The 121,845-nt window shown below is 48.7% G+C and overlaps 4 protein-coding genes and 3 non-coding genes across 7 annotated transcripts; 6 read left to right on the plus strand and 1 right to left on the minus strand.

The window, feature by feature from the left end:
- Nucleotides 1-13,202: 13,202 nt before the first annotated feature.
- On the minus strand, nucleotides 13,203-67,760 carry LOC144155805 (natterin-3-like). Its single transcript, XM_077687481.1, has 4 exons — nucleotides 67,624-67,760; nucleotides 16,647-16,745; nucleotides 15,587-15,801; nucleotides 13,203-13,788 (listed from the first exon to the last, which is right to left on the minus strand). The coding sequence occupies exons 2-4, from the start codon at nucleotides 16,660-16,662 to the stop codon at nucleotides 13,540-13,542; spliced, it is 480 nt and encodes a 159-aa protein (XP_077543607.1). The 5' UTR covers nucleotides 16,663-16,745; nucleotides 67,624-67,760; the 3' UTR covers nucleotides 13,203-13,539.
- Nucleotides 40,964-46,489, plus strand: LOC144155806 (natterin-3-like). The gene is made up of 3 exons (XM_077687482.1): nucleotides 40,964-41,123; nucleotides 44,535-44,746; nucleotides 46,100-46,489. The coding sequence occupies exons 1-3, from the start codon at nucleotides 41,108-41,110 to the stop codon at nucleotides 46,346-46,348; spliced, it is 477 nt and encodes a 158-aa protein (XP_077543608.1). The 5' UTR covers nucleotides 40,964-41,107; the 3' UTR covers nucleotides 46,349-46,489.
- LOC144155803 (uncharacterized) lies at nucleotides 58,003-59,655 on the plus strand. The gene has a single exon (XM_077687479.1). It carries the CDS (start codon nucleotides 58,244-58,246, stop codon nucleotides 59,438-59,440), a length of 1,197 nt encoding a protein of 398 aa, XP_077543605.1. The 5' UTR covers nucleotides 58,003-58,243; the 3' UTR covers nucleotides 59,441-59,655.
- Nucleotides 67,761-88,549: 20,789 nt separating the features above from the next.
- Nucleotides 88,550-88,621, plus strand: Trnap-agg (transfer RNA proline (anticodon AGG)). The gene has a single exon. It is a non-coding gene; the product is annotated as a tRNA-Pro (tRNA).
- A 395-nt stretch (nucleotides 88,622-89,016) lies between these two features.
- Nucleotides 89,017-90,594, plus strand: LOC144173095 (uncharacterized). Its single transcript, XM_077701610.1, has one exon. The coding sequence runs from the start codon at nucleotides 89,024-89,026 to the stop codon at nucleotides 90,227-90,229; it is 1,206 nt and encodes a 401-aa protein (XP_077557736.1). The 5' UTR covers nucleotides 89,017-89,023; the 3' UTR covers nucleotides 90,230-90,594.
- Nucleotides 90,595-93,815: 3,221 nt separating this feature from the next.
- Trnap-agg (transfer RNA proline (anticodon AGG)) lies at nucleotides 93,816-93,887 on the plus strand. The gene has a single exon. It is a non-coding gene; the product is annotated as a tRNA-Pro (tRNA).
- Nucleotides 93,888-93,951: 64 nt separating this feature from the next.
- Trnap-agg (transfer RNA proline (anticodon AGG)) lies at nucleotides 93,952-94,023 on the plus strand. The gene has a single exon. It is a non-coding gene; the product is annotated as a tRNA-Pro (tRNA).
- Nucleotides 94,024-121,845: the final 27,822 nt, after the last annotated feature.

The following is a 121,845-nucleotide window of genomic DNA, read 5'->3' on the forward strand; positions in this document are numbered from 1 at the left end:
CACCAAAAAAAGCTTCGCATTTCAAGCATCATCGTCGTTAGGCGGGAAGGATTGCATTTGTATTCCTTAGGATGTAAAAGTGGAAACAAATCTGATTATTATTATTATTATTATTATTATTATTATTATTATTATTATTCGTGTGTTTCTGTTTCCGTGCGCCAGCACTAAGGCCCCCCCGGCTGTTCCTGGGCACGCAAATAAATGATTGATTGATTGATTGATTGATTGATTGTTATTATTATTATTATTATTATTATTATTATTATTATTATTATTATTATTATTATTATTATTATTATTATTATTATTATTATTATTATTATTATTATTATTATTTGCTAAAACGTTTTTCTGCGACACGGGAGGGTTCGGGTCCGAGTCGTCCACGCAGATTATGTATATTCTCGCGGGCGTTCAACAAGTAAGCGCCCTACCGAACATGACACCGCTTTATCAAGACATTGTGGTGGTACTGCAAATGTTCAAAGCCCAGCAACATGCGTGCACTGGTTATGTCGCAGGTGCAACTTCGTTGCGCTGAAGAGGTCATGAAAACAAAAAATTTCCCCGCATTTCCCCGAGGGGAAGAATGTGAAAGTGCGAATGCACGAGTTGAATTTGCGTGGTTCGGTAATGTTCGCGAAAGAGAGATCACACACACACACACAACTACAAAGAAAGAAAGATGCATTTATTCACAGACACCTATTTGTGTTGTCGTTGTACTTGATTGCTAGAGCGGATCTCAGCTTTGAAATTTCGTGTCAGTACTCCTTTAAGCGGGTGCATTAGCCCTTCTCACGCCCGATTCCTGGCCAATCCCCCACGTGGGTATGTGCCATGCACAGACACCTATTTGTGTTGTCGTTGTACTTGATTGCTAGAGCGGATCTCAGCTTTGAAATTTCGTGTCAGTACTCCTTTAAGCGGGTGCATTAGCCCTTCTCACGCCCGATTCCTGGCCAATCCCCCACGTGGGTATGTGCCATGTCAGCGGCCAGGCAGCGCGCGCCCATCTCCCCCCGTTGCCAAGGAAGACGAGGCCTTGAGGGGCCACGGAGACAAAATACAAGTTTGGTCCATAACAAGACTGCTTTGCCCCCATAACAACGGTATCAATTTTATTGCAAACTTGGAAAAAGTTATGGAAATATTAAAGATAACAGATGGACAATTGGTGACTCCCCTGCTACTCTGCGGCGATTTGTCCATGGCGTCAGAGAATCTTGTTTGTGCAACTGGTTGCGGCCGACCTAAGCCACTGGCAAGAAACGTGACTGGGAGATTAGCCCTCATTCACACAGCCGTCACCTTCTCCGTCACGGCACCGTCACGTCAAGAAACCGCGATGGAGACGTAAACGAGTAGCGTTCGTACTGGAGCTCTCCGTCAGATTACAAGGTCGTCTGCCTAGAGATCAGTTTAGCCTAGAATTGAGCGTTTGTAATCTGAAAAGTAAAGAAAATGGTTTGCACTCACTTTTCGCTAAATTTAGCCGTAAAAATTTGTTTTCTGATTATCTGGCTTAGCGCGGGGCATGGTCCCGTCACGTTGACGTGACGGAAACGTAGAGCTCGGCCTCCCGTCACCGTCGCACCGTTTTCGGCGATAAATCGGCCGCAAAACGGCGCCCATGACGGAAGACGGTGACGTGACGGTGACTTGACGGGGTGAAAAAAGGCTGTGAGAATGAGGGAGTAGTGTGGGACCTCTAGTTCCGTTTGATCGCATCACTTGAACGCGAGCGTGCAGTTAACATAGAGCTTGCCCATATTACGTCCCCCCTGCCCTTATTACGTCACTACAGCGCGAAATTTCAAATTTTTGAGTATTCAATGCGTATTAGGGTTGAAAAACGTCGTTCATGGCTGGAATGGCACTGAGCAAGTTACTGATGCCTACTTCTTGCAACCTGAATAAAGTTGCATTTTGCCTTCATGGCTCCTTTAAACGCCGATATTTCAATATGTCAGTTTGGTCCTTGCATCATGATTTAAAATACCCACCTGAACACTGTACCCTCTGCTGTACATGTGACCCGTAATTTCAGTGTGCGTGCTTACGTGCATGGGTATGTTTGCACGTATGCGTTCATGCGTGCTGCTGTGTGTGTGCGAATAAGTTATTTGTCTGTGTGCGTGCGTATCCACGCGCGCGCGGATGTATTTGTGCGCTGGCTGCTACGGTATAACCACCTAAAATTAAGTCCTTTCGATGCATATTTTCTTGAAATTTGCCGAGTCACGAAGCAGCTGTTACCGAATTAAATTAAAGCAACTTGGTAATAAATGGTCATGCAGCCTGGACAGAAAGATGACGCACACCCGAACCAACTAATAGGTGGCGTCACAACCGGAAAGGACAACACACCTGGTTGTGACGTCGGTGACGTGGAGTGCAGAGAAGCTGCCCGCAAAAAAACGTCCCAGTCTGCCTCTACTTTTGTAACACAGCTGCATTCAAACTCAAGACCTGTAATTTCTTTGTATTAGCGCTTGACCTATCGCTTCCCAGTAGAAAATCGGCAGTGTTGTTGCCCGCAAGCAGTGCGCACTAATGGCAAGGACAGTCGCTGGAGATTGACGAAAGTGATGAACGGACTTCTTGTTGGAGGAACCCGACAACTATTAGAGAGCGGGTGTGGAAACACCGTTGCAAATGTCACCCTCAGAAATTCTAAAGGAAGATGCAGTAACTGAGCATCCGACTGAACGGAGCCAATGAATCAAACATAATTTTGGGGCTGTACGTCTTGCCAAGCTCTTACACCTTACCCTGTAGGATCGGCACCAAAGGAGCCGTCCTAAGGCTCAGAATTTATAATGCATTTTATGGATGCCAAACAGGCAGTCTTTTTCCACTGGTAAGAAATTACGTACGCAATAGGTGCGAGAAGCAATCACACGATGGCCGCTTGTCTTAATCGCGGCAGACGTTGTGAGCCCTTACAATTTTTTGGAACATTTACATTAGCGGAAGTGCGGCCTCAATGGTTTTCTTTACAGCGGAACTGTATAGGCTAGTGTGCCGTATATATACATATCTATATCTATATCTATATCTATATCTATATCGATATATATATATATATATATATATATATATTATTTTTTTTTTCAAACACTCCCGAGGCTCCGAGGTGTGTAGATGGTGCCCTCTATCAGGAGCCAGAGCAGACCTCTAAGGCGTGTGCTGACACCTGGAACAGCAAGAGGAAAGCTAAGGAGCCATCCAATACTACATCGGGTTCCGCGCTCACTGCGATAATGGAGTTTTAGAATTCCGTGTGTTCCGTACATTCCGTCCATATACCGGGACCCGACTGGGCACTTGAGCATTCGTTCGCGTAGGGTGGCTTAGTTCTGCTGACGGGTCGCCCCCGCCTCGCTATGCACGCATTCATATCGGTGGGGTGCGGACCTCCTCGCCGTGCCCGCGCGCAGGCGCAGTCAGGTCCCGGCACGCACGGTAGGTAAGGAACAGGCGGAACGCACGGAATGCTAGAACTAACTAATTCGCCTGACTTCAACAAAGCAAAGATTGGCCTCATCATGACTCTGCTGCGGCTCCGTAAAGAACGTACTTGGGTAGTGCTGACTATGAATTGCGTTGTGCAGGCGACACATGGTTCGGACTCCAGAAGAGTGGCTCGCTTACAAAGCGCAAAGGCGGAGTTGAAAGTTTCATAGCTGCTCCCTTTGCATGGATAAGTTGCGATGACTCTATTACTAGGGTTTAGTCGGTGGTTTCAAGTTGCATTTGTTGGGACCGAAAAGTGGGTGGTTACCGTGATTCGTGCTGAAGACATTTGGCTTGCGATGTCGCATCGATCCGTCACAGCCAACCACCTACCGGCGTACGTGCATCGATTTGACATTATCCCAGAGTAAAGGTTAGGTTCGATGGTTGGTCGTTGGCAGGATCTTTCCACCCTGACTTCTGCTGCTCCAATGTCGTGTGCAGAAGTTTGCCTGGGGATCTGCGGTGGTGCCTCTTGGTGCAGCAGTGCGGCACACGCCGACGATAATTGGAGAGGTTTCTTAAAACTGCATATTTAAGCGAAAGACTTATACAGAACATTTACAAACTGAAGTTGAAGTTAACAAAGTCGGAAATACAGTGAGCGTCTTGGCCAGCTAAATTTGTGCAACGTTGCACCCCCTCGGCGACAGACCCTGGCCTAAGACAACCCAGGTAGTGAGACCCTCCCAAGCCGCACCTGGCTCTCTCTGCAATAGACCGACCGTGCATAGCACTTGCGACCATGAGGATCGGACCCCGAGACCTCGTGTCTCAGTGTTTTAATCAGCCACTCGGGCTCCGCCCTCTACCGACGGGCCAATCAGCATCTCGTAATGATCTGATTGGCTGCATTACCAAATCCGTGCATAAACTGCGGCGGGCAACACCTCGGGCCCGTTACCCTGAACGCTGGTAGCTCTCCCTCACCACCAGAAGATAGGAAAATACCAAAAACAAATAAGTTAACTAAAACACAACAAACGAAACCACGCGCAAACACCCCGAGATACAAGGATCTTCGCGTCTTGGCTTCGTGCAAGATTCCGATCTCATACCGACCGCGACTACCGCTCCCAGATACCTGCTTATGCCTCGCCTATGAGCGACGGGCGTTATTCCGTCGCGCTGTGGACGGAAGCCAGGAAGTTCCGGTGACGTCATCAAGAAACAAACATCAAAATAAAACAAAAGCTACGCAATCAGGAAAGTTTGCAAATCAGGTTATTTGTAAATGTAAAATGTAAGCTGATTAAAAACTTTTCAATTAATAAAACCTTCCTTTCTGCGAGTACCTTCAGAGATCGTTTACGCGTGTTGCGCCATCTGCTAATACACACAGAAAAAAGGGTCGAATGTCGGCTGTGTCGGCTGCATTGCTCGGCACGGGCGTCAGACGGCAAAATCGACGACACGTCCGGCATCAAGCATTTCATGCCTTTTAGTGAGCTGCGTAAGCATTTTTGGCACGCCCGTGGCACAATTTGGGTGTTTGTAGCCGTGCCGTAGCGCTTTACCCACTCAGATGCATTTTCTGCGCAGCCAATATCGACAACTTTCTGTGGCAATGCAGTCAAGGTTACGGAGCCGAACACAGCCCAACCACACCTTTTCGCTGCACAATTGGAAATAGTTCAACAAAAATAATTGGCTGTTGGTAACCTCAGCAGTTTAAGAATATATAATTCTTCTGCTTTAGACTTGGATTTATAATGGCACAAAATTACTAGCCAGAATACACGAAACAGATAGCATTTTTTAATTTTCGGATTTTTTTGGTTGAGGCTGCCATCGCTGGCGTCGCAATGGTTCCCTCCCAAACAAAAAAAAAATGACGTCATTGTCGGTGGCCATGTCGGCGGTTTTCGGCAGCTCGCCACTTCATTCTCCGCATAGGATTTTCAGGAAGCTCCGCTGTCCAAACAAACGAAGCGAGTGTTTTGCAAAGTGTACGCCCAAGTGCGACTGATGCGACCGGGGCTCTCCGCCGTTACCGCAGTCCGTTCGGTTAGCCAGTTTGCCGGCGTAAGCGAACAGGTACAGTACGTAAGCATGTGTGCACGTTGCTCTTTCGGTGTACCGCTCCCGCGCTGTGTAAGTACGCTACACATGCCGGTGGTGCTGCCCAGTTTTGAGGTTCGGAAGACTTTATAAATGGGTGCATTCCGTCAAAACTGCAGTGCTTACAGAATTAACTTCTCTTCTGAACCATACAGAAGTTGGGCGGTATAGTCCACGGTGGGTCTGAATTCTCCAGTCAAAGCGTTGGCTCGTGTTTAAGAACAAATGAAGTGTGGGGAAGGAGACGCCGATATGTCTACATGCTCGGTGATCGTGGTTCAGCGCACTCAACGCGGAGCTCATGCGAAGAAATGAACTGTATCAAATGCGTATACCTGTCACGCCGGAACTGAAGCCGAAACCAGTTTATTGGGAACTACTTTGACGCACTAACACGGAGCAGTTAGTCTCTCTTCCCCCTCCCCCATAGCTTTACCTCCATTGCCAGAGAAAGTTGTCCGCGTACTCCCTTACTCCGTCAGGAAAAAAAGTGGACCCTCGCACTGTAAAGGAACCCTTTGTAACGAGCAAATCCGGACGAAGAAAAATGATGCGTTCGGTCTTGCTGCTGCATGGAAAAAGAGCGGCTAACTCGCTAACTCATTGGATTGAGCTCTCTTTCGGTTTTCATCTTTTCCTGTTTTTCATCGTTTTATCCAGTGTTCAACAGATGGCGCAACTTGCGTAAACGACGTCCACAGGTACTTGCAAAATGAAAGGTTTTATTCAATGAAAGTTTTTATTGATTTCCATTGTAGGTTTGCAAATAAACCTGACTTGCAGACTTTCTTGATTGCTTAGCTTTTTTTTTTTTTTTTACTCATGTACTCATGTACTCCGCTTATCTGTTCATTTATATGTATGCTTACCCTTCAATAAACTTCAAACTTTAAACTTTTGTTTGTTGGTGGCGTCAACGGAACTTTCTGGCTTCCGTCCACAGCGAGACGGAATCACGCGAGCGATGGAGAGGCTTACTCAATAATGTATAATATCCCCCGTGCACTTCCTTTCCTTTTCACCCGACGTAGTGCGCCTCCGGATGCCGGATACCAGGAGCAGGGGCGCCTGCAGGATTTCATTTAGAGGCGTGAGGGAATCAAAGAAGGGACAGGGGAGGAGAAGGCGGATTTTAAAACACAGACCAAAAATTTCTGTAAGCACTGTTCTAAAAATTTCTATTTCTCTTCAGGGGCACTGCAAAGCGGCTGATCGTCCAGTTGCGATCAGACGCCACCACCGCCTAAAATTGCTGTGTCGCTTGCGACAGAGAAAAAACTGTCGTTGGTCATTATTTGATAATAGGCAGGTCCGTGGCCTCGCATATATTCTTCCACCCTCTCTTTATGGCCTCATTCTAATGGGGGGGGGGGGGGGGGGGGGCACGAAGGACTGGACGAGGCAATGCAAATACGAAGCGGTGCCCCGTTATTTCTGCTCGTACAGATAAGACAGTTACCTCGTCTAAAATAGCAGCAGCTATGTAGTACGTACGTAAGGTACGGGAGAACGCTCTGAAATTGAAGCGGCAGGCTTTTTGACTGTTTCTCTTAATTGGAGGCAGCACGGTAGTAGGTTCAGCCTAGCCACCTGTTTAGCCTCTGGTTGCAGCGTGCTTGACGCTTTTTCCGCGTGATTTCCTCAGAGTCCGCAAAACTTATTAACTACCCTTTTAACCAGCTTGATTCCTTGGAATTAATAGGATAAAATGCCTCGCTGTCTACCTCCCAAGAATAACCGAGTCCTTTCCTGGCCCCTGCAGCTGTATACTGCCAACACGTATCCTGTAAACGAAAAAGGGTGATGCACTCTACCACTGTGTTAATCTGTCCGCTCTGCAGGATTACACTCCCCAACATCATACGCAGCAAAGCAGCGACTTTGAAGTGTTTTCGAAATCCCCTGGCCTTAGCCGGTACGTAGCAGCGACGGGTTCCAAGAGCGAGGTGGAGTTGGGGAGAAGGGATTTCGCAAGAAGAATTCATAAAGACGGATTTTTGCTGGAGACAGGTACCCTTGACATTCAGTGCTGTGACACTTGCACACAAACGCAAGAGGGCTGGAACCCAGAAGGTGTAAATCAAGCTACAAAACAAGAAACACAGGTCACTGACCAAGTCAAAAACAAATTTACGGTTCGGGAGCGCTACGGCTCCCTTGTTCACAATGGTAACGTAATAACGAAACGTAAATTTGTTTTTGACTTGGTCAGTGACCTGTGTTTCTTGTTTTGTAGTATGCTACCTGACCAGACGGTATGCCGTCCAACCATCGAAATCAAAGCTGCTGACACAGGCACCCATTCACCTCCGTAGAATCGGGATTGGGGTTGAAAAGAAATTGTGAAGTGTACTATTCCCGGCAAAACTTGAAGATATGCACGACCTTAGGAGCACACAACACGTGTCGTCCACCTTTTAAAATCGCGCATTTAAGTCAAAGTTAAGCAGTTCAGCTTGTGGCCACAATGCAGGCGCCCACCAGACGTGAAGGCTGTTACACTGGCGAGGGCGTCCCCGAACCGAGCTCCGTCAGGTCAGAAATGTAGACCAGAGGCGAGCCGAAGCAGCTGCCATGTTGGTGACGACAAAAATCCCAAAGCAAAGCTTAACTGCTTACTGCATCGCCAGCGATGAACAGCGACGATACAGGAACAGCACCGTTCCGGGCGAGCTTACAGCATGACTCGAACAGAGAAATAGCAGGATCCGATGCTGGCGAGCGAATGAAAATGCGCTTGGAGGTAACGCGTATTTTATAACTCGATGTGCCAACGGTCCAACAGCTTTGCGCACGGATCGAACATAGTACAGACACACACGAACACTATTTCCCGGTCTCATGATAGCGGCGGTAGCGGCGTTGAGTCTGTGAGCGGCGTCCGCTCGCAGACTCTACACGCACAACAGTTTGTTTTGTATTCTGCAACTGCCGTGGCTTTGAGTCACCGCAGCGGGCCTCGCGCGGCGGGCGCTCCTACGTGTCATAGCTTTATTGAGGAGGGCGGCTTTACCACCAAGCGCCCGAAGCTTCCCCGCACTACACGAAAATCGCAGCACGCGCGCGCAAGCTAGTTGCGCACTGAATCGTAACAAGGCCTATAGGCTAGATATCTGGTTTCCCTGACTGCGTGTTGTTCATCAGGCAGGAGTTTTTGAAGCGGTTGGATTACGGGGCTTCATATCCATTCCGTGATGTTTTCATTGTTAAGGGCTTCAAATAAGAATTTATCTACTAATTGCAGGTTTTCTTGAAAATATCAGCACGCTTCTTCCTTACACGAAAGGAAAAAAAAGAAGGAAGCTTACGCTAACCCGTAAGACTTGAAGGTAGCGAAGCTGTACGCAACCTTCACGACCATCACGATGGTTTAAGTCCGCGGTTGCAGCCGATTTACTTCTTCGCTGCTGCCGCAACGATCTATACTCCATCATTGTTGCTGTAAGTGTGGGCTTCCTTCATTTTTTTTTCTTGTTGAAGTGATAGTCATTGGACATCTCCTTGGAGGTGCGCACGCTACGACCCGTCTTTCACGTTCCGGACAATTTTTGCCACGATAACGGCGAACGATTGAGTTTTTTTTTCTCTTTTTGGCCAATCATCGCCAATCTTCCAAGAGGGTGTGCTTGAATTGCAAACGTGCGCCGATGACTCTGGGCGGTCGCCTCGAGGCACGCACACGCGAGCGCTCGGCATTTCCTAGGTACGTACAACCCTGTGAACATCAAGCTGCGGGTATCTGTTGACGCTTTTTCAACTCAAAGCGCAACGTTTGGCCTAACGTCAGGAAAATACAGGGAGAAAAAAGAAACGTTCTAGGTGCTCTGCGCGCCAGGCGTAGAGTGTATATTGTATATTAAGCTTCTAAATCGCTGTACAAGAACCAAGTTGAAAAATTATACCATTGGTGTTAAACTCGCGGAAGTAACACCTGCGACATGTGTTGTGCCGCATCTTTCTGGCCTATAGACGGTATTCGTTGAAAAGTTTAGCGGTCAATTTCTTCGCTTGGCCGATGCGCCATGGCCGATGCGCCACGGACACGGCGCAGCCTGGGCAACTGCGGCCGCACGCCGAAGAAAAAAAAAAAAAAAAAAAGACACCGGCGTGCGTCATTGCCAGTCAGCGGCCCGTTTCGAAAGCAGGCGCGGGAGTCCGCGCCCCGCTCCCCAGTGCCGCCGCTGCTTTTGCGGCACGTTCACGACTGAGAGTTACCGTTTGTTTACCGGTTTTACTGAGATTTACACTCTGTTCGCAAATGGGGTGTGTTTACGAGAGTGTAAATGTTTCCGACGCGATCTTAGTGTGGTATTTTCGGTCTGTATAAGCGCCAGGTGTGTGTCACAGGCCAGCGTCGCGGAACCGGCGTATGATGGAGCCGATTGTAGTTACACTGACCTGAATTTACTAGCCGTGTCTCCGTAACCACCGGTTCCTCAGATGTTCATGCTACGGCTATACACTACGATTTAAATTGGTTTTGTGCGCTTACATAATCAGCGCAGCACTCATACCTGACAGCACACCAGTTACGTTTGCCAATATTATACCTCAGATGTTGATCACCACCATTTACAAGCCAGTCTGTGTTAATTTTGGGAATATTCAACAAAAGTACGATCGATGGACAATGCATAATTACACTCGGGGATCAGCACACGACAGAGTCGTCTTGTCGTGAGGTGCGCGCCCGCAGACTTTCATCTGCTACATATATCCTCTGCGAGCAGCGCGGAGACGGGCTTACAATATAATCCGCGTCCGCGACTAATTCTTCTTCGAAATATCGTCATATGGCACAGGGAGCCTGCAGAATAAACCAGAAACTGAAATCAGAGGGCCTTATCACATACCACACTCTTCCAACGACACATTTCATCGCTTGTTGAGCAGCCTACCCTGTATACTTCCAAAAATGCGTCCGCCGTACGATCAGCTCTTCGTTGAAGTAGAAAAACAAAAGGAAAGTGAACGCGAGATTCATGTGTAGGATTACTAAAACGTTCATTGCTTGATTCCGCTCAGCATTTGTACACGGCGTCCCCCCCCCACCGATTTCTCGCGAAATAGCAGTGCATTTCGCGTATAGTTGGTCTAGTGAAACCTACCTGACTTAAGTTTAGACGAACGTCTTTAGCATGCCAGAAGCTGCACTGTTTTTTTTTTTTTTTTCATTTCCGTTAGAGCTATTATGTTTCTAAATTCCGCATTGGCACAGCATTTATTTTTCTGTGGTTTTATTTTCTTGGTTCTTGCTATATGGCGTGTGTGGGCACATATTTAACGGCGCACAGGCTTGGAATATACTTTACATTTTCGCATGGTTTATATTCTTATAAAAGGCATAAGTTATTGTCCGAGATTGGGTAATCACATCCCCGAAACATATTTTTCCGCGGCGTATATATGCGAAACGAAGCCGCATTCGTTGTCCACGCTGCAAAATGAAGCCAACCTCTCATTGTGCCAGTATCAGGTCTAAACGAGGCGTCAGTAGAATTCATTTGTGCCTGATGTTTTGGAGGTGACATGGGTGATATGTTGCTGCCGTCGCCGACGCCCGGAAGAGCGGCGACGAAGCGCGCAGAACCGCGTCCCCGGGTAGCTCTTGCAGGCGATCGCGTACTCTACGAAGACGCAGCTGCTTTTTAAGTGACCTAAACGTACTCTTTGCCTATAGTCGTCACCGTAACAAGTTTTTTTTGGGGGCGTGGAAAGGTGAAAAGAAGCGAAATAGAACCAAAACACTGCACGAAGCCCTATCAGTCACGCAGCGCAAATCCCGTCAACGCCGCGCGGCGGCAGGCGGCGCAGCGATCGCGAAGCTCGAGGCGTATTCTAAACTGTGGCGCCAACAGAGCTGTTATTAATCGCACTCACAGTGAACTCGACGCAATACTTTGTGTTCGGCGAAGAGTTCGTAACGTGAAACACAGTCATGTGTTTCACAGTCGTGCTTAGCACGGACAAGTGCCGCCATGCCGCGGAGCCCGACGTAACGAGTGACGGCGCACCACGGCCGGACTGGAGGAAAGAAACTCTATGCTGGAGGAGCGGCGAGCGCGCACTTTCATACGGCCTGCGCACCCAACAAGGAAACGATTAATCAGATTCTTGACAGAGTGAGGGCGCTTCGAACCAACCCTCTACCCTCCCAACCCTCTTTCTTCTTAGTCGACGCATCGCCTCTGCAGCCGAGCGAGCCGACAACGCTTGCCGCACGTGTTTTGGATATGCCGCGGAATATCACCAGTACCAATGAATGCCTTCGCTGGTATATCACCAAAAAAAAGACTCGTTGTGCACTTCAGTTGCATGATTAAGAGTTTTAGCTACTGTATGTATTTGACAGTGCGCTCGCTGCCAGCGGTCCTCTCAGCCCGACCGGAACGTGAGCAGCAGAAACACGTTTAGCTAAGCGATAACCGTATCTCCCTCGGCGGGAAATCATTCGCGTCACTGGCCCTGCCCTGTGCGCGTGCAAACCAAGGCATCATCCGAAAGGAAAAATAAGAATTGATATTTTAGTCACGGAAAATGCCGTGTTTATTGCCTGTCTCACCATTTTCATATAATACAGTCGCTGATAAGATATGAAGGCCTAGCATATTTTCCTTCATGTGCCCCGAGTTAAAATGTTTCTTTCAATTTTTTAATTAGGCGCTTCCGAGTGATGATGCTAGGCTGTTTGACCCTATTCGACCAAAAATTCAGTAGGGGGGAAGGAGTCGCCTATTTTAATGACGCACATGTAAATTTACACGGACAGGTATCACCTGTAGCCACGTCAGGGCTTGGGCAGTGGCAAATGCGCGCGCGCCGCCGCTCTACCCCGCCCGTGCTGTAGGTCAACCGGCGAGGGTTGGTCCGCAGCGCCACGAACTAGCGGCGGTGAAAGGTGGGAACTATACCCGAAGCGTAGGCCGTATGAAAGTGCGCGCCCGCCGCTCCTCCAGCCCGGCCGTGGGCGCACTTACACGGGGTCTATTCGTTTCACCTGCACCGCGTGAACCAGTTCAGGCGGTGCCGCACTTCGCCGTTCGTTTCAGCGGTGCAGCTCGCGGCACCTGAACCGCGCCGTTCGATTCACCGGTGGTGCCGACGGGTGCAGGACGGGTTCACGGCTTTGCCTGCACTCCCTGCCGAGGACGTGCAGAAGCAGACGAAAAAAGTGCAGGGCTGGTTCCGCCGATGGCGGAACCCACTTTGCACCGCTGTGAACTGGTTCAAGAGGTGCAGGCTGAATCGAATAGACCCACGGTTGCATGGAGGAGAAGAGGGGTGCCTGATCTGCGAGCCGTGCGCACAACGTCGCCTAGCAACAGACGCTTGGCCACAGATATGGCGGCGCACTCTTGGCTGCCTGCATGCATTCCACGCCATTGAACACCGAGGATAAATATCCAGTGAGGCTAACCAGAAGTTACTTAGCAGGCGTCGAAATGCATTACATAGGGTTTTCACTTATTAACCTCCGACGGGAACACATCATCCACGACTGAGAAGGGAACCGTAACCCCCGTGCGCGGCATTAAAATGACTAACCTAGCCTTATTTAAAGTAATAAACATGTAACGCCATAACATAGAGCACATTTATTCAGTTTCAGACAAATCAGCCATGTTCATAAAACAGCTATTTATTCATTGAATATAAAGTTTTCAATTTCATTATTCTTGATTAGAAATTTCACGTTTAATGCACACTCCGAAGCAAACGACTCTTGTTGATCACCGATATGTAATTGTATGCTATTATATATAAAATGCATATAACTATTATTGGTGTTGGATATAAATCTTACGAAGATCATTGTCAACAGAAGGTTGAAAATAGATAACGCAAAGTACACGCTGCGGTAATAGAAACGAGCCTCGTCGTTTCATCTGCAGCATAGCTCATAGATTTCAGATGGGGTATAAAATTTGAGCCATTTCAGTTCAGTGCGGGAGTAGATCAGAAGTTCACTGTCTTGCAGACCAGGACCTCGTACTTCTCGTAGCGGTGCTCCTTGCCGTTGTAAGGAATGTAGAGGCATTTAAGCGATGGGTGCACCTTGCCGATGGTCAGCGTGCCGTCGTGGGAAACGCGGCCGATGTAGAGACGCTCTCCGGTCTTTGTTTTGCCTCCCTGGATGGCTCCACTGGGCACGGAGCCGCCAGAAGCCGATATCCACTCGAATGCAGTTCCGTCAGAGACGAGAATCTGGAAGGAAGAGTAAGCCACGGATTGTGGAATCGTAGTGTTCATCAAAATGCTTAGCCAAAACGGGTTTATATATCCAAGTATTTTTATGGCACATGTAGATGCACATGTAACTAATGTCAATATATTCGAAGATATTGCCGGAATCGTATGTACGACAGTAGAAATGAGGCTTCGTTCCTTTTCAGAATCTATACTCGGAAGACCAAATCAAACCAAATCTGAGAAAAAAAATCTTAGCTTCATTATCGTTACTTTAAAGTCACTTGGGTGGACACAACATGGTTTATGCGCTCTTGTGGCTCGGGAGGAACGTTCAATGCGTGAAGACTACTTCATTGTTAGTTGCACTTGTTTCTTAGCAATTGGTTCTTCTATTTAAGAGAACCTGAAAAGAATTCTGAACGCTCGCCTAGATTTGGTCGTGGGCTACGCTTGATGAGAACCGGGTGTATAGCAAAGGAAGCATTTTGAAAGCCATTCTGGCATTCAGTCTTTATGTTCAGTTATTTTGTTTAGAATAAATTTGCTGTTCGAAAAAATTGCCAAATTACCATTAGGCAGTACTGAAGGATGCGAGAAACGAAGGCAACGCAGACCAATCAAGGTAGCAGCATATATGGCTTAAACCAATGACAAGTTCCAATTTAACTTTGATGTTATACCACTTGATGTATCAATACAAACCGATTCCACACAAGCTAATTACCTAGTCCTCCTCTAGCTCACACGGCTTTGCACTGCTCAGACGACTCAATATCCGCGGGAACGATTACCTGCGATGATATTATAGCCAACCAGCAGTCGCAGTTTATACAGAAATGAAATAAAGCCGCCACCTTCCAAAAACGTTCCAACAGCTTCGCCAGGTTCATAAAGCCACCGTGAAAGAGGTTCCGATAGCTCCATATATATTTGCTAGGACAAAACTATTTACGTTTTATTAAACTAGAACGTTTCGCGTGAAAGCACTGCAATTAAAGCTGCCATCAAAAATAATTGGAACACGGGAGCTGTTGCCGAACAACATTGGATACCAGTGTACTTGCACCGGTGGTAAACGAAAGGAGCGGAACACGTACGATCGCCTGCCGACGGCAATAGACCATCTATACCTCTCAGCCCACTTCTTTTAACGTGGCCAAGAGCACTCTTCGCAGCATACTGGTCTCACAGATGGCGCTGATAGCAGAGACACATGCGGACGAGGAGGAATAAGTTAAACTTTATTTGCAGTATGTAATTTAGCAGCGTCCCTCGCACACTTCCAGCGCAAGCGAGCTGCTGGAGAATCGGCCCTCTCACAGGGATATTCAGTGGCAATGTTCCTTTTCATATATATTTACGTGTGTTTGCTATCAGCGCCATCGCCGAGACCAGTAGACAGCGAACAATGCTCCAAGCCAGGTTAAAAGAAAGGGTTTGAAAGGCATATATGGGCTATCGCCGCTGGCAGGCCCGCATGCGTGTTCTGCTCCTTTCGGTTACCGCCGCCCCGATAAGGTTTGGCCAGGGCTCCCGTGTTCCAATTACCTATGACGACACCTGTACTGCAAGAGGACTCCGTCTCGTCATTCAACGGCATGCACCTACACGTGATCAACCCTAGTAAGATTTCTGAAATTAATGACGGTTCCAAGCCGGTGACCGTCAGTAATACCGTAAGTCGTGGTAGGCAATTGGCAGCAATGTTCCACTCGCTGCTCTGGGAGGTCTGGTGCACCCGTGCGCCGTACTGAAATGCATGGTGTGCCCTTGCGGTGGCATTAACTACCGGTTGAAGCCTGCGTATACGTACCTGGTACTTTGCATGGCCATGCTCAAGGTCGCCGTAGGGCACGTAACAAGTGGCATGGGAGGGCACCACCTTTCCCGGAACGACGTCGCCGCTCTGAATGGCGCGCCCGACGAAGATGGTTTCGTTGCCCTTGTCGAGGCCCCCAGGCACGGCGTTGGGTGGGATGTCAGCCGCGTAGCAGGTTATCCACTGGGCTATGGGCTGGTAGTGGAGCGCTGCGAGGAGGATGGAACGAGCTTCGGAACGCTTCTCAAAATAACCCTGGCCGCGACTGTCTTGTTGCTGTACAGCCTCTACAAGAGATACGTCTGTTGCTTCTACTTCACGTTGAACTTGGCCGCCATAAAATAACCGCGCCGTCCAAAGCTCAGCTGCGCACATCCCTTCCCGTTCATTCATCACGTATGTTCCTCCAGGGTCCACCTCGGGTCCCCTGAGATTTTCAGTAGACACCAGCGATCTTCTTCCCTGCCCAGTTCTCCCTCCTGGGTCGTTCCTTGACTAGTTGGTTTATTCTATAGTCTAAGCTCTCGCCAACTCTGCCTTTCTATTCGGAGCTGGCTGCTTGCAGTCGGACAGGCCCTATGAACGTGTTATTATTTTCATTCCGTATTCCATGCAGACGAACCCCACTGACCGATCGCACGTGAACTCTCGGTAGATCTGGATATGAAAGAATGCGACACATCCACCGCTAGCAACCATTCGCTGAACAAGTTCCCAAGTAAGCTGTACCTTGCGCTGTTAGCTCTGGTTTTTGGTGGCGTCAACGTCAGCGTATAAAAATCGCGTGTGTGGCTCCATGGGAGCATGAACTTAAAGTGCTCGGCGATACGAAGATGTTGCATTGCGATGAACACAAAAACAATCCACGTTTTCACCACAGACTTTGTGTTATATATTTACAGCACGAATTAAACGTCAGCAACTGTCACAGGGGAAAACCTCACCGCAATAATCACTATGACCATTAAAATCTGGTAGTTCAAAAGAAATGCGCCACAAAGAGAACGGATAAATCGTAGTGCAAGGACGCATACATATGCTGCTAAAGACTCACGTCCGTAGGAGGCCATCTTGATTCACTTGGTCGGTGTTTGTGATTGGCAGTCGCACTGACTGTTTCAGGTCTAGGGCGGCCTGAATAAATAGTGGCGATCTGTGGAGACGGAAGTTACACCATGACGCGAAAATTACTTGGTGTTGCTACATTTGGAAATTGTCCTATCTTTGATTGCGGGCAACATCACGTGTGTGGACGCAAAAGCTTCAGATAAAATGAAATAAATGATGGTGGGCGGATATTTGGCTTCTATCATGTGATCTAATCGAAGCCACATGCACAAAATAGTCAGCGCAAATCGATTTTTGATGACAAACAATATTTGGGGTAAAAATAAAAATTGGAGCCGAAAATTCCCGTTTGGTAGTCGTGTAATAATGTGCAGCGGTTGTAGTTGAATAATTCGGTTATGCGTCACCATAACGCCGTTTCCTAACCGGATTTTATTTTCGTATAAACATTGCATTTGTTCTGTTTTTGAAACTGAAACCGTGAATTTGTAAGTAAAATGACGCGGTAATCTTTACTTATGTATATGTATTTTGCCTTAAATCTGCTTAAGGCTGCCTGTGCTTTGGCATGAACGGTGCTATTAGTTGTACTCTGGTTGAAACGTGTTGCCTTTATTTACATCGTCTGCAAGATACAGATGGCACAAAGATGGCGCTATTGGTTTTTCGCAGCAGGAAAAAGTGTACCGCAGCGCAGCAAACGTGGGTGAAAGTTTTGTCCGAAGACAGGCAAGCCTCAGGTTACTAGCGTTAATGGGGATGAGTTTCGGAGACCAATAAAAAGCTTATCTCAGTGGTCCGAAAGTTCGGGTAAACAGGCACCGATAAAGGAATTTCCCAGGGGCCAAGTGCAGCCTGTAGGTATACCGTGTACAGAGCGGAGGAACTGTCACCACGAATTCAGCCTGTGCAAGATAATACAACGCTCAGCATACCACTCGGCCCCAATTTTGTATGCAAGTTTGTTTTCACTGCGTGTTCACCCCCGAAATGCATTTGAAGCGTGAGATAACATTTAATTGAAGCGTGAGAATAAAAAAATTAATGGATTCATTGTTGTGGTTTAATGATAGCCTCCAGCGCCACGTAACGTACCCGCTAGTGCAGGTATTTTGCACAAAGCGTGCCAATTTCCAGCGTATGGAGGCTTCATGTGGGTAGGAATCAAAACGCGCCTTTTGTGAGGAACTAATTGTCAGCAACGCGCCATGTTCCTGTTTTGGGGAGGAGTGCACAGCTTTTCTACCGAATATTCGGGCGTGCTTCATAATCGTTGAAATAGTACGGCCTATGCATGCAATGAACTGACCCGCGCTCAATAATGGTGCACTTAGTTACCAATTTTCGACATTTAGAGTGACTTTAAAGTTTTCTCTTAGCTCTCTGCAGGTCGGGAGGCAAACGTTAGAAAATTCGGTTGTAGACATTGCTATGGGTTGTAGAGGGATGCTCATTTGCTTCGGACACACAAATTATCCAATGAAGTGTTTGGGTATTATACATGTACAATTGATATTAAAAGATGGTGTCGCTTCATAATTAAAACCGAAAACATTCAGTCCGAAAACTCCCGACTTGAGATTTGTCCTAAACTGCCGAATTGTCCACACAAAAATTCACAGAAAAAAACAAACAAACAAGTGAACAGAAACGTACCTTCCCAATTTAGTTAAAGTTTAGCTCAATCTCTGTGCAGCCCGAAATGATCTATTCAGACGGTGGCAGCAGCAGTAGCACAACCACACCCTCAAAGAACGTATTGCGTCAATTTCTCTACAACCTAATATGCCCAAACATATCACACTCCAAAACTGGCACTCCAAAACTTCACTCATTCGTCGTGCGTACAAGATCGCAACAGACCCTCAAGCTTTCACACCCCCACCCCCCTAGGTAACACCGTCTCCGAGCTTCACTAGACCCACCAAGTCCAATGGCACGATTGTCACTCACTCCTACCGGCCGAATCACCCTCAAGGCATTAGGCCACCCCTTGCTCCGCCCCATGACTCGCTTACCTTCCTACCTTTACATATCCGGAGAAATCTCAATGTGGCACCAACTCCTCCCCACAGGCATCCAGTGTACAACCTCTGCTGGTGCAAAGCCGAAGTATGGCACCTTCAACGGACACGGCCGGCCACCCAATCTCCCCCGTCGAATTAATCAATGAATGAAAGCTTTAATCTACAATTTCGAGCAGCTGTGCAACGCAAGTACTCTTCGACGCCGGACGCTCGCTAGACCGAGATAGCCCAAAGTCCATCATACCCCTACTCGACCCTATCAGTCCTCGCATCGAGGCCACCATTCCTGACACAGCGACCTTCGTTAAACTAATCTCTCTACAGTTGCGGCCGAAGCCACCGCCATTTCCTTCGGGGCGGCCACTAACACGCATACTCACCACCCACCTAACCACAATAATCACCGATTTTCGAAGCATACCAACATTATATGCTGAGAACCCCCCCCACCCCCCTACCCCACCCTGCGGCGACCCTCGAAACCATCCCCTGCCTACTAAAAATCACTCACTCACTCACTCACTCACTCACTCACTCACTCACTCACTCACTCACTCACTCACTCACTCACTCACTCACAAAGTGCGAGAATCATACTTGCGTATTCGTGTATTTGTGTGCGTGTGTGCGTGCGTGCGTGTGTGTGCGTGCGTGCGCGTGTGTGCGTGTGCGCGTGTGTGCGTGCGTGCGTGTGTGTGTGCGTGTGTGTGTGTGTGTTTGCGTGTGCGTGTGCGTGTGTGTTTGCGTGTGCGTGTGCGTGTGTGTGTGTACATGGGGAACCAGTTCATAATCTTTGTATCGTTGAGATAGATTTCTCTTTGAGTGTTTTAATGTTTGAAAGAAAGAAAGTGGAGAAAAACATGGGCCCCGGGGGCCGTTTGGTCCGAACCCACGGCCTTCGGTATAAATAGACTTGTTGAGAAAAGTAATATGTTTTCATTAGGGGACGAACATATTTTTAGCATGACGCTTTTGGTTTGGTTTCGTCTAGTCCACGCCTACATATCTGGAGTCTGCATTTGATTAGTTATTAAATATGGGTAACTTCTTTTGGCAAAATTACCAGTTCACATCTTCGGTATTTAAAAAAAAACAATACTTTTTGAGCGTTGTATTTATTTACGCAGAATATTTGTGTGTCCACTTTTTCCAACTCTCTAGGCAGTCTGAAGCAAAATATTAAAGGGAACTGAAGGCAACTAGCCAGTTGGGCTCACACGAAAGTTCAACTGCCCCGTAGCCCTCTCAGCATTTATTCTGCGGTAAAAGATGCTTTAATCGCTGAGAAATTAGTAAATAAAAAACGCATTTCATCCTTCGCGTTATTTCATGACGTTTCTCGTGAGGGAAACGGCGGCCTGGAACTGCGTCTTTCCTTCTATTTTTCCAGGGGACTGTCAATGTCTTGAAAGACGATGGTCTTTCCTGGGCTACTTAAACGCGCGAAATTTGGTCTGTCTGTCAGTATGATTGTATGCCTGTCTGTCTGTGCCTCGATTCAGCCATGCGGACAAAAGGTAAAGAATTATTGAATGAGAACTTAATATAGCCAAAACCTTTTCGAACCACTACATCTGGAAATATGCTTCATAGCCCGTCAACATTGTTGAGCAAAGAGAAAACATTAGGCATATTTGAGGCAAGACATCAATGCACAACTGGTACTCGCGTTGTGTTTTAATTGATAATATATGTGTGCCTGATATTTGCAATAGCAAATAAAAAATACGCGTTAAAAAATTATTTTGACCTACGAAGAGCTCGCGCGAGCCTGGACCCCGTGGTAGTGTTCCAAGTTCAAAAGTAACAAAAGATTCAGTAGAAAAACAAAGGGGCACTATGGTTGTGTGTAGGTAATTAGATGGCCAAGAAGCATTCTGCAGACGAAGCAAGAAGCCATGGGATGACGCGGGGTAACACCGAGCCACGCCATGACAACCATACGAGTGTCCCACTAATAAGGCTTGATGTTGGGCTAATTGATCGAGCATATTTAAGAGGGAATAGCACAGCCGAAGACAGGAAGGACGCGCACGGACAGAGCGATCTGTTCGTGTGCGCGTCCTTCGTGTCCGCCGTCTTCGGCTGCGCTATTCACCCGTTAAACGTTATCACACATCATCACCAAACAAGCCATTTGTTTTTTTACAACCTCATACCCACTTCAGCATCCTTTGCTTACTGCGTTAGAGTTACGCGCTATCACGAGTAACTCGCGGGTGCGCGCTTAAGTCTCACCATCAATACTAAACTATTTGATCCTCGATACTGTGGTTTGAACAAGCCAAATACCGCTCACACGGTTTCTTCCAACACCATCAGAGTCCGATATGACAACGCTAGTGTGAATCAGGTAGAAACATTGTGTTATTCGATCTTATTCCACAATTACAGAAATCTCGCCATTCAATATCAAAGTTGCAATAGGCCGAGCAAGCGTGTATGTCGCTCCACTAGTGCTGCAAAGTGACATGGAATGAGTCGTGACTAAAATGCGTGGCAGCGCACGTATCACCCGACGTTATCGCCTATTCCGTAGATAAATGTGATACTCGAGTTGAGGTTCGGCATGAAGAGCAGGCGTCACCGGACTAATTGGCTAGCATATTCTAGCATCAGGGTTAGGGTAACGCAAACGCGCCTTTAATTTCATTGATAAGCTCAGAAAGCACGCTTTCCAGTAGTCACCGGCAGTTCGTAATAATAATTACACTAATAGTGATAAATTCACGGGAACACTGAGGTGTGCTCCCCTCAGGGATTGCGAAAGCATTACATTTTATTAGCAGCGGAGCAGTTGTTACTGGCCGTGAATTCGGGGTTCGTGCGCCCCTAACGCCCCCCCCCCCCCCCTCCCCCCCCCCGAGGAACCCTATCGCGCAGGCGTCGTGCAGACATCGCAGTACCCACTCGACAACGGGAAGACACGTGGTAGCGGTCGGAGCAACACTCGAGAGGAGCGTGCGCATACGCTCAGTATCGTAGGAGAGCCCTTCGCGCAGGAGCTCGCGTCGTCGTGCTGATGCGCTCCGTATCGTACAAGAGAAATCGCGCGCAGCGGCTTTGCAGTTCTCCGCATTGCCTGCCGCGGATAGTTGGCACGGCCGTGGAAGTGGCCGCGATACGAAAGGCAGGGTGTGGTACTCAAAATATGTGTCCATCAATGCTCACCTAAAACAGCTTCGCCATTCAAGTCTTGCGCATGAGTGCAAGCTTCCAGGGATTCTTCTTCAAGCTGTCATCGTCTATGTCTATGGTAGCGCTGTCGTGATTATGTCATCATCTCTGCGCCCTTTATTTTCTCCCCGTGAAGCATTTTGGCGTCTCCTGTAGCGTTTTCCTTGTGCATCACACTGTGCACACAGCACAGAGATGCAGAAACGCAGCCATCGGAACGACATTGGTCTCTCATTGCCATCGCCATAATCCTTTTCCTATTGTGTCGCTTCCTTTACTTTGTTACGTAATATTGCGAAGCTCGGCACATTCTTTTTAACACTGCACAGACAATACTAACTAGAGTGTGCTTCGCTACTTTTGTAATTATCATGCGCAAAATATTCCTTCAGACTTCCAGCGGTGCGATTGCGTCCTCTCCTTACCCCCGTAATGGTCTTTTTCCAGTAAGACGTAATTTCCTCTCTCCGTCGGTTTTTTTTTCTTATCCTTTACCAGAGTACTGGCCCGTTCCAACGGAGGAGGGTTGTTTTCTTCTTCTATTTTGTTATGTTCTTCGCCCGTGCAAGCCCTCCCCATTCACTAGCGCAAACGTGCTTTGTTACTTCCGTAATTACCATAGTCAAATCGCTCCTATGGGCCTCAGTACATGTCTGTAACTCATGTTTTACAGCGAAGCTGTCTATCGCTACGATCCAACAGATTTTCTTCAGCCACAGACCGAGTGTAGACGAACAATTTTCAGACTACTGAGAAAACTGTTTATAAAATACAAAAGTTCAGAGCCCTTTCACTCTGTAAGGGAAAATTCCAGTCAGCTTCAATGAATGAATGAATTTATTGTCAAGAAAAAGGAAAGGAAAGACCAGCAGCAGGCGTAAATTGTCACACCTAGGGGTGAACACCGGAACGCCTGCTGGTGTGGGAGTTGGGGCAGAGGATGACAGATTCATAGAGAGGAGAGACAGATGATAGAGGTGACATATTACAGAATACAGGGGAGAGAGGGGCATATTTACAAGTTAACACACACGCACACACCCACACAAAGTCTGGAGCAGGGACCAAAAAAAAAAAAAAAAGGAACTCGTAAAAGTTCACACAGTCACTGTGCCAGAGAGTCAAGTGCCAGGCGGAGCCCTGAGGCATCCAGGTAGCCGCCCAGTGCCTCGTGGACGCTGTCCCTCTCCCTGGTGTTGCCCGGCGGCCATAGTAGCTCGTCTAGCGGCCGAGCCCTTCCTCCCAGGGCGGCCAGCAGTTCCGGCCTCCCTGCCGCATACTCGGGGCACTCGAAGAGCAGGTGCGGCAGGGACTGGACAGGTGCGCGGCAGTGCCGGCAGGCAGGGCTGTCGGCCAGCCCCAGGCGGTGCTTTCGTTCCGCCGTCCACACCGCCCCCACGCGGAGGCGCAGGATTGCCGAACGCTGCTGTCGGGGCAGCCGTGCAGCCCGCACAGGTGGTGGGGCCTCTCCAGCAGCCAGCCGTGGGTCCGGGTGCTGTGCCCGCACGTGCCGCTGTATAAGCAGGCGGGAGTCGTCCGCCGGCATCCGTGGCCGCGGGCGTCAGCTCGTGGGCCTCGGCGGCCAGGCAGCTTCAATAGATAGTGAGATTTCCTGTGTTAGGGCTTTGGTGTACTGGGTATTCGCTATGTTAAATTATAAGGGCCTTGCCGCAATCGCTACGTCACCGATTAAGGACACACACGACTGGTGGGTGGAGACATTGACGTTTATTTATAGCGTGGCTACGCCAATCACGGCGCAGGCTCTAGTGCACGGCACAGGTGGCCACCGAAAAGCGCGGCATTGCGCAATGTCAGGGGGAGAGAGATTCCTCCCATGCCCAGGAGTATACGCGCTAGGGAAAGAGGCGGCAACGGTGGAGAGCAGTATAAGGTGGGTCTGCAACCATACTTTCTCCGTAGACGGTCATGCTTCACTGTTGCAAGACCAAGCTTACACCTATCCCCTTAAAGTCCGCTCCGCCTCCAAACACCAATGCATCGCTAGAAAGACACTTTTGCATAGAGGATAAAGGAACGAAGCACAAGACGCAGAAAAAAGGACACAAGCGCTGACTTGCAATTGAATTTTTATTTTTCGGCATGTCAGATATTTACACTGACAGTCAAAAAATAAAAGAAAAGCAGGACCAACATGAATGATGGAGATAACCCAAGCGGTCGTCACACTGCACCAATGCAATGTGCCCCAAACACGTGCTGAACTATTTGTGGGACAGAAAATTAATGTCTTTTTGGGAGAGGGACAACAAGGGGACGCACACACAATTCTTTTTTTGGCGCTATATTTCGCGGAGTCAATAATTTATCTAGTAGTTCGTCTTTGTGTTTTACAATAACCAGTGTTTTGTGAAAGATTGTGGCGCGGCCGCGGCAACCCTGACAGTGGACACCAAAGTGACGACGAATCGCCTTATGTACATCATAGTTATGTTCTTCTAATATTTCATAAGGGATCTTCCCGTTTGGCCTACATAACTTTTTCCACAGGACAGCGGGAGTGAATGTATACGACGCCTTCATGGCACTCTACAAACCGGTTTTCGTTCTTAACACTCGAGCAAGACTGCATGGTTCTTTTGCTTTTATTGATTCTCAAACACATGGCGAAACGGTTTTTTGGGCACAGAAAATACAACTCCTAGAGTAGCTCGTTTTGCTTTCTTTTTCAAATTTTGGGCTATCCAGTGCATGGAAGAAATCACTGTTAATTGATCACTTTTGTTGGCTTCAACGCCTGCTTGGCTGTCCTGCAGCCCAGCTCCCGGACAGCTGGGCTGCAGCTCTCCTTTTCTTATATTTTTTGTTTTGTTTTTTCACCGTCAGCGTATATATGGGACATGTGGAAACATAAAAATTCATTTGTAAGTCAGCGCTTGTTGTTGTCCTTATTTTTTCGTCCTCTGCTTCGTTCCTTTTGCGGTGTTCTCTTCTTTGTAAACCTGAACCAACTTGCCCAAGATTCACCCTGAATACTTTTGCAGGGAAAATATAAGCCGTCATATATCAGTATAGGGAGGTCCTAGGACTTTTTATTTTTTCATGAATTTTTACACACGCTGAAACTTGTTGGTTTGCACTCGGTCTGCCGCCGGAGGCAATCTTCTGGATCATATATCTATTACAGCGTCACCGTAAAAAGAAAATAGAAACTGCCGATTGCTGCTGCGGCCACTACCCGCATGAGTCGTGCTGCTGGCGTGTCCAGCCAACTAGAACAACATCACTGTTGCTAGCGACTTTGCACCTGTCGTGCACGTAACGTATTTACTGCGTATTTTCTTGGGCTCGGTCAGCTGGAAGGCAAAAACGCTGTAGGAAACAATAGGACATCATTCAACTATGAAAGCATTACACTGTACGGCAATTGCCCAAAGGGAAGCTTTGCCGCAATTTGTATTTTTTTTTAGTTTAAAAAGTTTTTCGTGTCATAAACAGGTGTAGACTGGCTTAATATATTCACGCGGTAATTACGGGAGTTGATAAAAGCATTTTCACGGCATAGTGCAAAGCCTGTCGTCACAGATATCTCCACTATTTATGCTCGTCGCTCTAGTCGGGAAACAGTCACGGCGTTACCCATCCACAAACCGCAACACGTGAATCCAAATGGCTTCCTACGGACGTGAGGTTTTAGTACCATGTATATGCGTTCTTGTACTACCATATTTTCGCTCTCTTCGCGTAGCCTTTCTGTTGCGCTATCAGCCTATAATGCGTCTTGCCTGGTGACTCTTAATGACTTCAAGTTTGTCACGTAGCAAAGTCTGTATTAAAATGTGGGGCGCTTTTGGGCTCACAGAGATGGCACCTAAACGACGTGCTTACACCGCACTCTGCAGCTTCGTTGGGAATGTGCTTATTCCATTCATTCGGAGCTTCCGGTGGAAGTGTGATATTCTGTAAAGTCCAGACCTTCGGAGATCATGTGGGATCGGTGAATGAGGTGGGTATGCATTGTGCTGAGGGCACCGATATATAATAGCGCGTTCATAGAGCTTGACCGTCTGTAGAGTTGGCGCAGACTTGAGCCTGTTACAGTGCTATATTAGACAAGGAAAGACCCAGGAGAGAGAATTAGGCAGTGAAGGAAGGGCAACAAGGATATATACCAAAAATGGCGGGGGACCCGAGGTGTATGATGTGGGAACGCATGTGTTCATCCGACGGGACAGGATTCTACTGTGTATAATAAAGCACTCGTTGTCTCTTAAGTAGCCAGCTTCGCGATTGAGTCAGGAAAGAAACGGTTTTACCATAACGTTTTAATTTACTGAAAGCATGTAATGGTAAGTGGTGTGAAACGACGTGGGGAAGTGGGCCTGTACAATGTGGAATGAGACACAACAGGAGGAATACTAGATTGGATAGCCGCCCCATGGGAAATTCTGGCACTTTCATATGTTTAGCTGGCGCGGCAGAAAGCGTAGGGACTGCGGAGGCTCGCTAACAAGACGTCTTCATCGTCTCTACTTTGTGTATCCCGTGCTGAACCTTCGGCAACGGGTGTAAGCATGAGTGGCGTCGCACTCTCGCTGCTGCCACGAAGAAGGCGACGTGGCAGCATTGTGAGCTTCTTTGTGCCCGAAAGTCAAGGGGGTTTACGAAAATTCAAGGAAGGGTATCAAGAAGTTCTTGTAGTGTCTAACTGCCGCTACCCTGCGTGAGGCTGCACTACCAGCACTGCAGACGGTTAGGGACCCGGTGAACAACGTAAAGTCCAAGGTTACTTGTTCTTCTAGTAAGGCTGGTTCAGGCGGCCCCGAAATAAAACGCGCAGCCAGAGGTCGCGAAAACCGCCGACGCGACGCCTTCCGGCCCAGCGCCTGCTGTAGAGACAGCTGAGTACCTATGCAGTCCTTCACTGGTTCGTCATTGCATATCAATAGTCTCGATTTCGTTGACAGTGTCTCATTTCTCTCGAATGTCGGATTCGGTGGTGCGCGCGCATTGCGGGACGCGGCGCGCCAAGTGAACGACACGGTTCTTCGGCATGGGCCGAAGCTGTGTGTTCAGCTTCTAGATGATACGCTTCTTAGAACTTCGGTTATTGTCATTCTGTTGGCTCTACACTACACTGGTGTTGTAGCAACTGGACGATAAATCTTTATGCGTATACTGAACGGTTGCCGGTCGGCAATTGGCGAACAAACCAGCGAGATTTAGTTAACCGTTTTTCGCGCTCCGATAGCAAGCGGGAGCGCCATTGCGATCCGTGGCGTGTTTAGCCGCGAACGGCATTAAATCCGGTTGCTCTGAGCAGGCAGCGGGTAATGAAGCGGACTGTCGAAAACTGTCAGCTAAAACTCCCTAACAAGCATTCCCTAGCAAAAATTCTCATATAAATTCGAATACACGTACCGTCAAACCCGGTTATATCGAACTAGCAAAAAAACGCCTGTGAGTTCGATATATGGCATAATTCGATATATGCATGCTAAAGAATTGGACAGCATAAAAGCACCTACCGTCTATAAAAGCACTTTATTAATGAACAAACTCACTTCCGCACGAAGTAGTCCTGAATTTTCTTCTGTTTAAGCAGCTTCGCTGCCTGCGACAGCACGCACATTTCTACATTGTCCAAGGAGTCGGAGCAGCTGAGCCCGCAACCTTCCACGTCCGCGCAGAAACGAGGAACTAGTGCGAGCGCATCAATCACTTCTGAGGCTGTGGGCAAAGGCTCTTCGTCGTTTTCCTCGTAGCCGCTTGAGTTCGCTGCACCGTCTGCAACGTAATCTTCGTTTTCGAGCTCACCCGTGGTCGCGACACCGTCATCCACGCTTACGAACTCGTTGGCCGTTGATCCATCAACGGCGTCCTGAAACTCCGAGAGCTCTGTAAACACTTCCACAACATCTGCGATTGCTTCGCCGTCTTCACTTGATTCTCGATCTTCCGAGTCGTCACCGGGTGCGCACAGGCCAGCACGCCTGAAACAATTTCGGATTGTGTCTTGGGTGACATCTTCCCAGGCCCTACCGAGCATGGAAAAGGCACCGAGCAGGTCAATCTTTAGCTCTGTGCCCGCACGAAGGTTCTGAAGCAGCCTCCCAATTAGGCGCTTCCGGTAGCCGGCCTTCAGCGATCGTATCACTCCCTGATCTAGCGGTTGCAGGACTGAGGTTGTATTAGGGGGCAGAAAGCGCAGCTCGATGTTGCTGAAGCTGGCTCCACAGCGGTGCGATGAACAATTGTCCACAAGTAGGCACACTTTGCGGCCTTCGCCCACTAAATCGTCATTCCACGATGATAGCCACTGGCGGAAAAGTTCCCCGGTTATCCACGCTTTTGTGTTTGACCGGTATGTCACTGGAAGTGACAGTGCGTTCCGAAGGCACCGCGGGGACTTACTCTTGCCTATAACAACTTAACAAGGGGCCGAAATGTTTGTGATCCGTCCGCATTGGTGGCTAGCAGCACGGATACACGGGCCTTGCTGAGGAGCAGCGCAGAAAGAAAGCTTTTGAAGCGCGCAGACAGGCTGCGTGTTACAACTGCGGCGAGACGGGACATTTCACTGACAGTTGTAAGAAAGGAAAACTCGTCTTTCACGTACTAGATCAGCGTGAGGACAGCAGGCAGTTTCTGGAGCCGTACGTACGTGAGCTTGTCGTCAACGTTAAACCGTGCCGAGTTCTTCGCGACTCCTCGCGACGGTAGACATGGTCCACCCTTCGTACGTTGAACCGGATCAGCTAACGGGGCAGTGTGTTTGGGTAAAGCCAGCCGTAGGAGCACGAAACGTGCGCCTGCCGATTGCTAAGGTCAGCATCGGAGGTCCGTTTGGTGAACTTGTGACGCAGGCAGCAGTATCCCCTCAACTTCTTCCGGAGTACAGGTACCTATTCTCGAACAGGTCGGATCAGCTGAAGCGAAAAGGGGTACAATTTTGAGAAACTGCCGAGGAAAGAACCAGCTGGGCTCGCTGCGAAGAGCTCGAGTAACGATAGGGTCGCCACCTCTGTGAGGAATGGCGAAACTCAGACAGAAAGCGATGATTGGGCATTTCCGGAGGCTCACGACAGAGGGCAGCGTAAGTACACTGTGTGTAAGGCCCCTACGGTGAGTGGCATGGAGGAAAAAAAAAGCTTTTTTTTTTCCCTCCATGGGTGAGTGGAGATGTTTCGTCGCCATGTTCGAAGTGCGCTAGATCTCGGGAGGCCTTGAAAACGGCTGTCGGCCCGAACGCGCGCAGTTCGCGGGCTAACACCATTCCGCGGGAGTGCGTAAACCATGAGGTTACCGAGAGGCCGCACGAGTCCGCTGAAACGGAAGTTGTTCCTTCGGACGGTAGTGCGGAAACGAGCGATGAGGTGGAAAAGCCTGCAGTCGAGGCAGGAAACGGTTTGCAGGGTTCAGTTGGGAATCATGAAGATTTCGCCACTGAGCAAGCCGATTCCGCCCTGCCACCAGCTCAGGTAGCTGACCTCGAGCAACGGCCAGCCGATCTCGTAGAGATTCAGGTGTCTGGGGTGGCTGAGCCCTCTTTTGAGACAGGGCAGTCTGGATGTAGTGTAGTCCTCGCAGTGAGGAAAGAGAACGGGAACACGCTTCGGTCTTCGCGTGCCGAGGCTGTCGTTGAAAGCGAGGCGTCTGGCCCGGCTTGTCGAAACTTGAATGAACATAATGGCGCCTGACGGCTGAAAGGCGGACGCAGTGGCTTCGCCGCACAGCCGAGGAGTGATGCGGGAAAGTACGGCGGCGCTGGCCGGTAACAGTACCCGGTGTGCCTGCGCATGCGCAAACCTGTTTTTTCGCCTCGGCGCACGCGCAGTGAATGAATGAATGAATTTATTGTTAACAAGGAAAGGAAAGACCACCAGCAGGCCTAGTTTGCCTCACCTAAGGGTGGAAACCGGAACGCCTGCTAGTGGGGGGGGGACACAATTGTACAGGAAAGGGAGAATAGAGAGTAGGGGAGGATATATATATACATATATACAGGCCTAACAGGACATATGGGTAGAATATATACAAGCTTAACTCTAAACCATGAAGGCAAACAAAGAAAAAAAAAGTCCACACGCACACACAAAAACGGCGACAGTTCAGTTTAGCCGGGGACAAAGCGGAGAGCCGGGAAGAGTCCTGAGGTTCCGGTCGCCTACCGGGTACCGTACCGGGACCGGTTCTCCGCTCTGGTATTAGAGAGTTATAGCAGATCGGAAAAACGGTTCCGGTACGGTACACGGTACCCGTTACTGGACCGTACCGGGAAGACTCGTTTTAAGAGTTATAGCAGACCGTAACCACCGGACATGCTACCGTGAATGGGAGCTACTTGAGTTGTACGTCGCTTGGCAATTCTTCGTGAGTCGGTGGCGTTTCCTGTGCTGAAGTTTGGCTGAAGTTTGGCTGCAGGCTTGCTTTCATCATTGCAGAACTTTCGGCACCCTTGTCCCCTTGGAGTAAACGATCGAACCAGCCAACGATATCCTGCTGCGTGTAGGGCAGCTGCGGAGACCGATGTGAGACCAACGGTCACAGGCAGGACTACGTCTTCCCGGTCTGTTTCTTTCTCTTATAGTCCTGCTTTTGCGATTCTAATTTATTACGATCACTTATTGTGGCCAATAAATACCATTACTCATAAAAGAAATAAATACAATACTATTTTTCTGTCTGTCTGTCTGTCTGTCTGTCTGTCTGTCTGTCTGTCTGTTTCATTTGCAACCTGAAACGCATTTGGGTATGCCTAACTCATCGTCGAATACGTATTTGTGCTTGCTCGGACTTTTTCTCTTTTTTGTAACGTTTAGGGAATGTAGCGCATGAGTACTAGAAAATGCAGTGCGGAAAAGGGTATGGAGAGGGGATACTTGTTTTCACGCTTTCGGCATTTTCTGAGTTAATAAGCAACGGCTGATTGTGGTAGGGATATATTTGTGTTCACGCAGTTTAATCTACCAATTTAGGCAACTACACTTTAGGCAACTACACTGTGTCGTTTTGAATGGAGGCGGACAAGATACCTTAATATTGTATAGTTCATATAGTATGCAGCTATATGTTACGAATTTTCTGACTAAACTGCAAAAAAATGCCGAAGGTACGTTTTTGTTTGTTTGTTTATTTCTATAAATAATTTTTGAAGGCTTCATTTTCTGATATACAGAATTCCGGATTTTTCGGTTTTTATCTTTCGGTTTCCATTGCCACGTAACCTAAGGCCTGCGCTCCGCCCCGGCGGACACCGTCCGCCTGGGCCATGAGAAATTGCCGTTTTTTGAGACCTCAGTGGTGTGGGCAATGGGATTTAACCACCTTTTAATACCATATTTACATCCATAGGCGTGCACAGGGTTCTCCATCAGGAGGAGCTAAGTTTCACGTAAGTGCCCTCCATGCTGATTTTAGATATCTTTATATTAATAAATAAAAACATATTGTTGGGCCCTGCCAAACAGAGACGCAGGTTGGCTGCACGCAGGAAGGGGAGCTACTTATTAGGCGATGTGCCTTACTGGCGATGTGCGATAGGGCGAGGCAAGATAGCGGTGGCTGATGGCGAAGAACCCGTGCAAAGCATGGACCGCAAGTCAACGCGCTTCTTCGTCGTCGTCGTTTGATGTGCCGCATCACATGGCACCATAGATGGGCAGGCTTACTCCCGAGTGCACTTACTTTCCCCCCGCTCACCACTGATGAGAGAGTGGTGAGTGAGCCTCGCCATCGTTTTGGACTGGCGAGTGGGAGTGCGAGTGAGTGCGCGCCTCACGCGCAGTGAGCCCCGCTCTTCACTCGCGAGTGCGAGAGCAACACGCGGGGAGCCCCGCTCACCACTAGCGAGTGCACTCGCGCTACTCGACCCATTTGCGGGGCTTAACACGGTGAGTGCCACTATTGCGCTTGTACTCGCTGTTGGCTATTTGTCGTAGGAGCCGGTCGCTGTGATAGTTGTTAATGTCAGGATTGCTTTAAGCTTCGGAAATAAGTCGTCACTTTGCTCCTGCTATGTGGCATCCTAGAATTAATTCACTAGCAGTGGGTTGATTTAGGAATACGATTTAAATGGCCTTCTGAAGCCGTAATGCACTAATACTATTCGGTTTCATGACTGATGGAGGGTCTGCTGCACATACTCGCGCGCGAGGGGAGACGACGAGTGGTGAGCGCCAACGCTAGTGAGTGCGGGTGGTGACGGCGAAGGGTGAGCGTGAGTGAGTGCGAGGGGGGACGGCGAAAGGTGAGCGTGAGCGCGAGTGAGTGGGAGTGGTGACGGAAAGCGGTGAGCGTGAGCGCAAGTGAGTGCGAGTGGTCACGGCGAGTGGTAAGCGTGAGCGTGAGTGGGTGCGAGTTGTGGAGGGCGCGTAGTGAGAGTGAGTGAGGGCGTCTGCTGGTGAGGGCGACTGCTGAGCGTGAGCGTGATTGAGTGCGTAAGGAAAAACATATTTTTCTGTGTGAGTGTGAGTGAGTGGCGCCCAATTTTGCCGAGGTATGCATGGTACGTACCCGCACAGGAGGTAGCATGCGTCATAGTCTTCGCGGACTTATGTATTTATTTATTTACATTACCCTCAATGCCACAAGACATTGGAGAGGGGAGTGGTTTAGATACAATACAGTAATGACAAAAGCAGTAAATGGCATTAAAAAGGTTACAAAAATGGCTTCTAAACATACAATTATAGTTGACGCATAATAAGGCAAGTAGAGAAATGACAAATTGGCTTCTAATTATACAATGTTAGCTAATGCGCGATTAAAGGAAAGAACAACAAAGGAACCTATAATTATACAATATTACCTATGGCATGTTTGAATAACTCATGATCAATAATGGCAGCTGTTGATGAAGGAAGGTGGTTTCATTCTACTGAAGTCCTGGGTATGAAGGACTGGAAAATGCATTGGTTCTTGACGATGGTTGGTTCTTGACGATGGTATTCCAACTTTACTAGCATGATCCAGACCAGACGAGATAAAATGGGGAGGCGAAATAAGCTGATGACGTAGGTGACGGGTCGCAGTTACTCACGTGAAAATATATTCATAGTATTTATGTAATTTTTGGTATTATATCTATTTATTCATTTATTTACAATATAAAAATGTTAATTTTATGGTTTTCATGGTCTGCGCGACATGTGACCTATGCGGAACGTCCAAAAACACAAAGCGATTGCTGACCTTGAACGTGCAAGTTTCTGTTCATGAGGATCACTAACTGAGGATAAATAACTAAGAGCTATTCGCCGAATTTTCGGATGCCCTGACCGTAACATATAGCGATTTCGATGTTCCCCGGTCTTCGGCAGATACACCGTTGAAAAATGGCCTTCGAAAGAAGCATTGGTCAAGTACGAAAGGAAACAAGTTTCTCGATGGATGCAAAAATGAAAATGAAGCGACAGCGAGCCCAATGGTACCAAAGCCACTATTTTATCTGAACTGAACCGGAATGAACAATCTGATCAGATCTATTTCCTCGTCCGGGGCTTCATATAAATAGGAAATAAAAAGAGGACACGAGTAAATCATGAGGCATAATACATGGTAGCGAAGGTTCGAGCAAAAAGCGGTTCAGAACCTATTGCCAGCGACATCAGCATGGGGGCTTATGGGAGTGGCGATTGAAGCGCGACTAGGTGAGGAGGGAAGAAACACTAGTAACAAAAAACCAAGTTTTGTTCAACAATAAAACAACAATTATATTTTACGAACTATATTTATTTCTGAATCACATTTATTGAGGCACAGTGTATAAATAATTTATGAAACTGCCGTTCATTCTCAAAAACCTTTTTGTAGCGCCCTCTGAAGAATGGCACATGTCATTGCTTTGTGATGCAGTCCTTGTAGTGATCGGAAAGGCGCTCCTAAAGTTCGTCTGCTAGGAAACGCCCCTCGCGTGTTTTGGTGGTGCGCATTTGCATTCGTTTTTCCTTGTTAATTTGGTGTGCACTTAATTTTTGCTGTGCGTGGAGTTGCGAGGTGCGTTGTATCGTCGGTGAACACGTGTAGTACTGTGCCCGGCAGGCACGGTGAACTACGGGACGATGCTGCCAACGGTTGGAGCGGAGCGCTTTCGTCGGTACCTACAGAAACGATGTGCTGTACAAGTTGCAACAGCAACTCCCGTCCACCTGGCGTTTTACTGCACCATTTTCCTCTCATTTCCACAGGTAACGCGAAACTATTGTACTGTTAATATGTGCACGGGGGTTGTGTAAGGGGACGTGGTGGTGCTTCGAAAAAAATGGGTCTAAAGCTTTGTTATGTCACAGTTATCTCTTGATTTCACCTCAGGCTGGCTCAGAGCAAGTTGTGTCAATTATTCTAGGACTTCTCAGCGTAGTACCACTCGAATTTAAACGAGTCGCTTTAATTGTCTATCTCAGTGTCTTCTCTATTGCATTACAACGCTTGTAGTGCTCGTTGCTTCCCGCACTTGTATGCGCAAGCATTATTTCCATCGCAGTACTGCGTTGTGCTGCTCCGTGCTGCGCTGCTGCCAGATCTTTCCTGCTATGTGCTTTTACATACTGCCGTCGCTTTCGTTTGCATTGATCCATTTTTCCTCTTTTTACTTATCTGTTGCGACACTTGCCTAATAATGCAACCAGGAAATTGCAGGCGTGAATGCTGAGTGAACTTCTGTAGAAACCCTTGTCTACTTGATAAGACGCCGGGACAGCTGCAGTGTGCTCGCTGCACTTTCGTGAATCGGCATTCCTGCGGCCCGGTTTTCTACGTCAAGACGCAGTGCCTAGTTCTTTTCTCTTGTTTCGAAGTAGTTCTGCTGTTGACGCTTTCGTTGCTCATAATGGTATGTGTTACGGGTAAAGTCAATTTTTCGGCGCGTAAGGAAAATCATAATGCATGTAGTGCCCACGAACATTTTGTACTTATTGTATACGTGCTCATTTTGTGCAGTGTGGTAAATTTGTTTTATGTTCATCCTGGAATAAAATTCAAATGTCTTGATTATAGCATGTTTTTGCGTTTTTTCTTCTCTTAGAACAGAAGTACACAAACTGAGCAAGCATTATATAACCTTGATCTATACTTAAGGCACGCACGCCTACCTGCGTATGTGCGACGCAATTAAACTTAGCAGTGGCGTTGGTAGAAATTGGTATCGGGGTAAGGAGTGGGCACGTTTTTTATATAAAAGGGGGGCCGGGGAGAGTGGTCAAGTGTCATTTTGGGCTCTGTATCCCAAGGCAGAAAAAAATTCCTGTCATGGGGGGGGGGTGTACGTTTGCCACCCGCTGCAATCAAAATAAACAACTGATTGCTTTTATACAGCAGTGGAAGGCATGATTACAGAATAAAGGTTCAGAGAAGATGCAAGGTGCTTTTATAAACACCGAGGCGAATAATAAATACGACAGTATGCTAAAGTGCGTTTCTCTAGTCACGAGTATAAGCTGGCGTTGACTTGAAGCACACACGCCAAGTGCTCGCCAACTTGCGTCAGATGGCAATGACATGAGCCCTCAGCGATCAGAGTCCTGCTAAGGCTATTTTGAAGTCAAATTTTCCCGCTAATGCCACCAAAATGACGTCACTTTCTGACCGGATCTTGCGTCACATCCTGTTTATTTTTTGTTCCGCCGGAAGTGTTCCCTCCTCACACAGATGGCGCTATGCCCCATGAGCAGCTTAAGAGCCGCCATTTTCTGAACGTATGGGCTTCTATGGAAGCTTCGCTACCAGTTATATTTACCTTGCATAATACTCTCGGAAGGTGGGTGGCCAGCGAAACATCGAACTATGAAGAAAGTACAAACTCGGGGGAACACTAGATTTTTTTTTCTCCGACTGAAGTTGCAGTCATAGAACTATCTTCCCTTACCCTAGCACGCGGGCCGTACTGCTGTGAAAATTAACGAGAACGATTACGCTAGCAGTGCGACGCCATTGCAGCGTGCTCGGCTTGCACAGTTAAAATTTTTGCTCCGGCGGACGTCTCCTTCGGCAGCAACCTATAAGCAAGCAAGCAAGCAAGCAAGCAAGCAAGCAAGCAAGCAAGCAAGCAAGCAAGCAAGCAAGCAAGCAAGCAAGCAAGCAAGCAAGCAAGCAAGCAAGCAAGCAAGCAAGCAAGCAAGCAAGCAAGCAAGCAAGCAAGCAAGCAAGCAAGCAAGCAAGCAAGCAAGCAAGCAAGCAAGCAAGCAAGCAAGCAAGCAAGCAAGCAAGCAAGCAAGCAAGCAAGCAAGCAAGCAAGCAAGCAAGCAAGCAAGCAAGCAAGCAAGCAAGCAAGCAAGCAAGCAAGCAAGCAAGCAAGCAAGCAAGCAAGCAAGCAAGCAAGCAAGCAAGCAAGCAAGCAAGCAAGCAAGCAAGCAAGCAAGCAAGCAAGCAAGCAAGCAAGCAAGCAAGCAAGCAAGCAAGCAAGCAAGCAAGCAAGCAAGCAAGCAAGCAAGCAAGCAAGCAAGCAAGCAAGCAAGCAAGCAAGCAAGCAAGCAAGCAAGCAAGCAAGCAAGCAAGCAAGCAAGCAAGCAAGCAAGCAAGCAAGCAAGCAAGCAAGCAAGCAAGCAAGCAAGCAAGCAAGCAAGCAAGCAAGCAAGCAAGCAAGCAAGCAAGCAAGCAAGCAAGCAAGCAAGCAAGCAAGCAAGCAAGCAAGCAAGCAAGCAAGCAAGCAAGCAAGCAAGCAAGCAAGCAAGCAAGCAAGCAAGCAAGCAAGCAAGCAAGCAAGCAAGCAAGCAAGCAAGCAAGCAAGCAAGCAAGCAAGCAAGCAAGCAAGCAAGCAAGCAAGCAAGCAAGCAAGCAAGCAAGCAAGCAAGCAAGCAAGCAAGCAAGCAAGCAAGCAAGCAAGCAAGCAAGCAAGCAAGCAAGCAAGCAAGCAAGCAAGCAAGCAAGCAAGCAAGCAAGCAAGCAAGCAAGCAAGCAAGCAAGCAAGCAAGCAAGCAAGCAAGCAAGCAAGCAAGCAAGCAAGCAAGCAAGCAAGCAAGCAAGCAAGCAAGCAAGCAAGCAAGCAAGCAAGCAAGCAAGCAAGCAAGCAAGCAAGCAAGCAAGCAAGCAAGCAAGCAAGCAAGCAAGCAAGCAAGCAAGCAAGCAAGCAAGCAAGCAAGCAAGCAAGCAAGCAAGCAAGCAAGCAAGCAAGCAAGCAAGCAAGCAAGCAAGCAAGCAAGCAAGCAAGCAAGCAAGCAAGCAAGCAAGCAAGCAAGCAAGCAAGCAAGCAAGCAAGCAAGCAAGCAAGCAAGCAAGCAAGCAAGCAAGCAAGCAAGCAAGCAAGCAAGCAAGCAAGCAAGCAAGCAAGCAAGCAAGCAAGCAAGCAAGCAAGCAAGCAAGCAAGCAAGCAAGCAAGCAAGCAAGCAAGCAAGCAAGCAAGCAAGCAAGCAAGCAAGCAAGCAAGCAAGCAAGCAAGCAAGCAAGCAAGCAAGCAAGCAAGCAAGCAAGCAAGCAAGCAAGCAAGCAAGCAAGCAAGCAAGCAAGCAAGCAAGCAAGCAAGCAAGCAAGCAAGCAAGCAAGCAAGCAAGCAAGCAAGCAAGCAAGCAAGCAAGCAAGCAAGCAAGCAAGCAAGCAAGCAAGCAAGCAAGCAAGCAAGCAAGCAAGCAAGCAAGCAAGCAAGCAAGCAAGCAAGCAAGCAAGCAAGCAAGCAAGCAAGCAAGCAAGCAAGCAAGCAAGCAAGCAAGCAAGCAAGCAAGCAAGCAAGCAAGCAAGCAAGCAAGCAAGCAAGCAAGCAAGCAAGCAAGCAAGCAAGCAAGCAAGCAAGCAAGCAAGCAAGCAAGCAAGCAAGCAAGCAAGCAAGCAAGCAAGCAAGCAAGCAAGCAAGCAAGCAAGCAAGCAAGCAAGCAAGCAAGCAAGCAAGCAAGCAAGCAAGCAAGCAAGCAAGCAAGCAAGCAAGCAAGCAAGCAAGCAAGCAAGCAAGCAAGCAAGCAAGCAAGCAAGCAAGCAAGCAAGCAAGCAAGCAAGCAAGCAAGCAAGCAAGCAAGCAAGCAAGCAAGCAAGCAAGCAAGCAAGCAAGCAAGCAAGCAAGCAAGCAAGCAAGCAAGCAAGCAAGCAAGCAAGCAAGCAAGCAAGCAAGCAAGCAAGCAAGCAAGCAAGCAAGCAAGCAAGCAAGCAAGCAAGCAAGCAAGCAAGCAAGCAAGCAAGCAAGCAAGCAAGCAAGCAAGCAAGCAAGCAAGCAAGCAAGCAAGCAAGCAAGCAAGCAAGCAAGCAAGCAAGCAAGCAAGCAAGCAAGCAAGCAAGCAAGCAAGCAAGCAAGCAAGCAAGCAAGCAAGCAAGCAAGCAAGCAAGCAAGCAAGCAAGCAAGCAAGCAAGCAAGCAAGCAAGCAAGCAAGCAAGCAAGCAAGCAAGCAAGCAAGCAAGCAAGCAAGCAAGCAAGCAAGCAAGCAAGCAAGCAAGCAAGCAAGCAAGCAAGCAAGCAAGCAAGCAAGCAAGCAAGCAAGCAAGCAAGCAAGCAAGCAAGCAAGCAAGCAAGCAAGCAAGCAAGCAAGCAAGCAAGCAAGCAAGCAAGCAAGCAAGCAAGCAAGCAAGCAAGCAAGCAAGCAAGCAAGCAAGCAAGCAAGCAAGCAAGCAAGCAAGCAAGCAAGCAAGCAAGCAAGCAAGCGCCCACACATGGACACCTCACGCTATGGAACGCTTCGCTCACAAAACAGCTCACAATAAGCTCACAAAACAACGTACAACTAATAAGCTCACTGAGAATTTAACCATCGTTGCTTGCATTTTAGTGAGCTTAGTTATTTTTTATTAACTTACCAATGAAGGGACAATAAAAATTTCTTTTTTTTTTGCGAACAACAGGCTAAATCTCCCAAACAAGGTTTCAGTATTTCGCCGGAATGTTAATTATAGCCAACCCGCCCCACCTAGCACAGGTCTGCGGCTGCGTGAGTAACTCTATAGAGCTATGCACGCAGCCGCAGACCTGTCAGTGGTCAATGTGGTGTATAGACCGCATTGAATATTACGGCTTCCGACGAAAATTTCAAGTTTTCGTGTAGACAAACAATCGAAGTTCTAACTTACCAGCACCGCTTCGAAGCTGATGAATGCAAGTTGTCCAGATATTTGTATTGTTCTATCGTTATTATGCCGTAATAGTTATAAGAAGAATCGAATCCTTCTTTTCTGTGTCGCTAGGTGAAGGTCAGGCTGCCCGCCATTGAAGTGTCTGCATTGCACGATCGAGAAAAATTAACAAATGGGGTACAAAATATATTAACAGATACAAGTCAACAACGGTACCTTACTTCCTCCTAGGATTACGCCAATGACTTCTTTAAGTCATCCTATTTATTTCAGCTTATCACATTACTTCTTTTGCCGCTGCATTTTGAAGGTTAATAACAGTAAAATATATTAATCCTTCAAAAGGGTAGTCAGGACTTGGCGCTTGATATCTAAAAGAAACGCGGATGATTTAGTCAGGTATAGGAACTTCTATCACTGTGTGAGTTTTAAAAAAAATTACAATCTGAAGTACAAATCAGTTAGTTATGTTAAACAATAATTAACAGTGCTGAAAGTACGCTGCAAACCGGCTCATGAGCAGGTTGAAGGCAAAAATCCACTACTCAACCGTTACTATTTTTAAAGCCAAACCAAGAATGAACTAAAACAGCATCGACACCCTGACTTCGGGCCCAAATAGAATCGTTGTGTGTACTTTAATAAGCTACCATGATATGGAGAAGGCTAACTATTATGAGTGGGAAATTTTTTGTCGGGGTGCCACTAGCCGAGGCGCATCATTGTATGAGCCATTGAGCACATGTAGTGTCGTTGGCTCATTAGTGCGCGTATATCTACGCGCACCAGCCAACGCCCTGGGCCAAAGAATAGACAAGGGTTTCTCTAGAAGTTATATCAGGGGAACGGCCTTTCGTAGTGGGTGCAGCGCAGTTGTTTGCTCGAGTGCAGCAATCGTATTCCCTGTTTTTCTTCTTTTCTTTTGTATCTGCTTATTATTCTTTGTGTTGCGATTGTTGGCACTCTTAGGCCAAAAAAGAGGAACCTGATATGTGAGACGCCCCTCATTCCTTCCAACATGTTCATTTTCGCTGCAAATATCAAGTTTAGAAGAAACCGGCCGAAAATTCAAAACAAAGAACTAAGTGTTAACAAAGAAGTGACAGGGACACTGCGGGACCCAGAAGTGTCCCTGTCACTACTTTGTTAACACTTAGTCCTTTGTTTTCAATGTTCGGCTGGTTTCTTCTAAACTTGATATGCACCAACTAGCCCAGCAACAAGCTCTCCTCAAAATTTCTACCTGTCAATGCCGCAAAAGCAAGTTACGGTCATGAAGCTGGTTTAAAGAACTGACACGCCCGATCCGATAGGCAGATGGCGATTGGGGTACTATCTTTTTTATCTTGAGACACTTTGTTCCACCATGCCTATAGAACGTTGGCCGAAAACAAGATAACTGGCGGAATCCCGTCACGCGGGGGTGACGGACGATTCTCTTCCGAGGCAAACAGTGCAGCCATAATTAGCGTGGGGTCGCGCAAGAAAGTGCAACTAGGTGCAAGGATGTCGTTTCAAATTCGAAGAGCAATGGCTCTCGAAGGCCTGTGAGTCGACGTAGATGCGGTTGATTGGCTGTGAAGTAGGGGAGCGGGCGTGGGTAAGCGCCAGCCTTCACGTTATATGGCGGATCAGCGGTGTTTGTCAGCCGGGTAAACAAGGTCGTACGATACCGATGACCACACGTGGAGGGGTATAGTGCTCGTAGCAAATTAATGATTTTTGTGTGTATGCAAAGTAGCATCCCATATCCGCGCGTGATTTTGGAAATACGCAGCTTGGGGGGCGGCAAATCCGGTAAGCCTTAGTAAAGATCGTTTCGCCTGGGCATAAATAACTCTGTCTTTTTATCTGTGACTGTAGCACCAAATAATATTTTTTGTGTACACGCCCAACACCCGTATGAGTTTCTTGCTTCTTTGTTTTCTTTTGCCGTCGTTTGTAAGTTTAGTGCACAGCAGAAGGAGAAGGGGAGAGGGGGGGGGGGGGGGGGGGGCGTTGCGCTCAAAGCGTTAAAAATTGTTCCCAAACTCAAGGGTTAAAAAGTCACAGATAGGAGAAGTGAAGGAAAGAGCGCGCTCGTATGCAGCGGACGTAGGCGGAGCCCGCTAGCTCCACGTCATCGGCGCGAGGTGAAAGTTACACGAGTTTGCACGAGCGTTGCCCCTCGCGCAGGAAAGCTTATCTCGAGTACCTTCCCTTCACCTTCTCCTCCCCGCGGGATATATTTACGAGCGTCACTTTGCCCAGCGATAGCACTCGGGTCTGTCTTGCAGAGGCGCCGCTCTTACGGGACACAATGGCCGGATATGGACGTGAGTTAGCCTTGCAGCCACTGGCGCCTGATTTTTGCTCGCTCATCCGATCGCATTTGCAGCCCTAAGCTTTCGGGTATAATTTTACATCAAGCGTGAACTAGGGCAGCTCGCATTATCTTTCTTGTTACTCTCCGTTCGATGGTTTGTTTTACCGTCCTAAATTCATAGTGTCAGCACTTTTTTCCTAAATTCTCCGTGCCTTATAATCAAGCTAAGCGTTAAGCACCAAATTTTGTTTGATTGACGGGGAGTAATGACGGGGAGTAACGGGGAGGAATCTGGGGAAATATACACGCTTCTACAGGAGAAGCACTCTTACACAATGCTCCAGTTCGAAGCTGCCTTCACCTTTTTCAAAGTTCAACCTGTTTAAAATCGTACGTTTGCTTCAGCATTCCAGCACGCGTGGCGTACCTTTAGGCCGTTTCTCGATTGTGAGTGAAGCAGAGAGGCTGGCAAAGCCGACCATGTTTCGCTAGATATTAAAGGAAAGCTCGCCAAAAACTCGCAATTGGAAGACGGGCATTTCATCGATTTCTGCTCGACAAGGTTTTTTTCGACGAGAACTAAGAGCCCAGTACGCTTTTATAATTTCCTGCCCTTGCCCCATCTCCACCCCACTCCCGAGGGACGCAACGGGAGGAACTGGAGCCCAGACGACCCGAACACCCGCCGAACATAGCCTCTTGGCCCGCGATGGGTTTGTGGCACTATGATAATGTGGGCTTTCAATTCAAAACAATAAGGTTTTGAACTCAAGGCCTACAAGTAACGGTGCTTTCGCGATTTATCTCGACTTCGCCGATACTGTTACCCAGATTCGGGCGTCCTGCCTCACCGAATCGCCTTAACCATGTCAGAGAATCGTAAAGAAGTATGCGGCCGTGTGCAAAGTGCTTGCCTCGGAGAGTGGCTTAACGTACAGCGCTCTTTACCAGTTCGTAAGTTGAACCGAACCTCGAACCCAGAGTTTCAACGCCGGACAGACAGGTGTACCTTCGGTGCGTGACCTTCCCTCTCCCTCCCCTCCCACTCCCCCCTCCCTAGAAAAAAGAAGAAACGTCGCCGGCGTCCATATTTAGCCGCTCCACGTAGAGCCGGCTGTTCACGTGACTATGATTCAAAGTACACGCAGTATCGAGAGCGATAAGCACCGGCTTTTACTCGCCAGCCTACTCGGCAACTGCTCGCAACATTCGCGTTAACGGTGCACAAGAGCCCCCGCACTTGGGACACGCCTGCGATGTGCAATGATCTCCATGCACACTTCTTATCTCAAGCGTATCCTTCTTTGCCATTACGCTTGGATATCAGCAAAAAAAACAAAAAAAGTGCGTTCACTGCCTGCACCCTGTGGCGCGGTCGCGTCACGTGTGACAAGGGCTTTACGAGGAAGTTTGCTGAAGGCAGGGCCTCGTACTTTGCCAGCTGTTTCTGAGAGGACGCAATAAAAAAATGTGGGCGAACGTTTTGCCGGTGGCGGTGACGTGTTCCGTTTCAGTCGCATCGGTAGACACGGTGATGAAATCCGTGCGAGAAACTGTTCCTGAAAGCGCCGTTGTGAGAGCTGGTCTTAACTGGTTGCTGTACAACTTCCTCACTGCAGGTGTCACCATCGTTCGTTATCTTTAAATATCGCTTATAATATAACGTAATATGTTTTTTGTGTTAAAATTTACTATACCATACATTTATATACGAATGATATTATAAGTGCCTCGAAGCGGCTTGCTAAAGATGCGCCAACCCAGTACAATTTTCAACGTGATTACACAAAATGAATGACGCAAAATCAATGGATGAAATCATATTGGGAGGTATTTGCACATGCGCCTGTCTGTTGGCGGGGTCTGTATTTCGATATAATATTTTGACTAGGCCATGTTTCCTATTCTGCTTTGTCTTTTAAACGTGCAGCAAAGACAACTGAGAAACAATTTTGGCTCCATGCCCGTGCATCGACCTCTTATAACGGGCCTATAGCTTATGTATTGCGCACAGCGAGGGAAGTTCCTCGCTAAAGCAGAAAAGAGAAATGAATCACACTCTGGTACACCAGCGCTCCTTACTACCATCTGTCCGTCAGTTTGTGACACCACGAATTTTCGAAGCAATTTACCCAAGCTATTTTTTTTTAAATGCGACAAATTAGATTATCCCGCACAGCTGCAAACGCTGTTGGGGTAAGTGGAGATTTCACGGAGGCTGCTGAACTGAAACGAATCTCCGCTTCTTCCTCATCTGCCTCCCCCTCCATCCTTTCCTTCCGACTCCGTTAACAAGGCTATTTACCCTCACTAGCTCCCCTCTACAACGTAGGGAACTGTACTTAATGGGAGGGCTGGGAGGAGGAACTCCTCCCTCTTCGTCGCAAAGAAAGCTTTCTTCAGAATCGCCGAGGATCACGAACAGCTTTTTTTTTTGTTTTTGTTTTTTTATATCTCGTCGCAAGATATTTCTAGTGAGACACTGGATTTTTGTTTTTATTTTTTTGCGTGAAATAACTTACACCATTTTGTACATTTCATTGATCCTCCTTTTGCAATTGAGTTTCTCCGAATGGCCTCCTTGCCCTTTCGACCAACTCTCAGAAGTAAAAAAATAACGTACGGGACAAAGGGTAGGACGAACGGGAGTGGTCACATACATGTTGCAGTGGTTCTCAAATGAGGGTCCGCGGACCCCAGGATGTCCGCGAGGACATTTCAGGGGTCCGCGAAGCCTCTCTCAAAACTTTTCCCCCGCCATTGTTTTCTCGATTCTGCCAGAACTTTCTTGCAATGCAAAAAGGTGGCTTCTCCGCATTACATGTGCGTTTAGTTTTTCGGCGTAGCACATATTTTAACGTCTGCTAGCCGCACAACCGTGACGCTAGCTATGAGGAGCGAGAAACAGACCCACAAAAGGCAGCATATAAGTGTTCAAAGACTTGTAGATTCAAGTACAAATTGTTTGACATAATAACACCGATCAGCATATGCTCAATCGTGGGGTCCCCTATCATTTTCGCAAGCCCAAAGGGGTCCCCGCCGGGGCAGTCATGGCTGAGAACCACTGCGGCATAAACGGCGCGGGACTGAACGAAATAAGGCACAGATCTACTGGGAAGTCCGACACAAAAAAAGCTCCGAGCAGCATATCTTTTCGCTTAAAGGCTACTGATGCATAAGATGATTCACTACTAAAAGTGCACTGCGCAATTCTGAGGGCATCGTGAGGACTTGGTTGCTGGTTTGCTGGTTCGTGACAGACAAAGAAATAAATTAGTGCGCGAAAGCCGAGGACGAAGACAAGAGGGAGACAGGACGAGCGCGATTGTTTCGCGCAGTATTTATTCCTTTGTTTGAATGCATTGTATCGCGTGCGTATTTAGCGATGTGCTGGAACCCTTGGAAACTGCCCACGCAGCGCAAACCTACCGGACCGTGTGCGAATGGGTGATGTGTTACGAGGACCGGATCCCGTACAACGCCGTGCCGGGAGGCGAAGACAGCGGCGAGACCATCTACATAGGCCGCGCAGTCCACAACGGCGAGGTGATCCCGGGAAAGGTGGTGCCTTCACACCGGTGCTGCTACGTGGCCTCGGCAGGCGCCGAGCACAGCCACAGGGAGTATCAGGTGCGTGTACAGGACCGTCCAGGCTGCTTACGCGCGCCTTTCCGATATCGCTGAATAAGGGCGGGGTTACTTCACCCATTTTAGTATAATTGCGCTATATATACCCACCACCTTTAAAAAAAAATGATTGTACTACCTGCGAAGACTGACCCTAAAAATGCCATCTTTAGAGCTGTTTGTCAAAACAGCTATTCCGTCAATAACAAACACAGACAAGCGAAAGCACAGAGGATACGATCAGCACGCACGATTTTGAGGTATGGATTTTCAGATACCGACCAGTTTCCTCGCCTGCGTACACTTTACAAGCACAGGTGAAATAAAATGTCGCAAATACAGCCCTCCTTGAAGCTCTATTGGAGGCATTGGACGCGCTACCCGACGGTCGGGGCTTCGGGTTACACCTTTGGCACCATATTTTTCTCCGTTTCCTTTCTTTCTAGACATTTTAGAAAAACTATTTTGTAGCTCAACACAGCAGATGTTTTTTTGTTGTTGTTGTTGTTGTTGTTGTTGGAGCGGGTTTTTGGTTCCCACATCATTTTACTGATCTTCTTTTTCGGGGGGAAGGGGAACACGAAATTTTGGAGGGCACAGTGCCAGCATCTTTCGCAGTGCTCATATTTGAACCAATCCCATGTCGGCGATCGCCCCCCCAAAGTGGTCCTCAGCTTCTCTTTTTTTTTTTTTTTTTTTTTTTGAAGTATTCTACTTGCGCGAGGTTAAATCCCACTTGTGCGAGGTCGCAAACGTGTTGCGACCGTCAGAATTTAGGGCTCGAGCCAGCCGTTGCACCGCCTAAGGGGCGCCAAAAACCACTATGCCGCTAAGTGATTTGTGCGCAAGCAGCGAGGTGATTTGTGATTTGTGCGCACACGCGTACATGCCTGCATGGTTAGCACCTCCTCCGCAGAACGCAAAGAGGGGAGCGGTTCTTTATTCGCACCCCCCACCCCAAAAATCCCCCCCCCCCCCCCCCCCCCCAACCAATCTCTGGGACCGCTACTGCACGTGGGAAAGCGGAGAGGGCGGCGGCGACCGCAGCCGCTGTTCTGCTGCCGCTTTCCTGAATATCACCGCTGGTTAAAGCGGTTTGATTTCAGTAGGCACCGCGCCGACTTTCGCAATCCAGGCGCTGCTGATCCCCTCTTCTTTCGGCGCAGCAGTCACCGGTAAGCCAGGCGCCTTTGCGCAGCGCAGAGCGCCCTGTGGCGTTCAATTCGGTATTAAGGCTTCCGCATTAACAACTCCAAACAGCGCTTCGGTGTACTCGAAGTTTTATTCAGAGCTATAACGCTAACCCACTAAAAGCGGGGAAAACAGGGCATTCATTGTGAACGTGTACGGTCGCAGGCACTCATTTCTGACGGCACCCAGTTCGCGTGGGTTCCATCCTCCGGCGGGGCGCTCCCCAGCGGGGCCGTCCAGGGTGGCATGTGCACCTCCGGGGAGCCGCTTTTCATCGGCCGCACATACCACGAGGGCACCCTGACCATCGGAAAGGTGCACCCCTCCCGCCAATGCCTGTCCATCCCGTACGGAGGCGAGGAGCACTGCTACTCCGACTACGAAGTGCTCGTCATCCAGACGCTCAGCTTCTGAGGGCTGGCTGCTGTCTCCCTGACACTGCCGAAAGGAGCAATCCAGTGTGGCCGATGACTGCTCCTGAGGTGCATCAACTACTTGATGATCTCGACTAGCATTTGTGTGCTGCAATAAACATTCGTGCGTTATTTCTTTTAATTATGCTTCTGCTTCGGAAAGCGGCCCACACGTTACAGCACCAGGGAACCAAAGAACTGGTAAATTTGCAAAAAAAAAAAAAAAAAAACAAGAAAAGCGGCCGAGCATGGCGTAAGATGTAATTATAGCCACGAATTACAATGTGTGGCGGCTTTTGCATACATTTTTTGCAGTGCCATTCATTTCGCTTTCACACCTTATTTTGAACGGGCTTTCGTCCCATTGTGTAGCGTGAACAAACGACCTGAACACGATCTGTTGAGGGCGACCCAGGCCGCGAGGAGATAGACACCAAAACTCAACGGTCAAGTATTGTCTCTATCGGGCATCATCATCTATGTCATCGGAGCTTCGTGACATCAAAAATGCTATCCGCAATTATTGTTCACCAACCTCCGTTATTAGTGGCCGATTTTTACTCACTTAAAGACAGTTAGTTCTCCAGGTCCTGTATACGGCGCACCAACTTTTATCGCGGTTGCTACGTAGCAGGGCGCCACTTATAGGGACATTGAAGTGAATTTGTGAAGCTCCCGTTTTCGCTTGCACTGCGTAGACTGGCTCAAATTAACACACTTTTCAACGTTTATCCGGTTGATAAGTCGGTAATTATTTTATAAAGCGCGAAAGAAGAAAAACTACCATGCGCGGTCTGCGGTGGCCCCACCAACTAAAGGCTGTGACGACGAGAGGAGATGCGCCGTGATTGGACGATGTCCAAGATTAACATTCAAACAAGTTTCGGTTTCGGTTCTGTAAAACAACATGCTTGACATCTGACGGCATCGTTGGAAGGGCATTTTCTATAGCTCAGTAATCTATCGCGCTTCTGCCATGTTGTCGGCTGTAAAAGGCCTAGGATAACCCACCCAGGACGGCTTGGAATCGTAGCAATCACTAGCCGAGGCCTACGCAGTGAATGAACGCCCTCCGTGTTACCGCTGACGCTCAAATGCCATGCGATTTTCCCCCATAGTTGGAGCTTGCCTCACTCATGCCTGTATCGTAAAAATCGCGTTCGCACCAGGCCAAGGGTCTGTTGATTCTGGCCTGTGCCCACTTCCCGCGAGCAGTCGGTGCTTATGGCAACAGCACGCCAACGAGATTTCGCTAGCACGTCAGTGTCAGCCTGCGCGTGTTCTGTGTACTAGTTCGTGGAGCAGTAAACATTACGGCCCAAAAATGGTGAATTCAGTATAGAAAACATCGGCCGAAAACGAAAAAGTCAACTTACAAAAAAAGCATGTGCCCTCGGGAATTCGAACTTGCGACTTGTAAAATAACATACCTAGCGCTCCAGACGCCAGCGCTACCAGCGTTGGAAATATAAAAAAATATAATGTGTATCCAGTTTACACTGTTATTTAGTTTTAGCATTTCAAGCAGCTTAGGTGACTATTTGTTTTATAGCGCTCGTGCAGTAAGCGTCCCCCAAATTTCCACAATAGCTCACGTCTAGCAATTGCATTTCTTAGACGGAAAAGCGTTCGCAGATGTGTGGTCGTGCTACTGACCGCTGTGCTTGTTCACCCAGCGCAAAAAGGGCTTCCTGCTCCCTAGCTTTCCACTGTACAATAAAAGTTTCGGTTGATTTTATTTTCTTAGTACCTATATTGACTTAGCTGACTCTTCTGTCTTCAAATGGCCTTAGCTTTTCTACTAGCGTACCAGTCAGCGAAGCGTCGCATGTGTGCTCGTGCAGCGCTTGTGTGGAGCGGCCTGAACTTGGAGCTTGATACAGTGTACAAACCAACAAAGTAAAGAAAGGCACATTCTTCCATCGACAAACATGTCGTGGCTTAGTTTCAACTGAGCGAACGAATTGCGACGACCCGTCGGCGGCCGGCGGGCGAAACGCTGGGCCGACTCATAGAGTTTCTCACCGACTGACTCTGTCGGAAGGTCGGCTAGCCCTAGCCGTACAGCTAGCGCAGTCAAGCCAAGTCATCTCCTCCCGACGTTACACGAAAACATCACAGAAAATGGCGAGGATGCAGGGAGGAAGACAGAATTTTCGAATTGATTTTTCTACTAAATGAGTTCGCGTAAACGCACTCAGAGTGGTCGAAACATGGCCTATGGACTCCGGACTAGAATTTGCGCTAGTATTCCCGCAATCTTTACAAATCACTTCAGTGTCCCTTTAACCTTGGAGTGGATTCCTTGGCACTCTGCCAGGAAATGAGTGAGGAAGCTTGTAGGGGACCACAAATGTGAAATATTGGGAAGAGTTTCCTCGCTAAAACTGATGCTACCGCTACGACAAATGCACTCGTTTAGAGTCGGTGTAACCATATCTGGCCTCTTGCGGACAACCGCCATGCTGGCCTGCACAATGCAGAACGTGAGCTGAGAATGCAGTTGTCGACGGCTTTTGCGCGAGCTGGAGGCCTTGTATCATCCCTTGCACCCAAACACAGCATCAACGATCTCGTACCTCTTTAGTCTTGGCTAAACTACTAAACCATACTGCGGCAGCAAGGGATCTCCTGAAACAGCTGACCACTTTTTGCTAGAGTATACTGCTTATAGAGAAGCAAGGTGCTGTTTCATACAGAAGATTTTTATTTATTTATTTATTTATTTATTTATTTATTTATTTATTTATTTATTTATTTATTTATTTATTTATTTATTTATTTATTTATTTATTTATTTATTTATTTATTTATTTATTTATTTATTTATTTATTTATTTATTTATTTATTTATTTATTGAGATACCCTAACGGCCAAAAAGGCATTACATAGGGGGGGATTGCACATCAAACAAAAATTGCATACAAGTCACATGTGTCAAATGACTGCAGGGTGAAAAGCCAGTACAAACATAAATGGTGTAAAAAAAGTACAAAAGAATATGGATACAGAACTAGAGCGGTTGTTCATTTTCTAAAAACGCTAGCAGAGCACTCTGGAACGAGGACAGCTCGGTTAGGTTTGCCACACTGGCAAGCAAAATATTCCACTCGGCAATACTAAGCGGTAATGGTGAATTTTGGTATTTGCTAGTTTTCGCGAATATGGGCCTGACTTTATGCGCATGATCGATGCGGGCTGATACGTAAGTAGCTGGATACACATGACTGATTGAAGGCAATAAACCGTTGTGATAAAGAGCATGAAAAAATGATAAGCGACAGTATTTTCTTCGAATTGCGAAAAGAGAAGTTTTCGGTATAGCGGAAGTTTTCGGTACACTTGTATAGCGGGAATAAGACGGAAGAATAAACCGAGCAGCTTTGCTCTGAACTGACTCGAGTAAGGCTGTTAGATACTCCTGGTGCGGGTGTCATATAATAGAAGCGTACTCTACCGAAGGACGAATTAAAGAACAGTACGCGTGCAGTTTAGTTTCAGAATTTGGAAGGTGTAAACGTCGTTTTAGAAGGCCCAGTTTTTTAAAAGCTTTACCTGTTATGTATTCTATATGAGTGTTCCAGGTTAAGTTCCAAGAAAAATACCTAGATACATAAATGACAGCACTGACTTTAATCTAATGAGTCCTGGGACGGTAACTTTACAAATTTTTCTTTTAGTAAACAGACTTCTCCTTCGTCCGTCCAGTTTCATTACTAAAGGGTATTAGCGTCTCTGACATGATTTAATAGGCGGCCTTCTATGGGCTCCCCATGGGCAAACTACACTTAAAGGTCCCGCTATTTTTTCCTCTCGTCGTCTTCCTTTTCAATCTGAACAAGCTTGGTACGGTCTTTCTTTCCCATCCCATTGAGTAGAAAGTCGGTAAACACATACCGGCAGACCTTTCTGCGCTTTGCTGTAATAGGCAGTTATCTCTTTCTCCCTGTGTGTGTGTGTACAATCGGCCTAATACATGGTGCTGATAAGGGGAAAACTGTCAGCAACAAGCAGTGGCGTAGCCAGGGGGGCGTAGCCAGCCATTTTGCCGTCGTGTTGCCGGAGCGTGAATTCGTGATAAGGTCAGCAGGGGAGCTCATACTAGAAGTTTGTCACCCACCATCGACAACAAACTTTATTGTTCGGAACTGCATTTGATGCAGTTTTAGTTGGTTCATTGTTTCACTGGAAAGAAGAAAACGGTGCTAAACGGGCGTAGACGAAGGAGGCACTCAATACATATAAAGGCGCCAGATGAAGTTTAATCGCGCAAACACATAACCATGTTTTTGCGCCCCTTGCTGGCGGCTCTACGTTTCCAAAAATCTTCAGGGTTCAATCAGGGTTCAATAAAAAGTCGACAATTAATGCAGGTTGATGCACCACCGCTGCCAGGCTAGCCCCTTCGCGACGCCCCTTGAAAAGCAAAGAAAGGAAAGGGGGGATGTTAGCGGACAGGCTTGGAAGACAGTCACACATCATGGTTCAATAAAAAGCCGACGATTAATGCAGGTTGATGCACCTCCGCCGCCAGACTAGCCCCTCCGCGACGCCCCTTGAAAAGCAAAGATCTCAAAATAGGAAGGAGAGGGGGGATGTTAGCGGACTCGCTTGGGTAGCATATTTCTTTTGCTTGAGATGGCCTTAATTGCCCTTTTTAGAAGAAATTTGTCATGGTGCTGAACGTTGCGACAGCCTGGCTGCCCCAGTGGCTTAGCAGATGCTGCGCGAGCTATAGTCGCAATCAGGCGTCCGCATGTCTCGGAACTCTGCCTGTTAGTAAAGCGTCTCGGAACTCTGCCTGTTACTAAAGCCCCTTCATCGGCTTTACCTGTTACCAACCTCTCTTACTCGCGGCGTCTCGCGACAGGTGCGCCTTCCCGGAACACGGCCGGACTCAACAACTATCTCCCTGTGCGGGACGGGATCAAGCCTGGAGTCTGACCAGCCTGGAATTAGTTGCGGTGATCGAGAAAACTTCCGAGGGGCGTGGGAAAAACTCACATACGCACACACGCGTGACTAATGTCTAGTAGTATGGAAGTGAAAAAAACTGTTGGACCTTCGTTCTGAGGCATGTCTCTATTCCGCACATCACGAAGTCACCCCTGCTTCGCACGTGACTTTTCTTTTTCTCTATTCCTTCGTGTTTCACTCTGTATGGCGTGACGAACGGTTCCATAAAAAAAGCCGGGAGGAAGGTGGATAACGGGAAGAAGGGAGAATGGCCGAGTAGAAATGTCGCGGATATATCTTTCAATGGTGAAAGAATTAGGAGATACACTATTCAAGATTAATGGCCCACGCCTGCGTTGCCGTCTGAAACGCATAATGAGCAGAATTCCGCACTTTCATCTCGTTATAAGAAATGAAATTGCATTGTTGTAATGCGAGCATTATTTACGAGTACCCCCTAACCGGGACATTGAAACGTACTACATTTGCACGCACGCACGCACGCACGCACGCACGCACACGCACACGCACACGCACACGCACACGCACGCACGCACACACACACACACACACACACACACACACACACACACACACACACACAAATAATTAGGGGATGTATAACTATTCAATAGTCTTAATAGAATAAATGGAAATAATTGTCGAGCAGAATTTTGATAAGCTAAAAATACGAAAGAAATAAAGAAAATAAAGAAATATTACAAAGACAACTAAAGATATTAAAAATGCATCTTCAAACATCTACAACAAACGAAGAATAAAATAAAAAGCTGGAAAAGAACGAGGGAAACAAATAAAAAATACCGAATACGGGCCAACAGTGTTACGCCATGCATTTGCACAAGAATGCATAATCTGCGGAAGTAACACATTTATTCGTTATATAGTGGCAATGCAGATAAATGGTAGAATGGTATTTTGATACACCAAAAAAATACGAAAACAGAAAAAATGAGAATACAGTCAAACTCCGCTACAACGAAATTCACGGGGATCGCGAAAAATTTCGTTGTACCGAGAATTTCGTTGTCGCGGAAAAATCAGTAAATAAAGAAAACAGGGCAGGCGTCTAACTGGCGCCGTGAAATCTCCCACATACCTTTTCGCCCCAATGTTGCCAACTTGCTTGGAGCTCGCTCCGCCAAAAATAGCACCCTTTTTTAGCACGGAGTTTATATCGTAATTTGCGGTCACAACGCGTCTCGCGGCGCTTAGACCAGCGTTGTAATATGCGCGTCGTACTCGTGGAGATCCGCGCAAAAGCAGGCGTCGTGAAATCACAGCGCGGAGTTTATATGTTACTTTGCGGTCACGGATATGCACAGGATATGCGCGACACTCTGGGAGCATTTTATTTCCAGAACTTGAAAAAATCGCTGATTTTTTACTGTTTGCGCTTTCGCACGAGCAACGGGAGAATGCGCTGCTCACAGTCTGCGAGGAGCTGCATGGCGATATCATCGTCATGGGCGCCAAGGAGCGCGAGAAAGGGCGAGACGCGGTTTCCTCCGCCGCCGCCGCCGCCGCCGCCGCCGCCGCCGCTTTTGAGCGCCGTCGGCGCCGGTAATCCGGACATCGAGAAGCGGCAGCTTCTCGATGTCCGGATGTTCGGAAAAAATGTTGCTACTATATAATTTACATTGTTAGAACTTATCGAAATTAGTTAGAGTGGTTCAGTCCGTTGCAGATCGAGTGACTTGTGTCCCGAGAAAATTTCGTTGAACCGGGAGAACAATAAAAAAAGTGGTTCGTTGTGGAGGGAGTTTTAATACATTGGGGCCTATGGGATGCGGGTGGGGAATCGAAAAACCTTCGTTGAAGCGGGAATTTCGTTGTGGCGGAGTTCGTTGTACCGGAGTTTGACTGTATTACAAAGTTTAAATAACGAGAGAGATAAAAATAAAAAAAGGCCGAAGAAGAACGGCAAATACACGAGTAAAAAATACCGAGAACGGGCCGATTGCAAGTGTAACACCCTGCATTTGCACAAAAATGCATGATTGGGGGAAAATAAATCATTTAATCGTTACAAAAGTGTAACGATTAAAGTGTAACCCGTGCCACACGTATACAAAAAATGACATCAACTGCTCGACGCCTTAAGATACCGAATGGCATTATTTGGGAAGGCCGTGCTACACGCAAAAACGCAAAGGCATTAAATGTGTTTGGCATGATGGTGATAATGACCAAGAAAAAAAATGCACTCATATTTTAGAAATTTTTAACGTAGATAAAAACGTCTTACAAAGGTTAAAAATGTATTTGCAAAAGAAAACGTTATGAGAAATAGTGTTTTCTAAAAAAATGTTGCGAGCCATTTCTGAAAGTGGCTTCGGCAGCTGCCGTCGCCTGCCAGCGGCAGCCAAACCCGACAAATTTAAAACGACGAGTGACAATGTTTTGCCTCTAGCCGCTGTTTTAGTGAACTTCATCTTCTTCAAAACTTCGCCACCAGCAGTGCACAAAAAATCGTCTAATTTCGAAGTTCAGCTACGTTTCCGCATCAACACTCTGGTGCTGAGAGCTTTGTTGGTTTCCTTTAGTGCTCATCGCGTTCGAGAGTAGGCAGATTTAAGGCATTCATGAAGGCGAATGGGTTGTGCGGAATTTATTAAACCAAAAATGACATTAGAGCGAATGGCATTAGGTTTTTGCATGTAGCAGCGAATTAATGGCATCAAAACTTACGGCATTAAGAACTTAATGTCATTTTCGTGTACGTGTGGCACGGGTATTAATGGAGATAACTGGGTTAACGGGATCTGAGAAACCAAACTATACAAAAATTAAAAAAAAACTAAACAAATTATTCTCGACTCCCGCAAGGTATTAAAGACAATCAAGATTACTGCAAGGTAACTGAAGGAAGCGATGGGTCAACGTATTGGGCGAAATGGTTGCTTTAGCTGGATGAATGGTCTTTGTGAGTGAGGCGCACAGCAAAGTATGCCTCTCTTCCTCTCTTCATCCCTTCATTCTTTCTTTTTCACATTTTTGTCAAGCCAGAGAGGGCGTTGTTGGTGTAGGATAATTGTCTGGTCTCAGCTTTGGCGCACTGCGTGTCCCATTCGGAAAGCGGTGTTGCAGACAGTCATTTTCACCTCCGCGATTAGACAAATTTGTTCGGCTGTGTTTACCCCTAACCAAGGAAATATGGGAACAGCTGGTCGAAAAAAAAGGCACGCTGAGGTTCGCCGAGCCAGTTTCCCACTTTATCCTAAACGTGAATGCACGACGGTCACCAGCCCTGCCACAGGCAGACGGCGGTTGCGACTGAAACAAAAACCCGATGGTCATCTTCGACCTCGGTCACAACTAAAGCCCCTCCATTGCGTCTACGGACAGAAGCGCCCCTGGCTTTCGAAAGCTTATGCTCGAAGTGCCAACACGCAAAAGAGTCTTAGAATTATATCATTTTCGTCGACTGATTTATCCTTGCATAATCACTGCTGTCTTGTGACGATGGAGGTTGCTTTTGCTTTAAGCTGAGCGGTGTAAATCAATTAAAATCTTTGATATTTAGATAGGTGGGGATGATGGTTGATTGTAGCGTTTAACGCGGCGACGCAACGCATGTGATGAGGCACGCCGTAGTGCAGGGCTCCGGATTAATTTTGACCACCTGGGGATCTTTAACGTGCACCGAAATGTCGTACACACGGGAGTTTTTGCTTTTCGCCTCCATCAGAAAAACGGCCGCCGCGGCCGGGAATCGAACCCGCGTCCTTGTGCTCCGCAGCACAACGCCTTAGCCAGTGAGCCACCGCGGTGGGTTTTGATATTTAAGTCATGTGACGAGATCCTGTGATGTCAGAGAAATCGCCGAAAAGTGGCTGAAGTGTCGCCACTGCCTAATATGTTTTATTTAATGCCTCGATCATTCTTTTAAAATTTGTGATAAAATGTGTAGGACTGTTATCGGGACATTGCAGTCTTTTTAATGCATAAGCCATTTGTTTTGTATTCACAGCCTTTAAGGGCACTTGCAAACTACCGCGCTTTTTTTTTTCGAGGGGGGGGGGGGTGCTTGAGACTCCCTTAGAAAAAAAAATCCTGGCTACGCACCTGGCAACAAGCTCCCGATGGTAACTTACCCTCAGCTTACCCTCAGACGGGGCGCAGGTAATTACGCCAACTAAAGGCAAACTAAGCACATGCTGTGCTGACTGAGATCATGTCGCACCTTGTACAAAGCACACCAGCAGCAACGTAACTGCACCGGAATCACTGCACTGGACTGCACGTGTCTGTGCGTGCGTGGTTCAAGTGATCGGAAGAATTTGGTGGACATGGATAGCTCACCTCTGGCCAGCGGTAAACACATCCTCGCTCACCCCATTCCTCGTCGGATTACACATACGCAAACCATAAAGTATTAAGGGCGGGAGAGAACCGTTGTGTTAAAAAAAAATGCAGGAATTTCACACTAACGCGTAGGACTTGAATGTAGCGAAGGTGTGTGCAACCTTCACGACCATCACGACGGTTTAAGTTCACGATTGCAGCCGATTTGCTTCTTCTTCGCTGCCGCAACGACCTTCACTCCATCACTTGCTATAAGTGTGAGCTTCCTTCATTGGACATCACCTTGGAGGGGCGTACGCTACGACAATTGTTTCTCGTTCTGAGCAAGTGTTGCCACGATAACGGTGAACGCTGGAGCTTTTTTTCTTTTCTCATTGGTATTGTTTTCCAGTACAATATCTCCTTACACCTTTGCATTGCACATGAGTGCATTTAAACCAGTTGTCAGTAGAACTTGTCCTGCCGCCGCTCCCGTGTCCGTACGTATTTTTTGGCACTTAAACCATGTCCCCAAGTATTCACGAACACGCCCAGCAACACGTTTTCCTGAATGTTAAGGGATCTTCACGAAACCGCAAGAAGCGTCACTTGCGCTTGTAATGTAAAATGTTTATTGATGTAATGCATTTTTTTTACAAATTAGCCAATTTAAATGCACCGCGAGCGACTACGTTCGTTTTCTTTTTGCCTAACTTCACATGTGCTGTATTAAAAATAGAACCTTTTGACTGACGCATAGTGATTTTATCTGGCGCAGCTTATTTCGTGGGTGACGGTTATTCGACAGCCCACAATAAAGTTGAACCTAAATAAAAGCTGCATTTCGAAAATTTGAGCGGATGGCAGTCTGTTTTATTCGTCTTCCACGGCACCTACACACTGTTTCAGTAACTTGGTGCAGTGCTGCTGAAGCTGCGAGGTGTATAAAGGTGGAGCCGACAGTGGGCAGAAGAAGATTCCAAAGACGCGTCATCTGATGTTTGCTGATGGGTGTAGAAGCAACGTCATCTGGAAAGAAAGAAAACCCGAGTGGTTCAAGCTTGTCTACAAACGACCAAGCGTCCGGCAGTGGACAGATTCCACGCTTCCCGCTGGCCGTCTTCTCTCATATATCTGCTCTCAACCTAGCCGGTGACCAGCACATGCGAGGTGCCCCCTCCCCACTAGCGCAACGTCTGTCACTCTTTGCGATGACCGTTTTATCCATTCGGTGATGGCAAGAGCTGTAACCATGGTTTCCGCGGAAGACCGTAGTTGCACGACTGCTGCCCTCATCGGATAGTGCGCCGCGCGCTCCCACCCTACTGGCTGACTCCCATTGTAGCTTTACTAACGCAGCAAAAAATTCCTGAAACAGAGTATAAATTATAGCAGGCTGCGATGCGTTGCTGCTCGCCGTTGTCGCTTGAGCTGTGTTCACGCTGTAGCTCGCTCTTTTTTGCTCCCTGCGAAATGTCGTTCCCACTTACCAGTGTCGGTAGGTGCTAGAGTATAGCTACGTCACCTATAAACACCGCCAATCTCTCTCCCTTCCCTTCTAACTCTTCTCCAACCTGTTTTTTTTTTTTTTTTCGCGCATTCGCATTGGGTTGCGTCGGATGAGTTTTCTGCATACGCACGACCACCGGATTTTTCTTTCGCCTAGCCATATAAAGCTTCGCTTCAAAATTCGTGTAATTAGACCTTTATGCTCGGTTTTATTTCGTATAAAGGCACAGTTTAGTTCATTTCTGGTCTTGAACCAGGTCTTCCCAGGTTTTTGAGAGCCTGGCCTAAATTTTTTGCACCCCTATTCAGTTACGTTACACGATGTTGGCACCGCGGAGTTAGTTCCGGTGGCAGAGCCGCATTCGTGGGATGGCGTAAGTTGCGTGAGTGGCCGAACTCTACTGCGCAAGGGCGGCACCTGCTGAAATCACGTATCCTTTCTTTCGTCTCCGTATCGTTGTCCTCCTTTCCACACTCCTACTCCGTAATCTAGATTCAGGCGAGCCTTCTTAACTGGCTGCATCAGTGGTACTTTCCGGCTAGCAGTGATGACGTGTTTCCGCGGACGCCTTATGAGCATGGCTGGTACCGGACGGCTAGCACGCACCGAAAAATCTTAAAATGAGCTGAATAACGCTGTCACGTTAAAAGAGCACGCTGCCGAAAACCAAGATTTTTTTTTTTTTTCCACAGCGACGACAAATATTTGTACAAAGCCTTAAAAGCGACCCTGGCGAGAAGAGATAACAGTAGGGCGATTTCGCCATCGCCTAGCTAGAGCCCCTTCGCTCGAGCTCGGCCGTGATTTCCCTCGACACGGCGATAAGACGAACGTCAGAACATCTAAATGGCTCAGCCAGATGTGCCCGCACACCCTTGCTATCTGTGGCGCATCTACTCATGGATCGCGGTGGCATGCACTTGTTCCTAGTTTGGCCATCACTCTCAGGCACCCTTTAACTTTTAGATCGCCTGTACAGCGTTCAGTAGATCATTTGCCCACATCCACGATGGTGCAGTGTTGTCGCACCGCTTCGCCCTCTAGCGGCACGCAAGATCGGTCTTATCTTAGAGCCCAGTAAATCGGCATTCACATTGCGCAGCGAGCAGGAACATACTGCAATGCCTTACCATCGTTATATGCCGCAAACAAATGAAGCGCCCCCGATATCATGTGTGAACCTACCATCCCCCAGCGCACGCCTCCACGGCTCACGTAAGCGCGAGCTGAGCGTTAAGGCTCCACGAACTGGAGCGTACCGAAGACGAAGCCCCCGGAACAACGGCGATAAGACGCCGATTCTCGACAATGAACGGAAGTGCTGCAGGTCTTCCTCGTCCTCGTCCCCAGAGCCCCGTAAAACGCGACAGGAACCGGCATCTGATCTCGAACCTTCGCCATCCTACAATCCCAAAGGCTTCTTGGTCTTCGTCGACTCGAGCTTCGAACGCGAAGAGGATACACATGCAGAGTGTATCCTCACATCCCCGAAAGACGTTCAGCCACTTCCACTCAGCTCCGAAGGGGGCGTGGCGTCGACGAGTGACTTCGAGCCGGACCCTGCCTTCACCGGAAGCCCTCCACAGACGCCGGCCGGCTGCCTCAACGTCACGGCAAGCAGCGGACCCATCTGCCGCATTTGCCACGAGGGAGACCAACAAGAGGAGCTGGCGTCGTTCTGCAAGTGCTCGGGCACCATGGGCCTGCTGCACGCCTCCTGCCTGGAGCACTGGCTCAACGCGCAGAACGTGGACCACTGCGAGCTCTGCCGTCACCGCTTCCCTACGTCGGCGCAGTTCAGCACAGCACGTCGGTTTTTCCACTGGGCCCTCTACTCCGAGACGCGCGTTCAGAGGGCAGTGCTGGGTGACCTGTTCTGCTTTGCACTCCTAGCGCCAGTCGCCGTACTCACCTGCTTACTGTGTGCACACAGCGCTTCGAAGAAGGCACTTCATGGGCACGTATGGGAGTCGGCGGGTCTCGTAATGGTGGCTGCTCTTCTCCTAACGGCCTGCGTGGCTTGGTCCTTCCTCACCATTCGCTTTCACTACCGCACGTTTCAGTCGTGGCAGTCGATGAACCCTGCTCGTAGGATCGTGGCCCCTGTTGACGGAGTAACAGCTGCCGCCATCCCGGCTAGTCCGAGAGAATTAGACGACGTCGTCATCGGACCCAGAGACGAAGTTGTAAGTTCGTCCCCACAAGGTCCGAACAGCGACGTCGACGCACGTCCGTTGTCGCTTACTCGCCCGGAAGAACAGTACTCCGAGCAGCGGCAGCCGTTGCACGGACCATCTTCCGACTATGTGTTCTGGTAGGATTATGCGAACCCATACGGCGACTGTCCTACTCCCTGAAATATTTTATAGTTGAAACGATTGCCTCTTTTATTAGCTGTGCTGTACTTAAACATTTGTGACGTTTTAAGTAAGCCTTCCCCGGCATTCACCCGTTTTGCCCGTTGTACACGCCGGCGTCTGATCAATAAAGTACCGCTTTTATGCGTTCTTAAGCTACAAGGTTAATTGGTTCTGCTTTGGATTTCCCAGCGCCATAGATTTAGAAGCGCTAAATCTGATGGAGGCGAAAAGCGAAACCGAATTCGGAGCCCTCTCCTATACGGCCCGCATCATTGCCTGTGTAGCTTCGGCGCGCTAACCCACATAATCAATCAATAAAAACCCAAGATTCCTTGGGGTAAATAAAAAAAAAAATGAAGGAAGCACACTCTAACGCTTAAGTCTTGAAGGTAGCGAAGTTGTACGCAGCGTTCACGACCATCACGAAGTTATAAGTACATGATTGCACCCAATTTGCTTCTTCGCTGCCGCAACAACCAACAACCTTTACTCCATCATTGTTGCTGTAAGTGTGAGCTTTTATTTATTTATTTTTTTGAAGTGATAATCATTGGACATCACCGTGGAGGAGCGTACGCTATGAGGTGTATTTCTCGTTCCGAGCAAGTGTTGCCACGATTGCGGCGAACGCTGGAGTTTCCTTTTTTTTTTTTTTTTTTGCCAATCTTGGCATCTCCCTAAGTTGTGTATCTTTGGCTTGACAAACGTGCGCACGGGACGCCGGGCGGTCGTCGTGAGGCACGCGTACACGAGCGCTGGGGATATTTTTGGTTTTGTTAAGCGCCGGGCGGTCGCCGCGAGGCCCGCGCTCACGTGCGCGCGCTCGGCAATTTCTCGGCAATTTTCACTGCAGACACGAAAAATTGCGATTTCCTAAACAGCTTCGCTGTTAATAACTTTCAAAATGAAGTTGGGGTGGCAAAGACTCATGGATTGTGCCAGGTAAGCGGGATCATGCGGGCTTGTTTTCTCTGCACAAGGTATTTTCCTTAGGTATTTTCTACTGAACTGCATGGTGTCGAAGACGCCACATGTGCCGTCAGTATAGCCAGATAAGCAGCCCACGGGTGGGATAGCACGTTCACCAGCGGGTCGACGCAGTAATATATCGATTACACTAATCACGTCGCAATCGTAGTGCTTATTTCTGATAGATGCACGGGGGAACGCGTTTCGCCGGGAGCTACCGAGTGGCCTCTTTTCGGCATAAAAAAATTTGGCTAGCCATTATCCAGCCAACTTGTCACTTCTGATTGGTCCTGCAAGTTTTCGTAGCCAACAGAGGAATACGAATTTTTCTAAGGTGGCGTAAAAAGAAACGTTGACTCACCTCGGAAAAAAAAAAACACCATAAAAGATTAGATTCCGCAAACCCAGTGCGATACGCTTCATAGCCCACGGGTACAGTTCGGCACGTAAACGTCAATTCGAACGGTTTGTTTTATTCCTGAAGGCGCCAGTGCGCATCCATGCGTTTCACATACGAGTGTATACGCGTGAGGTGTCAGCACACAGAATTTTAGTTGTAAACGACTTTTTATTCAGCCAAAATTGCAGGCTGAGCACGTCCGCCGCCTGGGCGACCGTTCCGCGCTGTTCTTCTCCCGAGCCCAGCCAGTCGAGCCAGGTGGGTATTGAAAGGGATAAATAAGAGCTCGACAGCCAGGCCATCGGGCTGCAGATGCAATGGGGTAAATCAGCACAGGCAGCAGTACCGTAAACAGGGAAATGGTTTTCGGGTGTTCCCTCAGCCGATGGAGAAAGAGGCAGGAGGAAATAATGGGTGCATTTCAAGGTTCCAAGGTAAGGAAAAGTCGTATCTCCGGCGCTACCGGAAATACGACTCACCGTGACGGTGAGTGTTGAATGAGGGGTGGGTGTTTGTGGAGACCCCCGCACGGGGCACCTTGAGCAATCTTGGTGACGGTACTGGCGAAACCGCGGACCCCGAGCTCCCAACATAAGCCGTGTCCAACCGTGGCGAGGTGTTTAAAGGTGAAGGGTAGAAGCCGTAAACGGTGGCCGTCGGAGCCTTGGTCAAGCTCCGGCCGATGGGCTCCCTGCCTGTCTACCAGGCAGGGAGCTCCGGGACCTCTTTGACTACCAGGGTAAGGTCAAAGGAGAAAGCACCCCCGTCTCCCTGCTTTCCAATGTATCACATGGCATTTTCCAAACCCCCCCCAAAACGTGATCGGCCCCCGAAAAGGGGCCGCACCGAAGTTTCTTTTCCTCCTTTGCAATCGATCTCTCTCCCAAAGCCTGATAATTTCTCGCGGTTTTTGATCATGGAATCTGTTGACAAGGCAAAGCCCATCACTTCCCAGTCTGTGTTTCTAATATCCAAGTTTCTTGAAAGCCGTATTGGAAAGTCGTACAAGGCTAAGAAACTCACAACGGGAGAAGTTTTGATAGAAGTAGAGAACAAACAACAATCCTCCAACCTCCTCAAGCAAACGCGCATGGTAGATGTTGACATCAAGATCACGCCCCATCGCAGCCTCAATAGCTGCCAGGGCGTGATCTCTGATCGGGATCTAATGAATGAGACTGAAGCAGATCTGCTCGAGGGCCTCCGAGATCAGGGCGTGACAGCGGTGAGGCGAATCACCATACGTCGAAATGATGAAATAATTCCAACCAAGCACATAATCTTGACACTTGACCGCTCTAACCTTCCTGAGTCGGTCAACGCAGGTTTTTTGAGATGTCCAATCCGACCCTACGTGCCGAACCCACGCCGCTGTTTCAAGTGTCAGCGGTTTGGGCACGGCACAACGTCTTGTCGTGGTAAATTGACGTGCGCAAAATGTGCAGCACATGATCATCAAACTGACAATTGTAAATCCGAGAACTTCACCTGTGCCAACTGCCAGGGACCACACGCTGCCTATTCTAGGAGCTGTGAAAAGTTCAAACAGGAAAAACAGATAATTGCCTTGAAAGTCAACGAAAACATCACCTTCCCAGAGGCGCGGAAGAGGTTCGCCTCTTTCCCTCTGGGGAGGTACGCCGACGCAGCTCGCCGGGGGGCGGAGCGGCGTCTGGTTTCGGCGGGGACCCAGTACCGCGAGTCGGACTTGGTCCCGCCCCCGCCCCCCCCCCCTGGGTTGCCTCTGGTGGCCCAACCCGCCACCGCACCGCCTGCTAAGTCAGCAGCGGCTGTGGTGGCATCCACGTCCGTTGGGGATGCTGCTGCACCCTCTGTTTCCTCCTCTCCACCGGCCCAAAGCACATGCGAGGGCCCGGAGGATATGGAGCTGGAGGAAACCGCAGCGTTTCCCACCTCCTCCGCACCGCCTGTGCCACCCGGGGCGCTCCTGACGCCCTCGGCGGTCGCGGCCAAAACGAAGGGCACCGCAAAGGGTGCCAGGTCCGGGGGGTCCGGTACGCCGGGTACCCCTTCCAAATCAGATGATGACTTGGATGTGGGACCCTTCCTGTCTGCTTCGCAGCGGAAGGAGCGGGTCCCTCCATCTAAACCTCCAGATGAGGTAAAGAAAACCCGTCCAAGAGTCCAAGCCCCGAAAGACCCTACATAAACAGTCACACCCCAGTAGCTCTAATACATCATAATGGGAAGAGAAAATGTCGTTCAATGGAACTGCAGAGGCCTTCTAAATAATCTTGACGACGTGTATGAGATTCTGCATGCCAATCAGCCAAGTTTAATGTGTGTCCAGGAAACACATCTGAATTCCAAGAACACAAATTTCTTGAATAGTTACCTGGTATACAGAAAGCACAGGGTTGGCTGCACACACTCTTCTGGCGGTGTGGCCATAATCGCCCGCAAATCCTTAGCATGCCACCCTGTCACCTTGAACACTATCCTGGAGGCTGTGGCAATTCGAACGATAATATTTAATAGGTTGATAACGGTATGCTCCATATACATTCCTCCTGATGTTTCACTTTTAAGCTCTGACTTCGAGGCGCTGGTTGACCAGCTGCCCGAACCATACATCCTGACAGGCGACCTTAATGCTCACAACACTCTTTGGGGCTCTTCTCGCACGGATGCCCGAGGTCGCCTCATAGAGAAATTCCTTACATCTTCAGGAGCATGCCTTTTCAACAGTAAACAGCCTACATACCATAACATAGGACACAACACATACTCATGTCTTGACTTGGCGATTGGCTCCGCAGTTCTCTTTCCTCTTCTCGAGTGGGGTGTGGGAACTGACCCATATGGCAGTGACCACTTCCCCACCTCACTTACATATATAGATAAAGGCCCAAGCAGTTCATCTTCCCATAATAGGTTCAATGAAGCACGAGCTAACTGGAATACATTTACAGAGACATCCAAACTACACCACACATCCATAGGAAACCTACACGTTGAAGAAGCTACCCAACTCCTCACGGCGCACATCCTCGACGCCGCCGAAAAGTCCATTCCCCACGTCTCTGGTGCCCCGCGCAACCAGCGGAGGCCGTGGTGGAATGAGGACTGTAGGCGGGCGCGAGAGGCCCAGAACAAGGCGTGGGGTATCCTCCGTCGGTACCCCACGTCGGGAAACCTCCTCTTGTTCAAACGGGCCAAGGCATTAGGAAAACGTGTGCGCCGTGAGGCAAAACGAGAGAGTTGGCGTACATTCATAACATCAATAAACTCCTACACAGACACACGGAAAGTATGGACACGTATACGCAAACTCAAAGGACAACAGACACACAGCCTACCCCTGGTCAGTACAACAGGGGACACTCTGGAAGACCAGGCTGACACACTCGCACAACACTTCCAACACGTGTCCAGTTCAGCACACTACACGAACACTTTCCTGAAACATAAAGCCTCTTGTGAAAAGAAGTCCCTACACGACAACAACAAATCACAGACTTCGTACAACTCCCTGTTTTCACTACATGAGCTGCTCTGAGCACGTGTAAACCCTCAGCTCCAGGCCCAGACAACATTACATATACAATGATACAGAACTTACACACAGACACTCTTGTAACACTTCTTCACCTTTTCAACAAGATATGGCTTTCGGGGCACATTCCAAAGTCTTGGAGGGATGCCATAGTTGTAGCATTCCTGAAAGAAGGGAAGGACCCTTCTTCTCCCGCTAGCTATCGACCCATTGCCCTGACCAGCTGCCTGTGCAAGCTTCTCGAGAAGATGATAAACCGGAGGCTCGTGTACTTTTTGGAGTATAACGGCCTTCTCGAGAGCTGCCAGGCAGGCTTCAGGGCGGGGCGATCCACGAATGATCAACTTGTGGCACTAGAGTCGTATATTAAGGATGCCTTCGTGCATAAACAGTTCTGTTTAACTGTGTTTTTCGACCTAGAAAAGGCCTATGACACCGCTTGGCGTTATGGGATCCTTACTGACCTGAAGTCATTCGGTGTTTCTGGTAATATGTTTAACACCCTTGCTAGCTATTTGTCGGAAAGAACCTTTCGCGTCAGAGTTGGTTCTGCACTGTCAAAGGTACACGTGCAAGAAAATGGCGTGCCGCAAGGCGGAGTTCTAAGCTGCACTCTCTTCATAGTAAAAATGAACTCCCTTGGGAAGGCACTGCCGCCTACAATTTCTTACTCCATGTATGTAGATGACGTGCAGATATCTTTTAAATCATGTAATATGTCCATCTGCGAACGTCAAGTCCAGCTCGGCGTCAAGAAGCTTGCCGGGTGGGCAGACAAGAATGGTTTTAAAATTAATCCCGGAAAGAGCTCTTGTGTTGTATTCTCCAGGAAGCGTGGGGTCCACCCGGACCCAGACATCACTCTTGCGAATGTGCCAATTCCTGTGAACAAGGAGCACAAGTTTTTAGGCATTTTATTCGATGAAAAACTTACATTCATTCCTCATGTCAAACAGCTCAAATGTAAATGCCTAAAGGCAATGAATATTCTTAAGGTTCTCTCACATCAATCTTATGGGGCCGACAAACAACTCCTGCTGCGCCTGTACACAGCGTTGGTGGGGTCCCGGCTCGACTACGGCAGTGTCGTGTATGGGTCGGCGACAAAGACCGCACTGAGAATGCTCGACCCAGTGCTGCATCTTGGCCTTCGCCTCTCATGCGGCGCTTTCCGCACTAGTCCTGTCGAAAGCCTTTATGTCGAGTGCGACAAGTGGTGTCTAGGGCATCAGCGGGAGTATGTTGACCTGCTGTATGCATCTAAGATTGTGTCCCTTACCAACCATCCTTTTAATCCCATCATGAACAATACATCAAACTTGCAACTCTTTTTAAACAGGCCATCCGTTTCCTTACCTTTCTCTCTCAGAGTTAGGGAGGAGGCTTCTGCACTCACGGTCCCTCTTTCAGACACGCACAAGACACCCATTCAAAATTTCATCGCACCATGGCATCTCCGTCCTGTATCATGCGACCTGTCATTCACTCTTGTAGAAAAAAATAGGGTACCCAAGAATGCAATTCTGCAGCACTTCTTGTTCCTGCAGGACAAGTACAGGTGCGCAGAATTCTATAGCGACGCGTCGAAAACTGGTTCTACGGTATCTTGTGCAGCGCACGGACCAAATTTTAGAGTAAGCAAAACAATGAATTTTCATAACAGTATTTACACGGCAGAAGCATATGGCATTTTACTCGTTACAAACCACATCATCAAACATAAAATTTCCAAGTCCATTGTGTACACAGACTCTCAAAACGTTGTACAGGCACTGTCATTAGGAAGGTCATCTAAAAACTATGTCATAAATGCTCTTTTCAAGGTACTAATGTCTGCATATGCCTCAAATCTTGAAATAACTATATGCTGGGTACCAGGGCATTGTGGAATCCCTGGCAATGAGGCCGCCGACCAAATGGCTGGTGATGCTGCTCTCATGACTACAGTTGACGTTACAACAGTACCTTACACCGACCTAAAGACACACATCAGACGACAGCTTCGTAGCACATGGCAATTACACTGGAGTCAACAAACAGACAACAAACTACACATAATAAAACCACAACTTGGACGCTGCATAACTGACTCACACAACAGATACACTGAAGTCGCCCTGGCCAGGCTGCGGATAGGCCACACACATGCGACGCACTCCCACCTGCTCACTGGAACTTCAGGACCCACGTGTAGCAGGTGTGGAAAGGGCCTATCCGTAGTCCACATACTAATCACATGCAAGGCACTTGACACAACACGACACAAACATTTCCCTGAATTATACAGACAACACATTCCTTTGCACCCATCATACTTTTTAGCCGACGAACCAATGTTCTCTCGTCAACGTGTTTTTAAGTTTTTAGCTGAGGTAAACTTTCTGCAGCTCTTGTCATATCATGTGTAATCACCCTGGCCCTATACACCAGCCATCTCCATTGTCTTTTGTTTTGCATCACCTTTACTTTTAGTTACATGTTTTAGTACTTACGGTGTGATGAAAACTCAATAACTTCTTCTTTGGCGCTCTTTGCCCTCGTTGGCCTTGCGCCATAAAACACCAACCATCATCATCCATCATGTTTGTGGAGACGGAGCTTGAAGTAGACCTCCTGTACGGTGCGGCACAGGAGGAGCCTGCCACCGTCCTCCGAGGGCCTTGGTCAGTGGGCAATGTGCGCCCGATATACACCAAAAGCATCCAACGAAAATGGCCGTGGCGCATGATAGACCGTGCCTTGGTATGCCTGGCCGCATGCGAAACCGCCGACGTGCAACCACCAATGCACACACACTCCTGCGTTCTTGACCTCATGGCTACTGATCAGTGGATAGAATATTTCCAGCTTCTCAAAAGTAATTCCCGGAAGCGTCGACCGGCGGGAGTGTCTGCTGTCTGCGCCCTATTCGTTAAAAGCGGCGACATAGGCGAGAGTAGTCGTGTGGGAAAGAGCGCTCACTCGAATGCGTCCATTGGCAAATGCTGTGCCCGACACAGCTCCTTCTGCTGTTAAACAGCCGGCTCCGTTCATCGCGCATAGTGACTGCCGTCCAAGCAACCCGATTTCCGGAGCGGTGTGCCAAAATATCTAGCATCTTGGATGCGCGCGCGAGCGGCCGGTGCGGCGGGTCATCCGACAGGGAAACTGGTTCTCTGCGCGGAGACGAGTGTGGGGACGCCTCACCGCGCATGTGTTCACCGTTTCCTGCTCGCCAATGTTTGTACACGGAAACCGAGGTTCGCAAATCCTTACCTTTTCTTTCCACTGTCTGTGGCCGCTCCGAGCTCTAGGGAGAAAATGAAAATCCCAGAAAAATATAACTTGGTTGTGATTCACGCCTTTAGTAAGCATGTACAATCTATTGTAACACGATAGCGTTATAGTGCTCCTTTTTCGATTTCCCCGTGGCTACTACAGCCGTCCGCTATCAGCCGTGCTGATCAAGCTTCCGCGGAAATACGCCATCGCTGCCACCTGGAAGCTGTGACTGATGCAGCAAGATTCGAGTGCTAGCTGGCCTGAATCTGGAATATGGCGCAGGGGCAACTGAAGTGTGGAAAGGACGACAATGATACTATGGTGGAACCCGCCGCGGTGGCTCAGTGGCTAAGGCGTCGCGCTGCTGAGCACGAGGTCGCGGGTTCGATTCCCGGCCGCGGCGGCCGCTTTTCTGATGGAGGCGAAAAGCAAAAACGCCCGTGTGTACGAGATTTCGGCGCACGTTAAAGATCCCCAGGTGGTCAAAATTAATCCGGAGCCCTCCACTACGGCGCGCCTCATCGCCTGCGTTGCGTCGGCGCGTTAAACCCCACTATCAATCAATACTATGGTGGAGAAGAATGAAAGAACACGTATTTTCAGCAGCAGCCGCACCTGCGCAGTGAAGTTCGTTCAACACCCAGTCGGGGGTCGCATCCTCGACATACATGTTCATCTGCCGTGCTCGCAAGTGACGCCGTCACACCAGAGCGTCTTCCAGCAAGAAGAAAAAATACAAATTTCCGGTCATTCACGTTCCGAAGCTGCATCTGGGCTACGGGGCGCGCCGTAGTGGAAGGCTCCGGAATAAGTTCAACTACCTGGGGATCTTAAACGTGCGCCGTAATCTCAACACACGGTCGTTACAGTTTTCTGCTTCCATCAGGCTGCCGAGGTCAGGACTCGAACCCGCGTTCTTGGGTTCAGCAGCGCAATGCCTTACCCGCTGAGCCACCCCGGCGTGTTTTCCAACGTACTGATGCCGGTACCAACACTGGGTCACCCAACTAAAACAGGGAGCAAAGGATTAACTCCAGTCTCTCAGAAATCAAGGAAAGCGTTATATTACGAACATAAACGAACTAAAAAAAGATGCAGGTAACTGCGTCTTAAGATGTGAGACGCGATAGCGTTACTTGGACTGCCAGGGAGCGTTTGCGAATGCAGTTACTGTGTTTACGGCCTATGCTTCAGGAGCACTGAAGGTCAGAGAAGAGATAAAGACTATCAGGGAGGGTTTATAATCGCCCTGGCCCAGAGGAGACAAAGCCGCTCTGCGTTTCTGGAGTTAAGACGTAAGCGTAAAATGTTGCGGCTGTGGATTTATTGTTGGTAAGTTTTAGCGAGAAAGGTGTCAGTGTCACTGTTTCAAAGTGTTTTTTTCTCTGATGCTTAAGCCGGACTGAACATTTTTGCTTTTTGCGAAGATAGAAAGTGAGAGAGAGTGTGTATGTATGAATATCTTTGTTACGGAAAAAGTTGCAGAGACATCTACGTTTGTATCGTATGATGTAAGGCGCGATAGCGATATTTAGACTCCCACGGAACGTGTTCGTACGCAGCTGCTGCATTTCCGATCTATGCTTCACGAGCACAAAATTTATCGAAAGGAGAAAGCCTAGAAACCAGGGTTTGTAACCACCGTGTCCAAGGAGGGACAAAGGCTCTATGCGATTCTGTGGCTTAAATGCGAGCGTGAAAGGTTGAAAATGCAAAGTGTTGGTCAGTTTGGGCGAGGAGAAAATAGCGTCAGTGTATCAAAATGTTTATTCTGTGATGCCTAAGCCGGACTGAACAATTTTACGTTTTTCAAAGAGAGAGGAAGAAATACTTGTGGTTTAGGAAAATGGGGTAAGGAGATGGAAGGGAGCTCAAAGGTGGAACCTGAGTCAATGGCACCAGATACAGCAGCTCCTTCCCTTGCACCCTCAATCAGCTCGAGCTGATTTTGAGTAAACAAGCTCGTCAAATCTGCCTCCCATGCCTCGAAGAAGCGGAATATGTTATGTTTCAGTTGTTCTCGCCGGACTTTACCGTTGGACATGGCTTGGTTGCGCGCAAGAGTGTGGATGTTTCCCCTATTTTAGCAGAATTCTAAGGTAATATCTGGTGTTCCCACCGAACACCCTAACGCACGTGGATTTCCAGATAACTGTGTTGGTTTTTCGTATACAAAGTTTGTGATTCTTTAGAATTGAGGCCTCATTGTATTGAGGGGAAAGTTCGTGTTCCTAGGCATAGGATGAGGATTCGTTCTTAACGTTTTTCGAAGAGCGCAGTGTGGTAGTCGTAGTCACAAGCAGCAGGATATGTGAGTTTTGTGTGCATCTTGCATAGTGCGTCGTTCGCTTCCAGATCATTGGATCCGGCTGTCCAGGTGGCGTTAATTTTCGGCATTATGGATGGGAATATCTTATCGAAGCGCTTGGTATTCTGCCTCCATAAAACTGTATAATGTCCTTTGTGAGTCTGTAATGATGTTACGCTTCTATTTGATACTTCCGCTATTCGGATTGCCAATAGGATGCCTCCAAGTTCCACTTCTTTGTTACTGTATGTTGGAGGCTCATGCGGTCACAAAGATTGCCAGAGTAGTCAACTACGACAGTTGGGGCCTGGAGCTTTCATACATAAGTCGGTGTATAGTGTGGTCTCATGATATTGAAACTTTCCCCGAGTGAACTTGAGCCTGCCCTGCCGCCCCTTCTTGTGTAGCATTGTATCCATATTTTAGGTAGAGGACAATTTTGATGCGGGGTCACTGGATCGGTGCCATGTCTACCATGGCGCGCCAAACAGTCACCCCGCCCCCCTTTCAAAGTGGGGAGGGGGTGGCTGTCTTTTCTTTTCTGTTTGTGGGTGCCTGTTTGGAGGTGCCTGTTTCTTTTCAAAGGGGGTATAATGAACCCTCCCGATTTTGTTTTTACACCCGCTTTCTTGGGGCTAGGAGAGTGGTTTCTCTGATTTCTTAAAATGCGTTGGGTAGACAAGTTGAGGACGTATACATCGTCATTATCACCAACATCCTATGTAGGACGACTGCAGTGTGAAGGCCTCTCCCATTGACCTTCACCCGCTGTTGTCCTGCGCTTCCAGAGTTCATTCTTTGCTCCAAATATTGCTGTTTCATCACTCCATCAAATAAATCGACGTTCCCGTCTTCTAGACCCCTCTATGTATGTTCATTCTGTTACCCTAATGGTTCATTCTTTTTTAGTTCATCTCACATTCAAAATTGCGAGGTTGAGAACTGCCTTATATGCTGTCCTAGTGAGGGTGTTTCTTTTATTTGTGGTACGGCAGGCTCTGAAATTTTTTGGTCATGATCAGTGGTTGCATGGGTCTTATCGCTTCTCTTCTCTTTTTCTTGCTCTTGTCTTGGTTGGACGTTTTGCTTGTGGGAATAATTGAGTAAAGATGTTCTGTTTTTGGCGATTGCGAGTTGGGAACTACCCGCTTGTCTAGAACTCCGCCGAGCATTCTTACGTGGCTGTTCCCTGGAGTACATTCGCACCTCTTCTTATGGTGATTTTTAACTTGGCCGCATGGCGCCATCTGTCGTTTACCAAACCTAGCTTACAGCGGAGACCACGGCCTCCGCGATCGGCTGCCGGCGGCGCGCCGTTGCTCCGGCCGTCCCATTCGGGCGGAGAGAGCGTAATTTCGAAGGGGCCGTTTCGGCGCTTTCCGCCGCACCGCGGCGCGCAGAGCCGATGATTGAAAGCATCGGCTCTGTCTGTGCTGCGCCGGTCCGCGAAATGGCTTTTGACAGCTTTTGCTCTCCGTATGGCAAAAATAAACGGCCATAGCTGCTTTTAGGAATGGAAAGTAATATTACAGCACCTGGTGATGCCTTTATGTCAGCTACGGTGGCGACAAGACGGGTTAATTTCACATGCGCTGCCCCTCACTACGCTCCACGGAACCGACTATGCCTTTCCGATAATACCGCGGTAGCGAAACTTCCCGCGTTTAAATGATGTTCAAATCATAAACAGGTATTGTTATTTCTTATGCTGGCGTACGGTCCTAATTCAGTTCTGTACATCCAAGGCCATTAACTTGAGACAACGGGTGGCCGCTGTATTTCTGGCATTCGAATCAATCTTTATCGGTCGTAATACCGGTTGTGACTGAAAAACGCTGGAAGTGAATTATGTTGAGGGATTCCTGAGCAACATCGTAATCTCCGCGGCACATCTGCGTTATGCTTTTACATTTTCGTTTTCAGCGGCAGCAAACAAAATATAAGTTTAGCTTAGATGTACTCCGTTTTTATTTCGTTCTTAAAGGTATCTCGGTGCCTACTGGGAAGCGCAATAAGCACTGTGAGTGGTATGAATACCGAAAATACACGAACTTTTCGTTACTGATTTCAGGTCCCATCTGAGAAGTAACTTAGCTTTTATATGTTTGGTTTGAATGATAGCAATTTCTGTTCACCCTAAACAGTTACCTACCACAGCGCACAAACGAGTCCAGGGGCCGCATGGCTCTTTTACATAATCACTGCGGAAGCATTAAATACCCAATTACGCAAAAATATGGAGCTGGGGGTCAATGCGAGCGAGATATGGTTCCAAAAATTTCAGGCCGCGCAAAGAAAATCAAATGGAAGAAAACACGGTGTATCATGGATGAGGAAATTAAATTCGGAGCCGACGGATTGCCAGCTGTCGAACACGCTATACGCCTGCAAAATGGCCAGTGAATGCGCTGTGGCCTTATAGACCGGTACTCAGGTCCACAGTTCTCAGCGGGAGCTGTGAAACGTGGGCGACCACGTGAGGGAGGGGGCGGGATGGGGGGGGGGGGGGGGGGTGCTTGCAAGAAGATGCAAACGAACAAAAAAGGACGTAAGGCCTACAAAGACGCAAGTTCTCGCTGCCGCTAGAACGATTCCTAATCGACGCCTCTTCAACCGTTACGACACGTAGATTATACGCCAGACGTATCCCTCTGATGACTAAGACATTGTCGAAATAGAAGGTGACACAACCGCGACGGACCTACATTGAGGATCGCACAGCTTAAAATAAAATGCATTCGCATTCCTGCAAGTAAGCAAAGTGTCTCTGTGAACGTTTTTAAGGGGAAGTGTTACACGCTAGGTTCCGATCAGTAGCTGCGAACGTCGACAGGGTGCGTAGAAAAAGTCGCGTTGACAGCATGTATTTGCGGCAAAGCCAACTTTCTGGCGTTTGCTCTGTATATGTCGGTCTCATCTCGGTCCTAAAAAAATCAAAGAAATTGGTCGCCAGGGCGGTTGCATCATTAAGCTGTGCTTCATTTAATTGTCATAATTACTTTACAGTGACGTTATAAATGTTACAAAAGTCCTGTCTGCTCTACATGGCCCTGTGGAGAGTGTGGATAGAAAAAACGGCTGTAACTTTTTTTTTTTTATCCGAACTATCGCGAAACAAATGTGACAATTATTAGCGGAAACGACTCGAACATTACGCCAGGTTTTGTCTGCTTTTCACCATTAAGTAGTTGCTGAAGTTGGAATTCCAGTCTGCTGTCAATACATTTACGTGAGGGAAACGAACAGCTTCGTATGGTTGTCCAGTTTCATTAAACAAATTAACTAAGGAGTATACCGTATACGTTCAATCACAAATTACAAACAATGTTTGTTTTATGCACTTCTTCGATTGCACCCTGCTGGTCCGGCCGCTGGTCAGCTTTCACACAGAAAAACAGCAGTAAACTGTTTTTTTTTTAAATATACGCAGTAGTTTTATTCACAAATTTAGGATCTCAAAGCGTGTGCCTGACACAAGCAGAAAATATTTCAGTGCGCTAAAAAATTTCATATATATGCTTATAATTTAAAATCGCGTTGCAGTGCCCTGGTCGTTATTTTCTTGCGCGATGGGGCCTGGTAGGTGACCGTTGCAACAACATGGCACGCCAACTGCAAACTTGTTCTCATCACCCCAAATAACTATTTATAATAACTCTATAAATAACCTCAGAGAAAGTACTGTGTACCACTCCGTATGCTCACTCCACGCTTGAAACATGGTCAACCTTTCGTTGATCGCTGGCACACCTTTGCTTCAGTTAAATAAGTTTCTCTAAGCTGCTGAGACAAGCCGACTTCATAAAATCATTGTCAAGTCTCTTATTTCATCAAAACAACGCCCGCAGGGGAGGCAAGAGGAATTACGACAGCGAGAACACCCAGCCGCGCAATCTCCGCCAAGCCATTCAGAGGAGCCGGTGCGAGCGGCCGAACCATCGGCTAACACCGCCACCTCGCGGCACGTTGCGGAGTGCGCCGCATTACATTTTTTTGCTGGGGGACGCGCCGAATGGGACGGCCGGAGCAACGGCGCGCCGCCGGCAGCCGATCGCGGAGGCCGTGCGGAGACATAACCTTGGGAATATTGAAAAGTATTTGGAAAACGTGTGTGTGTGTGTGATTAGACGCTATATAGTGGGCTTTATTTTAGCTATTAAGTGCGAATGCACTTTATAAGCGACCCTGAATTCCGTTGACCGCCGTCCGTCCACATAGCAACAGCTGCGGGTGCGCGCGCTCCTCGTCTTCCTTGGCAACGGGGGGAGATGGGCGCGCGCTGCCTGGCCGCTGACATGGCACATACCCACGTGGGGGATTGGCCAGGAATCGGGCGTGAGAAGGGCTAATGCACCCGCTTAAAGGAGTACTGACACGAAATTTCAAAGCTGAGATCCACTCTAGCAATCAAGTACAACGACGACACAAATAGGTGTCTGTGCATGGCACATACCCACGTGGGGGATTGGCCAGGAATCGGGCGTGAGAAGGGCTAATGCACCCGCTTAAAGGAGTACTGACACGAAATTTCAAAGCTGAGATCCGCTCTAGCAATCAAGTACAACGGCAACACAAATAGGTGTCTGTGAATAAATGCATCTTTCTTTCTTTGTACTTGTGTGTGTGTGTGTGATCTCTCTTTCGCGAACATTACCGAACCGCGCAAATTCAACTCCTGCATTCGCACTTTCACATTCTTCCCCTCGGGGAAATGCGGGGAAATTTTTTACCAAAAGTACTTTGCAGCAGCAAAAAATCTTTGATAGGGATCGACGTGCTTTCGCCGTCAAAGCACGTAAGTAAACCTAAGTGCCCGGATGAATTTTTTTGTTCGGACAGTACCTAAAGTAGCCCTGGCCGCCTCTGTATCTGCTGCCTGCTAATCGTTCTCGCCATGCAGCCATCGACACAAAACACAATTAGCATCACGATGGAAGAAAACAGACAGAAGTGAAATGCACTTAACCACACCCTCTATTACTTCAAAGAGATATTCTTGGTAAAGTTAAATTAATCCACGATGCATGAACGGTGGTAGATTGATTTGTATTGGTGTAGAAGATGAGTGGAAACTCTTTTTTATAAAATTAAAGCTCAAACCCGGTAAGACGACCTGACTTCTCCGTCTCTGCCGTCGCGGACGGAGGCGATGAGATCGGCTGCAGAGACGGGGGAGGAGCAAGAGGAGGAGGCAGAGCAAGAGGAAATACTTCTATTGGGATTTCTGAACGGCACAGAGTGCCGGCCAGGGGAGTGGTTCCTTCTTCACTGTAGCGCATATTCTGTCCGCGCCGCCTGTGCTCTGCCCACCAGCTGAAACTGGGTAGGTAGAGAGGGGCTGGACCGCAGCGTTTCTCATTCCTTTTGTTCGGTAGTTGAGGGAAAGCGAGGAGGGTGCTCAGGGCTGAAGTTGCACACCGCGATTATGTGGCAGAGCGTTCCTACTTGTGAGCAAAATTTACATTCAGCTTCGTAGCGATTCGGGTGCATTAAGTGAAGACGCGTCGGGTGTGGGAAGGAGTCGGATTGTATGAGCCGTAGGCTAGTTTGATGTTGTATGGAAAGGTCAGGGTAAGGCAAAGATAGGGTCTGTCTCAGAAGACGATAATGCTGAGTTAAGTGCCTGAACGAGACAAGCGGGTGACTGTCCCCGTGCAGCTCCCTAGCACGGGGGTGAAAGTGCAGGCTTGGTGGGCGTATACGTCGGCCTCCTTGGAAGCGTGAGCTGGTGTCCAGATGAGCTGAATGGAACCCTTTCGTGAGTGGTGTTTAGCACGCGCAGTGCAGCTCGGGACACCAAACCTGACTGGTTATTCTGGTAGGCTCGTTGGGAATCGGTGACTACCTTACGAACCCCTTTTAGAGTGAGAGCCAAGGTGATGGCTGCCTTTTCCGCTGCCGTCATTTCTTCGGTCTCTAGTGAGGCACACGCAAGAAGGTTGGTTCTGGAGGTAGCCACAATGATGGTGTACTGCTGCCCTCAATGTTGGGCGGCGTCTGTGTAGATAACTGCATGATGCCCACCGAGGCTGGTGTTCAGCGCTTGAGCCCGTGCTTGTCGGTGACCCTCGTCGTGTTAGGGGTTTATATTTGGAAGCACAGGGAGCATCTTTATTTCTTGTCACCAGAAGTCCAGGAGTATATCAAGCGGATTGGCATTCTGTGCTGCCCAGCTAATCTGGAGGAGGATGCTGCGACCCGCCGCAGTTCTGCTCATTCGGTGCTTCTGGATAGAAAGATGGCCCTCTAACCGCTCTTCCACCGCGTTGTAGAGCCCCGTGTTAAGCAACCTTTCGGTGGACGCACTCATGGGAAGACAAATGGCTTGCTCAACCGCCTTTCTAATCATTATATAAAACATCTTAAGTCCCCCTTGCCGAGAAGAAGGCAGGGGTTCTACGTAAGTGATTCTCAAGAGGACAAAAGCTTGAACTAATCGAAAGGTATCAAATTCCCTGAGGCCTAGCTTCTTGGTGTAAACTCGCCTGATCATGTGTATGATTTTATTGATAGTGTGTTTGAGGTGCTGCAATTATCCGTCACTCTTGGTGTTGGTCTGTAGATGTAGGCCCAGGATCTTGATGCTGGGGCTTGGAGTGATGGCCTGGCCATCAAGGAGTATTTGAATGTGTTCTTTGGGGTGTCGTTTGTCGTGAGGGCGGACGACAAGGAGGTGAGAATTTTCACGTGTGTACTGGAAGCCACAGGCTTTAGCACACTGGGGTACTAGAAGTGAGATGCGATGGGTTGGTGTGAGCTTCCTTTAATCGCTATCGCGTGGCATTCAGCGAGAATGCAGGGGTTAAACACGTAGATGTGCTTGATGAGTGCACCACTTTTCTTCCCTGTCGCCGCGTGGGCGCGTAGCTCAATCGGTAAGATAACGGGCTCTTGCTTTGTTACTCTGTTACTTCCAGGTTCGATTCCTGGAGGTGCAGTAAATTCTTTTATTTGTTCGCGGGAGTTTTCTGGTGACACCAACGGTCGCGAAAGAACCCTTGGGGGGTAGAGGTAGAAAGCTTTGCTTTAAAACCGTCAGCTAAAACTCGTTATTGGGCTGTGCAAAGCAGCACGCATGCTCTGTGCGTGTCGAGCCAGAATTGGCTTTCAGAGCGCGTATCGCGTCATCGGAGCGTCTGCTCGCCTTCTGCTATGTTGCGCATCGTCTGCTAAAGGTGTCTCGCTTTGAAGCTTGAATCCTTGATCCTTGTGTGAACATGCCTAACAAAAATCGCAAAGGTACTTTTCCCCCGTAAATTGAATCGAGCTTGTAGTGGCCGAGCTCACTTCAAGCTCTCAATTTATTTCTGATTAACATTGTACGCAAGTTGGGTTTCAGTGGCAATCACAAGAAATAAAGATATGTTAAACTGAGCGTCATCTTTTTATTTAGTCTGCTTGAGGCAAGCTGGTGAGTTGCAATGTGACGAACCGATTGCATTGCATTCAAGGTAATTAATGAAGAACCGCTCACTGAGAAACATTTTTTGCGGATTGCAGTTTCCCGTTATTTACAAGCGGCCGATTGCTCCACCGCTACAAGCAAGATGAAGATAGCAGACGACGTTCAGACGCTCCGATTAAGCGATGCGCGCGCTGAAAGCATAGCCTCGCTCGACACGCACAGCACATGCGTGCTGCTCCGGGCATTCCAGGGTAGGCTCACTGAGCTCACCGCTGTACTCGTGCGTGTTTGATGCGCACTCGTACTTCGCTGAAGTGTAAAAGCTGAGCGTCACTACGTCGCGCACGGTTATATTGCCCAACTGAGTAGCATTTTTGCGTGTTATGGAATCCCAGTCGAAGTATGTACTGACAACGGGCCCCAGTTCGCGTCTCACAAGTTTGCCACCTTTGCGTCCAGGTACGAGTTCAAGCACGTGTCGTCGAGGCCTGGCTTTCCCCAGTCCAACCGACTTGCAGGAAAAGGTATTCAGATTGTAAAACGGATCATGAAAAAAAAAAACTCAAGAAAATCGGGACGATTTTTGGCTGGGCCTGCTCAGCTATCAATCTACGCAGCTTGAAGATGATCGTTCCCAGGCGGGCTGTTACAAGGCAGGAGGCTACGAACCCGGCTCCTAGACTTCAGTCCGCAACCCACAAGTTTGGTGCACAAGCATAGACAACTCGACACCCACAAGAAGGACCTACCAGTGCTCAACGAAGGGGAAGTAGTGAGGATCCGAGATAAAGCATGGACTCGCAAAGCACGAGTAGTGGGAATGGCAGCACCCAGACCGTATCGCGTGGTTACTGAAGACAACAAAGTGTTTCGTCGGAACCAGAGACACCTCATGCCAATGCTTGAGCCATTTCGACGCAATGACCTCGACAGTCATGAGCCGGAAAGTGAGGATGATCAGCCAGAAATGACGTCACCAAGTGTGGTACACATACCCAACTGAACTCCCAGCACCGTTCCCAATGCGGTCTAAGAAGGTGACTCTACGACCAAGACGGCTACAGTACGACCACAACTTCAATCAAGTGCTTCGTGTAGGTGTGCTTTAAAAAACTATTGAACAGAGGAAGATGTACCGTGCAGACTACGCATGCGTCGCACGTGTTCGCTTGCACTGACTGACCGAATTAATAGAGAGTTGTAGCATAGCTCGTACCGTCCGCTAACGCTACGGCGACAGGTAGCGGGGCCCGACTGGGCAGGTGCCCATTCGTTCCGGTAGGGTGGATTAGTTCCGCGGGCCAGCCTTCGCCATGCCCGCACATTCGCTGAGCAGAGGGGCAGCCTCCTCGCGCTCCCCGCGCGCGCATGCGCAGGCGGGTCCCGGTAACCCGCCGCCGTAGCGGGAGTCTCCGGTAGACGCTATGCTAAAACTCTCTAATATTATGGCAAGACGTGCCTGTTGATGCTGACGACGATATATACTCTGTTTGTTTCTTGAATAAATGTTCTTTTCGTTCCTGGCTTCTGCCCCAACGATACACAAGTCACCATCATCATTATCAGCCTGGTTGGGCCCACTGCAGGACGAAGGCCTCTTTCAAATATCTCCAGCCATGTGTATCGAATGCTAGCTAAGTCCACCCTTTCCCCCCAAACTTCCCCCCTTTCCGCGCCCATATACTGTAAACGCAATACGGGTTGCACTCGCTGGAGGGGGAGCTACAAAAATCCACTATATTTGGCCTAACAACATGAATTTTAAAACTACTTTTCAATATTCCCGTGGTTCTGTCAGACCCTCTTGCTGTCTCTTGCTCTCTCTCTCACCAGGGCCACGTATCCGGTTTCACTTTTCAATGCCAGGCATTCTTCCCAACTTGAACATGATTTCACAATGTTAAAAATTGTTTTTTTTTTTAAACAGCGACGGTTGTTACAGCGGTCCCGAGTTGTTGCAGCGCCGGCACGGCAGTTACCACCACTAAGCGTAGAGTACCCCTAAATGAATATAAGCGCACCAGAAAGCAATGAAGTCTGCAGCCGTACCGGTCACTGCATGTGTTTCGCCTCTTTATTTCTTTCCTAACATTTCAAAATTCCTTCTAGAGCGTTCTATCTCTCCTTCCCTCTGTGCATATACACCAATCAGAATTTGGAATTAGGGTCTCCTTCGTTTGAATGAGCACAGAAGGGAAAGCCAGCAGTCAAGAGCGCCAAGGAACCGTATAGGTGAAGCGATTCTCATTTTTAACACGATAGCGTTATTAGGCTCTTTTTTTTTATTTCCCTGTGCCTGCTAGCCGTCCACTATCAGCCGTGCTCATCAAGCGTCCACGGAAATACGTCATCGCTGCCACCCGGAAGCTACGACTGAGACAGCGAGATGCGAGTGTTCGCCAAAATCTGGAATATGGCACAACTGCAACTGAAGTGTGGAAAGGAGGGCAATAATACAACGGCGGAGATAGAAGAAAGGACACGCATTTCCAGCAGATGCCGCGCCTGCGCAGTAAAGTTCGTTGTACGTCCTGTCGGTGGTAGCATGCTCGGGCGATACAATCGCCACTCGTGCCCGAAACTGACGCCATCACAATAAAAGCACCTCTCCACCGGTAGATAAAAATTTAACTTTTCGGTAATTCACGTGCCCAAGCCACACCCGTGCTACGAGGCGCGCAGTAGTGGAGGGCTCCAGATTCATTTCGACAGCCTTGGGATCTTTAACTGAAACCTCGGCACACTGGCGTTATAATTTTCTGCTTCCCACTCGGAAACTGCTGCCGCGGCCGGGAATTGAACGTGCGTCCTTGAGCCCAGTCGCGCAACGACTTACCCACTGAGCCGCCGCGGCATGTTTTCCAACGTACTGATGCCGGCACCAGCATTGGGTCACCAAACTAAAACAGCTGGCAAAGGATCAACGCCAGTCACTCAGAAAACAAGGAAAGCATGCGATATGAGCACAAACCAACTGAAATAAAACCCAATGTATAGCGTCTAATACATGAACTTTCCAAATATTTTCGATATTCCCGCGGTTCTGTTTCCGGCGCAAGCTTTGTTTGACAAACGACGCAAGGCACCATGGGGCAAATTTAAAAGTTGCCGTGAGAATAGGTATGGATATCCTCCCAGAAATCAGTCACGTAAGAATGCTCAGCGTGCCTTTGATTCAAGCGAAGGAGAAAGAGAAGAGAAAGAGAAAAGAGAAAGAGAAAAAAGAAAGAGAAAATCTTCAACCACGTGCCCACATTATGAAACGACTAACCAAGAGAAGAGCAAGAAGGAGAGATGAAACGATACGACTCATGTAGGCCTTGATCACAAGGCAGATTTTACTGAGACTACCGTACCAATATAACTTACCCGCAGCGAAGATCAAGTGACACCATCATCAGGGCAGCATATAAGGCAGCCCTCCCCCTCGCAATTTTTAGCGCGAGACAAACCAGCAGCGCAACAGAACGGACAGACAGAGTCGGTTCTAAAAGAAGGGGAAGGCCTTCATATTTATGGAGGGACGAAGTAAGAAAATTCGGAGGCAAACAATAAAGTGGGGCAGCGCCGCACAGGAGCGGGTGAAAGCCTTAGTCCTACCGAAGACCTGAATGGTCTATTGATGATGTTGACATTGTTTAGGTCCCCAAATTGTGTCTTTAAAACATATTTGAAGAAACCAAACAAACCGCTTGCCTGACACCAAGGGCGTGACTCGGCAAACGAAATCGGGCAGGGTCATCGTATGAAAGACAGGACCCTACTACACCCCCCCCCCCCCCCCCCCCCCTGGGCAATTGTCGAGTGCACGCCATCACGGTCATGTCACAGATCCAGCGGCTCCACTAAAAAACTCTCCACCAAAAACATGGCATCAAACCTACGCGGGGAAAGGCAATTTGACACCATCAAGTTAATTCAAGCAAAGTGAAATATCATGAGATCAAAGTATACACCGACTGTGGGATGTATGATAGTAGAAGGCAGCAATTGTCGTAGGTGGCTATTCTGGCAATCTTTTTGACTGCATGACTCTCCTACCTACAGGAACAAAGAAGCGGACGTTGGAGCCATCCTCTTGGCAATCCCACAGGCTGAAGTAGCAAACAGAAGTTCAACATAATTATAGACTCTCAAAGGGCACTAGACTGTTCCCTGAAGGCAGAATAGCTAAAAGATTTGGGAACATAATTCAGTCCATAATGAATAAAGTTAAGGACGTCACTAGGACACCCGGGCACAAGGGTTTGAATAGATCGAGGCCCCGACCAAAAGGTCTGCGAACTCACAAACCGTGCTACTTTTGACCACGACTACAGCTCTCCCCTCCCGGAAAAAAAGGTAACGCCTCGTAATCCTACGCCTAGAAACACGATCTTCCTCCAAGCTAAAGGGGGGTCTCCGTGTCGAAGAATTGCGAACTCTTTGGTGGATAAACCAACACAAGTATCTACCAATAAATGTGGACGAAGATGTTTGGTGGGAACATTATAGATTAACTCCGCTATATTAGCGGAAACATTTACCCTCTTCTCCACAACCTAGGCATGTACAGGAGCGAACAACTCAAACACCACACATTCTACTTCCATTGAAACATTAGAGGCAGTTTTGACCAGCTCGTTACCGCAGGGTCAGCGCGGGGTGATTGTAAGGGCAAGGGAAGGACCTTCTGCATCGAAAGCCTAGACTTCAAGTTCCACCTTTGAGCTTTCTCACATATGTTTACCCACTTTTTCAAAACCCCTCCAACATTTCTTCCGCAACAAAAATCTCAGCATTGTCTGTCTCTTTCTCTCTTCGCAAAAAATCAAAAACCTTCGGGACGGCACAGAAATGAGAAAATAAACACTTCGAAACACTGCTACCTTCTCCCTCACACTGACGAAAACATCGCAGCCACATTCTTTCACGCTCAACTCTTAAGTCGCGAAAGCATTGAGGTTCTCATCTCTTCTGGCACACGGCGATTAAACACACTTCCTGCTAGTCCTCCAGTTCTCATGATCCTGCTAAATAGTTCCTGCTAAATAAACAAATGCACAAAGTGCGATGAAGTAAACAAACGCCTCTCTCTACAGAGTGTGACCCGCATCTTTTTTTTATTCTCTAGAAGACTGTTAGTGCACGGTAGGGGATGTTCATCACATGCGGTCCAACCATAGGGTGAAGTATTTCAGAGTTGAGATCACAGCCGGAAACGAGGTCTCCAGCTTCCAGGGCAGATAGGAGAGCTCGCCGCCAGTAGAAAACTGTCCTTCAAACTCCAAGATGTGCCTCGTCGTCATGAAGGTATTCAGAATAAGGCAGTCGACGAATGCATTCACCGCGTGCCTCATCTTGACATGCGCGTCATGAGATCCGCATACTATGTTCAGCACCAGCCGGGTCGTTCCTCGCGGGGATCTGTCCTGAGCGTTTACAATTGACCTCAGCTGGCACACAGCTTCGGCGGGGTCGGCCACGATGTAGAAAGAAGCAGAAATTAGTTTGGGGAGGTGGCGTAGGATAGAGAAAGCAATGGAGTTTCCTCTCAGGCCCTGCAAATGCAAGCTTTCCAGATTCTTGCAGGCTCGAAGTACGCGAAGCGATTCGTCCGGAAGCTTGCTTACTTGGATGTTGACGTGCCGCAGCGTCTTCCTGAAGCTCAGCATCAGCTGATAGAATAGCTGCGTGTCCAGACGGGGAACTTCGAAACGCTCCAGTGACGGTGGCGTCCGGATTTGCCGGTTTAGCAACCATTCTCCACAACCGTGGATCACGCGCAGCGACTTGAGTTGCAGGAAGCCTTGAAGGGCCTGGGCCATGCTGATGTCGCTTTCGTTCCACACCGATCCGATTTCCAGCGTTGCGAGGCCCGGGCAGCTCTTTGACACTTGGATCAATCCGGCCGTGGAGATCACACTCACCGATAAATGGTGAAGGTGGACCAGCCCCTTGACACAGGTCCAGCTTTTGCTGCGAGAAATCTGCTGCAAGTTAAGCTCAAGACGTTCAAGTCGAGGGCAGCTGCGACATATTTGGTAAAGAGCATCATCGTCAATCTGCAGGTGATCCGAGGTGACGAGCCTCTTGAGAGAACAAAGCGATTCTAGCGTTCGGACGTCGTTCGCGACCAGCCTGTACCGGCCCCAGAGCACGATGGTTGTGAGAACCTCACAGTGTTCAAGAATGGCCGGCATGGCATTATGCGAAAGCCCGCTGCCGGGTATCACCAAGCACTTCAAGAGCCGAAATCCAGTTGACGCCGAAGCTATGATGTCCCAGTCGACGACCTCCGTGGTGATGTACAGGCTGTGCAACATGGTAGAACGCTCGAGGGTTTTCCGCACTCGCTGTGGGTTGGCAGCAAACCACGGGTCGATGCAAAGCGTGGTGAACAATGACGGGTCCAATGCCAGCTGCATCCATCGCCTCGAAACCCGGATGATTCCTTCAAGGACTTCCTGAGGTAGGTATGAAAATATCATGAGAATCACCTCCGGCGGCAAGTCATTGAATTCCATGGCGAATCTTATTCAACGCAGGGTGCGCGCAGGTTCCTTTTCTTCCTCTGCGTCTATTGACGGTGACAACGTCTGCCACGAGATATTACGCTCGTGGTAGTTACGCTGACGATGGGATGGCGTTGTTTGTTTGCTTGTTTTTCGCCACAAGCTATCAGAAAAGAATATGCGGACATTGGTGAAAGGCCACGCGGAAATCACATCGGGCCCTATTTTTCTTTTGCCGATGAGTGATCCCGTTCACCATGCGCCAAGGTATGACATGGTGCACCCTCTAGTGGTGTGCTTGGATCATTCCTACATCCCCTTCGACCACAAACAAGCATCTATGTTCTTTTCCCTATCGTTGGAGCAGATAACAAATCTAGGCAACGCCAGGGAAAGAGATGTACTGGGAAGCTGCAGAAGGACCTTTTCTGAGTCCGGTACTCACCGCGTAGTGCGTAGGCAAAAAAACTTTCATAAAAAATAAAAGTCATGAGCCATTACATTCCGTGAACTTGGATAACCAGCGAAACGTTTTAGCACACGATACAGAGGTGGCACAGAATTTAGGAGAAAAGTGAGCAAGACACGCCCCGTTAGAGCCAGTTTCTGCTGAACATTCGCGATGAAGCTGCATTTGCCGCGCGGCCTTTTTCACACATGGGGGTAAAAATTCACGGAAGCCCAGCCTATGTCTGGGCTGCCCTCTGGCCACGGCAACCTGATTGATTGATTGTGGGTGTTTAACGCGCCGACGCAACGCAGGCGATGAGGCGCGCCGTAGTGGAGGGCTCCGGATTAATTTTGACCACCTGGGGATCTTTATCGTCCGCCGAAATCTCGTACACACGGGCGTTTTTGCTTTTCGCCTCCATCAGAAAAGCGGCCGCCGCGGCCGGGAATCGAACCCGCGACCTCGTGCTCAGTAGCGCAACGCCTTAGCCACTGAGCCACCGCGGCGGGTGGGCCACGGCAACCTGCAGGTTAAGTAGCATCAATGTAATAAATGTGTTCGGGGCGCATTCGGGGCGTGTTCCACGTTCGGGCGCAAGCCCCGAGTTCTTTTCATGAGGGAATCGCGCTTCCATCAAGAAAACTTCCGCGTTTTCCTGATATACAACTACACACACGCAGGCAATTGACGACGACGATGACGAAGGCTACGATAATGATGATGGTGGTGCGTTTGTGGTTGTAGAAACTATAGTGTTTTTTTTGCCTCTGAAAAATAGTGTATACTCAGGGGCGGGTCTAAAAGAAAGGGAAGGCCGATTACTCGACGGAGGGACCAAATAAGGAATTTCAGAGGTAAAGAATAGACTCGAGCAGTGCAGGACAGGAGGGATTGGAGGTCAAAGGGAGAGATCTTCGTCCTGCAGTTGACCTAGTGAGATGATGATGATGATGATGAAATGAAAAGTTTTTTTAGACAGAGTTCGCCTTAGCTTTTAGAACAGAATCTTGGGTCAAATACCATCTATTTTAGGCACCCCCCCCCCCACACATGTAAGCCCCCCCCCCCTCACTGTGGCCTTAGGGGTACCGTAAATAAATAAATAAATAAATAAATAAATAAATAAATAAATAAATAAATAAATAGGGCTTGATCCCCTGCAAACATTGACCATCGAGAAAGCTCTTAATCTTCTTATGTCTACCGCGACAACTAAACTGCTCCAATTGGGTATTCCCAACTTGGTCTGGGAACTCATCGAAGGGCAGCTTTCGAGTCAACGTTTCCGCTTAACTCAAACACCAACAGGACTAGCACGTTTACAAAGCCTAAAATTGTCAACTCCTCATACCACGGACATAAACCTCTTCCCCATAATTGGCGTCAATCCATTCGTATCCGCCCTCTTCCCAAAAATATGCATCCCACTTTGCACTCCGGTCGTCGCCACGACCGCAGCCAAGCCAAGAACAAATCTACGGAAACAATCCTAATGTTTCGTACACAGATACCAGCCCTTATTCTAATCCGTCCCATCACTTAGCCACAGCAACCACTAAAGACTAAACACAAGACCATCTCGTGCGCCTCAATCAGGGCCACATCTATCTGGGTCGCGGAAGAATTTGCTGTGGCCCTCGCCATCACTCAAGCACCCCCAACGCTAAAAAAATCTCATTTCACGCAGTTTGGTTGGCTGAGACATGAAATGACGTCAATCTTTAAACTTGTTACGACAGTTGTGGCAACAGTGTGAACGGGCCTTAGGTAATGTTCAGACTACCGACGCAAAAGCGATATAGTGATCAATGGACCTAAAAAAACGGCGTGTCACACAGCTCGGTTGGCTGAGACTTGAAATGACGTCATTCTTTAAAGTTATTATGACAGTTGATTGATTGATTGATTGTAGGGTTTAACGCGCCGACGCAACGCAGGCGATGAGGCGCGCCGTAGTGGAGGGCTCCGGATTAATTTTGACCACCTGGGGATCTTTAACGTGCGCCGAAATCTCGTACACACGGGCGTTTTTGCTTTTCGCCTCCATCAGAAAAGCGGCCGCCGCGGCCGGGAATCGAACCCGCGACTTCGTGCTCAGCAGCGCAACGCCTTAGCCACTGAGCCACCGCGGCGGGTTATTATGACAGTTGCTGCAGCAGTCTCAACCCGGCCTTATAATCCCGGATGAGCCCCCTTATTTTTTTCTCGTTTTTGTTTTATTTCTCAAAAAAAAAAATGGCGCAGCCACACCGCACTACCGTCTTGGCTCGTTGATCTAGGGGCATGATGCTCGCTTATAGTGCGAAAGGTCCTGAGTTAAAATCCCGGACAAGCCCAGCTGTTTTGTTTCTTGTTTTTGTTTATTCATCCCCCAAAATAGGGGCAAACACGCTGCACTGCCGACATGACTCGTTGGTCTAGATGACAAGGCATTTGATCGCGTTTCTCATGATTTTTTATTCGCACTATTGGCAGCGGTAAATTTAGGGGATGTGTTTTTAAAAGGCATTCAGATTTGTTACAAACAGTGCACCACACAACTGGTCGTCAACCGCGTTCTGTCTAAGCCAGTTTCGATTAAGTCGTCTGTTAGACAGGGCTGCCCCCTTTCACCCTTGTTGTTTGCCTTATACCTCGAACCTCTGTGCCTTAGTATTCAGCAGAGTGAAAGAGTACGGGGCTTTTCATCGGTATCCTGTGAGGTTAAGGTCCTTGCTTACGCGGATGACATTGCCTATTTTTGTGCTGATAAAAAAAGCGTTCAAGAAGCCCTTAATCTCACCAGGCAGTTTTGTGGCGCGTCTGGAGCAGCTGTGAATATGGAAAAAACATAGGGATTTTGGTTTGGTGAATGGGGTGCGAAACCGTCCTTATTTGGTGGCATTACTTGGGATAAGGACGCACTTCAATACCTAGGTGTACCTTTGCACCAAATACGAAACACCGGGCCTCATTGGTCATTGGCACTCCAAAAAGTCAAGCGAGCCTCTCAGGCATGGATGGGGCGAGAACTTTCTGTGTTTGCGCGTGCGCACGTTTATAATGTCTTCCTTGTCGCAAAGCTTGTTTATGTGCTGCAAGTACTCCACTGTGCGCGTTCTAAAGTGCAAGCTCTACATAGAGTTTTTGCAACATTTGTGTGGGGGTCCCAACGGGAACCTATGCGTAGGGACAATTTGTTTCTTCCATTAGTGTCTGGGGGTGCTGGGCTGATACATTTGTTTGTACACCAGCTTGTATCTCGGTTTTTCTTCTATATGGTGACGCATCATCCACTTCTGCTCAACGTTATTCAACAGCGCATAAGTTTTCATTTACCGTTTTTGCTTGTCTCCACTGGTGAAGTCAGTACGAAGCCGCCATGGTGGTTTTTAAAGGAGGTGGTCGACACCTTCAATTTCCTTACTGCGAGGTTTTCCCTGCAATATCTGTTTACCCTTTCCAGGAAGGCTTTGACGAACACTTTATTAGAGAGTCTGTTCCCAGTGCCGGTTTATCGCCAGCCTTACATTGGCCACCATAAGGACAGTGTTTTGAAGCGGGTCACACGTATGTGTCTTCCTCCAAATGCAAAAACGTTTTTCTTTAAGCTGCATACATCAACACTCCCAGTGAAAACATGGTTGCGCGAGAAAGGAATGTCTATTCCTTGGTCTGACAATTCCCGTTTATGCAATCAACCTGAAACCATTGATCATTGTTTTGTTTTGTGCCGGGATGCGGTGTTTTTCTGGGATGTGTTGCAACGAACTCTTAAAAAGGACATGGACATTACCCCTTATACAATTCGGTTCTTGCCTTTTAGAGATGTTACTGGAGCGCCCTATGATATATTTGTTGTGATCGGATTGCATAGCTTGTGGAAGTGCCGCATGACGGACAGGCACGCGGAACCCCCTCGCCCAACGAAATCCATTTTTCGGGAGCAAACTACGTTGGCGCGGAGCATATATGCGCCGCAAAGTGACCCACCAGAATGGCTGCATCTGTTGGACGCGTGCGTCTGCTTGCCAGAGTTTTAACGGACGGCTTATTTTAGCTGCAGTGATGTGCATCTTCTTGGATGACTCATAACTTTTGTAGGCTGTATTAAGGGCAGTTTTCCATGCAGTAAAGAAAAAAAAATGACTCGTTGGTCTAGGGGTATGATTCTCGCTTAAGGTGCGAGAGGTCCCGCGTTCAAATCCCGGACGAGCCCAGTTATTTTTTCTTGTTTTCATTCCTTGCCAAAAATAGGGGATACCACACTGCGCTGTCGACCTGGCTCGTTGGTCTAGGGGTATGATTCTCGCTTAGGGTGCGAGAGGTCCCGGGTTCAAATCCCGGACGAGCCCGTTTATTTTGTTTTTTATTTTCGTTTTTCCTCGCAAAAAAATTGAGGCAGCCACGCCGCACTGCCGTCTTGGCTCTATGAGCTAGGGGTATGGTTCTCGCTTAGACCCGAGATGTCCTGGGTTAAAATCACGGACGAGCCCACTTATTTTGTTTCTCGTTTTCGTTTTATTTCTCGCAAATAATAGGGCAGCCACGCCTCACTGACGGTTGGCTCGTTCGTCTAGGGGTATGATTCTCGCTTAGGCCCTAGGGGTCCTGGGTTAGAATCCTGGACGAGCCCACGTATTTTGTTTCTCGTTTTCATTTTACTTCTCGCAAAAAATAGGCGCAGCCACGACGCATTACCGCCTTGGCTCGTTGGTCTCATTCTGTTTCCGGTTTCCGTCAGGAGCGGTCGCAGAATGGTTGGCTCCGAAGGAGCAGCGATAGCGGCCGATGCCGGCCGTGGTGTTCCGTCTTTCGCTGTACCCAAGGATTACAGGATTGTTTTGCCCCCGCTGCCAACAGGAGAAGCTATGAGTCGCGCAGTCGTTTTACACTGCGATAATAGCTGTCGACCGTACCGGATTGACGATTTTCGCCAACCGCTGAAAGATTTCGGCGTCATACAGGAAGTGGGCGGCATCGGTGCTTATCAGATGTCGCACGTTTGGCTGGTGAACTTTCGGAGCGACGACGCGAAGAAGAAGCTGCTGGAAGCCGGGAGGCTGGACGTGAAGGGGCGTACGTGTTTGGTCATCGACCCAAACAAGCAAGAGCTACGGGTGAAGCTTCATTGGGTTTCCTTCGACGTGTCAAACGAAGCGATTCGCCGGGCCTTCGCTGTGTACGGCGAAGTGAAGGATGTGGCGAGCGACCGATGGAGAGCAGCTGATTTTGAAACTGCGGACTCTACCACTCGTGTGCTCCGACTTGTGCTTCGGGAGGGCGTCACCCCGGAATGTCTACCGCATCAGGTGCCGCTTGGAAAGGGGAAAGCCCTTGTAGTGGTTCCAGGTAGGGCCCCGGTCTGTCTGCGGTGTCGCACTGCAGGCCACATCAGACGTGAATGCAGGGTGCCCAAATGCACCGAGTGCCATGCCTTCGGGCATGAGCAGGCTGACTGCACGCGAACGTACGCGCGAGCGGTCGGCCGGGGTGCTGACGCAGACCGGGACGAGCTCTTGATGGACGAAGAGGAGGCGGAGACGGCGGCGACTCCGGAAGAGGACGGGAACGCTGTGAAAGACGTGGTGAGCGACTTTGCAGAGAAGCCGTCCGAAGGCAACTCTACACAAGAGGGTTTAGGGGAAGAACTAACGAAGGAGGTGATGGTTCCGGAAGCCAACCCCTCCACATCGGAGACTGCCCTCGCGGCTTCGCCGGCTGTGGCCACCGAGAGTGGCTCCAAAAAAGACGACGAGGCAACTGTAAGAGGGTCCAGTGTGGTGAAGATGAACCTGCAGGAAGGGTCGGCGAAACGCGGGAGGGAGTGCGTCGACGATGCACCCAAAGCGCAACGTCTACGGCAACTTGAACAGCAGTGGAAGTACGTTGGGAAAAAAAATCGTGTCGTCAACGAGCTGCCTGCGTCACCTCTTACGAGAAGCAGCACACCCAAGTCCTGATTTGAGTCTGAAACGGAATACCCTGCAAGACGTGCCAACAAAGGTAAACCCTACGCCTTCCGTCTGACACTGCTATTTCATGTTTTACCTCAATAGGCCCATGCGTGTCGCTACGCTTAATGTACGGGGACTAAGTTCCAGAAGAAGGCAGATGCAAGTGTATAGGCTGGCGCTTGAGGAGAACTTGGATATATTAGCAGTTCAAGAGACAAAAATAGAAGACGAGGATCAGACAGAGGCTATGGTACGCTGTTTCCAGTCTCAGTATCATGCATGTGTTTCTCACGCGGTTGGCACGTCGGCAGGGTGCGTACTGTTTATCAGACAAATCATGGGCCTAAATATTGAGCATGTGACTTCTAGCACGGACGGCCGCCTAGTTGTCTGTGATTTTGCGGTGTATGAGTGTAAGTGGCGTGTCTTGTGCTTGTACGCTCCAACAAAGGTGCGGGATAGGAAAGATTTCTTCGACACTTTGGCACCTTACTGCAACAGTGAACGAAGTGTCGTCATGTTAGGTGATTTCAATTGTGTTTGTGCATCACACGACAAGACAAGTGCTACACCGTTCAGGGACGCAAGCACAGAAACGTTACTGTCTATTGTAAATGAATGTGGGCTTGACGACGTAGGAGAAACTGTAAGTGGAGGAGGAGTTGAGTTTACTCATTTTCAAGGATACAGTCACTCCAGGCTTGATCGAGCGTACGTTTCATTGGAAATTGTACCAGAATGCAGAAATTATCTTGTGCGTCCGGTCCCATTCAGTGACCATTGTTTGGTCGCCTTTTCCATCGGGAGCATGAAAACGCAACCGAAAGAATTCAGATGGGAACAATGGAAATTAAACTCGAACCTACTAAGCGATGACGTCTTTGTAAAATACGTCCAGAGTACATTGAAGGAAGAAAACAAAAAAGAAAGATATGGGGTCAAATGGGAGCTGCTCAAGCAAAACATAAAAATGAAAGCGCTAGAACGAGCTACATTGCTGAAGCATGAGAAGGACAAGGACGAAAGAATTTTGCGCAATAATCTGCAGGCGCTCGTACAGCTTGAATGTACGCAGCCGGGAGCCTTTAAGGATGACATCTGCGCGATAAAGAAAAAACTAGAAGTGATCGACACCGAGCGATATCGAGGGGCGCTCGTAAGATCAAGAGTTGAACACATTATCGCGGGAGAACAGCCAACGAAGCGAGCGTTAGGAACAGAAAGAAGCCAAGCTCGCCGCAATGATATAAAGGAGGTACAATACAAAGATACGTACGTTACAGAAACTGAAGATATCGAGCATGCCTTTTACGAGTATTACAGCGCCCTTTTCGCTCAAAGCACGGTTAACGTAGAAAAATTCAAGAAGGAGTTTCTTCCCTTGATGCCAGTGTTAGAAGCAGATAGTAAAGAATTTTTAGAACAGCCCATAACAGTTAACGACGTAGAAAAGGCTATAGAAGACTTAAACCCTGGTAAGTCGCCGGGGCCGGATGGCTTGACGGCAGCGTTTTATAAGAAATTTAAAACTGAATGTTCACCCTTGCTAGCAAACGTTCTCAATGAGGCTCTAGAGCTTAGGATCCTTCCTCCGTCATTTCTAAATTCACACACCGTACTTATCCCCAAAACTGAAGACATCACCCAACTTAAACAGGTTACTAGTTACCGTCCCATATGCTTAGCAAACGTGGATTATAAAATTTTCATGAAAATACTAGCAAGAAGGATGCAGACAGTAATGACAGAATTAGTAGGGCCCCACCAAACATGTGGAATAAAGGGAAGGACTATATTTTCTAACACACACAAGGCACGATGTGTTCTAGAGTGTTGCGATGTCACAGGAGGGGGCGTTGCCATGATCCAGTTGGATTTAGAAAAAGCATTTGATCGTGTGCCACATGACCTCCTGTTCCTCATTTTAGAGTATATTAATGTAGGATCTGTGATTCTGGAAGGAGTACGCATGGCGTACAATAGGTGTACGACAAGCCTGATTATAAACAAGCATGTCGGTAAGCGAATACAAGTGGAACGATCTGTGAGGCAGGGATGTCCCTTAAGCCCGCTTTTGTTCTGTATATTTATTGAGTCTTTTTGTTTAAGTGTGATTAAGAGTGAGAACATTCAAGGTTTCCTACTCCATGCGGCTGAAGTTAGAATACTGGCTTACGCGGATGATGTTGCTGTTTTTTGTACAAATTATGAGAGTGTGTTTGAGGTTGTACAAGTGGTCAAACGTTTTTGTGAAGCCAGCGGCAGTTCAGTAAACTGGGGTAAATCTTTAGGGTTTTGGCATGGCAACTGGCCTGCAACTCCAGGCATATTCGCCAACATGCAGTGGGTAACTAGCCCTGTTAAACACCTCGGAGTGCCGCTGTTGTACTATCAGGACAGCGAGCCGTATTGGCGAGAGCAAGCCGCTATGCTCCGCGATAAGGCTGACAAGTGGAAAGGGTGGGGACTGTCTGTGTTCGCGCGTGCCACTGTTTGCAATCTATTTCTTGCCAGCAAGCTTTGGTATGTGCTTCAAGTTTTGCATTGTTCAAGAGTAAACGTGCAGAAGATTCACCGGGTGTTTGCCGTGTTCGTGTGGGGTTCAACGTGGGAAAGAACAAGCAGAACAAATCTTTTTCGGCCGGTCCGAGAAGGCGGTCTCGGGTTAACTCATCTGTTTTTAAGGCAACTGGTTAATAGGTTTCTTTTTCTTAGAAATGTCACAGACCCTTTTCTTCGAACGGTGTGTCAATTGAGGCTTGGAAGTGTGCTGTCAGAGTATGTCGTGACCACCGAATATTTGAGCGGTGGGGTGAAGGGCTATTTCAAAGAAGTGGTCTTGTCTTTTCGTTTCCTCACCGCACGTTTCTCTTTGGATTATTTGAGTACAGTCACAAGGAAAAGGCTGTACAAAGATATTGTAGACATAGTGCTGCCTATACCATTGTACCGAAGCATGTACACCCTGGGGATCGAGCGGAACGTTCTGAAAAGGGTAAAAAATATGGTTGTTCCATCTGGGGTGAAAAACTTCTTTTTCAAAATGCACACGGGTACACTTGAGGTAAAGACATGGATGGAGCAGAAACAATTGTTTGTACCATGGGGACCAGACTGTTTTGTATGTAAAAAACCGGAGACGATCGAACACGTTTTTTTAGACTGTTGGGGGGCTGTATTCTTTTGGGATATTTTGCAAAGAACAATCAAAAAAGAATTTCCGCTGGATCCCAAGGGTATAAGGTTCCTCTCTGTAAAAATAGAGGATGGAATCCCGTATGACACCGTCATGCTGTTAGGACTGCACAGCATATGGCGTAACAGATTGGCGGTAAGGTACAGTGATGTTGATGTGAGAAGAATACCGGAATATTTCAAAGAGTCGGTACATCTTTTTGTAGAAATGTATAAAGTGCGAGAGGTTGACCCTGAGTGGATACCTGTTTTCGAAGAGCTGTTGAAATTGAAAGAGTATTGAAGCACCAGCGCCAGTCTAAGTCAGACTGACGTTTTTTATCAATTGACAGTTCTGCGCGCGGTTTTTGGTTCACATGTAAAAAGGCAATAAAAAAAAAAAAAAAAAAAAAAAAAAGGCTCGTTGGTCTAGGGGTATGATTCTCGCTTAGGGTGCGAGAGGTCCCGGGTTCAAATCCCGGACGAGCCCAGTTATTTTTTCTTGTTTTCATTCCTTGCCAAAAATAGGGGATACCACACTGCGCTGTCGACCTGGCTCGTTGGTCTAGGGGTATGATTCTCGCTTAGGGTGCGAGAGGTCCCGGGTTTAAATCCCGGACGAGCCCATTTGTTTTGTTTCTCGTTTTCGTTTTGTTTCTCGCAAAAAAATAGGCGCAGCCACGCCGCACTACCGCCTTGGCTCGTTGGTCTAAGGGTGTGATTGGGCCCAAAGGGTCCTCCGTTAGGATCCCAGACTAGCCCACTAATTTTGTCTCTAGATTTTATTTTATTCCTCGCAAATAATATGGCAGCCACACCACACTCCCGGTTAGCTCGTTCGTCCCGGGGTATGATTGAGGATTCTGCTTCTGGCCGCTGTGCAGTGCGGACGCAAGATGGCGAGCTCCATTCAAGCGGCGGCTTTAGCAGGCCCTTCGGCCCGCTGTACCAGGTCTTCTGTTTTAAATGCAGAGCATTTCTTTAACTCACGATGTCACCCGGCGTTGGCGTGCCTCGGCGTCCGCAACATGCGTTCCAGGTGCGCCCTCTCCCCCACTCCTCCTCTCCCGCATCACGCTACCCTCCTCGCTCTCAACAACAGGTCCGCACCCCTCCCTCTACACTATATAAAAAAATAATACCTACCGGCGCCTGGTTTCGATCCCACGACCCTGCGGGCGGAACGTAAGGTACATGGTGCTCTACCCACTGCGCCACAAAGCCGACACAGAATGGGAGGCTACGAACGCGCCTTATATCCTTGACTCATTCAAACTACGTCAAGAAGCTGCTGATACAACGCATTCACTACCTGTGGGCGGAACGCGAGGTACATGGTGCTCTTCCCACTGGGCCACAAAACCGACACAGAATGAAAGGCTACGAACGCGCCTTATATCCTTGACTCATTCAAACTACGTCAAGAAGCTGCTGATACAACGCATTCACTACCACCAACTCCCCAAACACTAAACGTTCACGCAATACACCCACCCGCTATGCGACGCATTTACTCGAGTTCCCCTCGCGGGGAGATGGGCCCTTTTTTGACAGTGCTGCAAACCAGGAATACCAAATTATTCTGCCTCATTCGCCATCCGGACCACCTGTTCTCAACACCATTTTTCTGCACTGAACGTGAAAGCCCGGCTATACACGGTGGAAGATTTCTGCGGCCCGTTGCTGAGCCTGAATTTGCTGCCCGAGGTTGTTGTCTTGGACCCATGCTAGATGTATCACCTGTGGGCCAGGACGTTCAAGGACGCTGAGGCAGCTACGAAGCTGGTCGCAACCTCCTAACTTCAAGTGAAGGGGCGGAGGTGCCTAATCTTTGACCCGCAGAGCCAGAACGTACGCCTAAAGCTACATTTGGCGCTCCACAACGCCCCCGACGACGAAGTGCGTGGCGCTCTGGCTACACGTCTACACGTCTACACTACACGTCTGGTCACTCTACGACTGAAGGCTGGGGTCACCGTCGATGACATCCCGCACCAGCTGAGCATCGCTGGTGAGCAGGCCCTTGTTGTGGTGCCCGGACGTGTATGTACCACTTTTTTTGTGCTGCGTCCGGAGTGGCCACATTCGGAGGGAGTGCCGCGTCCCACGCAGTAGGCGCGGTCGCCTCCTCGGCCGCAACGAGAGTGAGTGCGTCCACACTTACGCAAACGTTGCCGGCCCAGGCGACGGTGACCACAAGTCCGAGTACGTAATTGACGCCGAAGATGCGGAGGACGCTTTTAGACAAGGACGAGGTGAAGGAGGTTACGCCCCTTGAACCTGCAACCGCTCTTGCACCGAGCAGTACTCGAGCCGCCGCAGCAGGAACGCCCGCCGACGCTGCGGAAAACCTTGTCAGCCTTTCGGTGCCGGCATGTGCGAGCGAAGGCGTCGGACCACTTCCTCTGAATGACGCCAGCGAACGCAAAGCGTGCGACGTCGAAATGCCAAGTGCGTGTTCCGTAACAGTAAAATGAGCAAGGGAAACCGCCGAACGAACCGAAGAAAACATCGCCGAGCCGAGGGGCGACGAACCGGGTCTAGGGGCGGCGGAGAAACAAAAGCCCTACGTAAACGTGGAGCGGCCCAAGAACCCACCGGACACTTAAAGGGGCCATGCAGACAAAACACAAGTTTGGTTCATTCGAAAGAATGCCTACTCAGATTCATACTGACACCACTTTTAACGCACACTCCGCTCAAATAAGCTATATAATTAGGAAAAAAGGGAACGGCCATGCGATCTAATACTCATTTCCCGCAACAGAACCTATGATGTCATATGCCCAGCTATGCAATTGGCTGGGGCTGGCAAAAGAAAACGCAAATGAGGCAGGGTTTATAAGCTTGCCGAACGAGCTTCTTGCGGTTGAATGTAATGCATATTCATTTTACACCAGCAGAAAGGGTGGGGTAAACAATGAAAGTTACGAAAAATGGTGGGGTAAACAATCAAATTTACAAAAATAGACGTGAACATAGGAGTACCGATGCGGGCGATTACTTTTTACTTTCGATTACTTTCTACTTCAACAAAAACAAGCCAGGTGCTAATACGATACGATCAAAAAAATTAGCAGTTGCTTATATCTCGGCTATGCCAGGATATACGTAGCGCGAGTTAAGGTCCAGCTGGTTATTCTTAGCTTTCCTGGTTGTGTAGGATTAGCTTGATTATCATGCTTACTGCTGCTTCAATGACACACACACTGTATACTCATTATGTGACACATGTATATTTATCAAGCGGCTCCGGCGCAGCGTCAACAAAGCGCACGCCCGTGTTGCTGCGACGCACGAGCCATCGGTTCCACACCCGGCCACCCTTCGCATGATCATCAAGTGTACCGGGCCGCGTGCACGCGCGGAACGAAGGTAGGCGAAGACGCTGGACGCGTGGGGTGTGGTTCCACAGGCGCACGCCGGTGTTGCTGCGACGCACGAGCCATCGGTTCCACGCCCGGCCACCCCTCGCATAATCATCAAGTGGACCGGGCCGCCACGTGCCGTGCTTGCGCAGCACGGCTATCCAGGAGTCACGCGAAACTGCCCAACCTCGACCAGTGTCTCTCACGCTACAAGACAAAGCAACGGCGGACAACGGTCGCGGCTGCGTATGGTAGCGCTACTGGGAGGACTGACGGAAAGCAAGGCTACAGAGTCTAATGACGCACTGGAAGTTCGTTTGAATCCCGGCCATTCAATTGTGGCTTCATGGCAGACGTCACGAAAACGCAAAAGTTCGCTGGAGAATCAAGATTTTACCCTGAATTGATTATTTTCAGTGAATACGGCATCGTTTGCTGCCGTACAAGCGCTGGGGACACTATAAAACACGAAATCTTTCGAATAAAACAAACTTGTATTTTGTCTGCATGGCCTCTTGTCTGCATGACGCGCCGGTACCAGCCATGCAGCGTGAACGGTGCACCTCAGAGTTCCTCGTGCAGCGCAGTGCAACGGACAGCCGTCTTCAGAGAGTGCTGAGCACCTACGTTGGACAGGGGCACGGCATAACGAATGGAATTTCCGAGGTCGCTGCACTGGAACAAAGGGTTCGTAGAGCTGTATTTTGTACTCTGCTCTCGTCGCGCCCTAATTCTACAAAATATTTTGTTTAGACAGGCCACTTCGCATAGCTGCGCTAAATGTTAAGGGACTCGGAGCTAGACGCAAGCAATATCAGCTGCGAAGGATTATGGAAGAAAAAGAAATTGATATTATGGGCATTCAGGAAACTCAAATCTACTTCGGAGGTTCTGTCAGCGCTTCCGCCCTAGGAGTCTGCTAGCCAGCTAAGCACTCACATTTATTTAATTTTTCTTCCTGACTCTACTTTCATATTATATGTATTTATATATATATATATATATATATAGATATATATATCAAGGTTGCAGTCGTCATTGCCAGTGCTATTCGGCTTTTTTTCGAAATAAAAAGCCGAATAGCACTGGCAATGACGACTGCAACCTTGATATGTATCTTTACCGAGTCCCTCGTCCCGTATCTCTCTGTTCTGCTATATAGATATATATATATATATATATATATATATATATATATATATATATATATATATATATATATATATATATATATAATTTTTTTCTGTTCTGTATTTGTTTTTCTAAATTTTGAGATTTAAAATAATATAGGTCACATCCTGATTAGGTATAAAGCTTCTTGGTCAATCCCCCGCGTGGGTATGTGTCATGGGGTCTGAGGCAACCAACCAAGCAACCAAATAGAAAGCGAAAGCATCGCCGAAAGCATGGAACTCCTTTTCAGTGGCTGTTACAGTGTTTGCGTGTGTCACGCTGTGGGAACTTCTGGCGGGTATTCTATTTTGATTAGAAATTTAATTAGATTCATGTACAAGCAGTTTCTTCGAGCGAAACGGGTATACACTTGTACGTTGCGACTTCAGCTATCACGTGGTGAATTTACGTGCGCTTTGTATTTATGCACCGAATGTTACACGCGATAGTACGGGTTTCGTTGAAGGATTATCTGGCTATTTAAAGCACCAGGGAAGGCTAATTTTACAGGGAGACGTTAATTGTGCGCCAGGACAGAGTGACAGAAATGCGTCGCAGCGAACAAATGATCAGAGTGCACAAATTCTGAGTGAAGTTATTGAAGATGAACTAGCCGATGTAACTCATTGTGCGGCAAACATGAGTGCTTTGAAGTTCATGCACTTTCAGGGCAGGAGTCATGCGTGGTTGGATCGTGCATACGCATCTTTTTAGCTCACCTCGGCCTGCAAGAACTACGTTGTCGAAAGCGTTTACTTTAGTGTCCGCTGCCAGGTTTCATTATTGTTGGGGGAAAAGGGAGGATTATGAAAAGGTAAGCAGGGAACTGTGAAAATTAAAGGTCAAATTATTGCAAGACACCACATCCACTAAGAGGGTACAAGAAATATTCGCAGAGAAGCAAAACGACGGGATTAGCAGCTGGTGGGAAAAGTAGGAGTTGTTCAAGCAGGAATGCAAAATGGGTGCGATGGAGAGGGGGACAGCGATAGACGGCAAGAGAGGGATGTGGAAAACGAACTTAAAAGTAATCTGCAACGCATGTTGAAGCTTGAATGTGAAACACCTGGGGCATGCAGATACCAGAATCATAAAAAAATAAGCTACAAGCCATAGATACAGAAAAATATGGGGGAGCGACAATGAGGGCGAGGGCCGAAGTGTTTTTGGCAGGCGAAGCGCCAACAAGCACGCAATAAAGGACGAAGCACGGTACGTGAGAGGCAATGTGATCAAAGAAATTTTTTTTGGCGAGGCGTGCTCACCAGCGACAAAGAAAACATAAAAAACGCGTTCCAAGAGCACTATACGGATTTGTTTAGCCCCACAGTTCCGAATATTAATGAGTTTAAAAGAGGGACTTCCTTCCAGCCATGCCGAGGTTGGAAGATGATGTGAAGGAGGACTGGCGTATTGAAGCGCAGCAAAGACGAGGACCGGAACACAGACGACGACACACAGAGCGCTAACTTCCAACTTTAATGACACAAAAAAACCCAACCACCACATATATAGTGCTCATTATCAGCCAACATGCCTCATTTGAACCAACCAGGATGTAGTCAATATCACAACAACACAAATAAGAAGTTTAACATTGTCAAAAGACAATAAAGGTATACAACGCAAGTATACCGATAAAAACGGCCTGAACTCCTGATCTCGTGAAGGAGGAGCTAGAGCGCCCGATATAAGGAGGGGGGGGGGGGGGGAATTCAGAAGGCGATAAACGATTTAAAAGGGAGCAAAGCGCCTGGCCCTGACGGGCTTGGTGCGTATTTCTATGAAAGGTGTTCAGACATTGTAGCTCCGTTTTTATTTATGGTCTTTAGTGAAGCGCACGAGTCGAAAGTACTGCCGGGGTCTTTTGTTCGCACACACTAAGTCCCCATACCCAAATCGGAAGATCCGGCGAAACTTCAGTCTGTTTCTGGATACCGGCCAATTACTTTGGCCAATGTAGACTACAAAAGTTTAATGAAGATTTTAGCGCAACGATTGCAGAGCGTTATAACACGTGTATGATGGAGGCGAAAAACAAAAGCGCCCGTGTGTACGAGATTTCGGCGCACGTTAAAGGAAATCTGCAACACTTTTCTCAACTTTTTTGAAATCTGAAATGCTTGCAGAACGTATAGTCACCCAACACACCCAGTACTTAGATTAGGGAGTCGCAAAGTACCTCAGCCAAAAATTACTGCTCTATGCACATCAGATAACTTGTAAATTTGCTCAAAATATTTTTCTCTTTCCCGGTCTTGACGTTCTTTGACGGCTAGAATTACGTCACTAAGGCCATGTAGCGGCTGTTGGCCCGTTTTCCTTGAGTTGCAGCAATGAACGCTTTTCGATAGCAACTTAAAAAAAAAAGCCACAAAAACAAAGCCGAAATGGAAGGCGTATCTGGTGCGACGAGCAAATCACGCAGTGCCGCTCCATGCTGGCGATAACTATAGCTTTCACAGTGGTTCCAAACGCGAAGTAAAAAGTGAAAGCGCTCATAGAAGGTGTTGCAGGGTCCCTTTAAAGATCCCCAGGTGGTCAATATTAATCCGGAGCCCTCCACTACGGCGCGCTTCATTGTCTGCGTTGCGTCGGAGCGTTAAACCCTACAATCAACCAATCAATCAATAACACGTGTAGGAGGGCCACATCAGACTTGTGGCAAAAAGGGCAGAAGTATTGTAACAAGCATTCATGTTCCGCGCAGTGTGCTCTGCAGTATTGTGACATGTTTTGTAAAAGGTTCGCTATACTTCAAATTGATTTCGAGGAAGCATTCTACCGAGTATTCCATGATGTTCTTTTTTGTATTTTGGAGTATATAAATGTCGCCGATTTGATTCGACAGGGAGTGCATATGGCGTACTCTGACTGCTCCACGCAACTCTCAATCAACAAGATACAGAAAGTATTACCGTAGTCTTCTGTGCGACAAGGGGGCCGAGCATCCCCTCTTCTGTTTGCAATTTTTACTGCGAAGCAGTATATGTCTAACCACCCCAGTTTTCATTCCGGTGAGGCCGATTTACTTGGCACGCTCCGGGGCTCCTCCTCGCCACCGCCGACCGCTCTACAGTCAAACCTGTTTATAGCGAACTGCAATATGCACCGAGATTAGTTCGATATATACAATAGGTCGATATAGCCGAACCCGCCTATAACGAGCTTATTGTTACGAGTTCGCAATCCGCGGGAGCCCCCCCCCCCCCCCCCCCCTCACCAACTCCGCCATCCGCGTAAGCAGAAACGAACACACTACAGTAGCCATTACCATACCAAAATAATCCATTTATTGCAAGTAATAACGCTACTTTCCGCCTTAACTGCCAACGTTTGAAAAAAAAAAAAAAAAAGCGGTGATTTTTGTTTTCCCTTTCGTTTTGGCGGCTTCAACTAGCATAGCATTCTCTACACGAAACATTGTTTGCACCAGTTCGAGTGCGCGTCCTCAAAAATCTAAGAAGCATTGGCGGAGCACATCAACTGCCGAAAGCGCTTCATTATAAGCGTCGGACGGATTTCACTCGCGACATCATCGGGAACGCTGGCGAGCTCTTCCCACAATTCACCGATGCTGCTGTATTGGTCCGGACTCGCTGACAGGGCGGGTTCCGTCGCAAGTCCCGCGCGTCGGAAACGGTTACGGAAGGTATTGGGCGTCACGTCGCTCCGTGCGAGGCGCAATGTCTCAGTCGCGGCTCTTGCTTCGTGGTCGCGGCCAATCCACATCTCAATCACCGCTCCGAGACCATGCATTTCGGCGGGCATTCTCAATCACCGCTCCGAGACCATGCATTTCGGCGGGCATTCTAGGCGCGCAGAGTTCGATATATCGGATGTGGACTTCGTTATAAGGAATATGTTTCCCATGTATTTCCGTAACTGAATTATTTTTGTTCAATATATCGCATAATTCGCTTTATCCGGGTTCGTTATAGCCGGTTTTGACTGTATCACAACTGCTATTCCCCTCGCCACTACGGATGCCTCTTTCACAAGTTGCTCTATCGGCTGACAACGTCGGTAGCGCCGTTATCAGATGGTTGCGGAGAACACACACAAGCGCGAATGGGCTAAAATTGACTGAAACCGCCGCCGCCCCTGCTGTGGCCGTATCAAATTGTCTGTGTCTACGCGTTTCTTCTGGTCCCCGTTGTTTAGCGCCTCAAATTATTCAGTCAAATTCCACCTCGCCGAGTAGGTGTGAATTGAAGGGCCATGGAACCATGCTTGGCTCTTAAGGGAGCCATGAAGAGAAAACACAAGTTTGGTTCATTCAAAAGATTGCCTCGTTAGAATCATACTGACACCACTTTTAACGTAAACTTCGCTCAAATAAGCTACATAATTAGGAAAAAAGGGAATGGCCATGCGACCCACCAGCTCATTTCCCGGCACAGAACCTATGATGTCATTCGAGCCAGCTCTGCGATTGGCGGAGGCGAGCAGAAGCTGACGCAAATTAGGTAGAGCTTACAAACTAGCCGAACGAGTGATTTCCGCTTAAATTTAGGGCACAATCTTTACAAAGCAATAAGAATGATGGGACAAACAGTGGAAGTTACGAAAGCACATGGAAATATAGAAGTACTGATGCGTACTGCTGTTCGTACTGCGCACAGCATGCTTGGTTTAGCTGCACAGCACTACGGGGCTTGGGGTTGTCTCAGACGACACTGGCCGATTGACGCAAGCAACGGTGTCTTACGTGACCACATTTGTCGAGCGAGCACTGTTTCAGGGAACGAATATTTTCCACCAGAACAAAAACACGCCAGGTTTAAATACGGGCAAAAACAAACCAAACGCTTGCCACGGTATGGTGACGCCATCTAGGTTACGGAACGTAAAGAAACGCGGGAACAAACCAACACCGCTGTACAGGGTGGAGACAACCTTTGAACGGTCCTGTGCCGCCGCAATTGGGCCAACGTGCTCAACGCGTTGTTCTTTTTGTTTCCCACGAGACCTAGCAACGCGAAACAGACAATATGATTCAAACTTCATCAGTACACCGCGTTGCGGCGATAATTTTAGCGCGGTTTTGACACAATGACTTGCTTCGGCGGTGAGCGAGCGACCCAAAATGGCGGCGCCAGCGTATACGGGTCTCTACCCTGTACGGCGGATGCGTGAATGAAGGTATTCTAGGCTGCAGAGCGGTCGGTTCCTGTGATGTCATTGCAGACCCCGAAAACAAACGATTTAGCGGGAAAATCAAAATTTTAACCTAAATTGTTTAATTTCTCAGTGAATAAAGCATCGTTTGTATCCGGACAAGCGCTGGGGGCACTATAAAACACGAAATCTTTCGAATAAAACCAACTTGCATTTTCTCTTCATGGCTCCTTTAAAACATGCAACCCCAGCTATATAGATATGCTTTGCTTGAAAATAGCGGACTGCCAGGAAAAGTGGCCGGTCGCTTCTAACCGAGCATGCTTTTAGCTTGCACGCTGTAGCATTCCCGTGCGGGGTTGAATCCCAACTTGTGAAAATTTATTCGGAACACGGTAAGCACACTCCTTCCCCAGAACCGCATTGTCGTGAAGCGAATGCGTCCACACCGCACACTGCTTTGGTCCGGCTGCAAAGGCCAAGGTAAATGTAACTGGTAGCGAAGCCATAGAGAAATAAAAAACCAGTATTTCTTTCTCTATGGCGAAGCTTCCATAGAAGCCCATACGTTCAGAAAATGGCGGCTCTTAAGCTGCTAATGGGGCTTAGCGCCATGTGTATGAGGAGGAGACACTTCCGGTGGAACAAAAAATAAATCGAATGTGACGCAAGATCCTGTCAAAAAGTGACGTCATCTTGGTGGCACTAGCGCGAAAATTTGACTTCAAAATAGCTTCAGCAGGCCAATTGATCACTGAGGCCTCATGTCATTGCCATCCGACGCAAGTTGCAGAGCCCTAGCTTGGCGAGTGTGCATCAAGTCAATGCCAGCTTAACTAGTACAGACTCGTGACTAGAGAAACGTACTCAAGCATACAGTCGTATGATTCGCCTCGGTGTTGCTGAAAACATCTTGCATTTTCTCTGAAATTTTATTCTGTATTCATGTCTTCCACTGCTGCATAAAAGCAAGCAGTTGTTTACCTTGATTGCAGTTGGTGGCAAACCGGGAATCGGGCACGTACTCCCCCTCCCCAGAAATTTTTTTCTGCCATGGGATACGGAGCACGAAATTACACTCGATCACATTTGTCTGCTGCCCCTCCCCCCGATACAAATTTCTGCCTAAGCCACCGCTTGGTTGTTTAATTGCGTCGCACATACGCAGGTTGCGTGCGTGCCTTAGTAGATCAAGGTTATATTATGCTTGGCGGTTTGTGTGCTTCAGTTCTAAGAGAAGAAATAACGCATAGTCATGCCATGGTCATGACATTTCAATTTTATTCCAGGATAAACACAAAATAACTTTATTACACTGCACAAAATCAGCACATATGGAAATGTACTAAATGTTTGTGGGCACTACATGCATTTTGATTTTCTTTACGCGCTCTGAAATGCAGCTGTCCCGGAGTCTTATCAAGTAGACATGGGTTTCAACAGAAGTTCACCCAGGATTCACACCTGCAGTTTCATGGTTGCATTGTTTAGGCAACTGTCACAACAGATAAGTAAAAAGAGAAAAAAAAAACGGATCAATGCAAAACAAAGCGAAGGCAGTAAGTAAGAACACATAGGAGGAAAGATGTGGCAGCAGCGCAGCACTGAGCAGCACAACACAGTACTGCGATGGAAAGATTGCTTGCGCATGCAAGCGCGGGAAGCAATTATCACTGCAAGCGTTGTAATGCAATAGAGATAGACAATTAAAGCGAATCGTTTGAATCCGAGTGGCGCACAATACTTGCGCTATTGGAATACGCTGAGAAGTCCTAGTGTATTTGACACCACTTGCTCCGAGCCAAACCTGAAATGCAATCAAGCGATAACTGTGGCATAACATAACGCTCTAGACCTTTTTTTTTTTTTTTTTCAATGCACCACGACGTCTCCTTACACAAGCCACCATGCACGTATTAACAGTATACTATAGTTTTGCCTTACCTTATGGACATGAGAAAAAAACGGCGCACTGAAACGCCAGGCGTACGGGAGTTGCCGTTGGAACCTTGTACAACACATTGTTTCCGTGGGTACCGAGGAAAGCGCTCCGCGCCAACCGTCGGTAGCATCGGCCCTGCTCGTCGGGCACGGCACTAAACGTGTTCACCCGTGATACAACGCACCTCGCAACTCCGGGTACGGACGAAAAAGGACACCACGGACTCGCAACAAACAATAAACAGGTTTATTGTAGCTTAGATCGTTTCGCGTGCAAACAGACCAGCAGCCACAGCAGGGAGGATAGTCCTGTCCTACTGCAGCGTTCTCGCACGGGAAGACAAAGGGTTTGGCTTACCCAGTGAAGGTCGCGGGTGCGGGTGGATTCCAGGGTCGGGGCAAGGGAGATCCTTTCGCCAGTAGGTCGATCCGTCGAAAGAGAGCAGGCCCCAGCTCGCACCCCCCGATCTCGGCTCTTGCCGAGGACCGGTTTTTCCCCATCCTCCTTAAGGAGCTACGAGCGCGCCCTCCGAGGCGTCGAGGAGGAAACGGGAATCGAGACCCGAAACGGGTTGTTACTGGGGCGGTTGGCAATGTGCAGCGCAGCGCATTGCTGCGAGAAGGTTGCCCCCGTGCCGGCAGCGTCAGCCGGCTTGGCCATACCGCCCGATACAGCCGGCGCGCGCTCGAAGTGGGAGAGGGGGCAGGGCGCGAGTGCGCTCCCCACATCCCCTCCCCCCTCCTTAAGAATCCTCTCCACCCGTGACGACTCCGCAGGACACTTTATTAACATTAAAAGAAACGAATCTCTACTTCTTTTTTAAATGCAGAGCATTTCAGTAACTCACGATGTCACCCGCGTTGACGTCCGTAGTCCGCACCGCACCCCTCCCTACTATATAAAAAAAAATCTTTTTTAAATGCAGAGCGTTTCAGTAACTCACGATGTCACCCGCGTTGACGTCCGTAGTCCGCACCGCACCCCTCCCTACTAGATAAAAAAATACTATCCGGCGCCCGGTTTCGATCCCTCGACCCTGCGGGCAGAACGCAATGTACATGGTGCTCTACCCACTGCGCCACAAAGCCGACACAGAATGGGACGCTATGAACGCGCCTTATATCGTTGACTCATTCAAATTACTGCTGACGAGCGCTCTCTCGTCAGCAGTTGCCACAAGTGCAACAACATTAACGTAACGCAAACTACTTAACGTCGTGCGCCCCCGGAAATGCTCTGCATTTGATCGTGCGCCTCGCGAGGGGGATGTTTCACTGCGTCTTCTCTCGGTCGCGGGACCCGTGGCGCCATCTGGCGGAGGCGCGGCACAACTTGTAGCACTTTCTTTGAAAAAGCGCCTCGAAAGCGCGCAAATATGAAATAGGGATGACGCGCTTTCGAGGCAATCCGCCGACGCGGCTGCTTTGTGTACAGACTCGGCGGCGAGCGTCCCGGGATTCTGGTGCCGACCAAACCCGATTTTTTTGGTATGTAATAACAGTATCTTCAAAAAAATATTCTATTCTGTCGCTTCGCCCTTGGCGGCGCGATCGATGCTGAATGGCCGGAAAGAAAAAGGCCGGAAAGAAAGAGCACGGTGGAGGGCTAGCGTGACAAAACGGTTATTATCTCCGCACTGATGAACCCGCGCACGCAGTTTGACTTCGCAGGGTGTGTGTGTGCGCATTCGCAGGATGTGTAAGACGACTCTCCGGTGCGTCAGAGTGCGAACGTTCGCCACTCTTGGGCCGGCTTTTCTTTAACTAGTTTTCCAGCATAGCTTCTAAGAGGTCTGCTTCGCTGGCCGACAGCCCCTCAATCAGGCCGGCCTCGCGGCCTGCCGGCTCCCAAGGGACTGCCGGCAGCACGGGGCCCGGGGGCGCCTGGGCCAGGTCCCCAACAGGCCCGACTCCGGCGGCCTCCGCGGGCGGTAGGTCTAGGGCTGGGTCTTGCGGCTGCAGGTTCGCAGCCGGGGCGTCCGGGAGCCCGTTCGGGGCGGCGGCAGCGGCGGCAGGACCGGGGCGGCGGCCCCGGGCGGTACGTCTGGAACGGCGGCCAGAGGACGCGGGCTCGTAGCCGGGGCCGGCGGGGAGCCCTGGGACGAGGCGTGGACGGTGGCCACCTGCAGGAGCCAGAGCGCAAACTCCGGCTCCTAGGCCGCGCTCTGAATCATCAGTGCAGCGGCGGCCCCGCCGGGCCCCGTGGGTGATGGTGGTGGTGGTGATGGTGCGGCGGCCGATAAGGAGGCGCCCGCCGCCTGCGTTCGGGCCCGGTGAAGGGGCCACGTACAGTGGCACGGGTGCAGCAGCACCGCGCCGCAACCGCACAGCCGGGTTCCCAGTGGATGAGGCAAGGAAGCCCCATCCACCGCAAAAAAAAAAAAAAAAAAAAAAAAAAAAAGGCGGTGATTATTGTTTTCACTTTCATTTTGGCGGCGCCAACAAGCAGAGAATTCTCTACACGGGACATCATTTGCACCAGTTCGAGTCTGTGTCCCGCAATATCGAAGCAATATTGGCGGAGGACATCTAGCTGCCGAAAGAAGCCTCGGACGGCTTGACATCCTCCGCCTCTTCGGTGCTTTTAGCAGCCCCATCTGTCACGACATCGGCGACGGTGCCTCCGTCCGAGGGGCTCACAGTGATGGCAACGTCATATTGTCGACACTCAAGATCTCGAAGAACACTCCTTTCGGCACAGCATCGAGAACGTTGGCGACATATATATCTTCCCACAGTTCGCCGATGCTGCCGTCTTGGTCAGGGCTCGTTGACTGGCCGGGTTCCGTCGTGATTCCCGTGCGTCGAAAACAGTTACGGAAAGTGTCGGGCGTCACATCGCTCAATGCGAGGCTGAACATTTCAATCGCGACCCATCAACATCTTAATCGCCGCTCCGGACCATGCATTTCGGCGGCAATTCTAGGCGCGCCGAGTTCGATATATGTGAACTTCGTGATAAGAAATATGGTTCACGTGTATTTTCGTTACTGATTTGCTTTTGTTCGATATGTAACATAATTCGTTCTATCCGGGTTCGTTATAACTGGGTTTGAGTGTATATGGCTGCAGGGTTTACGTTTTATCATCGATCCCTAGTTCTACTAAGGCGGCTCAAGCATGAAGGCTTCACCGTGCAATTCCAGTGAATCCCGTCGCACGTCGGTGTAGCGGGAAACGAAAAATATGCTGACAGCCTAGCCAAGGACGCCTTGGCCAAGAGAGCGTAAGTCTGCTCTTTCATGCGAGGACGAGGAGGACCACGCACGTCGCCGATAGCCCGCAGCGCCTTGGCGTCGCATACGACGGGGCTAGCCCTCGTTTTTCTTGCTGTTTCCGCACTCTTTCGCTCACGACGCCTCAGATGCTTCGAAAGCACGGCTTTTTCAGAAGTGGCACATCTAAGTGCCATCGCACTACGGCGACGTCGCTGTTTGCATGAAACTAAGAATTCCTCGGTGAAAGTGGACACATAAACATGGGCGTCGGCAGGAGAGTGAAAAGGGGGAACTTGCCCCAGCCCCTCTCCCCAAGCCACCCCAGAACAACTGCCCGGCCTCCTTCCCCTCTTCCTCTTTCCCCTCAATGCAATGGGTTTGCCCCCCTCATGACAAAATCCTGCCGACGCCCATGCACCTACATGAGTTCGTTTCTCGATCCCTCTCCGTGAGACCATGGAGGAGTCAATGGCGAGGACGCTGGGGGTATCGAGGAGATGATGGGAATTGGAATTTATCGACACTAATTTCACGTAATTGCAATCGCACTGCTATCGCAGTCCCCACCGCATTTATCGGAGTTCGCACGCCATTTCACATTTAGAGCAACAAGACATTAAACAAATTCCGAAGACAACCAGGAACTTCTCACGAGTTGTGAATGTGAAAGCTGCGAAAGCATTATCCCCTTTCGAACGCCGCTAAGTGCTCCTTCGAGTTTTGCGCTTCGAGCAATTAATCGTTTTGCAATTAAATTGATGCATGTTATCCAAGTGCAAGTTATCCAACTGAGAGCGAAATGCCGGGCACACTGTGCATAAAAAGAACCAGCTAAAAGGACGCAGTACACAAAAGGAAGGAACACAGCAGCGTGATGTGTTCCTCCTTCTCGTGTCCTGCGTCCTTTTCGCTGGTTCCAGTCACTACTGCGCACAGTGTCCTGGCTCGCTGGTGACTTGCGCCGTGCTGCATGTCCCTGCTGCCGGCCAGACGTCGAACGGTGGCCGCAGCACTCTCTGCTTTGCACGCGGCCCTGCGCATGTCCAAGTGTTGCAAGGCAGTGCGGGTATTTGCTTCTTGTTAATTTATGCGGATCCCGTGCTATGGGACGTGGCGTTGTCACGAGGGCAACGAGAGTGTACAGAAGCCATCTCGCTGGTACAGGCTCTTCTAACGCCCGCATTTTTCTCTGAATGGGTCATCTAAATCAAGGGACGACAGCGCAGCTGGCACACGGTCAGAAAGGAGGACAGCGGGACACACACACGAGCGCTGGGGTCATTTAAAGCTTGCACCGCTTCAATTATACACGGGCTGGCCAGCCAGCCCTTCCCCAACTGTTGTTAGCTCTATGCCCACAGGCGTATCTCTTCGTTGTTCGTCAACAATTGAGCTCAAGCATTAAATCGTCAAGCATTGAATGCCCCATTGCACGAAAATCCGGCACGTGACCGAGCGATGCTGCCAAAAGTGGGCGACGGCGCAAATAGAATTGGGGTACGGGATTCGAATCCGCGGGGCGTGTGGAATATGGGTCGCCCCAACACGAGTCCCCTGTACAACGGCCGATCCTTGGCTCTAGTTAACTAAAGTCGAACATAGTGAATACGTGGCCGTCGATTTAAAAACGTGTGACATGTGCTGAGACCTACAGGAATAATTTGAGCATGCTAATTACGAAACAATAGCAAAGCACGTGTTGTGCTAATTGCGCATATAAAGGGCTCACGAGGGCGACGAAGAAAAAAACTGATGCAGAAGGAAAATGGTCGAGGCTAATCCCCACATGTGGGTACGTTCCTAACATATATGCGTTAGTAGATACAACCGTTGTTGTATGTGGGATTCATTTTGACATACAACAACGGTTGTATCTACTAACGCATATACGTTAGGAACGTACCCACAACAAAGGAAGAAGACTAGCACGAACAAGATACATAAGGAAGACATACGGCAAAGACCCGGACGCAGTCTACACCGACGCGGCAACTAACAGCCGTGGCAACGCCTCAGCGGTGGTAGTCAACTGCGACGGGAAAGCTCTGGACTTCCTAATGAGCAACAAACAGAACATACAAGAAGCCGAAACCACCGCCATCCTAATAGCCATAAGGTGGGGCGAGCACAAAAAGAAAAATCTCACCATAATTACTGACTCCACGAGAGCAATTAGAAACCTAATTTGCGGAATAATTCCTAAAACAGCAAAGAATATAATGCCTCTGACACCGAAAGGCAAACACAGAATAATATGGTCCCCGGCCCATCAGGGACTGGAAGGAAATGAAAAAGCGGACTACCTCGCGAGGCAAATCATGGACCGCGGGTAGTCTGAGCATTCATACGCCCTTCCTCTATACAGTGCGGCTACCGACCGACTCCGGTTATGCCGACTAACCAGAAAAACAATGCCGACACCTCATCTTCTACTAGACGCAGAGGAGGCCAGAAATCTTAGGAAAATTCAGACAAATACCTACCCACATAAGTCTAGATTAGCACTCATGTTTCCGGATAAGTATAACGAAGAATGCCATAAATGCCGTCAGAAGGCAGACCTCTTCCACACTATATGGAACTGCCCGACCATATGGCAACAGAACAACTACCAGACATCAATAGAGTCCTGGGAAGCGGCACTGTCCAGCTCGGACCTCTCCAGTCAGCGAGAACTGCGGGAAAGAGCCAAGCTAGGGGCTTTCGCCACTGGAGTCCTGGAAATAGGATTCCACCCTTGACTCCACCCCCTCCTCTCCTACCTTTGTTGTGAATAAAGTTTAGCACCACCACCACCACCGTAGATACAACCGCACCACTGAAGGCCGCCAGGAGTAATCATGCTGATTGCAAATGTAGCAAATCACGTTTACATTAGCTATAGCGTCATCACCAGCCTATCTACGCCCACTACATGGCAAAGGCCTCTCCCATTAATCTCCCGGTCCTGCGCTAACTGCGGCCAATTTATCCCCGCAAACTTCTTGATCTCTCTCTCTCTCTCTCTCTCATCTGCCCATCTAACTTTTTGCCGCCCCCTGCCACGCTTGCCTTCTCTAGGGATCCACTCTGTTACCCTCAATGACCAACAGTTATCTTGCCTTCGCATTACATGCCCTGCCCACGTTCATTTCTTCTTAATTTCTACTAATATGTCCGTAACATGCTTTTGTTCCCTGGCCCACTCCGCTCTCTTCTTGTCCCTTAATGTTACAACTATCATCTTCCGTTCCATTGCGCGCTGAGTCGTCCTCAATTTAAGTTGTACTCTCTTATAGCGTATATGAGGGTAAAAAGGGCGAGTGGCAATTACTCTCAGTCTACTGAAAGAAGAACAAAACGACGTAGTGGGAAAAGGGTCGTGACGATATTAATTTGGCTCTTGGTGGTACTGTCGTCGTGAATTGTCCAATTGACAGTTTTCTGTTGGGGGCGAGGTTCAGGTGCCTTCACATTTTAAATTAATCGGCCCTTCGTTCATGCTCCGACTATATTCACCCGGGAACATGCACCCAGGCATCCACGACGGTCGTCGCACCACCCGCACCAACTACATCCGCACCCACTACCAGCATCTTCTGGACACGCTTTACGTGGACGCGTCCCGAAATCCCTACCAATCGACTTATGCCGTCGCCACTGTAGACAGCCTAAAACGTGTCATCGTCACTGCCACCACGCGTGCCTCAACACAAACTGAAGCTGAAGAGATAGCCATTGCGCTCTCGCTTACCTCCACTCGTCGCGACTACGTGGCAGTGATCACGGACTCGCAGGTAGCCTGTCGACATCTTCAAAAAGGTCAACTTCCTCGCACTGCCGTACGCATAATTGAACACTCCACTTACCTCCCCGAGGAGTGCTACATTCTATAGACTCCTGGCCATTGTGGGTTGGCCGACAATGAAGCGGCGCACGACGCGGCCCGAGAAGTGATACACCGGGTCATTGCCCCCTACCCCCCGCCTCCCACCCTGGATGCCCACCCCCTACTCGCTTGATTGATTGATTGTAGTTGCAGTTGATTGATTGTTTAACGCGCCGACGCAAGGCGGTGAGGCGCGCCGTAGTGGAGGGCTCCGGATTAATTTTGACCACCTGGGGATCTTTAACGTGCTCCGAAATCTCGTACGCACGGGCGTTTTTGCTTTTCGCCTCCATCAGAAAAGCGGTCGCCGCGGCCCGGAATCGAACCCGCGTCCTCGTGCTCAGCAGCACAACGCCTTAGCCACTGAGCCACCGCGGCGGGTCCCTACTCACCTACAACGACTTTCTCACACATCATAAGCTCTCTCGCCACATTTTCCCGCCACCTCACCCCTTTCTAACAAAGGCTGACGAAATCACTCTCCGTCAACTTCAAACCCAGTCCGTCCCTCACAATACACCATGGAATTTGATCTTCCCCATCTCTCACTCACCACATGCAAGTTTTATCCCGAAAGAGGTACTCTTTATCACATCGTATGGGAATGTTCCCACACACCTGACCTCTTCCTCAAGCCCCATTCCTCCCCGTCAGTGCGGGCGGCGCAACTGTCCAGCTCTGAACTCGGTTCCCAGCTTAACCTGGTGAGACGGACCGGGACGGCCAGCCAGAACCAGGGAATCCTGGACTGCGGGAGTCCCCCCACTGGTCTGCCTCCATGCACGGAGTCGGATTGAGATTCAATAAAAGTTTTTTCATCATCATCATCATCATCTTTGAAGCACGAAGCGTTCCAGCGCGAGGCGTAAACGAGTGCCCCGGTGTTTTATTAGTACGCGTTACGAAGCATTACGAATGTCCGAAAGTACGCGTTACGAATTTCCCGATGGTTTAGCACCGTGACTACATTATACGCCGACAGCCCGAGCCCCCAAGGGGCTTCAGCCCACACAGAATGCGGGGAGGCTCTGGTAGCCAACTTCGCACATTCCCATTTCGCCCGAACTCCTCTGGGCAATGATAAGGTGTGCAAAATACAACCCTTCTATGATAGACAATTATTGCATACTTTGCAATTTCATTAGGAAATGTGAATCCACGCACATCACAACCAGGGTCCGAAGGGGAAGCGAAAGCCTGTAATTTGGACCTCCTGCAGCCAGAGAATTGGTTGCAGTGGCGCACAACGAAAGCACATGAACGAACACTGGCGGTGTTGAGCCGCGCTCCGCCGGAGAAGGAGGAGGAAAAACTTTATTGGTGGCAAAAAATAGATCTTCGTCTTCCCAAGTGAGAGGAGCTCTCATCCAGAGCCCCTGTAGCTTTGGCTGTCGCCCGGGCCCTCTCGACCAGTCTGCGCTGATCTTCCAGGGTCGAGCTGGACAGCACGGCTTCCCACTGTTCAGTCGTTGGATTGTCATTCACGGGCACTATCTTAGTTTCGGGACAGGCCCATGTGACGTGTTAAAGAGGAGCTTTTTCTAGCCCGCATAGTGGGCATTGATTTGACGGATGGACTGCAGGGTACATCGAGTGAAGGAGGCTGAGATATGTTTTCGTCTGCAGCAGGCGCCATTCTACTGTCTCCTCTTTGGTTAGGTGTTTGTGTGGCGGAGGAAGAGAGCGGCGACTTAAACGCTGATGTTGCAGAATATCATGATATGCCAAAGGGATTGGCATTAGAACTGTGGACTGGTCGCCCTGAGGTGGCGGCCCGGCCGTCTGCAAATAGCGTCCACCGGGGAGCAATGAGCTCGCGTCTGGGACGTCCATCGTCGGGGCACCGGTGTAACCGACGACCCTCCACACAAACACATTCTGATTTTGGATTTGCAAAATTTAATCAAACCAAAGTGAATTTATTAAAAGCTAGTTGCAGCTAGGACCCGCTGTAGTTAGCTACTACACGGGTCGACAGGGCATAGGATACACGCAATGCGCCACAGAGTAAAGGAAGCGAACATCACACAAGTTCACAAAAAACTAGGTCCACCGCACCGAAGGTTCTTTACAATAATGTCCATGGTACGAGGTTCAGACACCATGGTTCACGCGTGGGAGTCAACATAAAAGACACAACAGTTCACACACATCAGTTCTGCTCTGTACTCATGGCTATGTCCGTACAGATAGCCATGCTCAGCCAGGCTGCCTAAACTGCGCCTTGGCCTCTAACATACAACTCCCTTCAGCACGCAAGTGTTACCTTATTAATAAGGCACGACACACCATTGCACGGTGTTATTGGTAACCTTTATGAAGCGAGTCGACCAACGCACGAGGAAAGATTCTTAACCCAGCGCCACCAGCTCATGCTGCAGGTGGTCTATGGCCATTTTACGAACGCGCCACAACAGGGGATACATGGCACGCTGCGGTCGTGCCTGCAAGGCGGCTACTCCTCGCTGGCACGACACAACAAAGGCACCCACATACAGCAGAAAGCTGGCGAATGAATCTTTCTATTTCGTGTGGGCTCCCAGCCTAAGCTCAAACATTCTGCTGAGTAAAACCCGGAATGTGGCGGCCACACGACACTCAAATAGAGCATGCTCTAGCGTCTCAGTGCGTCCGCATTGCGGGCACCTGGCAGAGCGAACCACACCAAATGCTGCAAGGCGGTCGCACGTCGGCAGGGCTCTCCAGCCACCCGAAATCACGAACGTCTGCAGGAAGCACCGCTGACGTTTGCCAGCGGGCCCCGCGAGACTTCTCTTTTTGCCGATCATTCAATTGCCCGATCGCCAATTTCTCGCATATATCAGACGCAGATAAGGCTCTAATATCCAAACCTGGGTTCCCCGACTGAAAGCCTCGAAGTGTTTTAGCAACGTAATATAAGGAATTTTTATTAAATGCGAATGCATTTATTAGTCGGGGGTTGTCTTGCGTCCATCGAGCGGCGTGCGCCTGCATTCCTCCAGCGCGAGCGCACGTGAGCGCGCGCCTCGTAGTTCTGCCTTCGTCGTCGTCGTCGTCGTAAATGCGAATGCATTTCTTAGTCGGGGGTTGTCGTGCTCCGTCGGCGTGCGCCCGCAGGTGTTATCTCTCCGCGCTCAATGCCGAACGCATGCGCTTGAAGCGAGCTGTACTAGTTTGCTCGAAGCGGCAAGGATGGCGAGTACTGCGGTGTTAGTCTCGTGTCTAACGTGTATGGGAACTTGATATCGCACGCCGTTGCCACGTCTCCCGTTCGAGACACGTCTCCGTACAAGGACTTGTACACCCTTGCCTACACCGGAGACGGAGTCTTTGTGGTGACCGTGTACCTCGCGCCCAACCTCGCTCGAGACGCCGTTGCCGCGCAGCTGGACGCGGCTATGGAAAGTGTGCGCGTGCGCTCCAAACCCTCTGACCCCATAGTCTTGGTTGGCGACTTCAACGTTGACGTGCGCATGAAGAGTGGCGAGTGGCTGGTCGAGTACATGCAGACCAGGCACTCTATGCATTGTCTCTCTGCCGGCTTCGACACGTGCCCCACTACCATTCTCGGGAGTTGCATTGATCAGGTCTTTACGCGAAACTGTGACGCGCGTATGCTTCTCAAAGACCCTTTGACCGTGCACTTTAGCGATCACAAGGCAGTGATTGTGGCCGTCAGGTACAACGATAACACAAACAGGTGCTGATGAATAAATGATTCGTTCACACTCTCGTCATTAATTACGCCATTACTCGCAACACACTCATCGGTGCACCCAATGCATTCGCATTTCTGCACGATTCCCTTCGGGGAGGTGCGGGGGAATTTTTTTTTTCTCCTGTTACAATGCAAAGGCAGGTTCAAACACTCATGGTTTCACTCTCCCGCGTACAGATACTCTATCCGTCCGTTACATTACTCACAAACTCATCCAACCACGTTGCTCAGGTAAACGTCCCCCGTGTGGTGTGGGTTTTTTGTTTGTTTGTTTGTTCAGAGCAACGGTCCTTTCTTCTGAACGTAGGAGCAGGAGTACACATTCTGATTTTGGATTTGTTGTGAGGCGTAATTCCATCAACCATATAAAATTACGCCTTATAAATCAATGACCGCAATATGCAGAACTAGGCCTCAAGAGAGTGCATAAGAATTGATAAGAAATTTGGATGGTCCCTCGTACCAGGCAGTCATTGAGCACCAGTAGTATAGGCTTAAATATAGTAATTTCTACATACTTGTCTCAAGTTGGTTGCATTAGTTTGATAAATATAAACGTATTCTTTATCGGCGCATTTTATTGTTATTTCAATTGTGCTCAAAATTGTACAAGTAGAAAACAAAAATGTTTGTAACGCCTCTTGTGGGCCGGAATACCCGCAAACCGGCGTCCGCGAAGAAACACAGGCAGAGGAGAGGGGGAGCGGTTGTTCGCACTTGATCTCACCCCTACTGCCCTCTGCGCATGCGCCATGTTGCTTTAGCAACGGAGGCGCGTTGTCTGTTTCCAGGACGCCGCAGCGCCCAATTCAAGCGGGAAGGCGCGGTGGTGTACGCCGCACGTCGAAACGCGCCGTCGGCAGCGAGAAGCGTCGTCACCCCAAATACGATCGCGATAAATAAATTAGAACACAAAGCGCGAGGCATTCGGCGCATTGAGCTCAGCCTAGCGACGGGCAGCTGATCTGACAATTCATGACAAATTTAGATATGCACTGGCTGTGGCTAGGTTAATCCGCGCTGTCATGCGCTAGCATGCTCTTTTTAGGGCTGGACATCGATTCAAAAATTAACCCGATTAATCAAGACGCAATAATCAATTAATTGATAGGTTAATCAGTTGGTGCCAAAAACTACATTTTGAGTTCGAAGTTTTTTTTTTTTTTCTTTTGTTATGGGGTCTTTCACACTGCAGTCAAAATCACATACATTCTTGAATTTTAAGGCAATATATCGTATACGTGGGCGGTTGTCCAGATGGCGTGCTAAACAGACCCTCGCGTAGTAGTTGTGGCTGGCATATGGTGGCTGTAACGCGTGTTTAGTGTCGCTATTTCTCAAAGAAGTGAGGCCGGAGCTTCTCATCGTTACCACTTCATACTTGCGGTTTTAATTATTGCATTATACGAGCGGGCTGTTATGATGTAATGTGATGGCGCAAGATAATGTGATGTAGAGTTTTGGGGAGCTTGATTTCTGGTTTAACGCACTCACGCAAGTTGAACCGATTACCTGGTAAAAAATTTATCGCGAAGTAATGCGTCAATCGATTAATGGGTACGACAATCTATCAATCGCCCACCTATAGCTTTCATCACATGGTCGCTTGATCCTATCGACGTCCTTGGCTGTCTACCCTATCCTGGTAGCGTGGGCTTCAGAAACGGACTCCACGATGCAAGCCCGATATTGTCATTTGCAAGGGATGTAGTATATGCTTTGTTTTGCTTGCCCTGGTTTTATTTGATCAAGATATTCTGTTACAAGTGAGCTGTATAAGGGAAAGGGAATTCAGGTAAGATGATCAACAAGCAGGTTTTTAGGTGGGATCAGTGCATGGTGTTACTAAAGGAGACAATTCACATACCCATTACCCATGGCTGTAATTAGTGGATCAAATGAAGCAGCTTTCTGTTGGGATACAATTGCATACACTGTGTACCCAACAGGAATGGCCTTATTTGTCACATGTAATGAATACCGGCCGTGCTTTGCTCTTTGCAGCTTTATCTGTCATAAAATTTGGTGCAACATTCCTGTTTGTGAGAAACCGGCGTCACACTGACACGCCGTTCTGATAGGTTGGCAAAGGGAGCTTTCAGTGTAGCCGATGTTGTGGTGTCACTGAAGGAGGTCTACATTCCCTTGGAAACATAGTGGATTGGCGCTTTGGTGAGAGAGTCAGTAGAAGCAGCAGTTTTTTGTAATGGCTTAGTTAATGTTGTATTGCTTCCATCCTTTTAATATTGTGTATGCTATGTTAGGTTTCATTTGTGTGGGCCTGGATTAACACGGAACTGTCTTCGTGGAGTGAGGTATTTTTTGTATGCTGTGAGCACCATTGTCTAGTCATGTAAACATTGTAAACATTGATCGTGCTTCTGTGCGGGTCATATACGTGTGGGGTGGATTGTACTCGTGTAAATGTGTGATCCCTTCTTTTCAACAAGTTGGCCTGCTAAACGCCTTACTTTCTTTTTTTTTTTCGAATTTTTCTGATGAGTACAAGGTGCTGAACTGGCTTGGGGTGTGGGCACGATGGCACGCTGCAGTGTGCGTCGTATCGATGACCCCCAGAGGCCAATCTTGGGCCGCGGGAAAGTAATTTTATTTTCCTGGTGAAAATGGACCGAACAAGTGACGCCATTGCAATATATTTACGCAAAATGGCGGGTGATTCGACACTACAAGATTGGCCTAACTGCCATCACAAACCAGCCTCATCTCAATATTTTGTGGCTTGTAGTTGTACTTCTGTTTTAATTCGAAATTTTGCCCTGCGGAATGATAGATGTATGCATTTACAGAAACACGAACAAACTAATAAACTTTGATTTGATTTGATTTGAAGCTAGTTTCGCGTATAAAGTTCAGGAGTTGTCGGTGGCCGCTCGCATCATACACGCTACCACTCGTATGTCGGAGTCCACAGAGCTCGGATCGGGTGCCCCCGCCCGGTCGCAACAAATGGTGTCAACGCTGGGATGACACGGTTGCAACACTGGTCAGGCATGCGCAGTGGGTGTGCGGACGGCGGACAACGACAACGACAAGGGAAGGAGGGACACAGCCCCGAGCATGAGATGCTTCGCATCTAATCCAATCCCTAGGGGCATCCTGCCACAATCATCATCAGCGGTACCTGGCCAGGCATGCTCAGTGGGGGTGTGGTACTCAGGGTTCCCCTACGGTAAGATGACGACGGTGGTTGAACGCGAAGCTATATCATGATGGATTCTTTGGTTGGCCAATCCCTAGCGGCATCCTGCCACAATCATCATCAGCGGTGTCTGGCCAGGCATGGGCAGTGGGTGTGCGGACGGCGGACAACAACAAGGGAGAGAGGGACACAGCCCCGAGCATGAGATGCTTCGCATCTAAAATTTTCTGGCAATTAAGTCTTGTGGTTTTAATTCGAAAGTCTACCCATTATGTAAGACTTCTTCACTGCCACATCGTGCTTGCTTGTCTTTCTTCTTTTTCTTCGTCTTTTGACGCCTATTACTCCGGCAGGCAGTCTGGCTGCACTTCACGCTGCAGCTTCCCCGCTCAGAGCTCTCCTCTGCGTGCACCCGTCCTTCGCACGTGCCTGCCGCCACGTGCACCTGTCACGGGGCGCTCACCAGGATAATTCTTGTTCCACTGTGGTATGGTGACGGGTTAGCGCTGGTGTCAGAGCGTTTGGCTCGCTGCTGCTCTGGCGACCCTTGTTCAAATACCACCTGAACACAATTTATTTTCAGATGAGGCGATCGTATCTTCGCCCGGCGGGAGCCAGGTTCGTCGTCTCCTCGTTATGGGTCACGTGGGAGCGCGGCCGTCCAATGGAGTGGCGGGTACAGCAACGTGACGTCACCGCGAGTCACACCTCTAGGCGTGTCCAGAAAACTTGGCACCGCTGGCGCCGCGGTACTCGCTCTGGGAACGGCTTGGAGAGCGGCGGCTAATTAACCCTTTCTATATTCGCAGCCCCGACCCTACTACTGCAGCCATTGTCGCAGATGTCACCGGACAAACTTACGCAAGCGACGACGAAGACGCCGTGCTCTACCATGCCCACGCGTGGCTACCATGCTCACCACGCCCAAGTGTCGTCGCACGCACCCGATGCGGTTGAGCGTCTACGTCGTTTCTTCGGCATCAACCGTTGATGCCGAACCGTCACCGTCGTTGATCAACCGTCACCGCGGCGGTGGCCACCGCTGAAAAAAAAAAAAAAATTCACAGCATATCCACGGGGTGAATGATGATGAGTGGGCGAAGCTCCTGAGGGGAAATCATCGGTAAAACCGTGACTCTTCAGTGAAAGTTCGCCCACTACATCTGTGTCCGAACGTAACGTCTAGAAAGTCTCGCTTAAACCGCGCGTCGGCACCTTGGGGCTGAGCTCGCCTGATGCGTTTTGCAGACGCCTCACGAGCTCTCACTGCATCGGGGTCTGCCTGCCGATACGCGCGCTTTCTCGCCGCTTCCCGTTCTCTGACGTTTTGGAGATCCTCTTCGCGCCGCAGCCGTGCCGCTTCGCGTACGGCAGGGTCCTCGCGCCGTTGCCGTGACGCTTGGGCCTCTCGTTCTCGAACGCTGGGATCTTGGCGGCGGCGTCGCGCAGCCAGACGACACGCTTCGGCCTCCCGCTCTCGTACGGCAGGATCTTGGCGGCGGCGTCGCGCAGCTTCACGGAGCGCTTCTGCCTCGCGGGCTCGCACATCTGCAGCCTTATCCATCGGGCGACTCCGAGCGCGCGCCAACAGCGAACGGATTTTATTACAACGCTCCCCGCCATCTAGTAAACAATCCAAGAACTAAACTAGAGGTAGCCACGCCATCTAGTAAACAATCCAAGCGCATCTTTTCATCATATACAAGTACCGCCATCTAGTAAACAATCCAAGAACTAAACTAGAGGTAGCCACGCCATCTAGTAAACAATCCAAGAACTAAACTAGAGGTGGCTACATACATACGTCGAGGATGGACAGACCGACGCCTTAAGAAGCTTCGCCCCTAAAAAGTCTTTCGCTTGCGATGTCCGAAATAAAGGAGCATCACGGACTTTTTCCCAGCTGTGTCTAGCGGAAAATAAACTAGGCAGTGTGCGCATTGAGCAAGCAAAATATTTGTCTTCTATTCAATTTTTTTTCGCATGCGTGGTCACGCGCAGTGGGCCGCAAGGTGATTTCCTTCTTTGCATGTTCATAGGTGTGCATCCAACTGAGCATACATTGCCGTAAACTGTTGTAATTGATATAACGAAATAATTGCGGCTCCCCTTCAACTTCGTTATAACGAGGTTTGAGATAACCTTTCCTCTGTCAAGCTCTTAGATACCTGCTGTGTCCAATCAAGGGGTAGTACTATCGTTTGGCCATACGAATAATAATGACGTACTCCTTGTAGGCATACCTACAAGGTAGCACTGTTTCCCATGAATATGTTACTGCCGATGATCGTCCTGTATCCGAGTCGGCACCTCTTCAGTTGTTGTTCCCAAGGCTTGTAAATGATTTCAGGATTTTTTTCGGAGCGCTTTTGCCCTTCTTACGTATACCTGACACCAATCTTTCATTCGCACTTATAATTTCCTCTTGTACTAGTTTTTGCACCTATAATTTACTTCATCGGTACTAGCTTCACCGTAACTGCATTTTTATTCCTAGAATGTCTTTTTTTTTTATTTTTCACCTTAATACTTCAGTAAAATCACATGAATATCCCTAAAGAGCACCTTTAAAGTTAGCTTCACTACTACACAAGTGCATTGCTGGGAGGACATTTCTCTACTGGAAATACTATAGCGTATCTGATATAAGCGTATCACTGCCCTAACGCCTCTTATTAAAAACTCCCGCAATGCCCCACGTGTCTCTACGGAGAACTGTCACGGAGTCAGAGAGCCTTTAAAAGAACCATGAAGACAAAATGCAAGTTTGGTTCATTCAAAAGATTGGCTCGTTAGAATCATGCTGACACCACTTTTAACGTAAACTTCGCTCAAATAAGCTATACAATAAGGAAAAAAGGGAATGGCGATGCGACTCACTAGCTCATTTCTCACAACA

The sequence above is a fragment of the Haemaphysalis longicornis genome, unplaced genomic scaffold (genome assembly GCF_048455015.1).
Source record: "Haemaphysalis longicornis isolate Haplotype H1 unplaced genomic scaffold, Haemaphysalis longicornis Haplotype H1 scaffold_1, whole genome shotgun sequence".
In the NCBI taxonomy this organism is placed as follows: Eukaryota; Metazoa; Arthropoda; class Arachnida; order Ixodida; family Ixodidae; genus Haemaphysalis; species Haemaphysalis longicornis.

What these genes read in the sequence shown, in the direction of transcription:
- LOC144173095 (XM_077701610.1), top strand. Translation starts at nt 89,024, where the DNA reads ATGGTTGGCTCCGAAGGAGCAGCGATAGCGGCCGATGCCGGCCGTGGT.
- LOC144155803 (XM_077687479.1), top strand. Translation starts at nt 58,244, where the DNA reads ATGCCTTACCATCGTTATATGCCGCAAACAAATGAAGCGCCCCCGATA.
- LOC144155806 (XM_077687482.1), top strand. An exon ending in ACAGCCACAGGGAGTATCAG is followed by an intron (nt 44,747 to 46,099) that starts GTGCGTGTACAG and finishes GTACGGTCGCAG; the next exon opens with GCACTCATTTCTGACGGCAC.
- LOC144155805 (XM_077687481.1), bottom strand. An exon ending in ATGGCCATGCAAAGTACCAG is followed by an intron (nt 13,789 to 15,586) that starts GTACGTATACGC and finishes TCTTCCTTCCAG; the next exon opens with ATTCTCGTCTCTGACGGAAC.